The sequence below is a fragment of the Vitis riparia genome, chromosome 5, assembly GCF_004353265.1.
Source record: "Vitis riparia cultivar Riparia Gloire de Montpellier isolate 1030 chromosome 5, EGFV_Vit.rip_1.0, whole genome shotgun sequence".
NCBI classification, from domain to species: domain Eukaryota; kingdom Viridiplantae; phylum Streptophyta; class Magnoliopsida; order Vitales; family Vitaceae; genus Vitis; species Vitis riparia.
In genome coordinates, this window is record NC_048435.1 from 19,869,942 (window position 1) to 20,000,956 (window position 131,015).

Genomic DNA, 131,015 nt, shown 5'->3' on the forward strand with positions numbered 1-131,015 from the left:
AAGGAGAATAATAAAGAAAATGAGTAGTCTAGCGATTGAGCAGCTAACCTAGTGCTAATAAGATTTTGAATAGAAGGCATAATAGTGAAGATACCATGGACCCAAGTAAGCTTGGTAAAGCTAGCTATCAAAACTTAAACTACAAGAGGCCTTTGCTCTCCATGCAAACTTTGAATATTAATGACCTTGCACTTCTATGGAGACAGTGTAGGAACATTTGAACCAAACATTAGAGCTCTAATAGGATGTGACATTAAGTGTATGGCATGACAAATAATCTCTAGAGTAATTGCGAAAATCACCTCATACATCATAATATAGAATTATATGTTGAGTAGAGAATCATGAATGTTTGTTTAGAACATCCTGGTATGGTGTTGTGTGGGTATGTAGCCCTTTGAATAGTAACAAGAGGATTTCAACACCTTTTATAGAAGATCCTCAAGATTGGAGTGTTATAGAAAGCTTATAGATCAATTTAGTGCTTTGGCTTGACATGCATCTTGAAGAACTTGATATAGAATTGATTTCAGTGCTATAGAGATTGGAAACAACCAATTAGAAGATCTTCCCGAGTAAGTGGAGTATGAATAGAAGTAGAAAATCTTATACATCTCTAAAGAGATAGAGAGGTAACAACCACTTCGCTAGGGTATTCTTATGGGATTTCAAGTGTGTTTGATAGTGATTTTAGAAAATGTTTCTAATTTTTTTAATACTTGAATAATAAAAAATTTCAAATGTTAGAAATGTTTTCTAAAATTACTATCCTCTAAGAGTCCTTTTGATAGTGATTTTTTTCAAGTATAAGAAAAAAAATTTTCAAATATGAGAAATGATAAAAACACTCTTTAAAATTACTATAAAAAACATTCTTCATCAAACATTAGGAAGTGATTAACACGTATAGGATTAAAAATAAAAAAAGTTGGATCAAGCATAAAAAATTGATCAATAGTAGAAACATAAAAGAATGTGCACGGTATGGTCAATCATAATGAGTCAAAGTCAAGAGTGATCAGATCAAACCTCACCACAAAAGTGATCACCTTAGATCATGTATAGGAAGAAACGCTTGAGAGAGACAATGGAGAAAAAAATAATGAAAGCCATGCGAAAATGTGGTCTAGAAACGGTTCTCATGTGGAGCGCTTACATGTCCCACGAGGGGTTGCTTGAGCGTCGCAGGTACTAAACTTATGAGATACTTGAGTGTCCTATCCAATGTTGCTTTTCTCTTCTTCTTTTTTATTTTTTATTTTTTATTTTTTATTTTTATTTTTATTTTTTTTTATGCAAATCACCTTCAAGACCTTATCACCACATGGGCAATTTTGAAATGTGGCAGTCTTTCGTTTGGAACTTGGAAAGGAAGTATGTAAATTTCTAGTCAATGTTTGTTCCGAAAATTTTGAGGGAAAATAAAAAGGAAAAAAATAAAGAAGAAAAGTGGAATGAAATAAAAATTAAATTTTAAAATAAAAATTATTTAAATATACTTTTTAAAACTCATTTAATTTATTTTTCTTTATTGTATTAAAAAATTAAATAATTTCAAATTTTATAAACTTTTAATTAATTTTAATTATATTTGATTTTTTTTCATATTTTTCAGGGTGAAACTAAATATGAGAAAATTATTTTCCTAGAACCAAACATAGCCTAAGGTTGGACATTATTATCTCCACTTGCCAAAATTTATGGATAATGGAGAATAATTGCTTAATGTCAATCCCTATTGATTTGGATGCATGTTAAGGATGCATTTTGAGCATCACTAGTGCACTAAATACTAGTCTTTTAACTTATCTAGTACTTAGTTAATGGAATTCCATCTAATTATTTGGGTTATTCTTTTAGAATTAGTGGTAATTTGGCCTAATTTGACTTATTTAGAAACTATTTTTTTTTTAAAAAAAATTTGTTTTAAAAAATATAAAAGTTCTTTAAAATATTTTTCTAACTTAGAAAACACGTTTGAAAAACTTTTAACAAAAAACAATGTTTCAAGAATTTATTTTAAAATTAAATTATTTTTTAGAAAAAAAATTAAGGTGTTCTTTAAAATATTGTTCTAACTTAGAAAATAGGTTTAGGAAACTTTTAACAAAAAAAAAAAACAGTTTTTTAAGATTTTATTTTATTTATTTAAAAAAAAAAAACCCTTAGATAGATTATTAAGAATGTTTCAAAAATAAAAACTAAAATAAAAATTTTGCCTCCTCTAAAAAATTTTAAAAAATTTTAGGCTAATAAATGATAAACACTCTTCAAAGAAAGAAAAATAAATAAAGAAAAAAAAAATAGATGTCAAATTGATAAATTATATTTATATATTTGTTTAAACTATATAGAATATTAAATAATTTAAAACAAAAAAGTTTCTAATTATTTTTGTTGTATTTGGTTTTTTTTTTTAATAATTATATGATAAATAAATAAAAAAAATTTCTTTAACATTTTTTTGAAACAAAATAAAATATTATAAATTCTTATTGTTATTCATGGTAATCAAATATAACAAAAATACTTTTATTCGACATTTTTTTCTTATCCTTAGAGTCTGGTAGAATTTTTAAAAATATTTTTTTATTTTTAAAAACAAATAATTTTTTTTTTTAAAAAAAAAAACACCGGTCAAACAAACCCTTAATAATTTTTTGAAACCAAATAAGATATCACAAATTTCTATTGTTATTTTTACCTTCTATCAATGCTTATTGAATAGGGACAAATTGAATCAATTGTTTTTCCATGCCTCTAAATAGGATGGAGCAAGGATCCTTCCCAACTACAATGCTACACCAAAGTCCACTCATGCTATAAATTCTTCACAACTTTTATGAAAATAAATAAAATATGGACCAAAAGCAAAGTACTTTCATTAGAAAGTTATTAATTAGCAGCTAGAATATTGGAAGTAACACCCTAAAAAGACATGCCAAAATTTCAAAAGAAAATTACAAAAACCTTTTCAAATTCCTATATTAAATCTACAAATAAAAAAGTGCCCAAAATTTGCTTATGCATAACCTCATCATCATCATCCAAACTTAGCTAGCTTCAATATTTTCTCCTACATCCCACATGCATCTAACCAGACTATAAAACTTACCAAAAAAGAACCCAAAAAAAAAAAAAAAAGGAGCCACTCATTGAATTACCTATGGCACATACACTTGTAGTGATAGGCACTGTGAATTGGGTCATTACCATCCACAGGAATCTGCTCTGCTCTGCACTTGAACTTGCACCCTTTGCATTCATTGTATGTGCATGTTGGGGCTGTAGACCCTATCATCTCTCTTCTTGAACCCCATTTTCTCCATCCTCCATCTCCATTGTTCTAGCACCCAAGAACCCTAAATATAAGCACATACTTATTGAAAAAAATAAAGGAATATGGGACTGGTTTTGATCTTCATTAATGTTTGCATTTCTCACCTGAACTGATACTACTCTTTGTGATGGATATGAATTGAAGCCTCCTTGTTGATGTAGAAGTTCTGAATGAGTTGCAGTCCCTGCATTATTATTCAAAAAAGGAAAAAGAAATCTTTTTCATTTTTCTTTTGGAACTTGAAATCCAGATTATGATTCTCAAATCCTGGAAAAATCAAATGCTTATATATATATATATGGTATTAGCTCCAAATCTTTTCTGGGTAACCAAACATAATTTCTAGATTTGGAAAGAAAGCCAACATATAAAGACTTGGAAACAGATGAGATTGGTTACAACCTGCAATGAGGAGAGCTGCAAGGAGAAAGGAGGAGAAGAGAAACTGCAAGTTGGCTGTGGCCATTACTTCCCTGAAACAGACTGGAGAGATTAATAAATGCCAACTCTATACATTATCTGAAGGAATATGACAAGGACACTCAAAAAGAGAAGAAAATAACATAAAAGATGATAGTGATTAGGGAAAAAGGAAGGCTTGAAGTAAATATAGAGACATCAAGAGAGAGGCTAGTGGGTGTGGGTCCTGCAGCTTACCTACTTCGTTTCAAATCTAACCATATAATTAGAAATGAACTAAGAAAAATGAAAAAAAGTTAAGAGTATGTTTGGTTACACAAAGTACAACAGAAAGAAAAAAAAAAGTTTCCTTATATTTAGTTGAAAAAAATAAAAGAAAATCAAATATAAATAAAATTAATTAAAATTTATGTATTTTTAAATTGTTTACCTTTTATATCATTGAATAAAATGAGTTTAAAAAAACATATAAAAATAAATTTTTGATTATAAATTTATTTTTTATTTTTCTCCAATTTTTTTTCTCTATATTATTTCCTTCACATCTTATCAGAACCAAACATAATCTAAGAAAAAGTATTGAAAAAAAATCATAGAAAAATATTGAAAAACCATCTTCTCTTATTAGGAATGGTAATTCATGTTGCATAATCATGTTTATATCACATTAAAGTCTAATACTACATAGGTTAATCTATACCTAAAACGAATAATAATTGAATTAAAAACATAAACTCAAATACTATTTAATTATTATAAGAATAATACATCGTGTAATCCATTTAATAATCAAGTTCTTCTATTTGATAGTTATGGTGAGTTGAGTCTTGTATTAATCTTTATGATTAATGTTTTAACCAGATATATTTGTCACTCAATTATCATTTTTTCTTAAAATGGGTTAAATAAAAATTAAATAGTTTAAATTTATAATTATATTGATTACTACCATTAATGATATGCATATAACCATGAATTTAATCCAAATTCATTTATTTTCAATCCAAATTTATAAGGTTATGTTTGTTCCCAAAAATTTTAAGAGAAAATATAAGATAAAAAATATAAAAGAAAAACAGAATAAAAGAAAAAAAAAATTAAAAATCGATAAATTATTTTTATTTACTATTTCAAACTTATTTTAACCCATCAAATATAAAAATTAAATAATTTAAAAATATATAAATTTTTAACTAATTTTAATTATTATTTTATATATATGTACAACTAAATATGAAAAAATTATTTTTTTTTTATAATGCTTAGTTATGACTAAAATATGCATTTTATATTGTCAATATTTTGTTCTAATTTCAAACTTTAAACATAACTACCTAACCTTCAAATTCAATGTCTACAACTCAAATATGTCAAAATAAAACTTAGTGGTAGTAAAGTAGTTTCAAACCAATAATTTTCTAAGCAAATTGTCAATCTAAACTAATACATTAACAATCTCTCCTTCGATAATTTTAAAACAAAATAATAATACTTTCTCCCAAAACTTTCCACTAGGATCCTAAGGTCTCACAACTCGATTAAGCCCTCACCACCACATTCAACATAAATAACATGATCTTCTCAATATTATTTCTTTTTGTTGATGAATCTATTACTTGAATTAATACACTCAAATAACTAGATACTTGTGAAATGAGTAGTGTGTAAGGAGAGTAATACAGAAAATGAGTAGTCTAGTGATTGAGCAGCTAACCTAGTGCTAATAAGATTTTGAATAGAAGGCATAATAGTGAAGATACCATGGACAAGAGTAAGCTTGGTAAAGCTAGCTATCAAAACTTAAACTACAAGAGGCCTTTGCTCTCCATGCAAACTTTGAATATTAATGACCTTGCACTTTTATGGTGACAGTGTAGGAACATTTCAACCAAACATTAGAGCTCTAATAGGATGTGACATTAAGTGGATGGCATGACAAATAATCTCTAGAGTAATTGCGAAAATCACCTCATACATCATAATATAGAATTATATGTTGAGTAGAGAATCATGAATGTTTGTTTAGAACATCCTGATTTGGTGTTGTGTGGGCATGTAGCCCTTTGAATAGTAACAAGAGGCTTTCAACACCTTTTATATAAGATCCTTAAGATTGGAGTGTTATAGAAAGCTTATAGATCAATTTAGTGCTTTGGCTTGACATGCATCTTGAAGAACTTGATATAGAATTGATTTCAGTGGTATAGAGATTGGAAACAACCAATTAGAAGATCTTCTCGGCCGAGCAAGTGGAGTATGAATAGAAGTAGAAAATCTTATTCATCTTTGAAGAGATAAAGAGGTAACAACCACTTTGCTAGGGTATTTTTATGGGATTTTGAGTGTGTTCGATAGTAATTTTAAGAAAATATTTTTAATTTTTTAACACTTGAATAATAAAAAATTTCAAGTATTAGAAATATTTTTTAGAATTACTATCCTCTAAGAATCCTTTTGATAGTGATTTTTTTCAAGTATAAAAAATAAAATTTAAATATAAAAAATGATAAAAATACTTTTTAAAATTACTATCAAACACATTATTCGTTAAACATCAGAAGTGATTAACATGTATAGGATTAAAAATAAAAAAAGTTGGATCAAGCATAAAAAATTGATCAATAGTAGAAACATAAAAGAATGTGCACGGTATGGTCAGTCATAATGAGTCAAAGTCAAGAGTGATCAGATCAAACCTCACCACAAAAGTGATCACCTTAGATCATGTATAGGAAGAAACGCTTGAGAGAGACAATGGAGAAAAAATAATGAAAGCCATGCGAAAATGTGGTCTAGAAACGGTTCTCATGCGGAGCGCTTACATGTCCCACAAGGGGTTGCTTGAGCGTCGCAGGTACTAAACTTATGAGATACTTGAGTGTCCTATCCAATGTTGCTTTTCTTTTCTTTTTTATTTTTATTTTTATTTTATTTATGCAAATCACCTTCAAGACCTTATCACCATATGGGCAATTTTGAAATGTGACAGTCTTTCGTTTGGAACTTGGAAAGGAAGTACGTAAATATCTAGTCAATGTTTGTTCTGAAAAATTCAAGGAAAAATAAAAAGAAAAAATATAAAGAAGAAAAGCGAAATGAAATAAAAATTATATAAATATACTTTTTAAAACTCATTTAATTTATTTTTCTTTATTGTATTAAAATATTAAATAATTTCAAATTTTATAAACTTCTAATTAATTTTAATTATATTTGATTTTTATTTTCATATTTTTTAGGGTAAAACTAAACATAGCCTAGGGTTGGACATTATTATCTCCACTTGCCAAAATTTATGGATAATGGAGAATAATTGCTTAATGTCAATCCCTATTGATTTGGATGCATTTTGAGCATCACTAGTGCACTAAATACTAGTCTTTTAACTTATCTAGTACTTAGTCAATGGAATTCCATCTAATTATTTGGGCTATTGCTTTAGAATTAGTGGTAATTTGACCTATTTAGAAACTATTTTTAAAAACTACTTTTTTTTTTTTTTTTTTTAAAGAATATAAAAGTTCTTTAAAATATTTTTCTAACTCAGAAAACACGTTTGAAAAACTTTTAACAAAAAACAATGTTTCAAGAATTTATTTTAAAATTAAATTATTTTTTAGAAAAAAAAAATTAAGGTGTTCTTTAAAATATTGTTCTAACTTAGAAAATAGGTTTAGGAAACTTTTTTTTTTAAAAAAAAACAGTTTTTTAAGAATTTATTTTATATTTATATTTATTTTTTTTAAAAAAAAAAAAAAAAAAAAAAAAAAACCCCTTAGATAGATTATTAAGAATGTTTCAAAAATAAAAAGTAAAATAAAAATTTTGTCTCCTCTAAAAAATTTAAAAATTTTATAGGCCAATAAATGATAAACACTCTTCAAAGAAAGAAAGAAAAATAGATTTAAAATTGATAAATCATATTTATATATTTGTTTAAACTATATAGAAGATGAAATAATTTAAAATAAAAAAGTTTCTAATTATTTTTATTGTATTTGATTTTTTTTAATAATTTTATGATAAATCAAATAAAAAATAATTCTTTAACATTTTTTTGAAACCAAATAAAATATTATAAATACATTTTGTTATTCATGGTAAATCAAATATAACAAAAATAATTTTATTCAACATTTTTTCTTATTCTTAGAGTTCTGTTTGGTAGAATTTAAAAAAAAAAAAAAAAAATTATTTTTAAAACCAAATAATTTTTTTTTTTTAAAAAAAACACCGGTCAAACAAACCCTTAATAATTTTTTGAAACCAAATAAGATATCACAAATTTCTATTGTTATTTTTACCTTCTATCAATGCTTATTGAATAGGGACAAATTGAATCAATTATTTTTCCATGCCTCTAAATAGGATGGAGCAAGGATCCTTCCCAACTACAATGCCATACCAAAGTCCACTCATGCTATCAATTCTTCACAACTTTTATGAAAATAAATAAAATATGGACCAAAAGCAAAGTACTTTCATTTAGAAAGTTATTAATTAGCAGGTAGAATATTGGAAGTAACACCCCTAAAAAGACATGCCAAAATTTCAAAAGAAAATTACAAAAACCTTTTAAAATTCCTATATTAAATCTACAAATAAAAAAGTGCCCAAAATTTGCTTATGCATAACCTCATCATCATCATCCAAACTTTGCTAGCTTCAATATTTTCTCCTACATCCCACATGCATCTAACCAGACTATAAAACTTACCAAAAAAGAACCCAAAAAAAAAAAAAAAAAGGAGCCACTCATTGAATTACCTATGGCACATACACTTGTAGTGATAGGCACTGTGAATTGGGTCATTACCATCCACAGGAATCTGCTCTGCTCTGCACTTGAACTTGCACCCTTTGCATTCATTGTATGTGCATGTTGGGGCTGTAGACCCTATCATCTCTCTTCTTGAACCCCATTTTCTCCATCCTCCATCTCCATTGTTCTAGCACCCAAGAACCCTAAATATAAGCACATACTTATTGAAAAAAATAAAGGAATATGGGACTGGTTTTGATCTTCATTAATGTTTGCATTTCTCACCTGAACTGATACTACTCTTTGTGATGGATATGAATTGAAGCCTCCTTGTTGATGTAGAAGTTCTGAATGAGTTGCAGTCCCTGCATTATTATTCAAAAAAGGAAAAAGAAATCTTTTTCATTTTTCTTTTGGAACTTGAAATCCAGATTATGATTCTCAAATCCTGGAAAAATCAAATGCTTATATATATATATATGGTATTAGCTCCAAATCTTTTCTGGGTAACCAAACATAATTTCTAGATTTGGAAAGAAAGCCAACATATAAAGACTTGGAAACAGATAAGATTGGTTACAACCTGCAATGAGGAGAGCTGCAAGGAGAAAGGAGGAGAAGAGAAACTGCAAGTTGGCTGTGGCCATTACTTCCCTGAAACAGACTGGAGAGATTAATAAATACCAACTCTATACATTATCTGAAGGAATATGACAAGGACACTCAAAAAGAGAAGAAAAAAACATAAAAGATGATAGTGATTAGGGAAAAAGGAAGGCTTGAAGTAAATATAGAGACTTCAAGAGAGAGAGACTAGTGGGTGTGGGTCCTGCAGCTTACCTACTTCGTTTCAAATCTAACCATATAATTAGAAATGAACTAAGAAAAATGAAAAAAAGTTAAGAGTATGTTTGGTTACACGAAGTACAACAGAAAGAAAAAAAAAAGTTTCCTTATATTTAGTTGAAAAAAATAAAAGAAAATCAAATATAAATAAAATTAATTAAAATTTTATGTATTTTTAAATTATTTACCTTTTATATCATTGAATAAAATGAGTTTAAAAAAACATATAAAAATAAATTTTTGATTATAAATTTATTTTTTATTTTTCTCCAATTTTTTTTTCTCTATATTATTTCCTTCACATCTTATCAGAACCAAACATAATCTAAGAAAATGTATTGAAAAAAAAATCATGGAAAAATATTGAAAAACCATCTTCTCTTATTAGGAATGGTAATTCATGTTGCATAATCATGTTTATATCACATTAAAGTCTAATACTACATAGGTTAATCTATACCTAAAACGAATAATAATTGAATTAAAAACATAAACTCAAATACTATTTAATTATTATAAGAATAATACATCGTGTAATCCATTTAATAATCAAGTTCTTCTATTTGATAGTTATGGTGAGTTGAGTCTTGTATTAATCTTTATGATTAATGTTTTAACTAGATATATTTGTCACTCAATTATCATTTATTCTTAAAATGAGTTAAATAAAAATTAAATAGTTTAAATTTATAATTATATTGATTACTACTATTAATGATATGCATATAACCATTAATTTAATCCAAATTCATTTATTTTCAATCCAAATTTATAAGGTTATGTTTGTTCCCAAAAAATATAAGAGAAAATATAATATAAAAAATATAAAAGAAAATAGAATAAAAGAAAAAAAATTAAAAATCAATAAATTATTTTTATTTACTATTTCAAACTTATTTTAACCCATCAAATATAAAAATTAAATAATTTAAAAATATATAAAATTTTAATTATTATTTTATGAAAAAAATAATTTTCTTTTATTCTTTTCTTCTTAGTATTCTTCGATAATCAAACGTAATAAAAAAAAATAATGATTCAAACTTGGATAAGCAACCAGCTAGGGTCAAAAGTTTAAAACGGGAAAAAGAGGGAGAAAGGACAAGGGAGAAGAGGGGAGGCCTGCTGTGAATAGTAAACACGTGTAGAGATGAAGAAAGGACAAACAGAAATGAATGAAAGTGACCAGAAGAGGAGTGTTTGGCACGAAGCAGCCAGCTTGCATGCAGAGAGTGTTTTGTGGAAGGTGACAAGGGGGCTCGGATATAAATGGAGCACCACAAAACTATGAGCTTTGTGTCATCATCTCTGCAAGACCTCCCCTCATTAAGAACTGAGCCTCAGCCAACACCATTTACAAAGAGTGGGGGGAAAATCATACAGGAATGGGCCAACTCCAGTTGCAACTTACAAGGCATATACAATGAATGAGTATGACTCAATCTCTGGCTAGTTTCCTCATCGATAGTATAGTTGATATGACAAGAGATCTGCATTGGTTTTCTCTATTACTAGAACATTAATTCTCTGCTGTCCATTTTAGCTACAATTCAATTGCCAAAATCCATGCTATCCTCTCTCATCACTGTTGAAGTGAAAGAGAGATGTGGAAAGGAAACTGATTTCCATTTCATCCCTTTTCAATTCAAAGCCAAATATTACGATGATATATATCAATTGAGCCACCAATTTGATTCAGGCTTTAAATACATATATCAGTTTTATCCCAATGGTCAAGACTTGTCATTGTCAGGGAGCATTATTAATCTTGTGTTCAAATCGTCCTCTTACAAGAAGTGGATTTTTTTTTTTTGAACATTTTCAGGGTAGGCTCTATCGGGCTCCACCAATATATTGAAGTGAAAGAGAGTATATTGAAGTGAAAGAGAGATGTGGAAAGGAAACTGATTTCCATTTCATCCCTTTTCAATTCAAAGCCAAATATTACAATATATTTTACAATGATATATATCAATTGAGCCACCAATTTGATTCAGGCCAACTTTTAATACACATATCAGCCTTATCTCAATGGTCAAGACTTGTCATTGTCAGTGAGCATTATCAATCTTGTGTTCGAATCGTCCTCTTGCAAGAAGTAGATTTTTTTCTTTTTTTTAAACATTTTCAGGGTAGGCTTTATCCAGCTCCACCAATATATTGAAGTGAAAGAGAGATGTGGAAAGGAAACTGATTTCCATTTCATCCCTTTTCAATTCAAAGCCAAATATTACAATATATTTTACAATGATATATATCAATTGAGCCACCAATTTGATTCAGGCCAACTTTTAATACACATATCAGTCTTATCCCAATGGTCAAGACTTGTCATTGTCAATGAGTATTATCAATCTTGTGTTCGAATCGTCCTCTTGCAAGAAGTAGATTTTTTTTTTTTTGAACATTTTCAAGGTAGGCTCTATCCGGCTCCACCAATATATTTGTCAAGCAATTATTAATAATATTTAAATATATAAATTTAAGAAAATAAAAGGTTTTGGTTTTAATTATTCATAATAATTTCAAATGCAAATAAATATTAAAAATATGTTCATAATTTTTTTTATTAAGATGTGAAAAATGTAATTAAGGTAGGAATGATATGATCAAGATATGAAGAATGTTACAAATTTATCAATGTTGAAATCGTGGGAGACTAAGGTGTGATAAGACAATAGTAAAATATAAAGAAAAAATTCAACTAACTTATGTCCTAAGTGCTAGAAGAAATCAAAGAATATTATAAAATGGAATTAAAATACAAAATAATCAGAAATATTAATTTAATTGAAAAAAGAATCAGATATGTATAAATTAATGTGGTGATTTTTTCGGATACTTGTTGTCCCACTTTATCTAAGGATAACACTCAAGCAGATTTTTTTGAGTACCAGACTCATCTAACCCATAATGGTTTAAGGTAAATATAACCAATTTAAGGTAGGTTTGAATTTTTTTTTTTAAACTTGGGGTAGGTTTGAGTCTTCTGACACCTCGTTCACCCCAATAATATATAATATTAAATAAAAATTATTTTAATTTAACTTTTTCATTTTTCATATATATATATATATATATACATTATAAAAATTTATTAATTTATCAATTATATTTATTTTTAATACAATTTAAAATTTAAGTGTAAAAAAAATGAAATTTTTTATAAAAAATTAGAAAAAAAGTTAAATAAATGGATATAAGAATTTTCTACATCCATCCCACCTCATTTAATTTTTTATTTTTGATGGGAATAAGAATGGATATAAATAAATGAGACAGATTGGACATATATATATATATATATATATATATAACCAATCCTGAATCCGTCCCATTATTAATCCTAACTCAACCCCTAATAGAATGAGTTTGGGATCTAGATTAATATTATCAAATAATTTATGATTGACTTAGTTGGATCAATAAAATGAAGTATACAGGCTCCGTTTATAAAAAACTCAATTGGTAATATATGATTACTGTATTGTATCACAAATGATTTTGTTTATAAAGAATTATAAACAAGTTAAGAATGAGTTTGAATTTTAAGACTATGTTTGGTTTCTAGAAAATACTAAGAAAAAAAAATGGTTTTTTTATTTTTGGTTTTACTATAAAAAATTAAAAAATAATAATAATTAAAATGAGTTGAAAATTTATGGATTTTAAAATTATTTAATCTTTAATAATAGGAGGAAAATAAGTAAATTAAATTTGAAAAAATATATAAAAATAATTTATTGACTTTGAATCTATTTTTTTTATTTTTCTTTGTTTTTTCTTTTCTTTCACATTTCCTTTTTATTTTCTTTCCCTCATATTTTTCCTCAAAATTTTCAAGAACCAGCCATAACTTTTGTTTTTCTAAAACTAGGTATGCCGTGTTGGTTCGTGTATTACCTTGTCTCATCCCAATTATATAGATAATTAAATAAAAAATAATTTCTTTTTTCTTTTTCTTTTTTTAACCCATAAAAAAAACGTTGTTCATAAAGATAAATTATAAAAATTTATAATATTTTATTTATTGTTAATGTAAGTAAGCATTTAAAAAAATAATATTTAAATATTTAAATATAAAAACCAAAAGAAGGCACCCGAATTCACCATATATCATTTAATTTCTTTTTTGGGACGGGGATGAAAATAATAATAAATAACTAGGATGAAGACGGAATCAAATATTTATGAGAAATGTTTTAAAAGACAGAATTTTGAAATGTACATTTGAATGCAATTTTTATTTATTTTTAAATAATTTTTTATATAAAATTAGAATATTTTATAAAAAAAAGTACAAATTTACTTATGCTTTTAAAAATAAATTTTAGAATTTTTTTAATTTGAGATAGTAATAATTAATTATTATGGATGTATTATTTATGGATAATAATATTCTAAATTAATTATTTTATATATTATTAAAAAATATAAACTATGTTTACAATTAATATTCTTTTTCCTTTTTAAGTTAGAATTCTTGAAAGTGGATGTATTCATGCCATATAAAAATAAATATTTTATAATAAATTAGGTGTTGATTAAAAATATTTTGGTCTTTATCTTAAATTTTATCTTTTAAATTATTTAATTAATTTTTTTTTAAATAAATTACATTATTTTTATAAATTAATTTTCAAGACAAAATTAAAAATCAAGAGAAACATTTTTTAAATCATTATTCAATTTAATAGAAATAGTGTTATTTGTATACTAAAATTATTATTTATTAATTATAAATGACAAAAAATACAATTTGGTAAAAAAAAAAAAAGACATCTTTGAACCCCATAAATATAAATATTAGCGAATAATGATAAATAATGATTATTCACTTTAATTTATGGGAAATTTGACCATGCCATGCAAAAATGATGTGGTATAACTGTATAAGAGGTAAGGAGCTTAGGTGTCAATTGAGTAAGCCACCATGTTAATGAAATAGAGAAATTTGGCTAATTTAGAATAAATTAAATTAAGTTATCTAAGGGAAAATGTTAGGAAAGAACTAGAGGCAAAATGATGACCCTTCATAAGAAATTCCAAAAAATCTCATAATTTTCAAAAATTGATACAATAGAGGAGAGAGTCAAAAATTGATAAAATAGAAGAGAGTTGCGCTACAACAAAACCTAATTTTCAAAAACCGTTAAGGAATCGGACTAAAAAAATCTCATAATTTTTCTTCACGATTGCACCAGGCCACCAAACCCTAAGGGGGTGTTTGGTACAAGGGAATAGGGAGTGGGAATAGACATCTCATTCCTTTTCTCCCTTATTCCTATGTTTGGATAAATGTTAAAAAGGCGGAAATGAAATAAAAAATTATTCCGGCAGAAATCAAATCCAACTTATGAGTCGGATTTGTATTCTGATTCATTAAACCTATTTGATAATATAAAATAACCTAAATTACTATTTTACCCTCTTATCTTGTTCTTCAAACTCGATGTTTATCTACTTTGTAAAGGTAGAGATCCATTCATCATCCACTTCTTATCTTCTTTGCAAAACTAGAGACCCACTCATCATCCAATTCTCTGCAACAAGTGATTCTTCCAAATTGAATAACCTATTTGTGTTTTTTTATTTCCTTTTTTGCAAATAAGAAATAAGTATTTGGTAGCTTTGACAATTTATATGTTCTTGTATTTTTTTTCTCTTTTTTTTTTCTTAGTAAAATATATTTCTATAGTTTTTTTTGCATGACAAATTATTTAAAATTTTGATAAAAAAAAATGAATATTTAAATTTTTTTAAGGTTATGGATTTTATCGGATATAATACTTGTTGAAAATTAGAATAAATTTGAATTCTTTTATTTCCTCTTTTGAAAATAGGAAAAACATTTGCTAGCTTAGAGAATTTAAATATTATAATAAATAATTTTTTTTTGAAAAATATAATTTTATAACTACTTAAGCATGACAAATTATTCAAATTTTTAATAAAAATAATAATTAAATATTTGTGCATTAGGGTTATACGATTTTTTATGGTTAATTTTTTATTTATTGAGTATATATATATTTTTTAGTCTTATTATTTAATAACAAAAAACCTCTCAATTTTTATTTTTTAAAAATAAAAGTAAAAATAAAAAAATATTTTAAATTATATGTAAGGATATTATTGTAAATTTATTTCTTTTTTATTTCCATTCCTATTATTATCAAACATTGGAATGGAAACAAATAATCATTCCAATCTTGCATTCTTAAGTTCATCCAAATGTTAGAAATGGAATCATCAAATTCATTCCATTCCACTAAGAAATAGGAAAGGAAACAAAATATTATTTCCATTCCCTATTCCGACCCTTCATAAGAAATTCTAAAAAATCTCATAATTTTCAAAAATTGATACAATAGAGGAGAGAGTCAAAAATTGATAAAATAGGAGAGAGTTGCGCTACAACAAAACCTAATTTTCAAAAAACCCGTTAAGGAATCGCACTAAAAAAATCTCATAATTTTTCTTCACGATTGCACCAGGCCACCAAACCCTAAAGAGGTGTTTGGTACACGGGAATAGGGAGTGGGAATAGACATCTCATTCCTTTTCTCTCTTATTCCTATGTTTGGATAAATGTTAAGAAGGCGGAAATGAAATAAAAAATTATTCCGACAGAAATCAAATCCAACTTATGAGTCGGATTTGCATTCATTAAAAGTAGGTGGTATTCTGATTCATTAAACCTATTTGATAATATAAAATAACCTAAATTACTATTTTACCCTCTTATCTTGTTCTTCAAACCCGATGTTTTATATTCTTTGTAAATGTAGAGATCCATTCATCATCCACTTATTATCTTATTTGCAAAGCTAGAGACCCATTCATCATCCAATGCTCTGCAACAAGTGATTCTTCCAAATTGAATCAATTAAACCTTCCACGATATTTAAAAAAAAAAAAAACAATTTCTAATTTATAGGGTTTTGGATGTTCATTTTGATTGTTGGATCTAGGATTCGTCATTGTTTCTTGCAACTAGGTTCTGAAAACTCCCTTTTACATTTTCGATCAGGTTTACCTTATTTTCTCTTTCTTCTTCTACTTCTTTATATGTGTTTCTTCTTCTCTATAAATCGATTAATTTTTTTTTATTAATTTATGTTTGGAATCTTTGATGTTTCTTTATTTTGTATTAATGGAAACTGGAGAGAAAAATTGAAATGGTTGGAAAAAGATTTTTCGATTTCACGTGTTTACAATATTGAAAATTTTTAATGGTTAGGAAAAAAATAAAAAGAAAAAAACAAACAAAAACAAAACTTTTGGTTTTTTTTCCCCTTTGTTTATTATTATCGGCGTCTTCCTTTCCTAGTTAAAGCTATGGATTATGCCGCATCACAGAAATAAGTATTTGGTAGCTTTGACAATTTATATGTTCTTATATTTTTTTTCTCTTTTTTTTCTTTAGTAAAATATAATTCTATAGCTTTTTTTACATGACAAATTATTTAAAATTTTGATAAAAAAAAAAACGAATATTTAAAATTTTTTAAGGTTATGGATTTTATTGGATATGATACTTGTTGAAAATTAGAATAAATTAGAATTCTTTTATTTCCTCTTTTGAAAATAAGAAAAATATTTGCTAGCTTTGAGAATTTAAATATTATAATAAATAATTTTTTTTTGAAAAATATAATTTTATAACTACTTAAGCATGACAAATTATTCAAATTTTTAATAAAATTAATAATTGAATATTTGTGCATTAGGGTTATACGATTTTTTATGGTTAATTTTTTATTTATTGAGTATATATATATATATATATATATATATATATATATATATATATATATATATATATATATATATATATATATATATATATATATTTTAGTCTTATTATTTAATAACAAAAAACCTCTCAAAATTTATTTTTTAAAAATAAAAGTAAAAATAAAAAATATTTTAAATTATATGTAAGGATATTATTGTAAATTTATTTCTTTTTCATTTCCATTCCTATTATTATCAAACATTGGAATGGAAACAAATAATCATTCCAATCTTGCATTCCTAAGTTCATCCAAATGCTAGAAATGGAATCATCAAATTCATTCTATTCCACTAAGAAATAGGAAATGAAACAAAATATTATTTCCATTCCCTATTCTGACATCCCAAACACCCCTTAACAGATAAGATAACAAAAATAATTTGTGTCATGGTAACATAATATGGCCCATTATATAGAAAGCGATTGGAGAATTTGCTAAAAAATAATGGTTTGTTAGGTGGATAATTAGGAGGGTTATTAATTCAAAATATGGAAAATGTTCCTTAAAACTAGCATTATAATTAGAGTTAGTTGGATAATTATGAGATAATTATCTTAATTAAAATCGTTTTAAATTTTGAATTAGTTGATTTTGAGGTGATGATCGATTGATTTTGTAAAGATATAAAACTAAATAGAAAAATTAAAGGAAAAGTAGGTTTTGATTCACTAATTTGAAAAAATATAGAAAAAAGAAATTCAATAAAATAATTATTTCCTAAAATATCATTTATTTAAAATTATTAAATATAATAATTTATAATTTTATTTTGATAAAATTATCTTACAAATAAATATATTATAAATTTTTATTATATAATATGAGATACAAATCATTCTGAAAAAATTCTCTAGATCCTTGAGTGATAAATAATTTTTTTTAATTCCTTAATTAATAATGATTTTATATCATATATTATATAAATCCATTCTTCTTCTCATTTTTTTTATAAATAAAATTGAATACAAATTTTGTTAGTTGACATAACAATAAAATAAGAAATCTTAAAAATTAAAAATGCAATTAAAACTAAAATACTTAAAAATTAAATACAATTAAAACAAAAAAAAATTAAATACAAATAAAACTAAAAAATTTAAAATATATATATATATTTTTAAATATTGACTCATTGTATTTCCAATTCTTTTTCTCGAATCTATATTTTTTACTAGTGTGATTTAACTAATTCAAAGTTATTATTTTATTTTTATATTTTTAACTTTAAAGTTTTTTTAGTTTTAATTGCATTTTTAATTTTTAAAATATCTTATTTTAATAATATCAAATCATTTCTCATGATAAAAAAATAAAATAAAAAAAGATTTGTCAATTGGCATTACTAACATACATGTAAAAAGTCATTTTATGAAATAATTATCTCACATGTGAAAATTTACATGTATTTTAAACTATTTTTAAATTGGTGAAAATAAAACTGATATATAAAAGTTAAGGTTGATTTTTCTATATTCTTTTCTCAAAAAAAAAAAAAAAAATTTGTAATTGATTTTTAAATAGACCAAAATCATGATTTTTATATTTTTTACACTTAGGGCCTCAATATTCGGTCTAGTTGTTGCCAATTTAGGGTTGACTTGTATTTTATTCCATATAAATCTAGGATAGTGAATTTTACGAGGCTGAAGAAGACTACAATGGCGGAGTTACCTCTTCACATCATCGAGAACATACTGTTGAGATTACCAGTCAAGTCTCTGATCCGTTCCAGGTGCGTCTGCAAAGCTTGGCGCACATTAATTTCCCATCCCCATTTCGTTAAAAGTCACCTCCGACTACCACAAACCCAAGCTAGAACTCAGTTTTGTACCCTAAACTATGGCGAACCTGGGGACAATTACTATCTGGTAGTTGGAGCCTCTACCAAAGACTGCGAAGCATTTAGCGATGATAACGGTGGGGCATTGGCATTTGATTATTTATTTGATATTGGAAGATTTAAATACGAAGTCGTTCTTCTGGATTCCTGTGATGGGTTGTTGTGTTTAGTTGATTTGGAGAATAAGATTGTCTTATGGAACCCATCTACCAGACAATGCAATCAATTACCACCAAATCCTAACGTTCTGGATTTTCTTGGTTGCCATGGATTTGGGTATGACTCCTTTGCCGATGACTACAAGGTATTTGTCGTTTCTATGCTCAATCCTAACTTTGAGACTGTGGTGGATGTTTTCTCGCTGAAATCCAATAAATGGAAAAGAATTCAGGAAAAACACCATACTAGGGCTGCGCGCATGTGTGCAACTGTTTTACATGGGGCACTCCATTGGGTAGCTTATGATCCTATTCTTGGCTTTGATGCAATCATGGCTTTTGATTTTGAAAAGGAGCGGTTCCGGGAGATGGCAATTCCGAGAGAAGAAGAAGAACTATATGTTAAGTTGAGGGTTGTAGGAGGATGCCTTTGTGTACATGGTTCTAAAGATCCAAGTAAGATGTGGGTTATGAAAGAGTATGGTGTTGACACATCTTGGAGTAAGATGGCTTCCCCATATAACAGTCTTAGGAATAACTTGAATGAAGAATTCAGGTGTGAGTTGTTACACACTCTGAATAATGAACATATGTTGCTGGTCAACAAGGAAAAACTAATGTTGTGTGATCAGAAAGAAAACACATACAAGAACATTATGCCTTACGGAAGGTGGTTCCGACATGACGCCAACTTGTACGTGGAGACTCTTGTTTCACCTCATCCATCACTTTAAAGTGATAATGGAGGAAAAAATTCCGAATGATAAATAAGGTGGGTGGTGTTATTATTTTATTATAATGTTAATTAGTTTCTTCTATGATAAATAGACTAAGAGTCCGTTTGATGGTTATTTTAAAAAGTGTATCTAATCTAACTTTTATTTTTCAAGTATTAAAAAAAGTTATAAACACTTCTTTAAATCACTGTCAAATGCACTTTAAAATATATATAATGATAATAGAGAACAATTCAACCACTTGCTTGGGTTTTGACGTCTTGATTAGTATTCTTGTTTTCTATGTTAATTAATAGTTTCGATATATGTGGTTAATATCTTGACTAGTATGCTTGGTTTCTTCATTAATAGATCAAAGGATTTGTTTTATGATACTAATAGCTACAAATGTTGTAGTATAAGGCCCTTGGTCACCTTTATCATCTCTCATCTTTAAAATTTTGGCTTTCAACTTTCCTTACCTTATCAACTAGTGTAAGTTCGCATAAACAACAAATGAATTTTTCTTTTTTGAGGTACATCCTTTCCTTGAAGATAATCAAGATATAGAATGGATGATTATTGATTCATTCTATCTACATGAGCAATGAAAGGTAAGTTGAAACTATGTCGACAATCTTTGAGGATCATTTCGAGTATTGACATCTTATTAAGAATGGGGAAACTTGTTAATCTGTTTCTTTTGTGTAGATTTGATTGTTGACAATTTGATCGATAAAGGTGAACAAATATGAACATAAAGAAACCAAGCATCTCTGTTTTTTAAATTTATTTACAAGTATGTAATCAGATTTTAAAGTTTAGAGATAGCTTTTGATTGTCTGATGTAAGTTCTTAGATAATATTTGATTTGGACAAGGTCATTATCTAATATGAATTCATGTAAAAAAATTAGAAAATTAGAGCTCGTTTGACAATGATTTTAGGAATCATTTATAATATTTTTAATCTTTGAAAATTTTTATCATTCAAGTATTAAAAAAATTGATATATTAATCCATTCTTTGTTTTTTCTTTTCTTTGCAGACAAACAAATAAGAATATGGAGAGGGCCCAGCAACAAAAGAGGGCGCAACGCTGGTAGACCGGGCGTATAAGTGAGACAAGAATAAACTTTCTCAGACTGCAATATCATTTAATAACTTCACTTGGAACAAATTCAAACTTTTGTCGATGGTAACTGCTAGTTTATAAAATGACTTTATTAATAATTTTCTCCTTAGTAGGCACATGATGCATCATTTTGTGGGCCTTTACGTGGGACATGGATTTTAGTGAGCTTTTTATCCTCGATTAGGATGGTCCATTTCTAGCCATCAACATTGACCTTATGAGAAGGGGAGGGTGCTAAGAGAAATATTTGTTATTTAACACCACTTCCGTACAATAAGAGTTCACAGTGAATCTATAAAGTGTTTTTAAAGTGTATTTGTTAGTAATTAAAAAAAAAAAATTTATCCTTTTAATACTTAAATGATAAAAACTTTTAAGTGTTAAAAGTGTTAGAAACGTTTTCTTAAATCACTGTTAAAAGGGTTTTGTATCTTTCTAACAACTGAAAATTTTTATTTTTCAAGTATCAGAAAAACTATAAACACTTCTCAGAACACTCTCAAATATATTCTAAGAGCCTATTTGATAGTGATTTTAGAAAGTGTTAAAAATACTGAAAACGTTTTCTAATATCACTCCCAAAACTCACTCTAAAAGTGAGTTTGGTAGTGTTTCTCTTGTTAATAAAAGTATTTTATCTAAAATTATTTTTAAGAGAATTATCTTTCAAGTGTTTTTCCATAAAACACTATAAATGATTTTATAATACTATAATTGATTTTTTCAGATTTTTAAAAGTGTTTTTTAAAATTTTTTAAAAACACTTTTTACATTAAAAGTGTTTTAAAATGACTGTCAAACGGAGTCCAAAGTTAATTTTTTAACAAGGCAAGAGACAAAATTCATTTCTAAAAAGTATGGAATAGTTTCCTCATAGTAAATGTTTTCATTTTATCATTTTTATTGTTTCCAAGTTTTATCAACGGCCTTCAACTTTGCTAAATTCATCTATATTTCTCTCCCACACATTTTTTTTCTTAAAAAAGAAAAAAATATTTTGTTCATAAATCACATAAAAAAATATATTATTTAAAAATTTATCAATTTTTTTGATAATTTTTATTTTATATTTTAATATCCATTCTTATCTCAAACATTATATTAATTTGAGGCTTAATTATTTTAAAATATAGAAATTTTATTTTGAGTTAATACATATTTTTGACTTTCAATTTCATTTTTAGAGTTTAGTTGAATAATACAAGATATAAATGTAATGTATTATATATATTTTTATATTTTTTTATAGAACAATCAAATATTAAAAAAAAAAAAAATTTCCTTTCCTTAATATTTTTTCTCCGGACCAAACATAACCTAAAATTTTAGCCTTCAACTTTCCTTAACCCGTCAACTAGTGTAAGTTCACAGAAACAATTTTCCTATAAAAAGACAAATTCATATATATACTCTCTCCTTAAAAATTAAAATAAAATATAAAATTATATTATATTATATAAAAAATAAAATTAGTCAGAAATTTTTCTTTTTAATTTTTAATTCTTGTGATATATTCTTTCAAATCATATATACATAAAAATAGTTTTTGAATGATAAACATACTTTTAATTATTTTTAAGTTTATAGATGATTTATTATGGTGCATATTCACATATTTAACAAGAAATAATATTTATTTTTAATTGATTTTAAATAAAATATCACTAACCATTAATATTATTTTAAAATTATCAAGATTAATTAGTTTTATGGAAAAATCAATTATGCTTTTATTTTGTAATATATACCAAAATATTAAATTTTTAATCAAAATAAAATTTATAATCTATTATAATATTAGAATCCATATTTTAGTAAACCTACTATTATTTTTAACTAAACTCCGAGAAACGCTCTAAGCTCCATCTAGTTGTTGCCAATGTAGGGTTTAAGACTAGTATTTTATTCCATATAAATCTAGGGTTTAAGACTTATTTTATAGTGACTGTGGTTGTGGGTTTTCTAGAGGTTGAAGGAGACAATAATGGCTTGCTTACCTCTTGAAATCATCGAGAACATGTTAAGATATGGACTCACATATCTCACAATAATTCATGACTAAGCTATTCACTTCTTTAATTTGTTTTCTGTTCATTCAAGAGTATGGGCCACCTATGTGTAAACCCCAAACACCATCACGAGCCTTAAATAATGGGTCTAAGACTCATGAGACCCAATAGCCCAATGGGTATGGTCCCTAAGGCAGGAGGGTATAAAAGGTCAAGGGTCTGTTTATTTTGCATTATCACATTTTTGAATAGAACAGAATCCTAATCTCTCCCGCTTCCCATTGTCAGAGAGAATCCAGTGACGGTGGTTACCCTCCTCGGCTTTAGAAGATTCATACATCTTCAACCAAATTTCAGAAATGGATTCGGGTATGTTCCATGTGAATAAATGCATATTCTAAGTGAATTCATAAATATATCCTGCATATGTTCCTGCATATGTTTTGGTGATAATGGAGATCAAAAACATAAAATTAACAGAACATACTCTTGATATTACCAGTCAAGTCTCTACTCTATTGCAAGTGCGTTTGCAAAGCTTGGTACGCGATGATTTCTCATCCACAGTTTGCTAAAGCCCACCTCCAATTACCACACACACAAGCGAAAACTCGATTATGTATCATCAACTTTGAAGAGGAAAAATATGGTGATTCTATGGTGGTCCGAGTCTTCACTAAAGATTGGGAATCAATTGGTGATGGTAACGGCAGTGGTGGCTTACTGGATTTTGATTATTCACTGAGCGATGTAAATCTCAAATACTCTGTCCATATTTTGAATTCTTGTGATGGGTTGTTATGTCTAGTTGACGGTTTGGGTAAAATTGTCTTGTGGAACCCATCTACCAGGCAATACAATCCATTACCACCAAATGCTAATGGTCCAAAATGTAGTTGGTCTGGATTTGGGTATGACTCCTCTGCCGATGACTACAAGATAGTAGGGGTTTCTCACTTAGGTTTTGAGATAGTGGTAGATGTTTTCTCATTGAAATCCCACAAGTGGAGAAGAATTGAGAAAAAAACATCATACTGAATTTAAATGCTCGTGGAGGAACACTGTTTTACATGGGGCTGTGCATTGGATAGCTTATGATCTAAATGTCCCTGATCCAACAGTAGTGGCTTTTGATTTTGAAAAAGAGGAGTTCCGGCAGATGACAATTCCAAGGGATGAATCTTCTCGTATGTTGACTGTGATAGGAGGATGCCTTTGTACACCTTCTGGTAGAGATTCAAGTAAGATGTGGGTAATGAAAGAGTATGGTGTTGAGGCATCTTGGACGAGGATGGATTCCCCATATTTGGATGAAAATTTCAAGTGCCAACCTCTGAATAATCAAGTTAAGTTGTGGGTCAATGAGGAGCCACTTGTAGTTCTGTTTGATGTGCTCGATAAGCGATGCATGAAATATGCTGCCAACTTGTATGTGGAAAGTCTAGTTCCACCTTATCCGTCACAGAATGAATGATAAGGTAAGTTGTGTTACTATTTCTACGATAATTTCCAGTGTCTTCTATTATTAGTAGATCAAACATGTATAGTGGCAATGGCAATAAATTGGTAGTTCAATTGCATGTATGCTTGTGTTTTATGTTAGTTAGTATATACATACCATTTTTACTTGGCTTTTGATTCCAAGGATGGGATTCAAGTAAGTAATTGGCTTAAATCCAATGCACGAAATAGTTTGATCCATGGAGAGTTACTGTTCTATATCTGGTACTAAAACTTTTGATTTTATAATGAATGTGTGGTTATGGGTTTTATGAGGCTGAAGAAGACTACAATGACATACTTACCTCTTCACATCATTGAGAACATACTCTTGAGATTACCAGTCAAGTCTCTGCTCCGGCTCAGGTGCGTCTGCATGCACGTTAATTTCTCATCCACAATTCGCTAAAACCCACCTCCAACTACCACAAACACAAGTCAAAACTCGATTATGTATCATAAATTTTGAAGAAAAAGATAATCCTTTTATGGTAGTCCGACTATCTACTAAAGATTGGGAATCAATTGGTGATGGTAATGGTGGCTTATTGGGTTTTGATTATTCGCTCTGTGATGTAAATCTCCAATATCCTTTCCATCTTTTGAATTCTTGTGATGGGTTATTATGTCTAGTTGACACCTTGGGTAAAATTGTTTTGTGGAACCCATCTACTAGGCAATGCAATCCATTACCACCAAATCCTAATGCTCTAAAATATTGGGTGTGGACCCAATCCTAATACTACAAAATATATTTGGTATGGATTTGGGAATGACTCCTCTACCGATGACTACAAGATAGTAGGGGTTTCTAGCTTAGGTTATGAGACTATGGTAGATGTTTTCTCATTGAAATTCTATAAGTGGAGAAGAATTCAGGAAAAACATCATACTAAACTCATATGTTCGTGGAGGGACACTATTTTACATGGGGACAGTGCATTGGATAGCTTATGATCCAAATGAAGACCATTATTTAACAATAGTGGCTTTTGATTTTGAAAAAGAGGAGTTCCGGCGGATGGCATTTCCAAGGGATGAATCTAATTATGTGTTGACTGTTGTAGGAGGATTTCTATATGTGCTTTGTGGTAAAGATCCAAGTAAGATGTGGGTGATGAAATAATATGGTGTTGAGACACCTTGGACTATGATGGATTCCCCATATTGGACTAGGAATCATTTGAATGAAAAATTCAAGTGCCAGCCTTTGAATTTGTCGTGGGTTAATTTCAATATCCTGCATCATGGATGGTTCAAACATGATGCCAACCAACTTATTTGTGGAAACTCTGGTTTCACATTTTTCTTCACATAATGACTGATAAAGAAAAATTCACATTTTTCTTCACATTTTAAGTGCTTCAAGGACTCATGATCGGTATGTATAACAAATTCTTTCAGCCAAAGGTAATGTTGCCAAGTCTCTAATGCTCTCACCAATGCATAAAGCTTCTTGTCATATGCTGGGTAGTTTAAAGTTGCCCCATTTAGCTTTTCACTAAAATAGGCTATTGATCGCTTCTCCTGCATCAAAACGGCTCCAATACCTATTCTTGAGGCATCACACTCAATTTCAAAAGTTTTAGAAAAATCAGGTAATGCTAATAAAGGAGCACCACATAACCTTTCTTTAATTTCAATAAATGCACGATCTTGCTCACTGCCTCATTTAAAACCCACAGATTTTTTAACAATTTCAGTGAGTGGTGTGGCTAGTGTACTAAAATCTTTGACAAATCGGCGATAAAAACTAGCCAAACCACAATGCAAATGATTGATATGCTCATCTAAGTTCTTACTATACACCAAAATATCATCAAAATAGACCACGACAAATCTGCCTATAAACGCACACAATGCATGGTTCATTAACCTCATGAATGTACTTGGTGCATTAGTTAGACCAAAAGGCATTACCAACCACTCATACAATCCATATTTAGTTTTAAAGACAATTTTCCATTCATCACCCTCTTTCATCCTAATTTGATGATACCTACTTTTCAAATCAATTTTTGTGAAAACACATGATCCATGCAATTCATCCAACATGTCATCTAGCTTAGGAATTGGATGTCTATACTTTACCGTAATGTTGTTGATAGCCCTGCAATCAACACACATCCTCCAAGTTCCATTCTTCTTAGGCACAAGTAGCACCGACACCGCGCATAGACTCATGCTCTCTCTCACATGTCCTTTGGTTAGCAACTCCTCAACTTGCCTTTGAAGTTCCTTTGTCTCCTTCGGATTACTCCTATAGGCTGGTCGGTTAGGAATTGTCACACTTGACACAAAATCAATTTGATGCTCTATTCCTCTAATAGGTGGCAATCCACTAAGCACATCGTTAGGAAACACATCCTCATATTCTTGCAACAAAGAAACAACAAAACTAGGCAAAGATTCGTCAAGTTCATTAGTATTAAAACATACCTCTTTGTACAAGAGTACAAATATAGGGTGGTTTGTATAAAAGGGCATTCTTAACATCACTCACCTTAGCATAAAAACTCCCTTGTTTTTTTGTTTTTCTCTCATTTTTTCCACTCTCTATTTTCTTTTCACTATCTTTTTTCGTTTCACTCTCTTTCTCATCATTTTTTTTTTGAACTCTTAGTGTCATAATTTTTTTGCTAGTCATTCTTTCTTTTCAATTTCATTTGATCTTCATGCACTTGTCGTGGAGTCAACGGTACAAGAGTAATGGTTTTATTGTCTTTTACAAAAGAATACCTATTCTTGAACTCGTTATGATTGACCTTTCTGTCAAATTGCTAAGGCCTACCCAATAAAATGTGACCCGCATGCATTGGAACAATATCACAAAGTACTTCATTCTTGTACCTCACAATTGAAAAAGAAACCAACACTAGCTTATTTACCTTAACCTCTCTACAATCATTCAACCACTGCAACTTATATGGTCTAGGGTGTTTCAAGGTAGGTAAATTCAAATTTTCAACTAAAGTAGTGCTAGCCACATTAGTACAGCTCCCCCCATCAATGATCATACTACATGCCTTATTGTTGATGTGGCATCTAGTATGAAAAATATTCTTCCTTTGTTGTTCCATGTCATCCTTTTTAACTTGGGCACTTAAAGCACGCCTAGCCACAAGTGACTCACCCTCCACTGGATACTCCACATTATCATCACAAGCATCCTCCAATGATGGCATTTGGTCATCATCTTCCTCACTTTCAGTTTCCACCTCTCTATCAACACGTGCGATCATGGTCCTCTTATTTGGGCATTGTGAAGCTATATGACCTACTCCCAAACAACGGAAACACTTAATATCACGATTACGAGTTTGGGATTCATTTTTACCTTTGTTGACATTGGGAGCTTCATCTCTCCTTTTTGGTGGTTCGGTTTTGGACTTGAAAACAACCCATTCATCTTTCCTCTCATTTGACCTCCATGAAGCAGAGGAGCCTGGATTTTGAAATGACCGAGTTCATTTTCTTTTAAGCTCCCGTTCCACCTTTATTGCCATGTGCACCATGTCCTCTAACTCCACATAGTGTTGTAACTCTACCACGTTGGCAATGCCCCGATTCAGCCCATTTAGAAACCTTGCCATAGTAGCTTCTCTATCCTCCCCTACATTAGCCTGAATCATCTTCTTGTGACAGTCATCCATGCTCCAATAGCTTTGAGTGAGACTCTGTAATTTCTAATACAAGTCCCTATAGTAGTGACTAGGGACAAACCGCCTCCTCATGGTGGCTTTCATTTCCTCCTAAGTCTCAATAGGCCTCTCATAGTTTCTTCTTCTATTCATCACAAGTTGATCCCACCATATAATAGCATAGTCAGTAAACTCAAGCACAACTAGTTTTACTTTTTCTTCTCCTTGGAGTAGTTATGACACTCAAAGATGAACTCCACCTTCTTCTCCCACTCCAAGTACACTTCTAGATCATTTTTCCTTTGGAAAGATGGTATCTTCATTTTGATGTTTCTTAGGTTTCTATCAGCCTCATTTTGCCATCTTGGATCTCTTCGGAAACCTTTACCACACCTTTCTCCCCTTGGCGCAAACATGCCCTCATGGTTCAATGAAACTTGATCCTTTTCATCTTCAAACTCATCCTCATGGTAGTCATCAGAATCATAAACGCGCGTACGCCTTCCTTGCCTTCTAGCATTAGGGGCTCTTTGGGTACGCTCCTCACGCAAAGAAGCGATAACAACGTCTTGCCTATCCATTCGATCCTGAATATCATTAAACACCACGTTCATGCGTTCAAATTGTTGTTGCATAGCCTGCAACATGAGGGATGACTCCTCACCTCCTTCCCTATCTGATGTTTCACCCCTGGAAGACATATTTTTGAAACTACAAAAAAATGTTAGAAATAATTCCTCACAACACAACACTCCCTCACGTGCTTGCACTCAAATTATGTCACTCACACTCGTGTTTCACTCTTAAATTGGATTTTTCTCGATATTAGTCTCACACTCTCTTGTCTTTTTCCACTCGTAGCTTCCTCTTTTCAGTTTTGCTTAAACTAATAAACTTGATTAAGAAATTCAACTTGTAGTATTTAAACTAATACCAATGGCAAGACAATATAACAAAAACACTAAATCAAAGGAAGATGACAAAAGAAAATAATATTTTGATTTGAGAGAATTGAAACTACACAATATTTTTTTTTTCTATTTCTTTTCTAAAGTTTTTTTTTTTTTTTTTGAGCTTGGTACACGATTTTAACCTAGTGCACGTCAAAAAAATAAGAACGAGGAATAAAGAACACAAAAAGAACAAGATAGGATGATAACAAGAAACAAAAGATAAAGAGATAGAAAACTGATTTTAGAACCTGTGCTCCGATACCAAATAATGCAAACCTTAATCGACACGCTTGAGACCTAACAAACAGTATTGGAATAATTGCCCAAGAAAGCTAAAATACGGATTTTTGATAGAACCCTAACCTAACGTTTATAAGTGAAACGTGAACTAAAAGTATAAGTAATAGACCTTGACCCAATGATTACGATGGAATCACGAACCGAAGGTATAAAGTTTGAAAGCCACAAAGAAGAATCCCTAATAAGTTCACAGTTCTTGAAGAACCAAAAGAAGAGCAAAATCTCACATTTTCTGATTTTGTTATTCTAAATTATCCCCTATTACAATGAGTGCATGCTATTTATATGTCATGACTGAAAAAAAAGGTACTAATTATTAAAACCTTAAATAAAGTTGATTTGGTCTTAAATTAGCAGATCCAAAATAGGAAAATAGTTAAAAAATGTTCTAAATAATAAAAACCTAAAATTAAGGTAGATTTGGCCTGAAATTAGAAGCTCTAGAATAGGAAATAACTGATATGGAGCTGAAAAGTCAATCAGTCATTAATCCACACCATAAATCACACTCAATCAAGCCAGATTAGCTCTCAATAGCTTGGATTAAATTTATTACACCTTCATCTTCCTTTGGGCTAAACTTGAAATGTCTTGCGTTAGAATCAACCCAAATCTCTTGAATTAGCCCATTAAGTGCTTCTTTGATCTTCTTGAATCTTGCTTTAGTAATAGGCCCAACTGGAACATGCAATGGATCCTTGAATGCTTGTTGATTCTCATCACATGTGGTGGGTAGTTGGTGTCTTTTTCTTTGGTTTTTGGAAATTCAATGCCGAATATTCAAGGCATTTGTGGAGCAAAGTGTATGTGCATGAAAGATTTCATGGATGAAAATCCCCGCATGCATGGCCACTTTTGTGAGCCATCCTAAGCTCTTTTTCCTTGAGTTATTGTTTTTATTTTTCCTCTCCTGTCTAGTATCGTGTTCTCGATTCCGGATGCACAATTTTTGGTTTGTTTTTATTAATTTCACTTGCTTTTCATATTTTAATTTTTCTTTTAATAGAAAATTGTTCGAGTAACTTTGGTTTGCTTTTAAAGATTGATTTTAAAATTCTATTTTAATGTTTAATTCCTTAACTTCTTTTAATTCGTCCTTAGCATTCCTAATTTACTAAAATCTAATTTTAATAAATCATTTGTTGCCATATTTCTCTTCCGACATGCATTTTCATATTTTCTTCGAATTTCAACATTTTTATTGATTTTCTCATTTTTTTTTTAATAAGCGTGAATACAATTCTATATTTTGAAAAATAATGGAATTTAGAGAATTAATTCATGCAAAAATAAATTGGGCTTTGGTGGTGTAGGGACCTCTCCTGAGCGGACACGTGGCAGATCACAAGGCACTAGTAATTGTCATCCCAAGCAGGACCCCTGACCATATTTTGCAAGCAATCATTACTCATCCCGCCAAAACCACACTCAAAAGGACATCCCCAGGTCTTTTTAGGTGACCTGCTACCCCCTGCCTTGTGCCGCCTGCAGAATGAAATGACAAATGAGACGACAAGTCGTCCCACTAATAATCTCTATCAGCCGCCTAAAGGATAATGATTGTTTTGCCACCCGTTGAGCAACCATCATGACTGCGAAAGTCAAGGAACCCCCTCCCCCCCATCTTTGATATGACAAGGCTTTAGACACTATAAAAGCCTCTCGATGACTCAATGAAAAGGGGATAAGGGGGTATTCATTCCAAAAAACCTCATACGCTTTATTGTCAATTTGACTAGAGCTTCGAAGTGTGTCTGGACAACCTGTCCAGACATCTTTTGCAGGAGAGTGGAAGCAAGCATTATTCTCAGTTGAGTGGGCGAAGGAATCAGAAAGCTATAGTACTTCCGGGAAGTCCCGACCTCAACAGGTGGGGCCCAACATATGAGACATTTGATTGTTGATTTTTTATTATTATATTTGATCGAATATTGACTAATTTTTGCCTTAATATGTGACATGCATACAATTATTCTATACTTGTTCATTAGCCTTGTTTCCATGATAGCACATTATCAATTCACTGCTCAGTTACACATCCTATCTTCTCTCATTTATTTGATCACTTTCCATTACTACTTTGGTCATAATACATTTTTTATAGTTTATTTGGTATCCACGATTAATCAATCAGTTACCACACTTACCTTAACTGATTAGTAGAGACAATTTTTAAGGGCTTGAAGGGATATTACAGCTTGTCATCATACTTTCCCAAAAGGTAATCTAATCCTTGGACCCATACTTGGTTTTTCACGTACCTGTTTTTTCTTCAAAGTCACACTTAGGGTTTTTTTTCCTCTTATTTTGTTTTTCCTTTAAAAATAAAACAAAAATAAGTGGCGACTTAAAAAACTTTTCAAAAATCAAATTTCAAAATAAAATGTGATTCTTATCGGAATGGAAACACATGTGAGAAATATGGGGTCCACACATATGTGTTAATATCATCTACTCGATGCATTGAGAAAAAAGGAAAAAATTACATATAAAAATTAAGAAAAAAACACTATGCCAAAGAAAAAATATAGAAAAATCATATAATTTTTTAAAAGTTCTTTTATTATAAAAAAAATAAAAAACAATTAAACATTTTTCATCATTTTCTTATTCTTTTTTGACAATCCAAACGAAAAATTAAACATCCTATCTTTGTCAAATTTAATACAAAAACATGATCTATCAATTTAAAATTTAAAAAATATATGTATGAAAAAAATCTTCGTTTTTATTATATAATTATGAAACTTGTTCGGTTCTTAATAAAATTTAAAATTAGAATAAAAATTAAAAACAATGCAAAAAAACACATTAAATATTATTTTAAAAATATTACTTTGAAGTATTTTTATTTTAAATGATAAATTTAAATAACAAATTATACTATCATTATATTTAATAATTGTAATGGTAAACCCAAAATTATGATTTAAAATTTGAATGTCAATAATTATAATATATGTGGGCTACACTTTATAAATGTCTTGACAAAAGAAATGAAATAATTTAAATGTTTTGAATTTTAAAAGTTTTTAATTAAAGAATATTTTTAGTATTCAAGCTTATTATTCTCTTCCTCAAGAATTATGAAAAAAAGATGAGCTTCTTAGACATCCAATCCACCCTATACTATAATTCTCTATAAAAATTTCTTTTGTAACCCACTTTCCCTAATTTTTTATTTTCACGGATTAAGTTAAAAGCATTTCAAAACACTTTTCGTATGTGATCTAGTACTAAATATGTATACATAATAAAAAAATTAAATTATTGTGGACCCCGCATTTCAGCTCATGCATTTCCCACTCGATGGCGAAACTCACTTTTTGTTTGAAAAATGATTTTATTGATTAGGAAAAATGACTTGGAGTCGCCACTTATTTTTGTTTTATTTTTAAAGGGCAAACAAAATAAGAAAGAAAACCTTAAGTGTGACTCCTTATTTTGGAAAAGGTGGTCTGCGAAAAATCGAATCGGGTTCGGGGGTCAGGTTACTTATCAGGAAGGTACGGTAAGGACCGTAACACCCCTCTAAGTCCCTAAAGTGGGTCTCTACTAATAAAATGAAACTGACGCGACGATCAACGAGAAAGTCAATGGATATTCACCTAAATCATGCATAATATGAGAATCAAAACACGCAATAGAGATTGACTAGAATGAGAGTGGATGCGTACCTCGGCCACAAGCCACAATACGCTATCAAGAAACGAGATTAGTGCACAATTAATGAATACAAAGCATAATCCATGCATATTGGAGTGCAAAACGAAGCTCAAGCAAAATATATTAAGCACGACAATTGACAGTCAAAAGGGATCAAACATAGGACCCCCAACAAAGCCCAATTTATTGTTCATGAGCTAATCTCACAAATCCCGTGTTTTAGAATTATGAAGGAATCATTATTGCTTATGTAAAATCAAGAAGATCAGAAGATTATTTAGGAACTGAAATGTGATTAAAACTATTCGAGTGAAAACTAGATTCTTGGAGTTTATTTGAAAATTGGAGTATTTGGAATTAAATTTAAAATATTAGAGCTTCGGTAATTAAATTGAAATTTGTTAAAGAAAATGAGAAATGGACTTTAGGAAATTGAATTGTGAGAACATAGACTTTTGAAAGTTGAATTTGTAATAATAATGATAATAAGATTTTGAAAGTTTGAATTGATAATAATAATAAGATTTTGAAAGTTTGAATTAATAATAATAATAATAATAATAATAATAATAAGATTTTGAAAGTTTGAATTAATAATAATAATAATAATAAGATTTTGAAAGTGTTTTGGGTTCCATCCCCATCACAAGCCCAAGTCTATGAGCCCAAGTCCATTCATTAAAAGAGCTTTAGGCTCCATTCATTAAAAGAGCCTTGGGCTCCATCTCCATCAAGCCCATCCTAGGAGGCCCAAACAAACATTACCCATCCGGCCCAAATTAAAAGAAAAGGGCTTAAGACCCACATGAACCTACTTAAGCCCACAAGTCAATACCTTGGGAGCCCACCAACAAAATCCACTACCTAAAATATCCACCCAAAGATCAAAAGATGGTTTCACTTTTTTTTTTAAAAAAAATTCCGAGTTGAAGATCGGTGGTGGCAGGTTGGCGGTGAAGATGGTAGAACAAAGCTCCAAATATAAGAACCTAAATAAACTCATATCATCCTCACCCTATATATCCATCAATGAGCTTAGAAATAAGTTAAAAAAAACAAGCATGGAGTAGAGAAAAGAAAGTACCCGGAGATGGAAAACAAAGAGAGAGGACGAGAGGTTGAAGAAAGGTCTATTTGGTGCCCGTTTTCCTCTCTTATCCCCAGATTTTTTTTTCTTCCTTCAATGCATGTGCTGCCCAAAATCTCCTCCAATGCATGTGTTGCCTGGTTTTCCTCTCCAATGCATGTGCTGCCTGGTTTTCTTCTTCTCCCCTAGCTGCTGCCCGGTTTTCCTTTCCAATGCATGTGCTGCCCGGTTTCCTTCTTTTCCCCTAGCTGCTGCCCATTTTCTCTCTTCAAGATTTTCTTTCTCAGATTTTTTTTTCCTACCCAAAAACCCCTCCTCCCCTGCTGCTGCCACTTCTCTTCTCTTATCATTTTCTTTTCCCCCCTCCAATCTCCCAACTGCTCCCATCCTCTCCATCATTTCCAATCTCACCCACTCCCCTAAAAAAAAAAACAATATTTTTTTCATCCCTCTCCAGCCAACAAGGGGGTCTATTATTAATAATTATAATTTAAACATCAATTATGCTTAGAGAAGATGTATTAGTTCATATTTTTATAATAAACACAAAAATAGTATGATTTTTATAAAAAAAAATATATAATTTATAATTTTATTATAATATGATAATTCATATTAAACTGAAAATATTTATTTTAAATCATAAAATTATTTTAATTTCTAATAAAACAGGAATTAAATTTAGAGTTATTCGAGTTTTAAAAACTTAATTTTTGAAAATTGATCTCCTATTTTTTTTTGGTTTTATTCAGATAAAAATACCTTTATATTTTATTATAAAAATAATTATTTATTTTAAGACCCACGTATAAATATTTAAAATAATAAAAAAATATTTATATAAAAAATAAATTACTTTTTAAGAAAAATTACGAAAAGATCATATTCACAGTTTAGCATTATTTTATTCATTTTAATCAAATATTTTTTAATTTTAATTAATATTTTATAAATTAAATTTATAATATTTTAATAAATTAAAATAGAAAAATTATTTTTAAAAACAACTATATTTTTGTAAAATACTAAAAAATCGGCGTTTAGAAAATAAAAATAGAAAATGAAAAGTAGAAATTTATTGCGAAATGCGAATTGGCTTCTTCAACCGTGCATTTAGTGTGATTAGACATTAGATCAGACCAACCGAAGGTACCGTAAAAACTTGGCAGGAAGCCTGGAACGATGGTGACGCATGACACCAAAGTCTGCTAGAAAAATTTATGGCTTTGACAACTGCTGCCCACTCTCATCCGCTACACGAATGCCACGTTTAGGAGGAAGAACAAATTTTCTCCTCCCCAAACAGCCACTTATATAGCATCTTTGATCTAGTATGTTACACATTACATATGCAGTCTTATATGTTAAAAATGCAGAGGGTTTTGGGTAAGCCTTTCCTTCGGTTGTTGATACTACTCTTGCTTCATATCCATGAATACAGATGCTGCATCGAAGAAGAGAGGAGGGGTCTAATTGAAATTAAAGCCTTTCTAAAATCCAACAACGAGAATGCGAATCGTCTTCTCCCTTCATGGGTCGATGACGAGATGAGTGACTGCTGTGGGTGGGAGCGAGTGGGTTGCGATCCAAGCACAGGCCATGTGACAGAGCTCTCCCTCAACGACTTGAGGAAAAACGCCCGTTTGGAGATGTTTCGAGGGTACAATGAAGGGCATTGGCAACTGTATTACGAAGACGACAAATTTTGGTTATTGAATGTCTCCTTGTTTCTTTCTTTCAAAGAGCTTCGAAGTCTGGATTTAGCTGCCAACTCATTCGATGGCTGGACTGGGGATGAGGGTATGTTTTACTTCCCACCCTCAATTTCAACCACAGAATGGGAAAGCTAGGACGCTTTTTAGTGGTTTTCGCAAAAGTTTTTTATTTTATTTTATTATATGTAGCGATTTATTTTTAATCATTCTTCTCATTTTTATAATTATTTTTTAAAACAATTTTTTAAGTAAAAATAATTGAAAACAAACTTATTTTCTCTTTTCTCTTTTTTATTTTTTTTATTTTTTATTATTAAAATTATTTTCTTTTCCATTCTCAGGTATCAAGCCCTTAAGGTTTTTACTTGGAAGTGTTTTTGAAAAAATAAATCTAAAGTGTTGTTTATGTTTTAAAAATAACATTTATATTCGGAATTTTATTTTTAATCATTATTTATATTTATATAATTATTTTTTTAAAATAATCCTAAAAAAAACAAGCAAAGCAATTAAAAGTAATTATCCAAAAACATTTGTTTTAACAAAAACCAAAAACTTTTTTTCTATTTTTTGATTATTAAATTTGTTTTTTTTAAGAATAAAAAATTGTTTTAAAAAGTTGTTGTCAAAATGAGTCTTACGGAAAAAAAAAAAATTATTTTAGAACAATTTTTAAAAATGGTTTGAAAACTTAAAATATTTTAATCTATTTTTAATAATTTTAAAAATAATTTTTATATCTAATTTTATTTTTAATCATTCTATTCTGTGTTTGAATAATTATTGTTAGAACAAGTTAAAATATGTTATCATTTTCACTTTTTTAAGAATTAAAAACATAATATATATATATATTTTGTACGGAAGAACAAAAAAATCTGTCTAAATAGACACCCTTTAAATTTTGCATTTAACACCTACGAATGAGTTCAAAAAATTCCCATTATTCTTTTGAAGGGTTTGAAAGGCTGTCAAGCTTGAAGTTGGAGACTTTGAACATCAGTGCTAATGAGTTTAACAAAACCATCATGAAATCTTTGGGTGCAATAACATCGATTAAGACTCTGGCTCTTAGCAAAATAAATTTGGATGGATCATATCATATTCAAGGTATGTGGTTTGATTGCATTATTCCAGCAAGGTCAAATTATATCCTGAAACTTTCTAGGTTAGTTCATTTCTGTTTTCATTGACTCTTTTTGGTGCAGAGTTAGCAAAATTGAAACATTTGGAAATGTTGGATATGAGTGACAATCTTTTAGGGGGCTCCCCATCAATGCAAGGTACACATTGCATAAAACCTGCTCCAACATGACAATGCTATTTTATGTAGCATCTTAGTGCATGTTGGATAGGCTTCTTATTTTTTATTTTTAAATACAAAGAGTGTTATACAAAGTAGGAATTTATATATAAAAAATACATATCTTGTCTACTTGAAAAAACTTTTTAAAAACTTTAAAATTTAGAAAGAGTTTTTAAGAATACAAGGTGAATTTTTTACTTTTTGTATGGAAGCTTTTATATTTGTATACAAGCTCAACCAATAAGTCACATGATGAATTTGTTGTATGCTAATTGTTCATACATTTGCAACTTCATAGTCAATTTTGATTTAGTAGTTCGAGTCCATTGTTGATAATTCAATGTTATTGACTCATTGTTTCACTTGGTTGCATCTAGTGGTTAGGAATGGGATGAGATTTCCTTTCCCATTTCATCCTAACTTCATAATTTTCAAGGCTGCATTTGGATGCCTAGGAGCACTTGGTACAGAATGGTTAAAACATGAAGTCTGAGACCTCAAGAGATTATTGTTCCTAAAGGAAGAAATAACTTCTCACTAGATTAATTTTCGAAAGGATGAGTACAACTTATGTAGATACAAAGTTGAATAGGCTATAGCTAATTTAGGACTAATCAACGAACCTAATTACATGCAAATTTCTAGGGAAGAAATAAAATATATAATTATACAATATTTACGAATCAATTATGTTCAACACTCCCCCTTGAGCAGGTGCAAAGATGTCTTACATTCCTAACTTGTCTAGATTTGATGGAAAACCAGATTTGGTAAACCATTGGTAAGGATGTCTACTTAATGCCTTGTTGAGGAGATGTATGGTTGACAAATCTATCAACAATTCACTTTCTTTTTTATGAAGTTTCAATCTACTTCCACATGTTTGGTGTGATCACATGGACTGAGTTATGAACTATATTTATAGTTGCCTTGTTGTCACAATACAACATCATTTGTTCTTTTATATTAATCTTAAGATCTCCGAGTATAATTTTCAACCATAGTAGCTCACAAATGCCCTTGAAACATTATTCTCTTGCCCGGGCCTATCTTTGGATACTTGATAATTCTATACACAATCTCTATATGAGACTTAAGTGGAGAATGCATAAATTGACTCACCACACTTATAACATATGTTATATCAGGTCTAATATGTGATAAGTAAATTAGCTTCCCCTCTATTCTCTGGTAGATGCCTTAGTCTGCCATAGGTTCTTCATTATTTTCCCTTCAATACTTGTGGTTTGACTCTATAAGGGTATTACTAGGTTCGCACCCTAGCATGCTAGTTTCTTTGAGTAGATCTTGTGCATACATTTGTTGAGAAATTAAAATTCCATTTTTGATCTTGCAATTTCTATTCCTAAAAAGTACCTTAGACTACCCAAGTCTTTGATATCAAATTCCTTTGCTAGTTATGACTTTAATTCTCCAACTTCTTCATAGTAATTATCACTGATAACAATGGTATCATCAACATAGACAATTAAAATAGTTACCTTACCAAGAGGGGAATGTTTGAAGACTAGTGTGTGATCACCTTAGCTTTGATGATAGCCCCTCTTTACCATTGACTTAGTGAATCTATTAGACCAGGTTCTTAGATATTGCTTAAGCCCATAGAGTGATTTTCTAAGTCTGCACACTTTGTTTGTCCAAGATCTGCATATGAATCTAGGGGGAACATCCATGTATACCTCCTCTTCTAGATCTCAATGGAGGAAGACATTCTTTACATCAAATTGTTTCCAAGGCTAATCAAAGTTAGTAGCCAAAGATAATATAATTCTGATAATGTTTATCTTTGCTATTGGCAACAAGGTTTCTTTGTAATCTATATTATATATCTAAGTGACCCTTTAGCAACCAAGGTTTCTTTGTACCTCTCTATGGGCCCATTAACCTTGTATTTGATGGTATAGATTCACCTACATTCCATGGTTTTCTTCCCTTTCGACAAGTCTAAAACATCCTAAGTTCTATTCTTTTCCAAGGCTTATAGTTCTTCATTCATGGAATCTTTCCATGGTTTACTGTTTAAGGCCTCTTGGACTGTTTTGGGAGTCTCATTAGAGGACAAATGAGTAACAAGGGCCCAGTATTTTTATGATAGTCTCTCTAAGGACATAAAGTTTGAGATAGGTTGTTGGGTGCATATTGTAATTCCTTTCTTAATTGCAGTAGGCAAATCCAAATCACTCTTAGCATCAAGACTAGGATTAATATTTCCATTACTTGTCACATTTTCAGAGATTGGAGCATGTGTAGGTACTGTAGATTTTTTTTTTCTCTTGAAATACACGTTGAAATCAAGTGCTTCAAGTCTCTTGTGTTGACTCTTGAGTTAATGAAGTTGCAACGTAGGTTTTGAGGAATTTGAGTTCTTATCAAGACTTGGGGAGCTTGGACCAGTTTCAATGGATAGACTTTCAAGTTGATTTTTGGGAGCTTGTTCACTCTCAAAAGGAGTAGGATGAGAATAAGAATAATCAGAAAGGTTAGATGGATCATAAAATATAGTATAATAAAATCTTATCTAAAAGGCGACCATAATTGTGCTCTACAACCTTACCAGAATTAGAATCTTACTCTAAAACCTGACTAGAATCCCATCAACTATCTTCCACAATCTTGTTACTTTCCCCTTAAAGATAGGTTTAAGAGAAATAAGGTTTGTTTTTAATAAAGGTAACATCCATGGTGATGTATTTCCTTTTGGTGGAAGGATGGTAGCATTTATATCCCTTTTGTGTGTGATAATACCCCAAGAAAATACATTTGAGAGCGCCTTTGGATCAAGTTTGCTTCTCAAGTGGTTATGAACATGAACAAAGGAAACATACCCAAATATTTTTGGAGGAAAAGAATCAATGCCTTGAAAATTTAGGAAGAACTTTAAAAGAGTATCCATACGAGATTTGAATTCAAGAACTTGACATAGCATACAGTTTATCAAATAGGTGGCTGTTAGGATAACTTCACCCTAATATATTTTAGGAGCTTTCATTTGGAATAGAAGGGACCTTGCAACCTCTAGTAAATGCCTATATTTCCTCTTAGCCATCCCATTTTGTTAGGGAGTATCAACACATGATGATAGATGAATAATGCCTTCATTTTAAGATTTGTAATCAAGTCATTATTAAAGTTTTCATTCTCATTGTTAGATATTAGTGTATTTTGACTCCAAATTGTATACTAATGAGTTTCTGAAATATATGAAAGATAGTGGAGACCTCACATTTTGATTTTAAGAGATAAAACCCAGGTGGATTGAGTTGCAGTCATTCATAAATGTAACAAACCATCAAGATGGTAAATGATTTAGAATACGAGAAAGATCTCAAATTTTTTAATGTATCAAGCCAAATGGAGAAAGGCATTTAGGATTTTTGATTGGAATTGAAACTCGATGGTGCTTAGCAAGAACACACACCTCACAATGATAATCGAGACTGCCAATGTTTTCAATCAAAGATGGAAACACCTTTTTCAACAATGGAAATGGAGGATGTTTTAGACATCTATGCCAAAGTCAAATTTGATTAACTTGTGGAGAAGAGGTAGAGACCAAGTCTTGAGACTTTGAAACTTTTGTCTTTCAATTAATATCTAGGTTGTATAGTCCATCATTTTCCTTAGCATGTCTAATCGTCCTTCTCGTTACAGTCTTGAAAAATATAACCAAAAGAAGTGAATATAACTGAACGATTCAAGTAGTTAGTGATTTTTCCCGTTACAATCTTGAAAAATGTAATCAAAAGAAGTGAATATAACCAAACGATTCAAATTTTTAGTGATTTTTCCTATAGACAAAAGGTTATAGAATATATATATATATTTTTTTTTTTTGATAGGCAAAGACACAGAAAAAATATATATTAATAAGATGAGGGTGCTTAACGGACAACTCAAAGCATACAAGAAGTATACAATAGTTGCCAAAAGGCAAAAACAAAAGAGAGAGGGGTTTAAAAAGTTGATTAAAGAATTAGGCCCTTCATCTATGCATAGCTTAGCCCATGACCAAAAGTTACTAACAAAAGAATATTTCAACCTTTAAGTTGAGAACTCCTCAATTTCAAAATATTTTTTTCCTTCCAAACCATCCAAAAGAGACACAAAGGGGCTGCTCTCCAAACCTTTCTTCTCTTCTTGCCCACAAACGAGCCATGCCACACAAGAAGGACCTCTTTAACTGACGAAGGAAGAACCCATAGCACACTAAAAAGGGTAAACAACAAGTGCCACAAAATCTTAGTCTTGGTGCAATGAATTAGAAGGTGATCGATGGTCTCTTTAGCAACATAACAAAGGAAACATCTATTTGGGAGTGACCATCTCATCTTCTTTAGTTGATCCAAGGTTAAAATTTTACCCCATGAAGCTTTCCAAGCAAAAAAACCAACCTTAGGGAGAGCACAAGAGCTCCAAATAATGCTGTTTGAAAACGGGATTGTACTGCTGCCCTCTAAAGAGCTATAACAGGCTTTAATAGAAAACAAACTATCTTTGGCCTCTTTCCACTGAACCCTATCCTCCATGTTAGTGTGCACCTTCTTCCCTTGTAAGGTGACAAGGAATCTCTACCCTTGTCTCGAACTTCTAATCATTAAACAGCCTAGAAAGACGTGGATCCTAGCCTCCCTCCTCCCTCGAAGCATCCCACACCTCTGCCACCCACTCCTCTTTAAATGCCACCAATGCAAACAATGAAGGGAAGGAAAGCCTTAATGTGTCATCACCACACCACCTATCATCCCAAAATCTCACTCTTCTATCATCCCTCACGGAGAAAACAAGATTGCTCTTCATTAAAGGCCATTCCTTCCGTATTTCTTTCCAAAACCTCACACCATACCCCTCCCTTACTTCTCGGGTATACCATCCCCCTTCTTCCACCCCATACTTCCTAATAATTACTTGTTTCCATAGAGTCCCCCTTTCTTCTGTGAAGTGCCAACTCCATTTACCTAATAGGGCTCTATTGAGGTTAGATAGATTTCTAACACCCAAACCACCCTTCTTTTTATTAGAACAAACAACCTCCCACTTTACAAGATGAGACTTCTTCTCCAACCCTCCCCTATCCTAAAGAAAGTCCCTTTGAATTTTCTCTAGTCTCAATCTAACCACTTGTGGCATATGCAAAAGGGACATGAAATATATGGGCATACTTGATAAAGTGCTCTGAACGAAGGTGATCCTCCCTCCTTTAGAAATAAATTGCATTTTCCACATGGCAATCCTCTTTCAAAATCTCTCCTCCACCCCATCCCAAACTGCCACTGATTTATGAGCAACCCCTAAGGGGAGCCCCAAGTAAGAGGAAGGCAGTGCCCTCACCTTGCAGCCAAGTTCAAGGGCTAATTCTTCTACATTCTCAACCCTTCCTACTGGAAGGATTTCACTCTTATCCAAGTTGATTTTCAGCCTTGAAATGGCTTCTAACCACATTAATATCCAACTCAAAAAGACCATCTGCTTTGTAGAATCCTAAAAAAACACCATAGCATCATCAACGAACAGCAAGTGGGTAACTTGAACCCCATCTCCTCCCCTTCCCCTAACCCTGTAGCCAGATAAGAATCCCCCACTCATAGCTCTATTAATAAGGCAACTTAGGGCCTTCATCCTAATCACAAAGAGATAGGACAATAGAGGATCCCCTTGCCTCAAACCCCTAGTGCTTTGAAATAAATCCGATGGAGTGCCGTTAACCAAGACTAAAAATGATGCAGAAGAAATGCACCATCTTATCCAGCCTACCCACTTCCCCCCGAAACCCATTTTTCGTATCACAGTTAGCAAAAAATTCCAATTTGGGCGGTTATAAGCCTTTTCTATGTCCAACTTGCATAACACCCCACTCTCATTCCTTTTTAACATAGAATCAACAACCTCATTAGCTATCAACGCGACATCAAGAATTTGCCAAATGCGTTTTGTGTCGGACACACCACCCTATTGACCACCTTCTTCAGCCTATTAGTTAGCACTTTAGGCAATAGCTTGTAAAGACCTCCCACGAAGCTGATAGGTCTAAAGTCTCTAAGGTCATCTCCACATTTTTTTGGGATTAAAACCAAGAATGTAGCATTTAGGCTCCTAACAAATCTTTCCCGCTCATGGAAATCTCTAAAAAAGCCCATAATATCCTCCTTCATGAACTCCCAGCTAAACTGCCAAAAAGAAATGGAGAAACCGTCCCGTCTAAGAGCCTTGTCCCAGTTCAGCTCGAACAGGGCAGAGAAGACCTCCTCTTCGTTGAAAGCTTCCTCCAATCCTCCAACATCCTCAACCCCAATTCTTTCAAATTCCAACCCTTCTAAGCTAGGGCGCCAATCTCCAGATTCCGTCAACAGATTCTAAAAGGCCCTAGCCACCCCCCCTTTAATCTCATTTTCCCCTGAAAGCCAAGAACCACTAATTTTAATCTTAGCCAACCAATTTCTCCTTTTGTGGGCATTTTCCATCCTATGGAATTAGCTTGTGTTTCTATTTCCTTCCCTCAACCAAACTTCTCTTGACTTTTGTCTCTAGGAGACTTCCTCCATGAGAACCCATTTCTTGTAATCCTCCCTTGCCTCCTTTCTAGCCTCCACTTCTTCCAAAGTTAACTCTCTTGATTTCTTCTACTCATCCTAGAAAGAGACCTTTTCTAAGGCCGAAGACTTATTAACCCCAATCTTCCCGAAAACATCCTTGTTCCATAATTTTAGGTTGGTCTTAAAATTAAAACTTTGCCACTAGCTTTTCAACAAATCTTTGAACCCTTCCTCATTTAACTACATATTCTCAAAATGAAAAGGGGTTGGTCCTCTCCTCACCCCTCCTCCATCTAGAAAAATAGGGAAGTGATCAAACATTGGTCTAGGGAGGGTGTACTGAACCACCTCATTGAAATGACTCTCCCAATCCTCAATGACCAAAAAACGATCCAGTCTAGACATGGACTGGTTATTCAACCCACTACTCCAAGTAAACGATCCTCCTTGCAGGGGAAGATCTCTCAAATCCAAATCATCAATCACCTCTAAAAACCTCCTTATACAACATGAATTTTAAGTCAAAATGGGTTTATTTTGATTATGTCTTATCCAACTATAGAAGGAAAAGATCCATCAATAGTCTTTATTTTTTGTTTTCCAGAACATGTGGAGCAAGTGGAAACAATTTTGAAAAACTAGTCATATGTATGATGCACTTGAATCAATGATCCAACTTGTTAGTAAAACAATCCTTAGAGACATTTATTGTATGGATATTACCTAATTGACCCATAGAGCACCTTGAAGCTGGTGTAGAACTTGGATTGTGATTTCCAAGTTGATTCAACATCCTTTTAGTTTCTCTATATCACTCTTATTGAGAAAACTTATTTCTTAGGATTCTTCTACAAAAGTACTATGATGTGTTTGTCTAGTTTTCAAATCCTGATTTCCTCCTCTTGTACTTGTTCTCTTGTTCCCATATTAGGGCCTTCCATGATGTTTCCAACACATAGTTTTAGAGATTTATGACATTCTTAGGAATTTCTAGGATTTGAGAAGAGGAGATGGAAATTTTAAACCAGATGAAAATGGGACTATTATAAAGCTCAACAATAGTTGGCAAAAAAGACCAAAGAAAAAATGACAATGAAGGCCCAGAAAAAAATGACACAAACCTAGAGAGAATTGTTATGTGCTCTGATACCACAAAAGAATGAATAATTTCTCACTATATTAATTCTCAAAAGGATGAGTACTACTTACATAGATACAGCCATACAAATCAATTACAATATTTATAAACCATTTATAGTCAATCAAATCCGTACATGGTTTGTCAAACTCCCAACATTTCCGAAGGATTCATTTTTTAACCACATTTGAGGTATAAAAAATGAACAGAATTCATGGTTTCTTAGTTCATAAAGGAATTAAGGTTGATAAAAACAAGAATAGAGCTATTATAGAAGCACAACCACCAAGATGAAAAGTGAGTTGCAAAGCCTATTCGGTTAAATAGATTTTTCCAAGGAGATTGATTTTTAACCATACATGCCAAATTCAGGCATTCTTTCTTTATGAAAGTTTTGATATGAAGAAGAATCAAATTCGGGACCATGCCATCATCATTTACTTCCTCAATGTTGGGATTCTTTCCTAAACTACCAATTTTTAGTGTATGACAATCTTTTGAGAAGCCATCGTTTTTAAATGATGACATTCAAATCATTTTCTTAAATGATGATTTTAAACCAATGACTGAGATCATCTTTTTATTATATGTGGCAAAAACACACACCAAGAACACAACAAGTTTATAGGTAAAATGCCCAAGCCTTATATTCTTAAGCACATGACTTGGAAATATAACTTGTGGCCTTCTTTGTTATCCTCATTCAATATGTTGTCTTTTAAGTACTCTATGATTGGGTCCATCTTGGTGGGCTCAAGTTGCTCACTTCAATGACTTCACTTGCAGCCTACATGAGGGCTGAATTATCCAATATTCAGTAGTCTCATACTCAGTTATAAGTTACAGCTGTTGGAAAAAAGTTTGGATAAAACATCGGCTTGCTCTTCCCTTGGTATTTAATAGACATCCATTTCCATTTCCTGGTAGCAAGCGTCCTTAGATCCTTCATCTTATAAATGTTGCTGACCTTATAGATGAGAAGCTAAGAGCCACTGAAGATTGGTAGCTTCCTAGGCACCCAGCTGCTGAGTGCGCTTGAATTCTGCTAGAAGAGGCCTTACATCCATCCCCATTGTTAGAAGGTGGGAAGCTTAACTTGATATCACTTGCACCATGACACTTTTTCTGAGGAAATTTGTATGAAGCTTGATCCTGCCTCCTTTCTCTGAGAGAAACATAACTTTTGTTCATATTCATCATTAGGTCAAGTTGAGTAAATATGGACTGAGAGGCCATATAGAACTCATCAGCTGGAACTTTTGTTCATATTCATCTGTGCACCCAAAACTTCTTGCACTTGTACAGAGCAAAGAAAGAGTGGCAAGAGATAAACCTATATATACCTATATATATATCTAGAATTGTGAGGCATCTGACCTAAACTTGAATCTGTTTCATGTTGGAAACAAAGGTAACATGTCCTTAAGTGCTGGAAGTTGGTTTGGACTGACCATAATTTCTCTCTTCCTAAGTGCCTAAGGAACATACCTGAGCTTACTTCAAAGGTGAATTTTAATGGGTTAAATTTCACTTCATGCCTAGAGGCTATAGAGTACTATCTAGATTCTTCCTTGAGATATTTGAGAATGTTAAGCTCTAATTTTTATTTATTTATTTTAAATTTTTATGAGTATATCATCAATGTAGACCTCTATTGTTTTACCTAGATACTATTCAAACATCTTATTGACCAAAAATTAGTAGGTTGCTAAGACATTATTTAGGCTGAATGGCATGATTGTGCAATAGTAAAGATTACTCTCCTTAATAAAGGACATATTAATTCTACTGGTCTGGAGAGGATATAGAGGGATCTTATTGTACTCAGGAAGGGGTCCATAAAGGATAATAGCTCATGCCAAGCAATTAAGGTTATCACTCGGTCAATGCATGGAGAGGAAATTAAAAGAAATCCTGCAGGCCTTATGGAGGTCTGTGGAGACCATACAGACATGGTATTTTTATAAAAACTAAATTTTTTGTCCAATGAAGGTACTGAACCTCTAGTATGAAGCCACCATAATGTGTCTTTCAACCTTCAAGTGTATAATGCCTCTTTGGGACAAACTTGAAGTTTGCATTTGTTTATGTTAGATTCTTTGCAAGAGGAGCTCAACAACTTGGACAGTAAGGGTTTTTAGTTTGAGAGGGAAGTAATAGGGAGTAAGAGGTGAGAGACAGTTGCAGAAAATGGCAATAACCTTTTCAAGAGTCTCAAAATGGAGAATGCAAAGGGTCAACTTTTGAGATGGAGGAAATTAGCTGTCAGAGAGCAAAATTCTTATACCCATATTTTTCCTGGTGACTTCTTATGCCTATTTACAAGGGTTTTATTGGATAGCAACTACTTAAGTGACACAATATGTAGCAATAAAATATTGCCATGTGCATGTGAGCTATTGAGATGGTGTAGTGTAACACGTGCACAAACCAATTACCCTCTCTAACCATTTCAGGGATGACTTTTCTACCACTTCCTATATGTGACACCAATTGTTGAAACCAAACTTGAGACCTGTGGTTTGCTTGTAATCAGACAATTTGAATTCTCTAAATACCTAGCTACAAGAAGCATGCCAATGGGGACATTGACATAAAGCAAACATTAAAGGAAAGAAAATGGGAATTGGTGGTTAAGGTTTTAGATCATTTTTTTCTGGACAGGTTGTTAGTTATACCTTTTATTCATGGGCCATGGTTAACCCCTTTTCCTTAGGGGTCAACACTATTGCCTTGTGTTGAACCTTATGTAGTTTAAGTGATGAGCCTCATCTTGACTTACAAGTGAAGCTTGCCTAAAACATAAGCACCTACAAACTTCTCCTTGCATTGCCCCATATTGGATTAAAAAACCAGAAGTAGAAGTTTGGTTTGGCTAAATTTCTATCCTGGATCAACAAAATACTTTTATGATATCGGCATATGTGATTGGAACAATTCATGAGAACTAGCTATTCCAGGTGTCTTACAACCTGGTGAGTTACCACCTGTGCTAGAAAGTCTAGATTTCTAGCATAGTTGAATGTTTCTTTTGTGAAGGAAAAATAACTTTATGCATAATGGCCAAATTTGTTAAATTGTGTCAAACTAGATTCCTCCTTCACCTTTTAATTCATAACAAAAATCACTTGATACTCTAAGGTTAATTATAAAATGCCAAATATTTTGGCCCTTAGTGCTAAATTGGATGTTTTTAAAATTTTTTTTTTATCCAAAAAATAACATATTAAATAACAATTTTTTTTTGTTACAAATGGATCCAGAACAATGGTAGAAAGCAATGGCTATATATTTTTGAAATATGTTCTTTTCTTGCAGGTTTTCAAGGGTTATTTATATTGAAAAACTTGACGATGCTAGACCTCAACAATAATTTGCTACACCAAGATGACCTATCATTTTTGAGTGCGCTTAAATCACTTGAGACTCTAAGTCTTCGCTCAAACAGATTGGGGCCACACTTTCCCATCAATGGTATTTTTGTCGATTACATGCTCATTCTTCATTAATGTGAGGAATCCTTTATAATGTGACATCTTCTCTTATTTTGTGCAGAATTATCTGCTCTCGAGAACCTAAAAATGTTGGATCTTAGTCTTACTGGACTTGGATATTCCTTAACACTTCAAGGTAAAAACTAAGGCCACCAAACTTGCCTACTAATTTTGACTTATTTTGAGTTGAGAGAGCTAAGGTTTGGCATATTGGAACTATTAGAAATATTACCTTTCACTTGGCATTTTCGTTTTGCAACAATAGAGACAATAAGTGCACAAATAAAAACTAAAAGAAAACCTAAATTGCGTATATTTTCTCACCTTATTGAGTGATATATAAGTACACACTGATACACATTCTTATATTCTTGAACCATTAGGTATGGCTTCGTTTTTGAAGACCAAATATTGAAATATTAGGTATGATTTCATTTTTAGAAACTAAATATTGGTAGAGGTTTTATTTAGAATCTTCAAGGGCCTCTAGACATGCACCCATCTCTTCTAGGAATACCCATTATTTTTATATAATATCCACCATTATAGGAACTCCAAATGTAAATATGAAGGAAAATATATAAAGGCTAGTTACGCAACAAGATATCCACATATCTATTGAGTTGTTTTACATTTGTAAGGGTAAGGACATTGACATAATTTGTTATTGCTTTTACGACAATTCAAAGCATATTATGATACATTGACATTTCACATAGAGTTACACCTACAATAACTCAAAGCAATGAAAATCCAATATAGATAATATTATCTACTAGCTAGTATTGGAGTGCATGATATGCATTACATACTAAAATCCTTCAAGTTTAAACTTTTAGGAAAATTTGTTGTTCAGCACATAGTAGAAACTAACCATAAAAGATAATAAAGGAATATAATCTAACACTTGATTAATTTTCCCACTCTAATATATGAATTATACAAGGTCCTAATTTTATAACTAATTAAGCATCCCTAATTATAGTAAACAAAAAATTTGACTCTATCTCAAATTCCTAATTCGACTCTATTGTTAATAAAAGACTTTAAATCAAATACAACTATTTTTTATGAGACTTTTACAATGACTTAACAAGCAGTTTCAATTTCCAAGGGCTCTTTTAAACTTGATTTGTAACTCTATGTGGCACACGTAATATTTTAGCTTCTCTAATAAAGTGATATCGTGTGTCAATATACTTGCTTTGTTCATGTAATTGCGGATTCTTTGCTAATATAACATTGACTTGTTACTCACAATGATCTTCATTAGTTCTTCTCATGACATATTAATTTTTTATTAAATTTTTTTACTGAATTGATTGACAAACGCATGTAATTGAAGGGAACTTAACTTCACAAGCTAATAGTATCTTAACATGTTGCTTCTTTGAAGTCCAAGTGAATGTAGTGTCTCCCACAAAAAATGTAAACCCAGTAGCACCCTTTTAGTCATCTAAGGCTCCAACTCAATCGCTATCATTGTGTCTAAAAAGTTTGAAATTACTAAAAGATTAGTAATATCGGTCATAATTAAGTATACCTTTAATGTAATGATGACTTCTTTTGGTGATCTTCATATGAATCATTGTTGGTGTTTTCATGTAATAACTAACAAGTACAACTCCAAAGGGAATATCTAGCCTAGTACTTGTGAAGTAACACAAGCTTCCTACTAAGCTTTTGTATGGTATTGAATGAAATTTTTCTCCTTCACAATCAACCATTTTAAACTTCTTGAGAACTTTTTTTTTGTAGAAACTTAATAAATTGCTGAATGAATATTCTCATATATCTCAAGGGTATTTATACAGGGTACACAAGGCTATTTTAGGATAGCCAACCATACAAAATAATTGATACCTATGTAGAATAAATCACAACTATACAATCGATTGTACATAGTTGTACACACAAGTGTACACAACTGACTCTTTTCCTCAAGTTGGTGCATAGATATCGCACATGTTCAACTTGGATAATGATGCATAGAATGGACCATATCCACCAACTGATCTGTACTCTTGATGTAGGGAACCCTTATCATGCCAAAATCTAGGTTATCCTTCATGTGGTTCATGTCAAGTTCAATATGCTTAGTTCAATTGTATTGTATTAGATTATTTGCAATTTCAATAGCTATTGTGTTATCACAAAAGAGCCCCATAGGTTTCTTGGGGCTAAACCCAAGCTTGCTTAAGAGAATTTTTAGTCAAGTAAGTTCAGTAGTTGCATGATAGGGTGCACGGTATTCAGCTTTTGCACTAGAAAATCAGATTACATTTTGTTTCTTACTCCTCAAAGTCACCAAATTTCCTCGTACAAATGACACATACCCTAAGGTAGACTTTCTATCTAATCTGGATTCGGCAAAGTCAGAGTTTGTGTAACCCTCCATATCTAGATATTCGTGTCTAGATAACATAATACCTTTACTTGGAGAGGACTTCAAATAGGTCAGGATATAATTTACTACATTTGTGTGTTGGTCACTCAAATTATGCATGAATTGACTTACAACACTAATTGCATATGACAAGTTAGGTCTAGTGGGAGTTAGATTAATTTCCCCATTAGTCTCTTATATCTTTCTTTGTTCGTTGGAAATTGATCAAAGTTGATAGATAAGCCATGATTTATCTCAATGGGAGTATTTATAGGTTTGCAAGCAAAGTTATTATTTTCAGTCAAGAGATTTAATGTATACTTCCATTGTGAGAGGAAGAATCCTTGCTTGGACTGAGTCACCTCAATACCTAAGAATTATTTTAGAGCACCCAAGTTCTTTATTTCAAATTCCTTGGCTAAATAGGTTGGAAGCTTCTCTATTTTTGCCGAGTTACTACCTGTAACAATCATGTCATCAACATAAACAATGAGTAATGTCATCACCATCTCTCTTATAGAGCCAAGTGTGATTTGTCATCACTTGTTTCAAACCATACTCCTTCATCAAGTAGCTTAACCTGCTAAAACTTGCTCTTGGTGACTGCTTCAATCCATACAAAGCCTTTTTAAGTTTCCATACCTTACTTCCTTTTGATGTAAACCTCAGGGGGGAGGGGGGAATGGCGGTGTCCATGTACACCTCTGCTAACAAATCACTATGGAGAAAGACATTCTTTACATCAAACCGTCTTAATAGTCGGTCCAAATTGACCATAAGAGATGGTATGACTCTAATAATGTTCATCTTAGCCATATGGGCAAAGGTCTCTTGATAGTCAATTCCGTAAGTCTTGGTGTATCCCTTGACAACCAATCTAGCTTTGTACCTGTCAATTGTTTCATCTAACTTCTACTTTACTGAAAACACCCACTGACATCCCATTGTCTTCTTTTCCTAAGGGAGCTCGACCATCTCGTAAGTAGAGTTCTTCTAGAGAGCCTTCATTTCTTCTACCATAGTAGACTTCCATTTAGGATCTTCTAGGGCTTCTTGAAAATGATTAGGAATAGATACAAAGGATAACTGAAGAGCAAAAACAAGGTAGTCTTAGATAGGCGATGATAAGAGACAAAAATAAAAAATATGATAGACAACATTAGAGGATGATTTTGAGAAACCCAACCTATCAAGTTATTTACGATCACAAAGAGGATATCTCCTGTCTTGTGTACCATCTTGTGGATTCAAGGTAGCAGTTTTGAAAGTTGAAGGTGAAGGAACATATACCTCAGGATTAGTCTCGAAAAAGTCATTTGATGGTATGGTAGTATCATCAAGAGGAGTATTGGAGCCTAGAGGGGGTATGACAGTAGCATCCTTGTTCTTCTTTGTATAATCTTGTCAAAATAATTTGGTTGGTTTTTCATCCTTTTTTTTCCTAGATGCATACTCAGGCGCCATAGGGTAGGGAGTATCAAAAGACTCCTTCTTTCCCAAATTAGTTGAATCCTTTTCCCTAACCTGAAATCCATAACTTTTTCTCTTCTAACTATAACCTTTTCTCTTCTTTATTACTAATCTCCTCTTAAAGAGGAATTGGAGACACGTTCCTAGAAAAATATGACTCTTTCGCAGAATTGAACATCCATAAAGACATAGTATTTGTCAATAGGAGGATGAAAACATTTATAGCTCTTTTGGGAATTAGAGTAACCAAGAAAGATACATTTAAGAGCACAAGAATCAAGTTTATCCCTTTAATGAGAGTGTATATGAACATAACATACACAACCAAAAACTTTAGGACAAAGATTCTAAGCGGGAGGAATAAAGTAAAATTGTGATCAACATTTGCAAAGGAGTTTGGTAATTAATGGCCCAAGTAGACATTCGGTTGATAAGAAAGATTACAGTTATAACAATCTCAGCCCATAAATGTTTTGGAATATGTATACTAAAGCATAAAGCTCGAGCCACCTTTAGAATGTGGCGGTTTTTACGCTTTTCTATGTCATTCTATTGTGGTGTGTATGTATACGTTGTCTAGTGGAGGATTCCATTTTCTTTGAATAAATCAATAAGGGTCTGATTTAGAAACTCACGACCATTGTCAAAGTGAAAAACCTTAACATGAGTATTAAATTGTGTGGCAATCATTTTGGAAAATTGAGGAGTACCATGTAGAACATCATTCTTAGACTTAAGCAAATATACCCAGTTCACCTTAATACAATCATCAATAAAAGACACAAATTATTCCTGACCTGAAGTAGGAGTAGAAAAAGACCCTAAACATCTGTGACAACATGGGTAAAAGGAATTAGACTTTTATTGAGACTTATTTTAAAAGGCATGCGATGATTTTTAGCATAAATGCATTGTTGACACCTTAAACTAGAAACTAAAATATTTCGAAACAATTGAGGAAATAAACGTTCCAAATAAGAAAAAGATGGGTGATCCATAAAAAAATATTTTCTCTATTTGATGTCTCTCTTGCTACTTGAAAAATATAGTCAAATTTAGATTGTAACTCCCTTACCCCCTCCAAGTAGTAAAGACTTCCCCTCTCTTTACCAATGTTAATTGTTATCTTTGTAAGATTGTCCTAAAACGCACAGTGAGTAGAATGGAAAGTTACATGACAATTAAGATGTTTAGTGATCTTCCTAATAGAAAGAAGACTATTAGAGAGGCTAGACGCAAGTAAGATAGAGGACATGGAGTGTATGGAGGAAAGTGAGACATTCCCGGCTCGTAAAATTGGCATAGGAGTACCATTACTAATCTAAATAGACTTAATAGGTGAGAGCATTAGAGAGTCAAGTAAGGAAGAGTGACTAGTCATATGGTCCGTGACCCCTGAATCAATAACCTAAGTGTTAGAGACAGTGGAAATAAAGGCCAAATCAGAATTACCTTCTTAAGAAAATAATTGAGAAACTTGAGAAGCAAAAATTGGAGGAGTAGCATTGCTAAGAGCAACCTGAACTAATTTTTTGTTCTTCCTTTCAGTTTGTTTAAGTTGTACCATTCCGGATAACCATGCTTCTTCTAGCAAACCTCTACCATATGTTTGGTGCCATTGTAGTGAGTGTAGAAGCAAGAAGAAGAGTCAGTAGAAGGAGTAAAAGATGTTGGTTGTGTGTTTTCTTATGGATAGTCATTATGGAAGCCTCAAAGTGATCTTCTATTTTCATGGTGACTTGCCTCTGCACTGCATGATGGACTAATGAATATGCTTCCTCTAGACTTAGTAAAGGAGAGGTGGCCAAAATACAACTGCTAACTTTATCCAAATTGTGATCCAGACTTGCAAGAAATATATAAACTCGATCCTCAGTCGTACACTTCCTTTGTTTGTTCATATTAGCTACACACGTCATATCATTGAGTCTTTGATAGTCAAGCTTCTTGAATATTAAGTTTAACTCATTGTAGTATTCTGCAAGAAGGAGACCACCTTGGGGTAATTGAAAGGATTTCTTCATCAATTATATACTTGAGAAGAGTTAAAGACATCAAGATAACTCCTCTTGACTGCATCCCACACCTCCTTAGCTATTTCACACTGCATAAAGTGTGACATCAGTCGGTTAGTTATGGAATCGGTGAGCCAAGACTTGACTAGAGCGTTTCAGCCTCCCATTCATCATAGTTTGGATCATCCTCTAGAAGTGCAACCTTTCTTCCTGTGATATATCCCTTCTTCTTTTTGCCAGTAATAGGCATTTTCAAAATTTGAGACCAAACATGATAATTAACACCATTCAACTTAATAGAAATTGTTAGAGAGGCAATCTCATGAATAGTCATCATGGATGACTTTTTGCTATTAGAAATACACATATCTATTTTGTAGACATGATATGGTAAAGCAAGATATGATGAAACAAAGTTAGACTTAAATTTCCAATATTCTATCCATTATTTGCATTGATATTGATTTGAGCATTCAAGTTTGCATCACTTGCATTGTATATGATTTGGGTGCATAAGGAGTTGCATGGAAGATCCAAATCATGGATTCCTTGCAAGATTGATGCATTATTCATAGTCAGTTCATAGATTTAAGCAATCCATATGAGACTGTACTACACTACTTCCAAATTGGAGGAATGATTGGTTTTAGTCATTGGAATGGTTTTCCCATGGTGAGTGTACTAGTATATATGGTTACACATTGGATTAGACCTAAAGTGAATCATGATATTGACTATCGAGTATTCATAATGCACCAAATTATTATACTACACAGACTCTCAACCTTAAGAGGATATTGAGTCTATGTTGAAGTCATCAGGAGGCTTTGACTTATAGGGAAATCTTCAGATGGTCATATATTTCTTACGGATTGGGTCACTGTCGATAGAGGCTAGTGGCAATAGTTATTCTCAATAGTGATACCATGATGTTTCATGGGATTGAGACGATTTGTCTGCTTGGGTGATCTTAAGATTTTGTGATTATGAAGTATGTGGCATTGTAGTAATTCCTTTAGTATAATTTAACATATGCTCTTCGTAAGTTAAAGTATGTCATTTGATCACATAATATGAAGACTGTAACTTAATGATTGTAGAAATAATCTTTAGAGGTTGATAACATATACCTTATTAGATTATGGACATCAGTTCATAGGGAGTCTACATGCGGTTGATAGTAGGTCATAGACTTGAGTTTTTTATATCGATATAATATCATAGGATATTGGAGTGTAGTTAACTGTTTATAATGGAATGTTGAATCAACTTTAGAATTAGATTCCGAGGGGTTAAGATTTTCCTAGGGGTCCCAATGGTCCCAGTTTAAGTTCATATTCCTAGGTGGCACAACTTTTAAGGGTTAGTTGGGCTATTTATTGTCATTAATGCATAAGGGCATTTTAGTAAAAACATAAGGTTGCATAAGAGCTTGTGAATGTCATGGGTGTTGCCACTACCTATGAGATTCTCTTCAGCCTGCAAGAGATATTTGGTGATAAGGACAAACCAACTAGGCAAGTTGCTCTAAGAATCATCATGAACACTAGGATGATAAAAGGAATTCCCGTTAGAGATCATATGATTTGTATGATTGCACTCTTTAATGAGATGGAGATCCTTGGAGCTATACTCGATAGGGAAACCCTATATGATCTTAGAGACCTTACCAGACTCATTCAAGTAATTTAAGCTCAATTGTACTATGAATAAGTCAATGATGAGCTTGCTAGAATTGATGAAAGACCTTTAAATGGTTGTGGGGATTCTCAAGGATTCTAAAGGTGTTCACATGGCAGGGAAAGATTCTTTAGGTTCTTCTCGTAATAAGAAGAAGAAGAATTCTTTTAGGAAATCCAAACAAGAAAAGAACAAGGCTGGGAAAGGAACGGATTCGGGAGGCTTATAATTTGCCAGCAGCCCCCAATCCCCTCGTCTTTCCGAAAAAGAGCATTTGGTGGATAAGGTTCCAACCAGAGTTGCTTTCTTTGCATGGGAGGCTACTTGGGAAAAAATCCTCACGTTGGATAGGTTGCAAAAGCAAGGGTGGCAGCTCCCTAATCGTTGTTTTTTGTGTGGTTATAAAGAGGAAAATGTAAATCACATTCTTTTACACTGTACAGTGGTCAGGGTCCTTTGGGAGATCGTCTTTGCCTTATTTGGGGTTTAGTGGGTATTCCCAGAGATAGTCAAAGAGGTGTTATTTTGTTGGAGGGGCCCTTTTGTGGGTAAAAAGAGGAAAAAGATTTGGAATTCCATCCCGTCGTGTATTTTTTGGACGGTTTGGAAGGAAAGAAATAAGTTAGCTTTTAGAGGGGGCTCTTTAGCTATTCAGACACTCAAGAATTTTTTTGTATGTAGTTTGTGGAGTTGGGCAAAGGTGTATATGGGAGAGGAGTCCTCTTCGCTTTTAGGCTTCTTAGAGTGGTTAGCGGCTCCCTAAGGGCTGGTGAGGTTGTTCTGTTTTTGCGTTTTTGGCTTTGTGGCTGCTTTGTATACTCCCTGTATGCGTTGCGGCTTTCCGGCCTTTTTTAATATATTTTGCGCTCATTTATAAAAAAAAACAAGGCTGGGAAAGGAAAGAGTAAGGGTAAGGGCAAGTGTTTCATCTATGGCAAAAAGGGCTATTAGAAGAAAGAGTGCCCTGATTTCCTGAAGAAAATGGAAGGTATGTCTCATTCACTTTTAGTTTAATCGTGTTTATTGGTGAATTCACCAATTCTTGGTGGATAGATTCTAAGGTCACTAACCATATCCGTAATTGTTTATAGGGGTTTCAACTAAGGAGAAAGTTGAATGAAAAAGAGATGTACTTAATTCTAGCATCTATTGTGAGGATAGCTATGTAGGTAATGGGAGATGTTACCTTAGCATTAGAAAATAATAAACATCTAAAACACAAAGATTATCTTTATGTACTTGAGTTTAGATAGAATTTGATTTTAATTTCTAGTTTAAATAAATTGGATTATTCAATTTATTTTAATAATTTTTTTTATTAGAAAAAATGATTCATTTATTTACTTGGGTATGTTAGTTGACAATCTCTTTTGCATCGCTCTTACTTCTTTGTTATCTGTTGTTGAAAATAATCATGTCTCACTTAAGAGGAAAGTACCTAGCACTAATTAGACCTATCGATGACATCTATGCTTAGGAAATGCTAATCTAAATAGGATCCAAAGACCGGTCAAGTGTGGAGCATTGCACTCAATAGTTCCAGAAGATCTTCTAGTCTGAGAATCTTGTATAGAAGGTAAAATGATCAAGAGGCCATTTACTGCTAAAGGAGTTAGAGCCAAAGAATGTTTGGAGTTAGTGCATACTGATGTGTGTGGATCTTTTAATGTTCAAGCATGTGGAGGGTATGGGTATTTCATCACCTTCATAGATGATTACTTTAGATACGGTTATGTTTACCTTATGCATAGGAAATCTAATGCCTTGGATAAATTCAAGGAATTTAAAACGGAATTGGAGAACTAGTTAAGTAAATGCCTTAAGGTACTTCAATCTAATTGAGGTGGAGAGTACATATCTAATGAGTTTGATTCTTTCCTTAAGGAGCATGGGATTATATCCCAGTTGACTGCTCTTGGTATTCCACAACAAAATGGAGTGGCGAAAAGAAAAAATTGAACTTTTTTGGACATGGTGAGATTTATGATGAGTTTTTCAATATTACCTACATCCTTTTGGGGATATGCCTTAAATACTGCTAGATATCTTTTGAACTTAGTTCCATCTAAGTTAGTACTTTGACTCCTATAGAGATGTGGATGGGCCATAAACCTAGTTTACACTATATTCGCATATGGGGGTGCCTTGCACATGTGCTGAGACCAAAGGTAGACAAACTGAAACTAAGATTAGAAGTTTGTCAGTTTATTGGGTATCCAAAAGGAACTAGGGTTTATTACTTTTATAGTCAGATCAACTAAAAGGTATTTGTGAGTACAAATGCAAGATTTTTGGAAGATGACTATATGATGAGTAATAAGATTAAGAGTGAGGTCGATTTAAGAGCACTAGATGAGACTCCCATAACAACATAGAATACTATGAATCTAGTATCAACCATTCCCATTTCTAGTACACTGGTGCCTCATCGTAGTAGAAGGGTTGTTGTACAACCAGACTGATTTATGTATTTGGGAGTCTTTTGAGGCCATTCCAAAGGAACATGAGATCAATTTCACAGATTACGATGAAACAATGAGCAATGTGGATGCACATCTTTGGAAAAAGGCTATGGAGTTAGAGTTAGAATCCATGTATTCTAACCAAGTCTGGGAGCTGGTAGAAACACCTAAAGGGATAAAACTCATAGGGTGCAAGTGGGTTTACAAAAAAAAGAGAATTGTAGATGGAAATGTTGAAACTTTTAAGGCTAGGCTTGTCACAAAAGGTTGTAGTCAGAAACCTGGTTTCGACTATGAGGAGACCTTCTTGTTGGTAGCCATGCTTAAGTCCATTAGAATACTTAAATCCATTGTAGCACATCTTGATTACAAAATATGACAAATGGATGTCAAGACCGCATTCTTGAATGACAATCTTGATGAGAGCATCTATATGATGTTGCCAGATGGTTTTGTAACAAAAGGCCAAGAACATATGGTATGTAAGTTGCATAAATTCATTTATGGATTAAATCAAGCATCATGCTCATAGAACAAATATTTCAATTAGGTAGTCAAGTTCTGACTTTGATCAAAATAAGGATGAACCTTGTGTGCACAAGGTGTAGGGAAGTATAGTAATCTTTATGGTCTTGTACGTTGATGATATTCTACTAATTGGTAATGATGTAAGGTTATTGTCATCAGTTAAGATTTGGTTGTTTGCTTAGTTCCATATGAAGGATCTAAGAGAAGCATAGTATAGTCTTTGGATTAAGGTCCTTAGAGATCGCAAGACTGAGAAACTGGCGCCGTCTTAAGCTACCTACATAGATAATCTTATGATTAAGTATATGATGTAGGAATTCAAGCAAGGTTTGTTACCTTTTAGGCATGAAATTCCTCTTTCTCAGTATCAATGTTCTAAGACACCTGAAGAGAAAAAACACATGTAGGCTCCCTATGCCTTAGTAATGTGTAGCCTTATGTATGCAATGTTATGTACTAAGCCAGATATTTGTTTTGCTTGGGTATAATGAGTAGATATCAGTTAAATTCAGGCTTAGAACATTAGACAACTGTCAAATATATACTTCTTAGGAGAACGAGGAATTATATGCTTGAGTTCCAAAGTGACGAGTTGATACCCAGAGGGTATACAGATTCAGACTTCCAGTTTGATAAGGATTCCCGTTTGTCTACCTCCAATTTTGTTCTTACTTTTACTAGTACAACTATTAGTTGGAGAAGTGTGAAGCAATCTTGCAATGTTGACTCCAATATGGAGTCGATTATGTTGTAACTTCTAAGACAACAAAGAAAGCCATTTGGCTCGGGAAGTTCCTTATGAAACTTGGGGTCGTGCCCTTAGCTGTACAACCCATGATCCTATCTTGTGACAATAGTGAAGCTGTGGCACAGTCTAAAGAACCAAGAAACTATCAGAAAGGTAAACACATTGAGAGGAGTACCACTTGATTTGTGAGATAGTTCAAAAGTGTGATTTAGCAGTTGAGAAGATACCTTTTGCGGATAACCTTGTGAATCCCTTCACCAAGACATTGATAGGAAGAGTCTTTGATGATTACAAGGATAGCATAGGTGTTAGATCTGTACCTAGTATGCTTTAGTTGGATAATGCTTTGAGGGCTAGTAGGAGAATGTTAGGATGGAGCCCTTAAAAGCATGACATGATGTAATAAACATGTGAATTTTTATTATTTATTTAATAAAGTTCCAATTCACTTTTATTTATCCCATTTCTATGCATTATACCTTGTAAGCACTCTGGCTTGCATCTTTTGCATTGTATGTGATTTAGGTGTATTAGGAGTTACATGGAAGATCCAAGTCACAAGTTCCTTGCAAAAAAACAATTAGTTCACAGTTGATTCATGGGTCTAAACAACCTATTAGAGATTGTAGTGCACCACTTCCTAATTGGAAGGATAATTGGTTTTGGCTATTAGGATGAGTTTCCCATGATGAGTGCATTTATGTGTGTATATTCTAATTTGATTATGAACTAAAATAATGGGAATGAATAGAAAATCACATCAGATTTGTATATTTATAATAAGGTAGGAAAGTTAGAGTAATTATAGGAATTTATTTTTATTTTCTTAGTTTGTTTCCTTTATTTGTTGTTATTTACTTAGCATATTTCCTTTTTTCCTTCACTGTACAACTTGTATAAATAGGTTGTAAATCAATGAAATTGGTGTAGATGAAATCACCATGGATATCAAATTTTTTTATTACTTCCCCTATTTTTCTTAGACAACTTTTCAAGGAGAGAATTCAGAAGTTGAAAACTTGTTATCATCTTTATCTGTATCTATTCAATTTACCCTATCATGAATAATCTTGTCATTGAGCTTATGACTCCACAAAATTATAATAGTAATAAATGAATGAAGAAGTTGTTGGAATTCACAAAACTCCCTTGGTTTACTCAAGAAGAAAAAGAGAGAATGTGGTAAATCCTATCTCTCTTCCTTATTGTCAATTCCCATCCTTGGAGAAAGGTATTATTTTTAATCCTTCAACTCCATCAAATTCTTTGATTAAATCTGACTTGGATATTCCAATTGCCAATAGGAAAGGTGTTATTACCTGCACTAAGTATCTCCTAGCCTACTTTGTCTCCTACTATTGTCTTGGCCATAACTATAAAGCCTTTACCATTGCCTTGTTATTAAAAACCATCCCAAAAAGTATACAAAAAGCTTTAGGAAATCCTAAATGGAGGGATTTCATGTTTAAGGAAATGAGAGCACTCCATAAGAATGAAACTTGGGAAGTGGTGGATTTGCCGAGTGGAAAGAAACCTATGGGATGCAAATGGGTTTTCACAATCAAATATAAAGCCACTGGCTCTATTGAGAGATACAAGACGAGAATAGTAACTAAGGGATACACTCAAACTCTAGGAATTAATTACCAAGAAACATTTGCTCTAGTGGCTAAGATGAATTAAGTTAGAATCCTTTTATCTCTAGCAACTAATCTTGATTGAAACTTATTCCAATTCGATATTAAAAATGCCTTTTTGCATGGAAACCTAGGGGAGAAAGTGTATATGGATTCTCCACCTAGATTTGAAGGGATATCTAACAATAAGAGGGCGTGCAAACTAAAGAAATCATTATATGGTCTTAAACAATTCTGTAAGATATGGTTTGAGCGGTTTACTAAGTCGTTAAAGAAATATGGATTTTCACAAAGCTAAGGAGATCACACACTATTTTTTAAATGCTCACTGCTCATGAAAATTGACCATTCTCATTGTCTATATAGATGATATAATTGTCATAAGTGATAATTTGGAGGAAATCCAAAGTTTAAAGGTGCGCTTGGAAAAAGAGTTTGAAATAAAAGATTTGGGGACTTTGAGATATTTTCTTGGCATGGAAGTAGCAAGAACCAAGCATGGCATAGTTGTTTACCAAAGAAAGTATGTACTTGATCTCTTGGAAGAAACTGGGATGATAGGGTGCAAGCCTGCTGTTACACCTATATATCCTAACCACAAACTGGGAGCAAAGATTGAGGGAGATCCAATTGATGAGGGTAGGTACCAAAGACTTTTTAGAAGGCTTATTTATTTACCCCATACTTGGCTAAACATAGCTTATGTTGTTGGTGTTGTCAACCAATTTATGCACTCTTTATTAGAGTATCATTTAGAAGCAATTAAAAGGATTCAAAGCTACCTTAAAGCCACCCCCGGTAAGGGTCTATTTTTAAAGAAGAATGATCATCTTCTATGGAAGCTTATACGGATGTAGATTAGGTTGGTTTAGTCAACGATCGAAGATCAACTATAGGTTATTGTACTTTTGTGGGAGGTAACTTAGTTACTTGGAGAAGTAAGAAGCAACTTGTTGTCACACGATCAAGCACTGAAGCTGAATTCCGTGCATTAGCCCAAGGAATTTGTGAAGTATTATGGATGTAAAATCTTCTTAGAGAGCTACGATTGGAGTATAAAGGACCAACAACTATCCATTGTGACAATAAGGCTACTATCAGTATTGCTCACAATCCATACCAACACAATAGGACTAAGCATGTGGAGGTGGACAAACACTTCATAAAGGAGAAAATAGAGACCAAGAAAAATGTAACTCCTTTTGTGTCTACTAAACATCAACGAGCAAATGTCTTCACAAAAGGGCTCATAAACATCATGTTTAATCCTATAATAGACAAGCTAGGAATGCATAATATTTACGCACCAACTTGAGGGGGAGTGTTGGAAAGTAGAGAATATTTCTTCTGGTTATATTTTGATTTGATTATGGACTAAAATCATGGGATTGAATAGAAAATCAAATCAGATTTGTATATTTATAGTAAGATAGGAAAGTTAAGAGTAATTGTAGGAATTTGTTTTTATTTTCTTAGTCTATTTCCTTTATTTGTTGTTATTTCCTTAGCATATTTCCATTTTTTCTTTACTGTATAGCTTGCATAAATAGGTTGTAAATCAATGAAATCAATGCGGATGAATTATTCAAAATCCCAATTCCAGCTTTCATGTTTATTATCTGATAAAGTCAACTTTTACTTCTGTTTTATGCATTTGTATTTGCATGGGCTACAGTGTAAAGAAAATAGATATCAATATTATTAATTTTAGAAGTGCCTATTTATTCACCAAATACAGCTAGTGGTCTATTTCTCCAGTTGGAAATTGTCTACAACATAATTTTCAATATTTTGCTTCAAATCAAATTAAGGCTCTCTCATTCTGTACAATGATCTTGACTAATTCCTTCAATAAAAGAATAAAAGCAAATAAAAATGATTAGATTTCGTAGAGGCACTCTATACATTCTTAAAATGGTGCATGGGAATTCTTTGAGAATCTAAACAAAAAATGTGGATAAATTTGTTAAAGGGTCAGGTGTTAAAGTGGTAAGATGCTACTGATTTACTTTTATAAACTTTTACTCTTCTTGCAGGTTCTCAACTTTTGTCACGGTTGAAAAAGTTGGAGACCTTAGACCTTAGTTTGAATATCCAGTTGAGCAATGCCATCATTCGACAATTGAGTGCACTCAAATCCCTTAAAAACCTTATTCTAAGTGACTATAATTATGAAGGACCCTTTCCTGCACAAGGTACATATCATATTTTTCAAGCATCTACCAAGAACAAAACCTATAATCAATTCCTCTTTTTAGAGTGTGAAGTGTTTTTAAGAGAATTGCTTATCAAGTATTTCTCCAAAAGCATTACAAGCAATTTTTCAATTTTTTAAAAATGTTTTCTAAATTTTTTCGAACATCTAATTTTTCTTCAAAAACACTTTTTAACCTAGAAGTGCCTTTTAAAAACATTGTCAAACAAGCTCTTAATCTAATTCAATAATTTTTTTTCTCCTTGTCAGAACTATCTGTCTTGGAAAACTTGGTGATGTTGGACTTAAGTGCAAATGGATTCAGCGGCTCCTTAACAATGCAAGGTAAATTTCAAAGCCAAGGAATGCAAAATGGCCTGAACTTGCCAAAATATGCCTGATAAAAAGTTTTAATATAGAGGCAACATGAATTTATTAACTTCTTCCATCCAATACAATGTTCATGGACATTGTTTTTCTTGTTAATAAAGAGAATTTATATGTAGATGCATGCCAGTTACACATTTGGTGACAAAGAAATTCAAATCATCAAAATAATATTTAACTAGAAAGTTTAGGCAGTTGAGTTTTTTTTTTTTTTTTTTTGGATTTTTGGAATTTTTTTTTCTGTTATTTCTGTCTTCTATTAAATTAAGAGAATTGTTTTTATATTTTTCCTATGTCCCAATAAGTTATAAGAAATCAAAACACTTACTGAAAAAAGCCTCAAACCTAGTATTAGAGTTAAATGCTATAAATTTTCTAGCAATACTAACACAGACAAGCAACAAATAGAGCTACCTATTCTCTGTGTACTTTAAGAAATGAACATCTAATCACAATTTAGTGTTCAACTATATGATTCATCATAAAGTATTAGCTCTATAAAAGAGGCAATGCACATTTTTTATGAGTTAGACAAACATCTATCAAAGAATAACAATCACAACAAACGATGAATTATACTTCAAGAATTTATTAAAAAGAAAATGGAGAAAAATCCAATGTAATATAAAATTAATGAGGCAGATAGGTAAAATCACTTGAGAGTTCTCCTGGTAGAGTTACAAATTAAACCATCTTAAGAAGGAATAAAATCCCCTGGAAAGTTGTAACCACTAGACATGCACCATGCCTAACTTACTAATGAGCTACTTGATAGGTTGATCTAGGAATCCTTGAGAGCACCCCAGAAACTTTTTCCACATCAATAGTCTTGCAAATCCACAAGGCTAACCTCTAAATCCCTCCTCTGCTCAGATCTAAGAAACACTAGAAAAAATTATAGGGTTGTTTGATAAAGTTTTTTAAAACAATTTTTTAGAACAGTGTTTAAAAAAGTACGGTTCTCAACTATTTTTAGAAACAGAATTTCGTTTGTGAATTCATCTATCTATATATATATATATATATATATATATATGAAGGCATTGTGTATTTGTGTATGAGATAAAAGTTCCTAAATTGTTCTCTATATTTTTAATTGTTTCTCGGCATACTATTCAAATAATACTTGAAAATACTTCAAATTTGTTTTTAAAAAATAACCTATTCTTTAAACAAATTACTATTTTCATTTGGATATTTGCCAAACATGATTTTAAGTTAGAAACTATTTTTTGTTCTAAAGAAAATAACCATTTTTAAGAACAACTCCCAAACATATCCATAATTATTGAATCCCACTCCATTCCACGTCCAATTTATTAATGGTCATTGTTTTCACCTCTATCAGCCCTTCCAAAAAGGCTAAAATGTTAGCTTTAATAGAAACACCTTCATTCCCCATATGCCTCGGATCTTTTAGGCTACATTTGATTGGTAGGATAAGGATAAGATATATATCCTACGATATCATATTCCATTTGATAGAAAATGCATATCCTAGGATATCATTTCTAAAATATTATATCCAATAGACATGAAATCTTAAGGAAGTCTATATGATTGGATATGTTATATTATGGCTATATTTAGTTTGTAAAATTAAAAAAAAAGAAAAAGAAATGTAATAAATATTATTTGTCAATGTCCAATATTTGTTTAAAATAAAAATTATATTGCATTTTAATATTTGTTAAAAAAAATGAAATTTCTCTTATGTTTAACCATATTCACGATTAAAATGTTTAAAATTTATAAATATTTTTTAAGTTCTTTTTCATTCACAAATTTCATTTTTAATCAAATTTTTTATATTTTTAAAAATAAATTTATGATACTTGAGATATATATATCTTATATCTTAACTTAGGATTAACATATTCCATGTAAAATTGATATAAAAAAAATGATGGATGATATATCTCATTACCTATTTTATCTTATGTTTGGTTGAACATAGGATAGGATAAGTGACGGATGACTTATCCTATCTTATTACCAATCAAACATGAGATGAGATATGTTATATTATCTCTCTCATCCTATCTCATACTATATCCAACCAACCAAACATGACTTTATTGAACAACCATCAAAGTTAAACTTGAAACTACTAGAAATAGGATATTCCCTCTCTCATCCTATATCATGTTATATCCAACCAACCAAACATGACTTTATTGAACAACCATCAAAGTTAAACTTGAAACTACTAGAAATAGGAGCTTTCTACTCCATTCCAATTGCAATCTTCTTCCTATTATTGAACAACCATCAAAATTAAACTTGAGACTACTAGAAAGGGTATTTCCACTCCATTCCAATCCCAATCTTCTTCTTGTTAAACGTGTAGGTCTCCCTCCAATTAAACATTATTAGGTGCACAATAGACCCTAGAAATAAAAAATAAAAATAAAAATAAATAAATTTGCAACTGATATAAGCAAAAGGTATGTGATTCTAGTGAATTGTATGTCATAATACATTTTGTAAGTTTATATTCTTGATTCAAGGAATTAATTAGAAGGGGGTGAATATGTAGTCAACAAATTTTATGCCTAAATAGAATATTTTAAATTAATAATCTTTAGGCCTATCTCATATTGATTAAATTATTCCAGTTATCACCCTTTTTTGTTATTGGGATTTATGAGTTTTTATTATTGATTATGAAACCATCTAGAAGGGATGAATAGGTAGTCCACATAATCTATACTAACTTCTTGTTTTTTAACCCTCGATTCTTGGCTGTCGCAAATCAACCAATCAAAGATAATAAGAAAACAATGAACATATAAAAATGTGAGATATATATATAAGAAAAACCAACTATAAGGTCCCTTAAAAACTCTATAAGATGTAATAAAAAAAACGAGTCACATGATCGCAAATAAATCAACTAAATATAAAAGGAATATATATAGTTTTAGCTTATCCAAACACATTAATTCCTAAGAGTCTTATACCATTTATTACCGACACAATTCCTTCATGTTCTCAACAGAGTACCTCGTGCTCCTTAGTGGATCACCTCAACCTTGTATTGTGGTAGAGGATCGATGCACCTTATATTTTCATTGAAAGGACTTCCAAGAAGGTTCTTGAAAGATTTGAGAGTTAGAGTAGAGTAATAGCCATTCACATGCCTAGTTTTTAGTCTAAAATGTTTAAGTTTTTATAGCAAAACCCTAGAAGGATATTCGAAGTAGGTTTTCCAAAAACAAATTTACTAAGAACTCTAACAAAAATATGAAAAATGGGTGCAACAGAAATGAAGAAATTGACTGGTGTTTGAATGTCTTATACGGGACATTTGAACTTTGAGTGGTTATTTGAATGTCCAATGGAGGATGTTTGAATGTCCTCATCATGACGTTTAAATATCCTTATACATTATTGCATGTTCAGCCTTATTGTTCAATATTTTCTCCAAATTTTCAATTTCTTAAAACTGAATATCATTTCTCATACTCTAAAGCATCCAATGCATACATACCCTGGATTTGAATTGACTTTGAAATAGCTTTAAAACAACCATAACCGATAAGACCCTTGGAATGTATGATATGTCAGATTTTGTAACATTGTAACAAAATTGTCAACCTAATTTAATATATCAATAATCTCCCTTTTTGGAAATTTTGCAATAACATAAAGATTTCAGTGAAGCCCCCCACTCTCAAAAATTAACCTCACTGAAACTCAAATCTAAAGTTGTCTTAACCATCATGCACTCAACTGCAATTTTCATCAGAAAACTTGTCATATGCACACACTCAACCAATAAACCTGTGAAAAGCAATGTGTAGCAAAAATGTATAAACAATAAAGAATATCTTGACTCAAATATAAATGCAACTATTGCCGAATTATGGCACTTCTACCCATTTTTGTCATAAAATTGACAAATTAGGAAGGTTTCTAATATGCAAAAACAATATAGATACGAATAAAGCAAATGGAATATATTTGGAAGATGGCAGCAAAGAGAATGGTAATATATATACATAGATGGATGGATAGATATTATTACTGTTGCAAAGCAACCTTAGCCACCATCACTATAAGCCTCTTGCTCATGATCCTAATTGATTTTTTGGCTTAGTTTTAGGTGATGTAGTCAATGAGGCAACAAATGCAATAGAATTAGGACTGTCATTACTTTCATTAGAATCCTTTTCCATCGGACTCAAAGTCACGTGCATCACTTTTTTATTCCTTTTTAATTTAGAGCAATAAAAAGCAATGTACTCATTCCCACCACCCACAATTAAAGCATTCCACATGATTAGATTTAGTTGAACTTTTTCCTTTTCTTTTACTCTTGGGGAGATTCTTTTTATCTTTCTTTGAGTTTTCTTTATTATTTACCTTTTTTTTTTTAAGTTTCATATAAGTATTAAACTTTTTAGCAATCATGGATATTTCATATTGAGTGAGAACTGGTTCACTCTCATCATCAAACTCAATTTTTTTCTTTGGAGGAGACTTTTAAGGTGTACCCTTTATATCTCTTTGATGAGGAACAAGCCATATCATAGGTTTGCAAGGGCCTACTAACTCATCCACTCTCAAAGAATCTATATTCTTAATTTTTCAAGGAGAGATCTTAAAATTTTTCTCATCCAAGTTAAAGTAAGAATTAACAATATAACTTAACTCGATATAAAATTCATAAAATATATCATCTTCATTCATCCATATCATTTGATATTGTGTAGTTAGTATTTACAAGTTTCACAACTTCATTGTAAAAATGCCTTCATGAGTTATAATCAAGGATCAAAATATCGGTAATCACGGATATATCGGTATTTCGATTTTATGGATATATCGGATATATAGGAGATATATCGGATATATCGGAGATATGTCGGTGGATATTTTGGAAAAAAATATCGATAGGCCTAAAATTGATCAAAATTTATAAAAATATAAGAAAAACTTCATAAAAATGTAAGTAGAAGTATAATAGATATTTTAAAATTGTTTTATTAAAGAATTTGATATATGTATAATATCATTATCATATTCGATAATAATATCATATGCATCGATAAAAATATGAATTTTATAAGTATACATTTATTATTAAATTATATCAAATATTATTTCATAATAATATTATGATATTTGATTATAATATGTTTAATTTTAAAATATATATTAATATTAAAATTATGATCGATTTAATTCAATTATATTAAATGATATAAAATAAATTGTGATATATGTACAATTTTTTAATATTTGATTAATCTATTAATGATATTAAAAACACTATGAAGAAAATTATCATGATAATTTTTATATTTTTGGTAATCAATTAAAAGAAATTTTTGTATTTAATTATAAAATAATTATAATTAATTTGCTCTCTAAAATATTCTTTTAATATTTTCTTTATATGATGACTTTGAATATATATGTTTAGTGCATTATATTTAACAAGGGGTTCAAGTCCCCTTAACAGTAAAAATAAGCATTTTTGAGGAGGTACTATAGTGGAGCACTGTAGCGCGTTTGATCACCGTTGACCCGTGTTGACCATCCGATATATCAGGAAAAATCCCCAATATATTGCGATGCCGATTTTTGGGGATTTTTCCCCAAATTTCATCAAAACTATATATATATATATATATATATATATTGATAGATAAACCCACAGAAGCTTTATTAGAAAAAGGGAGCTTAAAAGGCAACCCGAAGCATAGAGGGAGTATACACAAGATACCAAAAGACAAAAAAGAAAATGGCAAACACTCACCAGCCTTTAACTAGAATCCAACCAATCAACAAAGTTAATTAAAGAATGGGGTCCTCCATCTAAACAAGACTTAGCCTAAGAGAAGAGATTACAAACAAAAGAATTTTTCATTCTTTGAATTGACAAAACCTCATTATGAAAAACTATCATGTTTCTTTCCTTCCAAACTGTCCAAAATAAACAGAGAGGAGCTGTCCGTCAAGTCTTTTCACGCTTCTTGTCCACAAAGGAAGCGGACCATCCTGAGAGAGTATCTCTAACCGTAAACAGGAGGACCCAGTTAACACCAAACAAAGAGAACACAAGATCTCACAAAACCCTCGCCTTAGGGCAGTGAACAAGGATGTGATTTATCGTCTCCTCTTCAACACAACACAAGAAGCACTTGTTTGCTAAAATCCAGCCCCTCCTCTTGAGTTGATCTTGGGTTAGACCCTTCCCCCAAGAAGCTTCCCAAGCAAAAAAACCCACCTTTGTAGGCACACAAGGGCTCCAAATGATGCTCCACGGAAACGGGACTGCACAACTAGATTCAAGAGTATTGTAAAGGGATTTTACAGAAAAAATCCCATTCTTTGATGCTTTCCACAACACTCTATCCTCCAAACCAGCAGCTAGCCTCTTTCCTTGAAGGGTCAAAAGGAGCCTCTCCATCGCCTCCACGTCCCAATCATTAAAAGATCTAGAGAAACAGGGAATCCAACCTCCTCCCACATCCCCCACAGAATCCCAACAATCCATTACCCACACATCTTGAGAGACTGCTAAGGCAAACAAAGATGGAAAAGCCTCACAAAGGGGAATATTCCCGCACCAAATGTCCTTCCAAAATCTCACCCTTCTACCATCCCCCACAACGAAAGAAACATTTTTAAGCAATAGAGAACCTTCCTTTCTAATTTCCTTCCAAAACCCCACCCCATAGCCCTCCCTAACCTCACGGGAATTCCACCCTCCACCTTTTTCCCCAAACTTCTTACTAATAATAAGCTTCCAAAAAGACTCCCTTTCAACCGCAAAGCGCCAACTCCATTTGCACAAAAGGGCCCTATTGAGAATAGAAAGATTTCTAATCCCCAAACTGCCCTTCTTTTTATGAGAACAAACAACAACCCACTTTACAAGATGGAGCCTCTTCTCCAACGCCCCCCCACCCCAAAGGAAATCCCTTTGGATTTTCTCAAGCCTCAATCTAACAACTCTTGGCATACGCAACAAGGACATGAGATAGATAGGCATGCTAACCAAAGTGCTCCAAATGAAAGTGATTCTCCCTCCCTTGGAAATGAACTGCCTCTTCCACAAGGCAAGTCTCTTCTGAATCCTCTCTTCCACGCCATCCCACACTGCCACCGACTTATGAGGAGCAACCAAAGGGAGCCCCAAATAAGTGGAAGGAAGAGATCCCACTTTGCAACCCAGTTCAGAAGCCAAAACCTCAACGTTCTTTACTCTTCCCATCGGCAGAATTTCACTCTTATTCAAATTGATGCTCAGACCAGAAATGGCTTCAAACCACATTAACAGCCAGCTTAGAAAAGCCATTTGCTCTTGGGAATCCTCACAAAAGACCAACGTGTCATCAACAAACAACAGATGAGACACTTGGATCCCACTGCCACCCCTTCCCCTTATCCTGCAACCGGTAAGGAAACCCACCCTAATTGCTCAGTTAATGAGGCAACTTAAGCCTGCATCCCTAAAACAAATAAGTAAGGGGATAGGGGATCCCCTTGCCTTAACCCCTTAGTGCTCTAGAAAAAACCCAAAGGCGATTTGTTAATCAAAGCTGAAAAAGAAGTAGTGGAGATGCACCACCTAATCTGGCCAGCCCATTTCTCCCCAAAACCCATTTTTTCCATCATTGTCAGCAGAAAATCCCAATTAATATGATCGTAAGCCTTTTCTAAGTCCAATTTACACAACACACCGGATTCATCCATTTTCAGCAACGAGTCTATGGCCTCATTAGCAATTAATGCAACATCAAGGATTTGTTTTCCTTCAACAAAAGCATTTTGGGTAGGAGACACCACCTTACTCACTACTTTCTTTAACCTATTATCTAGGACCTTGGCGAGCAACTTGTATAGACCTCCCACCAAATTGATGGGTCTAAAATCACATAAATCATCAGTCCCGCCTTTCTTAGGGACTAAAACCAAGAAAGTGGTGTTCAGACTTCTGACAAATTTACCCATCTCAAAAAAATCCTTGAAAAATCTCATTAACTCATCTTTGACAAAGTCCCAACAAAACTGCCAGAAGGCAAGGGGAAACCCATTCAGACCAGGAGCCTTGTCTCCATTCAACTCTGAAAGGGCTAAAAATACCTCTTTCACAGAAAACATCTTTTCCAGCTTGGCTGCCTCCTCAACCCCAATACTGTCAAACTCCAGATTGTTCATACTAGGGTGTTAGCCACCAGGATTCGATAATAGATTCAGATAGGCCCTCACCACGCCCCTTTGAATTTCTTGATCTTCTAAAAGCCAGATTCCGTTAACTTTAATCTTTTTCAAACAATTCCTCCTTCTATTAGAATTTGTCATCTTATGAAAGAAACCTGTGTTCTTATCGCCTTCCTTCAACCATGTTTCTCTTGATTTCTATCTCCACGAGATTTCCTCCATAAGCGCCCACTTCTTGAAATCCTCCCTAGCCTCCTTTCTAGCCTCTAACTCCTGCTCGTTTAAAACTCTTTGTCGCTCCTGATCATCCCAAAAAGACACTTTGTCCAGAGCCACCCTCATGTTCACCCCCACTTTACCAAAAACTTCCTTGTTCCAATTCTGCAACTTGATTTTTAAAGCCTTTAATTTTTCTGTCAGGATAAAACTATAAGACCCACTGAAGTTGAAACCTGGCCATCAACCCTTAAAGCCCTCCTCTTTCAACCACATATTCTCAAAATGAAACGGAATTGAACCTCTCCTCACATCACCCCCATCTAACAGAATTGGGAAGTGATCAGACACCGGCCTTGGGAGAGTACACTGAGATACCCCGCTGAAATGATTCTCCCAATCCTCCGAAATCAGAAAACGATCCAGTCTTAACTTGGATTGACCATTCAGCCCTCCACTCCATGTAAAAAGCCCCTCCTGATGAGGCAAATCTCTTAAAGGCAACTCATCAAACACCTCCGAAAACCTCCTCATGGATCCAGACAATCTTCCTTCTCTACTACGCTCGCTGGGAAATCTAATCACATTAAAGTTCCCACCAATACACCAAGGATCAGACCACAACCCTCGAATGACACCTAACTCTTCCCAAAAAGGTTCTCTATATCTTTTCAATGTAGGTCCGTAGGCCCCCGTAAAGATCCATAAGAAACCATCCTCACAGTTTTTAAAATGACACGAAATTGAGAAGTGACCCACTTCCATACCTACTAACTCCAAAACTCTATTATCCCAGAAGACTACCACCCCACCAGCTGCCCCCCTTGCACTCACTGCTCCCCAACCTAAGAATCTTCCCACACCAAGACTGTGAACAACTCCCTGGGACATATCTTGAATTTTAGTCTCATGCAAACACACCACATCCACTTTTTACGACCTAATTAGGGCCTTAATTACCTTCCTTTTATTTCTGTCATTAGCCCCTCTAATATTCCAAGATAAAATCTTTAGCTTCATCTAATGGTCGAGAATCTGGCCTCACCTTTTCTAACCAGAGAATTTTCCTTTCTCGCTCCATTATAATTAATGGACCACTCTAATTTTTTCAATTCACGTTCAAACTTAGTGGACCCTGTCGATCCCTTCTTAAGATTTTGCTATTTTCTTCTCTTGGTCCTTAGAAGCAAATTCAAAATTTCACTTTCAAAGCCTTCCGTAGAAAAACCTAGAAACTTGCTAAACCTCGCCAGGTAGCTGTCGTCCCATCGACAACCTTTCTTCTCCATATCCTGTAACAACCCCTCAAACTCACCCCCCACACCTTCTCCAACCACATACTTCTCCCCCTTAGAGACCAACTCCCCATTGCTGCCATCAGCCAGGATGATTCTCAGCGGGATCTGCTCCTCTCCGTTAACCACGAAAGCCAAACCATCGAAAGACCCCTCATTCAACACAACCCGACCGAAATCAAAAGGAGTAGAAGAAGAGAGCTCCCGATCCCCTATAAGAAAAGAACGAGGAACGACGTACCTGGATGCCTTTTCGCAGAGCGCTTCGTCTATCAAACGTCCCTTTTCCATCGTCTGAGAGGTCACCAATGGCAACGCCTCCCTCGACAACCCGACAAGGGGATCTTCATCTCCACTTGTGCCTCCACTTGTGCCTCTAACTTTGGAGATCAACTGCTCACTTCGAGCCCTAGGTAGAGAGACTAGAGCCACGTCCCCATAAAAAGCCCCTTCTCCCTTTACATCAGCTCCAATAGACCCAAAGCCCACACCTGACTCCCCTTTGCTGCATCTTTTAAGACCATTTAAGTGAATGGGCCTTGAGACACGACCCAAAACCACCTGGCACTCGTGACAAGGACCCTAGGCCTCCCCGATAACTAAAACATTAGGCCCACACCTAGGCCCACAACAAAGGCCTTTCGACCTAAAGCCAAGGACGTCCAGATGGTTGGACGAGGGCTCCCTGCCTCCTCCCACTAAATCAACTGAATCACCTACCCTAGCCATCTCATCAGTCTCTTCACCAGAGACCTCAACAGAAAGGGTGGGTGGGTTACCTCCAGCATGCGACACGTCCTGTACCCCCAGCTGCGACCTCAACTGCTCCACCTTCTCCCTTTCGTCAAAACTATATTTCTCCACCAAATATCGTTTCTATAACCTCTGGTACACGATATATCTCGATATTTTCTTTCATGGTTATAATCAATATGTCTTAGGCTTTTTAATGTATTAAAATGTTTTTATCTTTCTAAATTCATCAACGCTAACACCATTAAAAGTACAATAAAGAGCCTTGACGTTGACTTGATTGCCTTTATTATCAATTTTGTTCCATTCTTACTTACGCTTCATTTCTTAGATAGGTTAGTCAATAAAATTTGTACCAATTTTTGGTTTTTTATACCTAAATTCTTTAATTTCACAAATCAATCAATCAAAGATGATAAGAAAACAATTAACATGCAAAAACACCGAATATATATGGAAAAACCACCTATAGAGTCTCCTAGAAACTCAACAAATGAAAAAACCAATATGTGACACAACCATAAATAAATCCACTAAATATGAAAGGAATAAATATAGTTTTACTTTATCTGGTACACCTACTCTCAAGAGTCTTATACTTGTCTTCACATTATTGTTTTAAAAAATAAACCGGCCATTGAATCGGAAAAGTTACCGATTCACAATTCAATAGTCGGACCGATTGTCAAACTAGTGGTTGAACCAATGATATCATAAATATGTAATTTATATATGATTAAATTAAAAATATCTATAATTTTTTTTTAATATGTAAAGAAATTAAAAATCAATAATATTTAATTGTTCTATCTTTAATATTATCAAATTAATATATAGATGTATTAATATTTTTACATTTTATTAAATAAAATATATATGATATTTAAATGTGAAGTTATTTATTAAAAGTTATTTAATTTTATATTTATATATTAAAAGTTAATATATCCTATTATTTTATAGTTTTAAAAATATTACATTATTTTACTTATTTTATTTGCATTTTTGTTATTATAAAAATTTTGAAAAGAATCTTGTTTTCTTTTGTTGTTGTTGTGGAAATGTTTACATTAGGCATAAACAACATAGTGGGGTTGTTTTTACACCTTAAGCTTAAGTTCATTAGGTCCAATCAAGGATGAAAATATCGGTACTTCGATTTTACGGATATATCGGAGATATATCGGCTGATATTTTGGAAAAAAATATAGATAGACTTAAAATTGTTAAAAACTCATGAAAATGTAAGAAAAATCTCATAATAATATAATTAGAAGTATAATAGACATTTTAAAGTTATTTTATTGAAAAATTTGATATATGTATAACATGATTTATCATATGTTATAATAATATTGTATGCATTGATAAAAATATGAATTTTATAAGTGTACATTTATTATTAAATTACATATAATATTATGATATTTGATGATAATATGTCTAATTTTAAAATATATATTAATATTAAAATTATGATCCATTTAATTCAATTGTATTTAATAATATAAAATAAATTCTGATATATATATATATATATAATTTTTTAATATTTAATTAATTATTAATGATATTAAAAACATTATGAAGAAAATTATATAATTTTTATATTTTTGGTAATCAATTAAAAGAAATTTTTGCATTTAATTATAAAATAATTATAATTAATTTGCTCTTTAAAATATTCTTTTAATATTTTCTTTATATAATGAGTTTAAGTATATATAAATTTAGTGCACAATATATAACAAGGGCAAGTTTGCCCGGATGGTAAGTGGGGTGTACCCCAAACCTTTTGGTTTGAGGTTCAAATCCCCTCAGAAGCAAAAGGAGAAGGCACTGTAGCGAGCACTGTAGCACATTGACTTACTGTAGCGCATTTGACTTCCGTTGACCCGCGTTAACCATGTGATATATCGGGAAAAATCGCCGATATATCGCGAGATATCGCCGATTTCTCGGGATTTATCCCGAAATGTATCGCCGGACCGATATTTCTCCATGAAATGTCGTGTCGATACCCTCTGATACACGATATTTTCCTCCTTGGGTCCAATCCCCATGTTGTATTCTCCCTTATGAATTTTTCTTAGTCATCCCTTGCATCATTCAGTCCCATGTTGGAATCGCATAAGGAATTAAATGGCTTTATAATGTCCATTTGCCCAAAGCATTACATAGTGTGCGCACCCCAAGTGATTGCCCACCTGCCCAATTTTCATCTAAGATATTGGGCCCATTTTGCACAAAAGAATTTCCATTAAAGACTAGGGTCTAAGCCTGAATCGATGGCCTGATTCACTAAGTCAGCAGTTCAACTGCCAGTTTGTCTAGTTCAACAATCAACGGTTCAACTGGTTGAACCGGCTGGTCCAATCTGATTTTTAAAACATTACTCCACATACACAATTCCTTCATGTCCTTAAACATAGCATCTCATGCCCCTTAGTGGATCACCTCAACATCTTGTTAAGGCTAGTGGATCAATACACCTTGCATTTTCACCAAAAGTACTTTTAAGAAGGTTCTTGAAAGATTCAAGTGCTAAGGTAGAGTAAAAAACCTAAGAAGTTTAGATTATAACTAAATTATGAATTTTATAATGCCATTACTCTATTCTAATTTCAAACTCAAAACATACTTATTTGAGCTTCAAATTTTGTGTCTTCAACATGTTAGTATGAAACTCATGGTACTGAGCAGTCTCAAACCAATGACCTTTGGAGCAAATAAAATTGTCAACCTATTCTAATACACTACATTTGTAGATCTCTCTGTCTTCAAAGATCCTGATGGTGCTCCCAACCATGGGATCCCAAGTAGAGAGAGAGAGAAGGGAAGGGGGGGGGGGGGGGGCGCGGTGTTGCCCCTACCACAACACTTTCCCCTAGTTCCCTTGCCAAGACCATCAAAGGCTATAGCCATCATATCCAAACATCTCTAGGAGGAACCTGAGGACTATCCACCAACTGAAATGATCTGTGCTATGAACTTCAGTTTGTCATGAGAGATTGAAACTTGATCCAACCCCAATGGGACCACCTTCCCATGATATAGACACCATGGGAAACCTTCACAGTAATTTAACAAATGAAGGTCCATTCCTTTAAAGATCCCCCAACACCTAGATTGCCTTCACTCTTGGATCCAATGCTATCCTATAGTGATCTCTCTTCCTTTTCCCTATCCCTAGTAAAGAAAGACAGTGTTCAATTTCCTCAATACTAGATGCAATCTTGACTAGAATCTTGAAAATAGATTGATTGCAGGAGATGACTGAAACCATTTCTAGAGCAGACTAACTCAAATCTAGTCATCATTCTACTATGTGTATATTGATAACCCACCAGGTTCAAGCTTTTGACTCAATTTTATATGATCATAGATTTGATTATTGATCTTATTATGTCAGTTTTGTCCATGTAAATGAATATGATTGCAGTGATGATGATTTTCCACTTCATGGTAAAACAAGGTTGCAACTTGATAACATTTTGTTGGACTTGGTGAACTGAGCTAAGTTCTAAATCATGAGGAATGCTACATTCTTTGGATTCATTTTCCTAGTTGCATTTCTAAGTATTCATTGAGGAAGCGATTGGAAGAACCTGTTTAGCAGCGTATCATATTCCACATATAAATTTTAAGTGGAATTACATATGGAACAAATATACATAGATTTCGTAGTGTATTCTTCGGATTTAAGTGATGATTATAATTGACCACACCTTCAAATATTCTCAGATTCGAAAAGTTTGTTGAAGTTGAGCAAACTAGAGCACTTAGATCTATCCTTGAACAATTTTGACATGGATATCTTGAAGACTTTGGGTTCCCTCCCGGCCCTTAAATCTTTATCTCTTGCCCGCAACCACATGGAAGGAATGCTTTCTGACCAAGGTATGTGTAATTAAGATTTCTTTTGTATTATACATAAAATATTTATGATCGTTTTGGTTATAGATAATTGAGACAGGAGCTTAGGAGTTGAAATCTTATGATTATATGATGGGCAAGATTCATAGATATGGAAAATTATTGAAGAGTCATATTGTGATGTAGAATGCTTTAGTTCATCTTAATGGAACTCATCAAGTATCTCTGACTAGTAACTTGCTTCTCAGGAGAGTTTGTGACACTGATCGTCAGTTCAGTTCTGGATGTCATCACCTTGCTAATAATATTCTTGGGATTTCCTTGGATTATTTTTATTCAGTCTTTTATCATATCTATCCAATAGTAGTTAACCTAAGAAATTTGGAGCTCTAAATATTGAGATAAAATCAACTGATCAACATCTCTCATCTAAAATATTTATAGCCACAAATCACCTCTAAAAACCGATATTGCAAATTAAACTATTCTCCATTTTGTTTTAACACTATTTATTCTTACTTTTCTGTTGGGAGACTTCAAAACGTTCAGCAACTTGGAGAAATTAGAATTGTGGGCAAACAATTTCACTGGAACTGTTCCTCCATCTATATGGAAATTGTCTTCTCTCAAGTCTTTGTCATTGGCTCAGAATAATCTCAGTGGACCCATTCAAGGTAGATATTCTGTAAACATCTGTCATGACAGTCACTTCTTATCTGTAATGGCAGAGCAATGTGCAACTGGAAAACCGATCGAAGAGATTTTCCACTGTCTCTACAGCTTTCCATAAATCACATGCACATTACTTTTTTTTTAAAAAAAAAAAAGTTATGACTCTTGTGACAAAACATGTATATATCTTGAAACAAAGACAAAATCAAGGAGCTTATAGTTGTTTTAATTTCTTTTGCAGGCTTGTGTGAACTGAAGAACCTTGAAGAGTTAGACCTTAGTCAAAACACCTTTGAAGGGGTCCTTCCTTCATGTTTACACAATCTGACATCTCTGAGACTGTTAGATCTTAGTTATAATCGTTTCAAGGGCTCATTCTCTTTCAGTTCATTGGCTAATCACTCAAAGCTCGAAGTAGTTTCCCTTGCAAGTGATAACAACAAATTTGAGGTAGAGACTGAATATCCAAATTGGGTTCCCATGTTTCAGTTGAAGATCCTTGTATTGTCCAAATGCAACCTAAATAAGTTCACTGGTTCTATTCCTAAGTTTCTTCAGAGCCAATCCAAATTAGTAGTACTTGATCTCTCCCACAATAACTTGAAAGGAAGGTTTCCCAGCTGGTTGTTGGAGAACAATTCAGGGTTAAAGATTCTGAAGCTAAGGAATAACTCTTTGATGGGTCAAATTCATGTAACACCATATCCGAATATAAATTTTCTTTGGATGGATGTCTCAGACAACCAGCTTGACGGGAAGTTTCAAGAAAACTTAGCAGAGATGGTTCCTCACTTGAATCATCTGAATTTATCCAATAATGTTCTTGAAGGTGATATTCCATCCTCAATTGGTGAAATGATGCACTTATATCAATTGGATCTGTCCTCAAATCATTTCTCGGGAGAATTGCCAAAGGAATTGGTTTCGGGTTGCATCAGTTTGTTGTATGTCTTGAAATTATCAAACAACAAGTTTCATGGTCAACTATTTTCAAGACATTTCAACTTGAGTTTACTATCTTTGCATGCGGACAATAATGAGTTCACGGGAACCCTATCAGATGTAATCTCCAGAAGCCCGAAATTGAGTCTCTTAGATGTTAGTAACAACTACATGTCTGGTGAGATCCCAAGCTGGATAGGCAACATGACAAGATTGAGAACACTGGTTCTGCACAACAATTTTTTCAGAGGGCAATTTCCATGTGAGCTAGTTTTATCTGGCTTTTTTGACGTCTCCTACAATGCTCTATCAGGATCTCTTCCTTCCTGCAATAATCTACAACACTTAGAGCATGTACATTTGCAAGGTAACAGACTTACAGGATCATTACCAGACAATTTTTTCAATTCCTCATCTCTATTGACCTTGGACATTCGATATAACAACTTGTCTGGAAGCATTCCTGATTCAATCGCCGCACTTCCCAACCTAAGGATTCTTCTGCTCAGAGGAAACCATTTAAGTGGTTTTATTCCAGAACAGTTTTGTCTATTAACTAAAATAAGCTTGATGGATCTTTCCAAAAACTCTTTTTCTGGATCAATCCCCACCTGCTTCCATCTTATAAACTTCGGGGAAATAGAGGAAAATAGTCATGTGTTTGCACAAGGAATAGCTTATCCGTCTTATGGCCTTATGGTTTATATAGACAATGATTATAAGAAAGCTGGTTACGGCATCCGAGAGGATGAGGGATATGATGAACAAGTTGAAGTTGAGTTCATTACAAAGAACAGACCTAGCTCCTATAAAGGTGACATCCTTAATTTCATGTCTGGATTAGATCTATCATTGAACAATCTATCAGGTGAAATCCCATATGAACTAGGAAAGCTAAGTTCAATTCATGCATTGAACTTGTCTCACAATTGGTTGACAGGCTCCATCCCAAAAAGTTTCTCAAACCTTGCTCAACTAGAGAGCTTAGATCTTTCTTACAACAATTTGAGCGGAGAGATTCCTTCAGAACTGATTGGTCTAAACTTTTTAGCAGTGTTCTCTGTGGCTTACAACAACTTGACTGGTAGAACTCCAGATATGAAAGCACAGTTCGGAACTTTTGGAGAGACTAGTTATGATGGCAATCCTCTTCTTTGTGGGCCACTGTTAAAAAGAAAATGCAACAGTATTGTGGAGCCACCCTACTCGTCACCAACTTCATCGAATGAAAGTGAAGAGAAATGGTATGAAAATGGCCCAGTAGTTTTTTCTGCAAGTTTTGCTGGAGCATACATCGTGATCTTGTTGGGATTTGCTACTGTTCTTTATATTAACCCTTATTGGCGCCGAAGGTGGTTCAATTTCATCGAGGAATGTATATATTCATGCTATGATTTTGCTTCTGATTTGTTCTACAAGCTGTCAGCTCGCTTATATACTTAAGTCACTATATTGCTTCCAATACTCTGAAGCTATCAGCTAGTTTGGTTATTCAGCTATTTTTAGTATCCAGTTCCATGGACATAAATTCAGAAACTATAGTTATAACAATCAACAACTAGCTTCCAGCTGCTTATGTATAATAACAGTTACTAGCTTTGTTTTCTTCGTCATTATTCTGTTAATGACAAAACTTCATCAAGTAGCTTGGCGTTTGAAGATTGATACTGGCTCGGGGAACACGCGTGGTAGATAAGGTAGAAACCTGCCGTCTATCCCCCCTCCCCCTCCGCCCCTCAAGCTTATAGGTCTTGGAACAATAGAAAGCTTCGTGCAAAAGCCCAAGAACTAGGAGCTTGGCAAATGTTTGGTGAAGGATATCTACGATTTGGGCAACAGATGGAATATAGTGAATAAGCATATCTTTCTTTAAGACTTTATCTCAAATAAAGTGAAGATCAAGTTTAATATGTTTCAACCAAGCATGGAACACAGGATTAGATGCAAAATAGGCAGTATTCTGATCATCACACCAAACCAAGGGAGGAGCAGACTGAGGAATGCAAAGTTCTTTGAGAACTAATTAAATCCAGTGTCTCAATTATAACAAAGGCTAATCCTTGATGCTTAGATTCGACATTACTCCATGAGACCATTAGTTGTTTAGTAAATGACCAAGATATTAAGTTGGAGCCAAGAAACACATAGCAACCACCCATGCTCTTGAGATCATTAGGGCAAGAAGCCCAATCAACATCAGTATAGGCTTGAAGATCAATAGAGGAAGATGACTGCAACTATAAGCCATGAGCGTTGAGTAGTGGAGTATTCTCTTTAAAGTCAATGTGTAGTTGTTGGTTTGGCCATGAGCTGACAAGCCTTGTTAATAGCAAGAAAAAGATCAAGTCAGGTGATGGTCACACGTTGGAGTCCACCAACTATGATGTGATACAAGGTTGCATCAAAGGCTCACCATCATACTAGGACAATGTCTTGCTTAAAGCTTCAGGGTGTTAATAAGTTCTGATACAAGCATCTCCGTGCGAGTCAAAAGATCATATATATACTTTTGTTGATTTAAATGCAATGTGTTAGCAAAGAAACCTCCACACCAAGAAAGTAATTAAACTAACCAAGATCTCTAAGGGCAAAAAAGGCATTGAGAGAAGCAATGTGTGAAGAAACCTGAGAGGAATTACAACTTATGACCAATATATCATCAATGTATATCAAGAGACTCAAAACTCATTAGCAGTGTAACAAAGAATCACCAAATTATCAGCTCAAGAAAAAGGAAATCGCCACTCACAAAGTATGGTACTAAGCTTTGTGAATCAAGCTTGAGGGGTCTACTTAAGTCCATATAAAGCCTTAGTTAATCAACAAACATGAGAAGGAAATTGTTTGCTAACAAAACCTAAAGTTTGGCTTATAAACACCTACCCTTCGAGATCACCATTTAAAAAGGGCATTTTGAACATCAAGATGTTGAGTCAACCCTTGAAAGGAAAGAGCAATTTTAAGAACTATTTGAATTGTCAAAGCTTTGACAATGAGACTAAATGTTTCAAAATAATCAATGGTTGAACACCTTTGTAATCAAGCAAGCTATGTATCATGTATTACTCTTATAAGGCTTGTATTTGAGCTTATAAACCTATTTATAGCCTATGATATTGTCATTTAAAGGAGAAGGAACAAGATGCCATTTTGTGCTCAACCCTCCCATTTTGTTCAAGGTTTTTTGGGATAAGAACATTGATTTTCAATCCCATGTTTAGTAAGAAAGGAAACAAATGCTTTGAATTCACCTCCATTATCATATTTTAACACTTTAGTTTACAATTGAATTGATTTTCAACTAAACATTTGAACTTAATGAAGATAAACAAAGTTTGATCTTTAGTATGTAAAGGATAAGGCCAAGAAAATTGAGAGAAATCATCAATGAATAATAAAAGTATTTGACACCAATTGTAGAAACAACAAGGGCAAAAAACCCCACAAATCAGTGTGAACTAAGTCAAGAGGATGAGAAGCTCTAAATTCAAATAAAGAAAAAGGTAATCAATGGCTTTTTGCATATTGAGAAGTATGATACATAGTAATTTTTATGACAATTACAAGGGAACATTACAAGCTAAAATGATATACTTCAATACATTGAGAGCAGTGTGACTAAGGCATTAAGGCATGAATGCTAAAGGTCAAGCACATTATTTATGTCAAAGGACAGCTTTGCTGTCCACACATCTTTCCTTATTTTAACCCACAATTGTTTCCTTATTTCTCCATTTATTATTTTGTACAGTTAGCATACATTATTTGACAGATTATAGTTTACATGTATAGGGCTAGAATGATGCGGGAATTTATTTGCTTTTATTTGCTTTCTATGTATAGCATCCTTGTAAAGTCTATATATAATATACAAAACTCAAGGCCAATGTATTCGACCATTCACACAATATTTTGACATGGTATCAAAGCAAGGTTGCTAATTTTTCTTCCCTAAAATTCTTTTTTGTCTTCTCGGTTTCGAAGGTGTCTCTCGTGTCTTTCGGTCAAGTCTGTGTTGATCTGTGCTGCACCCAACCACAACCATTTTTCTCGGTATTTCTATGGCTGTCGTGGGTCAGTTCTTCTGGGATTTTTTTTTTATCCATATTTTTGTCTCGGGTTTATTTATTTTCTATGGATTCTGCACTTGTGTGTGTTAAGTTTACGGGCACAAATTATTCTACCTGGGCATTTCAGTTTGAACTTTTTCTCAAGGGAAAAGACCTTTGGGGTCATATTGATGGCACGGATATTGAAAAACCATCCACTTTTGACAAATCTCAAGATGTTGGGTCTTCTCCTTCATGGGCTGTGTTTGATGCACGCATCATGTCTTGGCTTCTTGGTTCAGTGGAGCCTCATATTGTCACCCACTTGCGGCCACATCACTCCGCTCAATCTATGTGGGTTTACTTGAAGAAAGTTTATCATTAGGATAACGATGCTCGTCGCTTTCAATTAGAACATGCGATTGCCATGTTTCAACATGGTAGTCTTTCCATCCAGGACTACTACTCGGCATTTCTGACTCTTTGGCATGAATATGCTGATTTGGTTACAGCGGATGTTCCTATTGCCGCTCTCTCAACTATTCAGACTATTCACGTGACTACCCGGCGTGATCAATTTCTTATGAAACTACGTCCGGAATATGAATCTATCCGCTCCTCTTTACTGAACAGATCTCATGTTCCCTCTCTTGATATTTGTTTTGGTGAGTTACTTCGCGAAGAGTAACGCCTTAATACTCAAGCTATTCTGGAGCAATCTCATGGCAGTTCCGGGACGGCAATTGTAGCTTATGCTGCCCAAGGACGCGGACCTCCTATGCATTCTAAAAACTTGAAGTGTTTCCATCCAGGACTACTACTCGGCATTTCTTACTCTTTGGCATGAATATGCTAATTTGGTTACAACGGATGTTCCTATTACCGCTCTCTCAACTATTTAGACTATTCACGTGACTACCCGGCGTGATCAGTTTCTTATGAAACTACGTTCGGAATATGAATCTGTCCGCTCCTCTTTACTGAACAGATCTCTTGTTTCCTCTCTTGATATTTGTTTTGGTGAGTTACTTCGCGAAGAGCAACGCCTTAGTATTCAAGCTATTCTACAGTAATCTCATGGCAGTTCCAGGACGACAACTGTAGCTTATTGTCACGGACTTAGTCGTTCACTAAGCTCGTGCGGCACTTAGACAAGCCAAGACGCTTGATCTTGCTAAGTCAGCCTTGCTCCCCAATGCTTAGCTTGCTCGGCTAAGACACTTGCGACTCAAAAGCTCAAGAAGCTTGGTAGGCAACCCTTGAAAGAATGGAAGCTCTTTATTACTCAAAGAAGCCTTTACAAGTGCTTGGATGCTCACTTGCTTGGTTAGGAAGTGATTTGGGTGGTGCCTTGGCCAAATGAGGCCCTCACCTATTTATAGGCACCAAGGGAACTTTCTGGAACCTTGGAGGGTTCCTTACAAATCAAGAATATTCTAGAACATCCTACCCTATTCTATGTACAACCCTATGTACAAGAATATACAAGAGATTCCTAGAAGTCTCTAGAAAGCCTTGGACTCCTCTCATGCCTTCCACCATAGTGTAGAGATGTGTGGACATCTCTAGGCATTTCTAGAACCTTCCACACTCTTCCCACCAATGGCTTAGTGTAGATGGCTCTAGGAGTCTCCAGAAGCTTCCCTCCTCCTATATAAGCCCATGGGGAGGGTCATTTGAAGCATCCTGTGACATTATGCTGCCCAAGGACGCAGACCACTTATGCATTCTAAAAACTTGTAGTGTTTCTGCTGCAAGGAATATGGGCATATTGCTGCCACTTATCCTAAGAAGTTTTGTTCTTATTGCAAGAAGAAGGGTCACATTATCAAATAATGTCATATTCGCCCCTAGAATCGTCAGGCCCAAGCATTTCAGACTTCGATTATTGTCCCTTCTATAACAACTTCTGCAACACATGACTCTTCTTCAGCTGCGTGTTTTGTTCCTGCACCTCTTGCACCAAATTATTGCACCCCAAAAATGGTGCAACGGATGTTAATTTTAGCATTATTAGCAATGGGGTTCCAAGGTAACAATTCTACTAAACTCTAGTACGTGCACTCGGGGGCCTCTAATCACATGACTAATAATCCCACCGCTTTGTGTCATGTTCGGCCCTACGCTGGTCAATCTTCCATTCAGACTACCAATGGCAACTCTTTGCCCATAGCTACTATCGGTTATGCCTCTTCTAAGTTCACTAATGTGTTTCTTGCTCATCAACTTTATACGAATCTTATTTCTGTTGGCCAATTAGTTGATAACAATTGTACTGTTAATTTTTTTGGTAATGATTGTGTTGTGTAGGACCAGGTAATGGGGGAGTCGATCGCAAAGGGACCTAAAGTGGGGCGCTTGTTTTCACTATTTTTACCTATTCCAGATTTTTCTCCACTTTCTTCTATTAAGTCTTTTGCTTGTAACAATGTTTAAGACCTTAGTATGGTGTGGCATCGTCGTTTAGACCATCCCAATACTCAAATCTTATCTCATGTATTGAACTCTGATTTACCTGATAATAAGGATCGTTCTTCTATATCTCTTGAGTGTGATTCTTGCAAACTTGGTAAAAGTAAAACTCTTTCCTTCCCTTTGCATGCAAGTAGAGCATCTCATTGCTTTGATCTTATCCATAGTGATGTTTGGGGACCTTCCCCGGTTAGTTCACATGAGAAATTTAAATATTATGTGACTTTCATTGATGATCATAACAAATTTACTTGGGTCTACTTTCTTCGCTCTAAATCCGAGGTCTTTTGTACTTTCACTAAGTTTTTAGCGTATGTTGACAATCAATTTTCTACTTCTATTAAGTCATTACGCACAGATTCCGGTGGTGAGTATTTGTCTACTGAGTTTCAATCATTCTTGGCTTCTAAGGGTATTATTCATCAACATTCATGTCCCTCTACTCCTCAATAAAATGGAGTTGCCGAACGCCAAAAATCATCATCTCCTATATGTGGTACGTACTCTCTTATTAGAATCTTTTGTTCCATCCATGTTTTGGGTAAAGGCTCTGAAAACTGCTACTCACTTGATTAATCGTTTACCTTCTCAAGTCCTACATATGGAGTCTCCCTATTTCCGCTTATTTGCTAAGCAACCTAGTTATGATCACCTTCGTATTTTTGGTTGTGTATGCTTTGTTCATTTACCTCCTCATGAGCGACATAAATTATCTACTCAATCTGTTCGATGTGCTTTCTTGGGATATAATATGTGCCAAAAGGGATTTGTTTGCTATGATCCTACATTAAATCATACACGTATTTCTAGGAATGTTATTTTCTTTGAAAATCAACATTTCTTTCTTGTATCCTCTTCTACTGTGGCTCTCCCCTCCTTTGAGCAGCAGTTCTCAGATCTTCATCCAGTCAGTTCTCGTTTTCAACCAGGTATTGTGTATACGAGACGCTCCCGCCCATAGTCTCTTTCGATGGCTCACTCAATATCTGATCCTATCACGCTCCAGATTCAGTCAGTTGCAGCACCTTTAGTACGTCGCTCTCCTCGAGTGTCTGTACCTCCGAATAGGTATGGATTTCCCTCTTCCAGTTATGGCAATTCTATTTCAGCCCTTACTATTGCATTGTCCAATTTTGATATTCCCACATGCTACTCACATGCTGCCAAGCATGATTGTTGGCGACAAGCTATGCAAAAAGAAATTGTTGCTTTAGAGGCCAATCACACTTGGGACATTGAGCCCTATCCTCCCACTATTGTTCCTCTGGGTTGCAAATGGGTTTACTCAGTCAAGGTCTGATTTGATGGAAGTTTGGATCGTTACAAAGCTCGACTTGTTGCACTTGGGAATAATCAGGAATATGGTGTCAATTATGAAGAGACCTTTGCTCCTGTGGCTAAAATGACTATTGTTCGTACGATTCTAACTCTTGCTGCTTCCAGTGATTGGCCACTACATCATATGGATGTAAAAAATGCTTTTCTTCATGGGGATCTTAAAGAGTGTATTTATATGAAGCCACCCTCGGGATTGTTTCCCTCTCCGACTTCACATGTGTGTAAGCTTTGTCGCTCTCTTTATGGTCTCAAACAGGCTCCGAGGGCCTGGTTTGATAAATTCCGCACCACTTTATTACAATTTTCATTCAGGCAGAGCAAGTATGACACTTCCTTGTTTCTTCAGAAATCAGACATGGGTATTGTTGTTCTTTTGGTTTATGTTGATGATATTGTGATCACTGGTTCCGAATCTGCTTTACTTGGTCAGCTCAAAACTCATCTCTCCGAGTCCTTTCATATGAAAGATCTTGGGTCTCTCACATATTTTCTTGGTCTTAAGGTGCATCATAGTCCCTCTGGTATTTCCCTCAATCAACATAAGTATGCGAGTGACTTGGTGGCTACAGCTGGTCTACAAGGGGCTACTTCTGTTGATACTCCCATGGAATTAAATGTCAAGCTTCGCAAAGAGGAAGGTGACTTAGTTGCTGATCCCAGTTTATACAGGAAGTTGGTGGGTAGCCTTGTTTATCTCACCATTACTAGACCGGACATTTCTTTTGTTGTATAGCAAGTCAGCCAGTTCCTTTAGACTCCTCGTCATCTTCATTTGGCTGTTGTCCCTAGGATCATATGCTATGTTCAAGGCACTTCTACTCGTGACTTGTTCTTCCCTGCAAGCAATTCTACTCGCCTTGCTGCTTATAGTGATGCTGATTGGGTTGGTTATGTGGATACCCGTCGCTCCATCACTAGTTGGTGTGTGTTCTTAGGTGATGCATTGATCTCTTGGAAAAGTAAGAAGCAAGACAGAGTCTCTAAGTCATCCATGGAATCTAAGTACCGGGCGATGTCTCTTGCTTCTGAAATCATTTGGCTTCGAGGTTTACTTACGGAGTTAGATTTTTCTAACACCGATCCTACACCTCTACATGCCGATAATACAAGTGCTATTCAGATCACGGCCAATCCTGTCTATCATGAGCACACAAAGCATATTGAAGTGGACTGTCACTCTATCCGTGAAGCCTTTGAAGCTCGTGTTATCACTCTTCCACATATTTCCACTGACATACAAATTGTTGATATCTTCACCAAGGCTCTCCCTCGTCATCGACATTGCTTGCTAAGTAGCAAATTAATGCTTGCTGATCAACCTGCATCAATTTGAGGGGGGCTGTCAAAGGACAGCTTTGCTATCCACACTTCTTTCCTTATTTTAGCCCACACTTATTTCCTTATTTTAGCCCACAATTGTTTTCTTATTTCTCCATTTATTACTCTGTACAGTTAGTATACATTATTTGACAGATTATAGTTTACATGTATAGGGTTAGAATCACGCGGGAATTTATTTGCTTTTATTTGCTTTCCATGTATAGCATCTTTGTAAAGTTTATATATAATATACAAAACTCAAGGCCAATGTATTCGATCATTCACACAATATTTTGACAATTTAAATTCCCAGAAGTAAGAACATTAGGATAAGAAGTAAAGAAGACTAGGGGTGCAGTAGTTTGCACAAATTGCGTTGGAAACTTGTACAAGTCATTCTTAAGTTTGCCTTGAAGAAGAGCCTTCCTCATAATTTGATCGATAAGAAAGAAATAAGGGTGGAATTCAAAGAAGGAATTGCCATCAATGCAGAATTTAGAGACACTAATCATATTAGTAGCAAAACAAGGAACAAGAAAAACCACTTTGAATCGAAAGAATCTGAGAGTAGAAGCAAACAACTTAGCACCAATTTGAAGGGTAGAAAGTTTCTTACCATTGCTAATAATCCTTTTGGCATTCCATTGGTATGGTTAAACTACCAACCACTTTGAGACAGATGGTGTGTTGCACTAGTATCAAGGAACCAAGAGTCATCATTTGCAATAGAGGGAAAGGCAATCATAGCTTGCATCTAGTTGATGTTGGTGTTATTTGTTGAAAACATGTTTCCTTGAAAATTGATGTCAAAATGATGGTATTAGACAACTCCTTAAGTTGTTTCCTTAGTTCTTCCACCTCGGGTGGTGCCATTTTGTATGGCCCCATGGCAAGGGGCTTAGCTCTCGACTCTAACTCGATCTTATAATCCTCTTCCCTCTGTGAAGGGAATTTGTCAAGTAGCTCAGGCGACATCACGTCCTTCAACTCATTAAGGACTCCCTCGATGGCCTCAAGCATGGGTTCTCCCGGGGCATCTTGCTTTTCTTCCTTGTGTGTAGCCAAGGAGGTCATTTGCTTCTTTAATCCCTTCTTCACTTGCATAGCTGATAACTAAGGGGTCTTAGGTGTACCTTCAATGACCATGGGGACCATATGCAGTGTCTTCTCCTCCAGGATAGCCATGGAATGCAGGAAGGTTAGTGGCACTGCCTTGACCTTGCATAGGAAATTCGTGCCTAGCACCACCTTGAAGTCGTCCATCAGTGCCACTATAAAGTCGATCTTACTTTCTCATGTGTCAATGTGTATGGTCACCTCACATGATACACTTTGTAAAGGCTTAACAACATAGTTGATTGCCTTAAGCCATCCACCTTCTTTGGACGCATGGAGCTCTAGTCTCTTTGCATCATCCATAGAGACAAAGTTGTGTGTGGCACCCATGTCCACTATGGCCTTAATGAGCTTTCCATTCACATGGGTTTCTATATACATCAACCCTTTGTTCTTAGGCATCTTTGGCACTGACTTAGCCTTGAGGGTGTTTAGAAGTTGCATGGATCATACTTGAGCATCACCTTCTTTCTCTTTCTCATTGATCATGGCATTAAGGGCCTTCCTCTTAGAGCAATCCCTTGCCTAGTGTGGACTATCACATAAAAAGCTATTGGGTCTAGGTGTGAACTCCTTCCGTTTACCCTTGCCCTTACCTTCCTTACCATTAGAGGTCTTGTTTGATCCTTCCTTAGCAACATTGTAGCTCTTCAGTCCCTTTTCTCCCCCTCCTTTTGTGTGGTTATCCTTTCATGGCTTTGGCTTGGAGGAGTCCCTCCTCGTGTTCCACCAAGGACTTTACTACCACCATGGTCATGGTAAGGTCTTGGACATAGTGACATCTTAGCTCTTGCTTAGCCCAACTTTGTATGTTGCCTACAAAGTTGAACAACCACTCCTCCCCTTTGTCATGATAGGAATCTCAAGCATGAGTGTAGTGAACTCCTTGCCATGATCATGGATCAAGCTTGTGTGCTTGAGATGCTTCATGTTCTTCTTTGCCAAGTAAGTCACATCCTTGGGATTGAACTGCCCCTTAATCTCCCTCTTAAAGGCATCCTATGTGTCTATTATGTATGTGTCTTTCTCCATATTGACAAACCTTTAGCGCCACCATAGAGTGGCAGTGTCAGTGAGATAGAGGGCCACGGTGTACACCTTAGTGGCCTCATCAATTAGTTATAACCTCAATGCATCACTCTATGTGTCACAAAAAGTTGTCTAGCTCCTTAACATCCCTCTTCCCAATGAAAACATGTGGTTTTGGCACCTCCACCCTTGGTGCCTCATGAGTGGTCATGACTTGGGTAGAGATTACAATCTTATAGTTGGCTAACTCCTGATGCATCTAATAATCACAAGCCTCTATTGTGGCCAAGGTCTCCATCCTTGACTATAACCTAGCAAGCATGCCCATGACCTTGTCTTAGAAGAACATAAACTCTGTGATTTTGATTCCCACTAATCCATTACCACTTTGTGGGCCTTTGCAAATAGCAAAACAAGTCACATTTAATTTCCTCATATCAATTAGCATTGTCGATGCACATATGGATGTATATGTGACAGAGAGGGGAGAAGGCTTCAATACTTACAATAGATTTACTAGGTTGGACACAAACAGCAGCATCAACCCCTGCCTAAGAATGGGAATCATAACATTCCTTGTACCTTAGAAAATCAAATTACCGGGTGATAGAATCTATGAGTATAGTTTTCAATTGACATATCACCTTGGTTCAATTGCAGAAAATTGAGTAGACCCTTTGCTTCCCTTAGGTTCAATCACATGAGAAAAGAAACAACTTTCTCTACTCTATAACCAGGCGCCAGGTAAGAAAAATATCTGCATTGTTGGGCCAATAGAAATCATCATTTTGAATGCTGTCAACCTCCTAGTTGTATCAGCTTCCAGCAGTTGCATCAGAAAACTGGCAGATAAAGCAGCCAAATGTTTCAGTTGATTTGGGATAAAAGGGGTAAGCTTCATCCTTGTGTTGTCCACTTCCACTTCCCAGTTGAAGGAGACCCCATCCTTGAATCAAATGCACCTTCAGACACCCCACACTTGTATCTCAGCTTGTAAATCATTGTTACACCTCCTGTGGTTTAGGAGTTGATAACCAAGTATGAGATAATGAAAGAACTCAGAATTGAACAAGGGAATGTGAGATGAAAGGAAAAGAGAGGAGAACTTTGAACAATGTTCAGCTCCAATACCAAAACTGATGAAGATATCTCAAGAATCCAGCTGTCTAAGTTCAAAACTTAAGGGTTTTAAGTGCTGTTTTGATTATTGAAGCCAGTTGTTTTGTTTAAAACAGAAAACAGTGTATTTTCACAGATAACTAGGAAAGAATAAGAGAAAAAACAAGAGAAGATGAACAAGAAAAAGAAAAAAGGTAAGAAACAAGAGAACATCTAGGAAATCATGCCTTCAAAGCAAAACTTAGAGCAGTAAAGTCTCAGTAATTATTCACTGACTGGTAAAATAATAAAAATTAAAGAAAAAAAAAATACCTATTGCAACCTTCTTTAAATACAAATAAACAATCAATCCAAACCCCAAAATCAAACTCAGTCCAACCATTAATTAGAACTCTGCTAAAAGAAACCCAAATACCTTCATCAGTTTACTATTACAGTAGCATGGACACTACTTCACTAGAGTAACTTGAAAAAAATCCCTTCTTTTAATATAAAAATCTCAAATAGTCAAGTCCTCTCAAATGTAGAACTCAAAAGATAACTGCCAAGGACCTAAAAAACCTACAGAAACATTTTTTTCTAAGAACAAAAAAATGCTTCTCTAACACTCATGGATCCATGGCCACAAGACCAGACTTCCAATCAGCATATTTTTTCTTGAAACAAATTAAGAGCAACACCATCAATTTATGTTCATCAGAATGTCCAGAGACATATACCTGGCTGTGTCCCTGTTCCCAGCCTTTAGGGAGTTTCCACATTCAACATGTTGTCACATATGCAGAACTCAAGTCTGTCTAGAAATCATAAGTTGATTGGCATATTAATTAGTTAGATTACTTCAAAAGGCAGAACCATAAGGACCCAAAAAGAATTAAAAAAAAATGCACATGACAAGCATGTCAGAGACATCCATATTTTCTGCCCAAAGATGTGAACATTAATGCCATTAAATTATTTTCTATCAGATTTTATGATACAGTGATTTTACAGTAGCCAATCCTTTGTCGAGGTTGGGCTCAAATAGTCTACTCAAGTGCCTAAATCTGTGGTAGCACTTCTGCATGCCTGCAGGGGCCCAAAAGCATCTCAGTGAAGTTCTCTTATCCTGGGATGTAACACCAAAAAATATATTAATATAGCAGTGAACAGATAATGAAATAATGGGGTTCAAATCTGCTACAGATGCAAATGACTTGTAACCAGTAAATCTACATGTCTGTTGCCAAAGTTGTTTGCCCATTTGGTTTATGGGATATCCTTCATAGAATGAGGTTCATTTCTTTCCTATTCCTCTACGGATTGATTTCTTTGGCTAAAAATGTGACATAAAAGTGAAACTGTATCTGAAATTTCCAACCAAAATCAAAATTAAAAAGGTTGTCTGAAATTTTGAATCTTATCCTGGGAAAACTAACTGCTTTTCCCACCTCCACTTAAAAGCATTTAGTTGCTTCTGACCACATATTGTGAAATACAATAATTTATAAGAATCCTCTCAAAGAAATCCCCCAAATTAGATTCTAGATTGTCTCATAATGATGTTATGAAGTTTAGGAAATACCTCTTGCCCTTCTTCCACATCTTTGCAGCAGCTAACCTCTTTTACAGACAATAGCCAACACTATCAAATCTGTTGCATTCTTCACCCATGCATCAATCGAAGAAGGAATCAAATGGTAAGTATGATAACTTCTAACTTGATATAAAGAATATCTGCCATTTAACTTGGTCGAGTTAATTCCAAAGGATAGAAAACCAATCAGCACATATTCACAACCTTTAGCAAGGCACTGCATTAGAATTGATACTTGCCGACATATTGCAGCAATCCTCAATGTTAAAAACTGGATAAGGTTTGGCCAGTAATCATGATGCACTCGATGTCCTCAATGGGAAAACCTCACATATTCAGGGCTAATGGTGTTAGCTGAATTCAACAAGGGCCATGCATGGTTTCATCTGAATCATATTCAGAGAGCAAATTACAATCTGACTCGCTTTCAGATTTACGTCCATCATCATACAACTCATCATCATAAACATTTTCTGATGGATCCACTTCTAAACCATTAATTCCACTTCTTCTATACAACCCCCTGCTCCTCTCAAGAAGTCCTTTTTCCATCATGTTTGTGAATCTTTCCCTGATTTCTACAACAGGGTGTTTCTGCAGAAGTTGCTGTCGGTCATAGGCTTCCCTAAGAACAACGGTCTGGGTGTCACACTTTTTAGAAATATAGAAAATACCAGGATGGCGCTCAAACACCTTGGTGAACTTCTGGGGGCAAGAAAGTGGTTTACGGAGGTTACTCACATTCTTGCGCTCAGTTTTCTTTTGTAAGGTGAGGTGAAGAAGTTCATGAAAGACTCCAACAATTCTCTTTTCAGATGCATCAGTACGAGGATCCAAATGGGAGGCATCAGAGTAAGGAGAAGTATAAGGGAGCCTCTGCCACTCTTCTAACCACTTCATGCATTTCCTCTTCAATCCAAAACCCCTTGTGAATCCAATTGGAAAGGCTAAGCATCCCTTTCTCACATCTTCTTCCTTTTGGTTAAAAGGAGCATTCTTTTGCAATTGGGACACAGCAAGGTGATCATCCCACGATATAAGTTTCAAGCCAACCCGATCGTCAGGGAGGCAGACCATAGAGAACAACTCTGGATAACGCGGTACCAAAGAATGACAGTAGTCATACGGCAAACCCAAGTCCCATTTCAGCTGGTCAATGGTTTGTAAAGGAAGGATCCTCTCACTGGTGAGCATGAGGAGTTTCCTAAGCCTATTGAGGAGATCCATCTCATTCTGCTGGAGAGCATTGAGTGCTTCTTGGTGGAGATTCAGGGCTTCTGGAGTCAAGCGGAACCATGGAACACGAGTGCCTCCACTGTCAAGTACATGAAATTCATCAAAAATATTTGGGAATCTCCTGATAAAGGTGGCAAGCTTAATATCATGAGGGAGGCCAAGTTGCCCTCGATGGCGAGAGAGGCAGTATATGGGAAAGCCACCATGGGGATCAGATGAGATGATGGAAACAAGAGTGCAGGTTGCTCTGAGATTTCTCTCACCAGCCACAACAGCATCCAATGCCCTATCTTTCACCCATTTCAACTTCACATTCACGAGACTAAATTTCTGCTGGTAAATGGATCCTCTCTGATGTACATATAGGAAACCAGAAACTCCTGCTCTGCCCAACAATAACCACCAGACCATCTTCCTCTGATAAGGATGAATCAACAATCAACATACTCCAGTTATATCACAATGTCTGCCAAGAATACGCATCATTTAATACATAGAATTGTTAAAAGGCCAACATAGCAGTCAGATCATCATACATGCATACATATATACATACATTTTTTTTGTCTTTTCATACTAATCTTTCATTTTCCTTAAATTCTCTCACCTTGCACAACTTTTTCACAACATCAAATTGAAAGATAAGTCCCCAAAACACTTAAACACCTCACCATTTTCATCCACAAAAAATAATGCTACCAAGAACTGTGTGAACTCTTGTGAGGAAATTATTACCAAAAGGGGATGCTGAGTTGAGTCAGCACTCTGTTAATTATTATTTCGAACACAAACAAATTCTGAGTTGACCCAGCACCGGGTTCATTAACAGAAGCAAACAAGGGCCAGGTTGATTCAGAATCACATATGAAGGCCCAAAACAGAATTCTCTTGTTACATCGTTAATGAGACACCGAGTCATCCAAACAACTGGTTCCATAGTAGAAAAACAACTACTGATTCAACTCAGAAACAAACTGCAAGTTTTTTTTGTTTTTTTTATCAACTCAGAAACAAACAGAAAGTTGATCAGCACTATCCCTACTATCCACATAAAAAGGAAACTAGAGTGACTCAGTAGCGGAGAAAGAGAAAAAAAACATAAGTACCTGTAAAAAAAAAAAAATCTAATAAATCTTGAAACATTTTGGACAAATCCACTTGTTGGGTTGATGGTTTCAAGTGAAAGTGGAGGTAGGGAAACTGAGCACCGCCTCCATTTTTCCCCAGTTTCAATTGGAATGAAATATGATCATATGGGGTGCGGCAGTACCGTTTCTCTACCCAATATGACCTAAATTTTGGGGTTTTTCTTTTGTTAAAGACAAAAAAATAACAATCGAGTTCTATGGAGGAGATACACGGTGCTTAGATGAGAGACAGCCTTGGGTTATGGTGTTTGTGGGTTGTGAAGAAGAGAAGGAAGATTTTTAGGAGAGATTGGCAATGGAAAAGGAAACCAAGAGGGGAGTGTGAAAGAAAGAAAGGAAGACTTTTGAGGGGAGGGGGATCTTTCATTTTTTGAGACAAGTTAGAAATTGTTTTTTCGGAGGAAGGAGGACACTAATGCCTGATCGAAAAGGGAAACCCACCTATGTTTTTGGAGCCCTAAGATGAAGACGAGATGAAAGGGCAGCCATGACTAGTGCTATGATGGTGGACGGTGGTGGCGTACGGCGTCACGGTGGTGGTCGTCCGGCGGCCCGACTGTGAAGGAGCGACTGGTGAGGACGGCTACCAATGTGGAAGGATGACGACCCTGGAGTGGAATGGTGGCATGGGCTGGAGGTGGCGGAGGTGGTGGTGGCAATGGATGAGGAGAAGAAGTAAGCTGAAATGCACGGGTGGTGGTGTGACGGCTGAAGTTTTTTTAAGGAATTATTTATATCCAATGGACGGTGGGGATTGGTCTCACAAATGAACGGCTGAGATTAAAATGTACTTGCATGTGGGCTTGGGCCCAACCTCTAGTTGGCTAAAAATTTCTAATTACATGGGCCTGAAATACTAAATAAAATGCCCTGGGACCAATTTTGGGGCCTATTGAAATATTTCATGGAAAAAAAATCTGACATTTTTTTTTATCTTCCTTTTATTTGTATTAAATTTCCATTTGCATTGTAATAAAAAAAAAAAAACAAAATGCACTAAAAATCTGAGAATTGAGATTGTGTAAGTTTGGATGAAAGAATTAGTATTTTTTTCAAAAACAATGTCTTATTTTTATTTTATAAAATTAACTTATATTAATATAATGAAAATATCTTTTTTTCTTCAAGTGAAACAAAAATTATCATAGGATAAAAATAATTTTAATATTTATTTTTAATACAAGTCAGATAAGTACTGCAATTATTATTTTTTTATATAAGCAAAATAAATAAATATTAATTAAAAATAGCTCTAAAAATAAAAGTCCAACTGAATGAGCCCATGGTTTTTAGTATCGTATTCTAAAAGTATGTTTCATAGTGATTTTGAAAAGTGTTTTTAGCTTTTATAACACTTGAAAATTTTTATCCTTCAAGTATTAAAAATGCTAGAAACATTTTTTATAATCACTATCAAACACACTCTAAATCACTTAAAGTGACCCCTTAGATTTTTTAAAATTTTCCCCAACACCTTTTATTTTTTGTTTAAGTATTAAGAAACACTATTAGTCCAGGCGAGAACGACTCTCCAACAGACTGTAATCCATACTATGAGTTTTAGTATGGACTGCAGCAGCTTCTCCTGCATCACACTAGGTATATATGATTGTAATGACATCAAAGGTAAATCTTTTTGCTCTGGACTAGCCAGGAATAAGCAATTATTCAAATTTAATTACACATTGCAATGAAGCATAAGGTCTCTACCACAACCACAGATCCCAATATCTGCAAAACAAATAGCATTCAGGACTCCGGCCGCGGCTTTCTTGGAGCTCAAACTGGAGAAGTACTGAAATGAAAAAGGGGCAAATGTTAGACTAATATGATTTTGATCACAAACTCTAATCCGATTATTAAACTTCTTCCATCTTAGCCAAAATGAGTGAAGATATGCTTCAAAACTAACTTTAACCTTCACTTAGGCAATCAACTGATAGTTTCTAAATTACGAAAACTACTAAATTATTCGAATACACAGTTATACCTGCAGGTTTTGTGATACCATGGAGAGTGTTCAAGCTGTGTTTTGCTTTCCTCAGATTATATAAGCTACTACAAGTATCTCAAGCAACTATCTATTGGCAAGAGCTTAGAAAGAAATGGGTTAACAGGTTCCTGCGCTGTATTGGTTACTAGATAGATGCATTCCTTACTTTGATGTTACCACCTGAAATGATCAACGAAGACTGAAGACACTATATGACCACCCCTTTCATTTTTTATGTTCATGGATGTTAGGAGAGTCATGATTGAAGTGTTATATCTTTGGATCCTTTGTTTGCTGCTACTTCAGAACCAGATTTTGAGCCCTGATTTGTCAATCTCTGATTTGTAAAATTTGATGGAACTTGAGGATTCCAACAATGCCTGTAGTGAAAGCCTCCATTCTTCCATTAGACAAAGAGGAGTAGAGACTTAACTGAAAATTTGTCAGACTTTGGATTCAGCCAAACCATTTTATCCTCTACATCCTTACAAATTGTCTGTGCTTGCAGTCTCCTAAAAAATTACCTCCACCCCATCTAGTTCCCAGTCTTAGATCTGTTTTACAGAATGGAAATTCCAACGACTCCCCTTCACTCCCTGCTCCCTCACTTCAACTACCTATGCTTCTTTGGTGGTGGTTATGGAAGATGCCTTCAGAACTGCAATGGCTAGTGACCACCACCTCCATCCTACTCCATCTTCCACATGCCTGCAACTCTTAACATTCCTAGAAGAAACTAGGTAAAGATAATAGGGAAAACATTTTCAAAGGTTGATCCCAATTCAAGAGTGCGTCTTACAATCCGTGAAACATTACATTACATAATCCACTTTCTCAACAAAATGATACATGTTAGAAAGTACACATTTTGACACCCAGGATATGGAAGAAAATTAAAAAAGAAAAAAAAAAAAAGTAAAGAACAAAAGAAATAAAAATTTAGTTGATTATTCTCACTGTTATTTCTCATCAAAATCTTTTAGAAAACGGCAAGAAATTAAATTATTTCTACAATAGAAAGAATAATTGAGCAAAATCATTGGGGCCCATCATTTCATTTTCAGACCGAAGATGATGGATAGACAATGAAATCATGTAGCACAGCACTGGATCCACAATATGTATGAAATAATTTTATACCTATCAATAGCTCACAGAGCTAAGGCCTACATAGAAGCAAGGCTAGTTAATGCAATCCACACCTCCTACTGGTTTAATGGTTGGATTAAGTTTTGACAGGTAATGGTTTTCAAAGGAGCAGTACTGCAGTGAATAAAATCTAATAGAAATGGAAATGGGAAACAACATAAAAACAATAGAGCATAAGAAACTCACCTTACTTATCCTCCTCTTCGTCCTCCTTATTGGTTTCCCTCTCCTCCTGTTCATTGATTCCCCTTCTGTTAGGCAAAGACATTAGCGTCCCATCAGCCTCCACCTCCCTCCTTGTACCCTTCATTTCCTTCTTACTAATTTCCAGTGTGTTAGGCACAGTGATCACTGTCCCATTCTTGCCATAGGGTGAAACTAGAGTCTCTACATATAAAGCCACATCCAACTGAAGAAACTTAGTCCATTTATAAGTTGTGATATTCTTCCATGTGTTTTCTTTAGGATCACAGAGCACCAACTTCTCTGCATGAACCACCAGTAGAGGACCATTCTCCAAAAATCGCAACACACGGGGGAAATGCCCATTTGAATCATCTCCAGTTCCATATGGAAAAGTGATTAACCTTTTCCAAGACTCCTTCTTGCCGTATTCTTCCATCACCCACATCTCATCAGAATCTAAATCATAAGAACATAAACCAGCCACACAGAGGCATTCCCCTAGAACCCTCAAACCAAAGAAAACACTTTTACTAGGCAATTCCATCTCCTGGACTTTCTCCTCTCTGAAACTGAAAGCAACTATTACACAACGTTTCCCGGCACCATTCGGGCGCCGCGCTAGCCAATGGACACTCCCTTTGAAAAAAGTTGCTAACTCATATTCAATTACACTTGAATGGGTCGCCTGAACTCTTCTCCAATTATTGGTTTTCAGACTGAAAACATCGATTCCGGTTCTATGAGTAGCGCTTAAGCTGAAAACCCTAACAATCTTGTAGTCATCGGAGTAAGAATCATAGCCGAAACCATACAAGCAGCTACTGTAATTAACAAAACTAGGGAACGGCAAATGGTTGGACTGTCTGGTAGATGGGTTCCATAAGACGAGTTCATGAGGGGGCTGATGGATATGAAAGCCATAAAAGCCATCAACTAAACACAGCAACCCATGACAAGAATCCAGAATTGCTGTACTGCCTTTAGAGCTAGAGAGACCCAAGGGAAATTCAAGATCCACCGAAAAACCATCATTCGGTTGTGAGTCCACGGAGGGGGGAACAAGGATTTGAGTAATGGGATGTGTACGTTGTCGACAGAGGTGGGCTTTAGTGAATTGGGGTTGGGAGATTAAAGTGCACCAGGCTTTGCATACGCACCTGAACCGTAGCAGAGATTTCACTGGTAGTCTCAGCAGTATCTCCTCAATAATCTCCTCCGCTAGTCTCACCATCGCTCTCCCCTCTGCTAAACCCTAGCGGAGACCTGATTGAGATTGTGGGTTCGACAGACAAACGGAGCAGGTGCCGACGGTGGTCCACCAAGGTTCCAACGGCCACGTGTTAATACGTTTTATTAAATATAGTAAAACATTTTGAGATAATGAGAAATGCCTTCTTTTCTTTCCCCTTTTGTTTTTGTTTTTTAATTCAATTATTTAATAACAATTATTATTATTTTAATAAAATAATAATATTATTATGGGATTTTTGAATCATACAACCGTATTAGGATATCTTTCCTTTTTATTTTCACAAATTTAATGATAACTTTTTAAAAATCGTTTTAAGGTATGTTGTTTGAACGTATTTTCTAAAACTTGTTTTAAAAATATTTTTTATTCTTTAATTTAAAAATAATTTTTAAAAACAAGTTTTAGAAAGTATGATGAAACGAACCCATATTTTTATTTTGTTTTTAAAAAATGATGAAAATAACTCCTATTTGTTTTTTGAAAATTGTTTTGTATTTCACTTCATTTTTAAAACTTGTTTCTAAAGAATAATGACAAAACAATGTTAAAAAAAATTTTAAATAATTTTTTATTTTTAATTAAATCATATGAACAAACACACTTGTAGTTTTCTATAATAGTTTTCAATGATAATTATAAATAAATTTCTATTTGTTAATTAAATATAAAAGGTAGTTTTCTAAACTTAATTTTCATGATAGGATGCCTCTATATTTCTAATTATTATTTAAAATATTATAAAAAATATGAAATATAAAATTTATTCTAAAAAATAACAAGTTTTTTTTTATTATTTTTAAATTAAAAATTTATTTTCAATTTTAAAGAATGAAAATTTTATTTTCAAGAATAATCACCAAATATGACTTAAAATTTCTTTTTCAATTTTATATTTCTCCAAAAATTCATGAATCAACTAATAAATATTTCTATTTGATTATGTAATGCAAAGAATAGGCAATTTAGCTAATTTTTTCGCATAAATATTTCTTTTTATGTCATTTGTTACCTAAATTTATATGAAAGATAAAGTTGTTATAAACAAAACTTTTGCATGATTTAAAAAATAAAAATTTTAGACCTTCTTTCTAGGAGAATTAATAATGCTTAAAAGATATAAAATTACCTAAATACCCTAGATAAAGTAATTTATTTTTTAAAATATTTCTTCAATAATTCATTTGGAGATTAATCCTCATCAAGGGATCAATCGAATAATGGTGGATGACAATCATTTCATCTCTCTTCAATAATAAAATATAAATTATTAATAATTAATGGACTTGGATAGGGTTTATTTTGAGGATATTAAGTCGGAGTAAGTGTGGATAGAGTGCTAATCACTTTTTACAAATTTAAACTTGCGACGATATAATTAAAATAATAAAGAATAAAATATTTAAGGAATGGAGATTATAAACTCTAATTTATAGTGGTTCAGTTTAATTCTAGTCTATATCCACTCTTGTAACTCCAACCTCAAACTTACGGTGAGACTTACAAATTAATCCTTCAAGTTTTGTATTTAAATTAATTAGTTATAATGAGCACTTACAATTTTCTTTAAGAGATATCTCATTTTTTAACTCTTCAAATGACTTGCACTTGGCACATCTCAACTGATATTTAATACTTAAATTTTTCCTTCAAGTGATACCCACACTTGAGTTCACCTTACAAGATTTACAATAAATGAATTTTTCAATAGAAGTGCCTAATTTACAAATTTTTGGCTCAAGAATAAGAATAAGAATAATAAAAAGATAGAGAGTTGCAGAAAGAATGAAAATGTAGATTTAAGAATAAGTTAATAGTTTTTATTTATTACTTAAATTTATTTTTTATTTTAAGTCATACTATTAAGTTATTTTATAAAATATAGACTAATAGTGCGTTTGACAATGATTCTATGAAGTGTTTATAGTATTTTTAACATTTGAAAATTTTTATTACTTAACGTTATTTTTTTTTACTTTAAGTTATACTATTAAGTTATTGTACACACAAATTTCATAAATTTTTGGTCCTACGAAATTAGCAAAACTAAATAGGAAAATAATGTGAACAAAATATTTATTGAAATTAAAAATATTGTGGGTACAATCTAAAAAAAAAAAAATTATTTCCAAAATAATATTTTCCCTCTGATTCTTTTGCTTGATCACACTTTGGAAGATGATGATGACATTTTCTTAATTTCGAAAATCAATCGAGGGTCATAAGTGGCTTATTCTCGAATGACCTTGTTGAATGGCGAAGAACACGTGTAACAGTTCTTTTTCCGTTTACCAAACTTGTAGGGAGATTTGATGAAGCCCTTTCTTTTGTTGTGAAACCCATTTTCTGTACGAAGTTACCTTTGGATTTTTTTCCTTAGGATTTTCCTTTCTGGATTTTTTTTTATTTCTAAATTGCCTCCCCCCTCTTGATAGAAAACACCTCTATTTATAGGTGAATATAGGGAATTTGAATTTCAAATTCCTCAATTTTAGTTGCTTAGTTTTAACAAATTTTCTTCTTCGAGAAGTTTTACCAACAAATTTTCTTCTTCTTATTATTATTATCTTTTTTATAGTTGGAGATTAGAAAGACTATTCCATAAGAGATTTTTTTTTAAGACCAAATTAGTGGTAATTTAATCCACAAATTTTTTTTGTCTACAAATGCCCCCACTTCAAGACGCATATTGTCATGTGGATGGGGTGAGTCTTGAAGTAATTTTTTTCCAAAGAAATATATGAATAGGAAGTTTCCTATTTTCTCAAAAAAAAAAAAATTCTTTTCCATTTTTTTCCAAACTCTACTTTGCTTTCCTAATTGTTTTACACTCTCAATCCTCTTCCAATTTGTCATCCCTATATACATTTTATATATATATATATAAAGGGGACAATAGTTGAGAAACTGGACTTGGACTTTTTCAAAGAGCTCTTTTGATCTTTGAGTGTTTTTCAACCCGACTTGAATTCACCGTGAAAAATCTTCACCTCTTCAAACTTGTGTGTTTTTTTTTTTCAAGGAAGAGAAAGACTTACTTTTTCGAACACGTGTCAGCCTTCATCATTTGCAAAGACAAATTTAATTTCAAGTAATTTAATTAATTAATTTTTTAATTACCTTAATATTTGAGGGGATTTTTTTTTTTTTTAATAAAATTAAATATCCATAATATGAATATTTAAAATTTGATCCTCGTGTAATCAAGTCGTAGCCCTGACGTGAAGCGGTGTCGTATTTTCGGCACTTATGTGTTAAAGTCTTCACCCATGCAAATTGGCTTGACTCGAATGCATAGTGGTGTTCAAGTTTTAATATTTAATTAAAACCAGAATAATACTTGATATCTATGCAAACAAGTTATGGTCCTGATGCTACGCGGTGTTGTATTTTTGGCACTTATGTGCTAAAGTCTTCACCCATGCAAATTGACTTGACTTGAATGCATAGTGGTGTTTCAAGGAAGAAAAAGACTTACCTTTTTCAAACGCGTGTCAACCTCCATTATTCACAAAAGCAAATTTGATTTCAGGTAATTTAATTTAATTAATTTAAAATAAAATTACCTTAATACTTGAGGGGAATTTTTTTTAATAAAATTAAATATCCATAAAAAATATAAATATTTAAAATTTGACTACCATGTAATCAAGTCATAGGCTTGACGCGAAGCAGTGTTGTATTTTCGACATTTATGTGCTAAAGTCTTCACCCATGCAAATTGGCTTAACTCGAATGCATAGTGGTGTTCAAGTTTTAATATTTAATTAAAACCAGAATAATACTTGATATCTATGCAAACAAGTTATGACCTTAATGCTACACAGTATTGTACTTTCAACACTTAATACGACTTGAGTGCTAAAGTCTTCACCCATGCAATTTGGCCTGACTTAGATGCATAGTGGCATTTAAAAACTTAGACCCATATTTTATTCAGTTTTTTTTTCCAAGACTAAAAGAAAAATTTAATCTTGCGAGCATATGCCATAACTTTTTCCTAAGTCGTCTTTTCAGGTTTTCAATTTAGCGATTTTTTTTTTCTTTCTTTATTTTTTTTTAACGTTCTAACTTTTTCCAAGACTAAAAGAAAATTTTAATCTTGCGAGCATATGCCTTAACTTTTGCCTAAGTCGCCTTTTCAAGTTTTCAACTTAGTGAACAATTTTTTTTTTTTTTTTTTGGTGCGCCATACTCAGTTTATGCTCATGTGGGCCAAAAACATCACTTGTCTTGAGTTTAATCGAAGGATGATAAATTCACATCCTTGGAACAAAGTTTTATTGAGGGTCAAAGATGACTTATTCTCAACCAAACTTATGAAGACCTTTCGTAAACATTTTGGAGAACAAAATAAGTCCTTTGAATTCGTATTGATTTTCTTCAGTCTTAAAAGTGGATGAATGACGCTTTTGTATTGTGTTTGATATTCTTCCACGAGCTTGTTGAAGAATGTGTCAAGCTTGGACTTGATTTTAATCCAAGGGTGGTAAAAACGTGTTCTTGAAGCAAAATTTAATTGTAGGTCAATGATGACTTGCTCTCAAGTAAACTTATCAACAATTTCCTCAAGTCTTTTGAAGAACCCAACCTTGTCTTCTTTAGCTTTCAAGGTGGATGAATGACACTTTTGTTTGTGTTTGATATTCTTCCACGAGCTTGTTGAAGAATGTTTGGAGTTTGATTTTGACTTTTGAAGCTTCATTTTTGGATTTAGTTTCTAGGTTGCATCGCACTTTTGAGAACGCGTCATGTTGAAAGAAAAAAACACTTGTATGTAAAGAAGTTAGAGATTTTAGTTTGGAATCTCTAAATTTGACTTATTTAATACAAAAAGTTTGTTCCTCGATTTAAGAAGTTTGACAAGAATGATTTTTTTTTTTTACTACAATTTAAGCTCTTGTACGATAGGAGCAATATGCAGTTTAGGCTCATGCTTTAAGAAGCATCACTGGAATACCAAGGTTCAAAAACAATTGTGGTAAAATTTGATGTCACACCCTTTTCATCGTCGCTAGTGTAAGTGATGTTTGCACAACATGTCGTACAATCGTGGCCTTTGTCTTCAAATCGTTTTGCCCCTTTTATTTTTGTGGCATAAAGTGATGGATTCCTATGTATCTGGATCAATGCAATTTGTGTTTCCTCATAAGTTGCAACATTTCATAGATACCAAAGAATGAGAGTAAGCATTGTAGATTTGCTACTACCTCATCATCTTCCTTGGTTTTGCTTGGCCCTGCACCGAAAATGTTTTCTTCATCTTTTCTTGACTCATCTTCTTCCGAAATCTCATGACAAGAGACCATATGAGTTGATGTCACCATCCTTCTATTGAAGAACTCCAAAGGGAAGTATTCTCCTAAGGTGATAAGGGTGATGAGCTTTTGTATCAAGAGGTCATCAACCTGCACAATCGCTTGTTTTCTTTTAGGTTTCTTTTCTTCTTTCTTCTTCGCATATTGATGAGTATTTTGCTTACGTTGTTCCTTCCTAGAAGTATTCTCCTAAGGTGATAGGGGTGGTGAGCTTTTATATGTGATTGCATTAAATGGAATAGTAGCCTCATACATCCACCTTGTGATAAGCATACAAACTCTTTCTCTTGCTTCCTTTTTGTAGGCAACATTGATAGTAGTTTGGTTCATCTTCCCATTTTTTTTTTTTTTTTGAACAATCATATCTGCATTAGGAGTGAAAAAATGATCCATGAGACCTTTTTGTCTTGGTTTTTTTTGAAGAAAACATCTTACCACTACTTCTTTCTCGGTTACTATCTCCACTAGAAATGTTGGTGACATTCATTCTATTATTAATCTCCTCACCAAAATCTTCATCTTCCAAACCAAACAAATCTTCATTAACATTTTCACTCCTCATATTCATTTGCTCTTTTTGACCTTTTTAGAACTCATATACTCTTCTATTTCTTCTCTAACATGTTCCGGACATTTTCTACACTTTTTAGCATTTCTATATCCACCAACAAGATGTTGTTTGTGTCTATATATGCCTCATTTGGTTACTTTATCACAAAAAAATGCATATGATGGAGTTCAAATCTTTTTCATTTGGCAAACGAGCATACTTCCATCAAGGATCTTTTCTTCCACTTACACTAGAGTCCACTTGAGTTTCACTCTCATTGTCCATCTTGCAAACAAATTATTTATACTACAATAAAATAATTATAATTAAATTAAGAAAATAAAAAAATAAAAAATAAAAAAAAATAAAAATGCATATCATATTAACAAAAATATGCACATGAAAGTGTTTTTTATTTGTTTATTTTTATTTAGTAAATTTATCATGTCAAAACATAATATTTATTTTGAAAAAAAAATGCCAATGAGAGTTATGAGACAAGAACAAAAAAAAAATGCAGAAAAGTGAAGAAAATAGAAAAATAACAAGGTCCCAGAAAGGTATGTCTATATTTCCTTTATTTTTCTCCTATTTTTCATTTTCTTCTTTGTCCTCTTCGCTTCTTCACATTACAGTAAAGGCTAGGGCAATTTTTTTGGGTGTTGTCGGGTAATAACAACCAGAAAAGGGGCTAAAATAAAAGACATGGCCAAAATGGCGTCTTTTTGGTCTGTTTTTTTTATTTAAAAAGAACATGCTTCAAAATGATGTCGTTTTGGCTTGTTCTTTTTAAAATGAAAGGGGCCAAAACGACGTCGTTTTGGTCCTTGTTCTTTTAAAACAATAGGGGTGGCTAGTCCCATACCTGCCCTGTTGTCATCCCTATTTTGAAAGGGGTTGTTGGGTTTCCTGCTTTTCTAGGGAGACTCAATGATTGGGAGGTGGATTTGGTCGAAAGGTTTCTCTTGAGATTGCAAAGGTGGAGGGTGAGTAGTGATGAGGAGGATAGACTAGTGGGTAGGGGAGAAGAGTGTAAAATTTTTTGTTAAAGCTATGTACAAGGTTTTGGAGCTAGGAGGTCTTTTGAATTTCCTAGTTGTAGTCATTTGGAATTCTTAGGTGTTGTCTAAGGTGAGTTTCTTTGCTTGGGAGGCTACTTAGGATAAAGCCTTAACATAGGATCATTTAAAGAGGAGAGAGTGATCAATGGCAAACAAATGTTTTCTTTGTCATGAAGAGGAAGAATCGGTAGATCACATTCTCATCTATTGTGGCAAGACTCGGGTTATTTGACACCTTCTATTTTCTCTGTTTGGTGTGTCTTGGGTGTTGCCCTCTTCAGTGAGAGAGTTGCTCTTAAGTTTGACACCTTTGTGGGTAGGAAAAGGAAAAAGGTTTGGCGAATTGCTCCTTTGTATCTTTTTTGGATAGTCTGGAAGGAAAGGAACAATAGGGTGTTCAATAACAAAGAGCTTTCTGATAAGGGAATTAAGCTTGTTTTTCTTTGTAATCTTTGGGCATGGTCCAAATTGTTTATAGTTTTGGATTTTTCCTCTATTGTAGATTTTGTGGATTGGATAGGGGCTCATTGAGGGGCGGTGTTTTTTGTTAGTCCCTCTTTCATTTTATAGGCATTGTCAGCACTCTTTGTATTCTCCTTGTGCACTTTGGGGTGCTTTTTTGGCTTTTCTCTTTTTATACACATTTTCTTTTTACCTATCAAAAACAAAAAAGAAAAAAAAAAGTATTCATTTTCCTCATTAGCATTGATTTAAAGCTTCATGATCACCAATTGTTTTAAAAAAAGTCCTCTTCAATTGATCATATTATTTGAAAATTGGTTATTGTTATTTCTAAATGTAAGCTCAATGATTTAACATACTGTTTAATAGGTTGTCCAGTATTTTACATGGGATCTATGGCAATCCAGACGAGTAACTCAAAGTTCTTACTATAACTTTGTCTACTATTACATTTAAGTCCTACATTTTACTTGTGCATATGGATACAATTGGTATGTGGTTGGCAACATGGAAAGTGTTAAGCCAGATTATTACCATTGGATAGGACTGATTTTATTGATTAATCTATGGTAAGAGACAAAAGTTGAGGATTTGACTAGAAGTATTGTGCTCATCGTTTCTTTCCTTGGGGAAAATAAATTTTATAAGCATGTATTTCGAATTTTGCACATCCACGAACCATCTTATACATCCTCCTGTAAGATTTGGATTTTCCCAGTTGCATAAGGAATATATGAAGCTTCTTTCACCTCATTTGATATGGTCTGCACTCTCAATGATTTCACATTTAGTTCCTTTCATATGAATGGTAAATTTTTTTTTTTACATGCTCACTATATGCATTTTATGAGTCCATTTAGAAGTGAGAACCTGATCGATCCTAACTGAGAAAGCTCTTTTATCTTCATTTGCTTTTTCCTTTTACTTCAAGTGTCTGAAATGTTTGGCTAATGTCATGGATGCGATGGAGCACTAACTGCAGGATTTAATCTTCACAATGATAAATCTGAGTTTTTGGTGTGAACTTTAACATGATCTATTTTGTTTAAACACCTAAAGGAAATAAGATACATGGTTGTCTTATTGCTATTACTGTATATCATTGAGAAATATGACTTTTCTGTATACTTGATTGCTATGCTATAGGAATTTCAGTTTTACTGTACCCGGATTTCAAGATTGTCTTTTTTCTACCTTTTTAAAACTAAGAAACAAAGAATAAAATTTTTGAAGATGACATTATGCAGAGGATGGGAAGTCCTTCTAAACAATAAGGAGACAGTAAAAAGAAAATTAGAAGAAAAAAAAATTAAAATGTAAAACAAAACAGCAACTCATGGAGTGTCCACTGAAAGTTTCAGTGGCTTGACCCAATCCCCCAGCCAAAAATCTGCCCCCAAGTTAACCAATATGTGTGCCCATCTATAAATCACCCCAAGATTTGCAGAAAGGTTGGTCTCTGGACCTCAATGATGCCCAATATGTTGTCTGTTTTGCAATAATTTCAGCTCTGGTCGCAATTTATAGGAACAAATTTGAGAAAATTCAAAACTAATTGTGTTAAATTGATAATGTTCTTCCTTATCCTTACCCAAGACAGGCATAACTTCTTGTTGATACCAGATAGCATTATGGTTATAGGAGATAATAACTAGGAAGGATGTAATTTATGGATAACTTTCTTGTTGAGGAGGAAACTACTGAAGAAAGGAAGTTGGGTTTGCAGAATTCCTCAATCACAGCCAAGGATTACCATGCTCTTTGTTACAACCGCAAAAACCGTCTTTTTTTTCCCTGTAATGTATGGCACTAAATCCCTACTTAGCCAGCTATCAATTGAATCAGGTAGGCAATAATAAGGAAAGAGAACACTCTACAATTAAAGGAAGACAACTCTCATCTTGTATATTTACTCAACCTACAAGAACACAAAATTGTTCGAGTGTTCCAACACTTAGCCTACACAAAAAACATCCTCTCTGTTTTTGCCTAAATATACATTGCTGGTGTCTGGTCCCACATATGCATCTGCCCATTTGGATTCAAACGAGTCAGCTGTGAGAGTTAAGAGTAGCTATGTAACCCTCGTAATTACCCTAATGTCAAACATCCAATGTATTGTCCCAACAACCCTGTGTCTCATCAGTTGGATGCCAATAGTCATGTCTATTCTCAACAAAGGCCATGCATGGGATGACTCAACAACTGTCTTGCATACACATGCCAAACAACGTTTATTATCAGCATAAATAGCACATCTAGCACACATCTATTGCCAACCTTGTCATGCTCAACCCACAAATTGCCTGCCCAACACCTTCTCTTGGCACAGGACCTTGCACTGTCTCAATCCCACAGTCTTGCATTGCCTCAATCCCAGTCTTGCATTGCCTCAGCACAGCCTATCATTGTCACTGTCTACGTCTTAACTTTGCCTCAGCCCACATATGCATGTCTAACCCAAGCTCTAAGGCACCATCATATTAGTGGCTATGAAGTCATGCCAGCCCATGACTCCTTTGTTTTCACCAGGGCATGATTCCCATGTTGTTCAAGTCACTGCCCATAGCATTATGCCCATGATGCAGCCCTTCAAAGCTTTTCACACCTTGCACTTGTCGAGGTTCAACATGCCATGTGGTAAAATGCCTTTATTACCCACACTGATGCTTCACCTGCTTATTTTGTAGCCCCAGGTCAAGCTGCACCATGACATGACACTGCACCCATGGCATGCATTTGAGGCATTATACCGTTGTGCCAGCCAACAGAGTGATGCCCGTAGGGGTGCCCCTAAGTGTGCCTCGTGGCCTTAGGAAGCTAAGCTAGCCAATGCCTCACATGGTCCTCTAAACAACCACCTTGCCCAATAAAGAGAATTTTAACCCATTTCCACTCTTAACAAGAAGAGATATTAAGTATGCTTGAGCAAACATGATAGATTTTCTAATAAATCTAATAAATAGAGAAATTATTTCCATGTATCTACAATCGAAAAAATTCCATCAAAAATCATAAACTTCATAAGGAAAAATTATCAAACACTTGAACTCCAACCTTCATTTTTCACGTAAGTGTCATGCCACACGTGTGCATGTTCCATGTGTTGTATGTGCTTTGTGCTGCATTTGCTATGTTCTGCACACTTTAATTTGGTTAAACCAAGCTCATATATAAAAAAACACTAGTATTTTTAGTTAATTACCCTTACTGAACTATTTGCAGGATGCATTAAGAGCCATTAAAGGAGGCCGAATCCCTTCTCCTGGAAGCATGCCAACTTTTGAGGAAATTAAAGAAACTTTAGGTTTCAACTCTTATTATGAAGAAGAGAAGCGCTATGCAACCAGCACGGGTCAGGTGTCTTGGCAGAGAGGTGAGTTAAGTTATAAATTTTGTTACTTAGTTGGTTTTGATAGGCTTCTGGTATGGAGTCTATCTAGTTTGGTCTTATTAGCCTTTAGTTGGTTTTGCAAGGCTTCTAGTATGGAGTCTAATTGGTTTGATCTTATTGGGCTTCTGACATGGAGTCTAAACCTTTGGCCTAGAACTTAATATCAACTGGCTCTCTCTCCAGGACTCTCTGAAAATAGAAAAATTCATGCTATGCAGTCGGTCATGTGACAACAATGTTGTTATTTTGAAAGTTTTCTTAGAAAGCAAGCACTTTGCAACATAGTATCAAACATTATTCAAATAATTTGAATTGAGGTCAGAATATAATTTGGCCAGGTTTTCCTGATTCCGGAAGAGCTCCTAAGTTTCTTTTTGACTGAAATAGCATCCCTTTTGCTTTTTCTAATTCTTATAAACATGGGTTACATGCCAGCAAGCAGCAATACATACAGCAGTCAACAGAGGGCTCAAGATGATACACAGCAGAGAGGTCAAAATTCACAGGATCCTGTTGTGGATGTGTTAACTCCTGATGCATACTATGGTCCGGATGGTTCAAAGGTTCCTTTTGCAGTTCCCCAATTTTAGTTGATTAATTCAAGGGATTTAGTTCCTTAATTTTAGCACATTTTCTTAAGAGATTGTTTTTTTTTTTTTGAAGACCAAATTAGTGGTAATTTAGTCCACTAATTTTTTTTATCTCTACAGTTATTTTATCAAACATACTTAATTTACTTAATAACTTAAATGAAGTTTTTAAGTCATTTTAAGTTATTAAGTTAGGTTACCAAATACCTACTAAATGTTATGCAAAAGTAAAATGCGTGACTTATACACACTCCATGATATCCAAAAAAAAGATTAGATATAAGGTAAAAATATATAAATAAAATGTTATAAGTTCTTTCAAATATTATATTTTCAACTCAAAATTACTAACAGTGCGTTTGACAGTGATTTTGGGAAGCGTTTATACTATTTTTAACATTTAAAATTTTTTATTTTTCAAATATTAAAAATGTCAAAAACACTTCTTAAAAATATTACCAAATATAAGTGGTCTTGGAAAGCACAAGGTAATGGTTTTCCTTTGGTAAATTAATCCAAAGACACTACAACACCATTTGAATGACCCTAAATTCTAATATTCAAGCTAAATGTTACAAGTAACTTTCCAAAAAAAACTCAATTGTTCTAAATATACGTGCATAGCTTAAATGACATATTTCAACACCAAAGTGTATAAAGTTGTTTAACTCTATTATACAAAGAAGCAATTTTGCAGTTAATAAAATCTAATACAGGCGATTGATGAAGGGTACGTAAGAAAATCACCTCTTTTCCCTTCCTTACTGCTTTCCCTCTCCTCCCATTCATTGATTTCCCGTCCGCCTGTCACCACTACCATAGGGAGAAACTAGTGTCTGTATATATAAACCCACTTCCCTCTCATAAGGTGCTGACGAACAGTAACTAGTGATGATCTTCCATGTGTTATTTTTAGAATCACAGAGCACTAACTTCCCATCATGAAGCACCAGAAGCACACCATTCTCCAAAAAACGCAACACACGGGGAAGTTTCCAACTTGAACCATCTCCAACCCTATATGGGAAAGCAATTAAGCTTTTCCAAGACTCCTTTATGCCATATTCTTCCATCACCCACTTGTCATTAGTATATAAACCATCCACGCAGAGGCATCCTCCTAAAACCCTCAAACCAAAGACAGCACGTTGACTTGGCAATTCCATCTCCTGGAACTTCTCCTCTCTGAGACTAAAAGCAACCATTGAACTACGTTCATCTTCTCCATACCCTCCATACCTGAACGCTAGCCAATGAAGATTCCCGTTAAAATAAGTTGCGGACCAATATCCAATTACGCTTGAATGGGTCTCCTCAACTCTTCTCCACTTGTTAGTTTTCAGCGTGAAAATATCGATTCCGGTTTTGTCCTTACCAAGAAAGGTGAAAATCCTTACAATCTTGTAGTCATCACTACCAGGATCATAGAAAAAGCTATACATACAGTTCTTGTATCCAACAAAACTAGGGCATGGAATATGGTTGCACTGTCTGGTAGATGGGTTCCAAAGGATGAGTTTTTGAGGGGGCTTGAGGGAATAAAACCCATAATAGCAATCAACCACACACAGCAACCCATTACAAGAATCCAGAACTGTTGTAGTGCGTTTGTTTGGGATACCCAAGTCAAGTTCAAGATCCACCGCTAAATCATCCTTATGTAGAGGGTCGTCCACGGAGTGTGGAACAACGAGTCCAATTACGGGGCGTTTATGTTGTTGACGGAGGTGGGTTTCAACGAATTGGGGATGGGAGATTAAGGTGCACCAGGCTTTGCATACGCACCTGAATCGTAGCAGAGACTTCACTGGTAGTCTCGACAGAATGTTCACCATAATCACCTCTGTTATGTACGTCATCGCTCTCTCTGCTTCACCCCCTCTACAGAACCCTATCGGAGTCCTAATGGAGATTGTCGTTGTGGGTGGTTAGAGTTGTTGGCGAGATAGATGGAGGACGTGTCGGTGTTGAGCGGCTCCAACGGTGGTGGACAAGGGTTCCGGCGGCGACGAATTGTTCTATATTTTAGGCAAAATTGTGCTTTAGGGCGGATTTTTATAACAGGGCGGATTTTTATAACATCACGGTAGTTTTAAAAATTAATTCTTAAATTAAGCCGGTACAAAAAATATTTCCAAATTGACTGTAGTTTTTGCCGTATAGAAAAGAAGGAAATTTTTTTTTTGAAAATCATCACTTCAAAGGTAATTTATGAACTTTCAAAAAGATTAAAAAAAAAAATGAAAAATTATGTTTTAGGGGTAGATGAGCCCCAAATTAACAAAAGGTCCATGTAACTCTTTAAATTGAGCCCAAAACTCAATAAAAGTATGGAAATTGAGTTGAAGGATATTATCCTTCAGTATTTCCAAAAATGCCCTTAGTTGATTTTGAGAAAAAAATTAATATTTTTGAAAAATAATTTTATTTAATTTAATATTTTTTAAAAATATTTTTGATTTAATTTAATATTTTTAAAAATACTTTTCTGTAATTTAATATTTTTAAAAATACTTTTATTTAATTTAATATTTTTTAAAAATATTTTTTATTTAATTTAATATTTTTAAAAAATACTTTTATGTAAGTTAATATTTTTTTAAAATAGTTTTATTTAATTTAATATTTTAAAAAATTATTTAATTTAATATTTTTTAAAATAGTTTTATTTAATTTAATATTTTTGAAAAAAAAATTATTTAATTTAATATTTTTGAAAAAAAAATTATTTAATTTAATATTTTTGAAAAAAAAATTAATTTAATATTTTTGAAAAAAAATATTTAATTTAATATTTTTGAAAACCACTTTTATTTAATTTAGTATTTTTGAAAAAAAAATTATTTAATTTAATTTTATAAAATATTTTATATGTGTTCTTAAAGGGTGTATTTGTCTGTTACTATTTCATATCCTTCAACTCAATTTGAAGAGTTATATGAACTTTTTGTTAATTTTTGGGCCTAGCTGGGCCCAAAACACAATTCTCCAAAAAAAAAACTATGTTTTTAAGACACGATTTCTAAAATTCCGGGGGGAAAATTTGAGAAAATAGAAATCATCACTTCAATAGACAATTTTCAAAAAATTTAAGAAATGATAAATAGTCTCTTGATGAGATGATTTAAAAAAATAAAAAATAAGAAGTGAGAAATCTCTCTTGGAGAGACGATTTTCACAAAAAAAAAAAAAAATAATAAATAAATAAGAAGTGAGAGATCGTCTTGAAGAGACAATTTCCACAAAAAAAAATAAAAATTAAGAAGTGAGAAATCAAATTAAAAAGTGAGAAATGTCTCTTCAAGAAACAATTTCCACAAAAATTAAAAAATAAAAAAAAATGAGAAATTTAATATAATTTTCTATCTGTATATTATAAAAAATAATACAATTTAATATAAATACATATTATAAATTCAGTTTAAAATTAAATCTAATTTATATTATAAATATATAATACAATTTAATATAAATATACTCATACAGTTACAATTAAAAAACTAATTATACTCATACAATTATTTACAATATTATAATTATTATAAATATATATTATAAAATTATTTAATTAATTTAATAAATTTAATATAAGATAAATAATATTTATCTATTATTTTTTTCTTTCACTTTGGAAATAAAAAAAAAAAAACTATTATCAATTTTATGTGAAAACTGAGTTTAAAAAAAATGTTAGTAATTTATTTTTAAAAAAAAAAGTGAGAAAATTTCTCCTCAAGATTCTATTTTTCCATTCCCTATTATACTTATACAATAATACAATTATTATAAATATATGTTATAAAATTAATGAATTTTATTTACTAAATTTAATATAAGATAAATAATATTTATCTATTATTATTTTCTTACACTTTGCAATTAAAAAAAACTATTGTGAATTTATGTGAAATTTTGAGTTTAAAATAAATTGTTATTAATTTATTAAATAATTATTTACAAAATAAATAATTTTGTTTTGTTTTAATTTTTAAATTAATTTTATTGTATAAATTTTAAGATTAAAAATATTAATCTTTAAGTTAAAATTTCACTATAAAAGGAATAAAATAAAAATAAATTAATTAAATAATTTTAATTGTTCTTAATTTTTTCTTTAAATTAATTCAATTAATTGAAGCTCATAAAATTAATTTAGTTTGATATTATTTTCTATTTATAAGATAAATAATATTTATCTATTACTTTTTGTTCATGTGAAAAATGATTTTATAAAAAACAAATTTGTTATTAATTTATTAAATAATTATTTATAAAATAAATAATTTTGTTTTGTTTTAAATTTTAAATTAATTTATTATATAAATTTAAAAATTAAAAATATTAGTCTTTAATTTCAAATTTCACTATAAAAGAAATAAAATATAAAAAAATAAAGTAAAGTTCAATAAAAATTTTAGAATTAAGAGATATAATTTTTTTTTTTTAGTATTAATCAATTTAAAAAGAAATAGTAATCATTTGTATATTAAAAATATTTTATTTAGTAATTATAAATGATAAACAACTAAATTAATTTGAAAAAATAATAAAATATTTCTTTAAAAATAATTTAATACACTTAAAATTAGAAATGATTAACTATTTTTTATTAAGAAAAAATTGAGGAAAATAACATATTTTTTTGGCTATATAAATGTTTTTATCTTTTTTCAATTTTTAATGTCATAGGTTCCAAGAAAATCAATCAAATAAAAAAAAAACATTTTTTCAAAAGCTATATATCCAAATAAAATCTTTAAAATTCAAATACACTATATCATAAATATAAACATAATTGTTTTCCTTAATTATCAAATGTTTTTAATATTAAAGAATTAAAGTCACATCTTATCATATCATGCTTATAAAAAAACCAATAACATTATTAAGGTAAATGCTAAAAAACCAACAAACAACCCAACAATTAATAAAATATCAACCATGATAAAAAAAATCAATTATTATCATGAATGCAAAAAACCAATAACCTTGTTCATATGAACCATCAACAAATAATATATATATATATCAACCAATAACATGTATTAATATTTTAATCCCAAGTAATAGACAACCTATATTAATTTGTTTAATCCCTAAACAATCAAATGTATTCAAATACTAAATGATCAAAGTTCAACTACTATTATGAATAAATAAATAAATAAAAACCAATACCTTGTCCATATATATAAACTAGTTTAACATCCTAACAATTAACAAAATAATAACAATGAATACCAACAAAGTTAAAATATTAGAATTCAACATTACTAGATGTCAACTTCAATATTAGCAAATGATAAATTAACATACGTCACTAATACAAATAAACCAACAAGTAACAAAAGAGTAACATGTATTATCATATTCAATAAAAGATATAAAAGTCATCAATGTGTGCCACATGAAAGTGGTTTCCTTCTTCATTGTGGCTGTTGGTGATATCTTTCCAACTCCGATTGATTTGAGAGACCATCTAATGTTGCTTCATTTCCTCGTCCACGTCCTTGATCTTGAACCTAGTCCCGTCCCTATTGTTCAACAAGTGATATAGGAAAGTATATTGCATTTGTGTCGCCACATCATCTCTAAATGGATGTCCTAATGATTATGGTGACAAAGTAATGAGTGGTGTTGTAGGTGGAGTAAATGACACCTCGATACTAGACGACATAGGTATATGAAAATAAGGTTCATCACCAATAGCTCTAAGATGAATGATGTCGTAACATCTTCCTGTATCATCCCCTCATCAATGGATGGAACTGATGAAAGAGGTAGTGACTGGTCAAGTGGTCTAGAAAAAGTGAAGGCAGTATGTTGTAGAGAAGATGATGATGAAAAATCTAGCAATGGATCATTGATAAGGAAGTGTGGATCATCAGAAATATGTCTTCCATATGTTTGTACACCTCCACCTCTAGTTTGTACACCTCTAGCTCTAGTCCGTACCCCACCACCTTTGGTTCATACCCCACTACCTCTGATCCGTACCCAACCACCTCTAGTCCGCACCCCACCACCTCTAGTTTGTACCTTATTACCTCTCATTACTACCTTTTCATATGATGATTGTCTCTCTATATTAACGACATTGGGGGGAATAAGTAACTTATCAACCTCGTGTATAGCCTCTAAAGTGGTTGTACATAATTGATGAATTTCATCACGATGACCTATATTTAGAGTATCTGGGCCAGTTCACATATGTATCTATTACAAATTGCGATTTTGTAAGAATTAAGAGTAAAAAATTAGATGTTTTTCAAATTAGAAGAAAGTAGATGAATAAATAAAAAGACATTGTAATTAACACACTATCTCCCATGAAGATCCATGTGGAGTAACAAAAAGATGAGTGATAGAACAATACCACACCATATATGGGTGGTTATACGTGAAAGAAGTATATGTTACCTCAACTCTAGCAAGACGATAGTACCTAGCCTCTCACCTTTGAATATAGTAGTAATGAATAGTCATCCAATCCAAATCATGTTGACTCCTCAAATCATAGTTATGTAATCCCAACTCTGTATCGCATTGCTCAGGAATATCCTGTAGTAGCCTAAATTGTCTCAAAACACGATTAAGTCTATGTCACTCCATTATGTGGAAACATATAAGGGGTGAAATAGTCAACCATGAGTCAGAGGCAATAGTACAGTAACATGGGAGTCCAGAGGTGACATCATCAGTATATGGCTCCCATATAATCTACAATTAAATTTGAAATATGACTCACATTATTTAATAATATTTTGATTACAAATTGTTTTAAAAATTTTCAAAATAATGAATTTCTCACTTACTTTGGCATAAGTCGATCAAGTAGATACCTATACTAAGGTAACACATGCATAAGCGTAGAATATATGTGTTTACATATTCTATAACTAAGGTTGAATACATACCGCATGCCTAAAGGTAGTTGTGGCGGTACTCCATCATGTAGGGCTGAATGTAAGCACATATGTGCTATAAAGGAGAATATATCTCATATCTATAACTGTAACAAAATTAAAGGACTTGATACATCATGTGCATCAATACGGGATGCTCGACATAGCCAAGCTAGGCAAACATTACCCCAACTATAAGTACCAATAACTCCAAAATCCTAAAATAGTGGTAAGAACATTAAATGTACCATATTATTCGATTTATTCGCAAAAAGAAAACCTCTAATCAATTGTAAGATGAATGCCCTAGTATAGCATCGCACGAACTCCACATCAACATCAGGTGCCAATGAAAGAAAATGTTCTATCAACCAAGTTAAACAAAGTCTTTATCCATATATATCTCCATCTTCAAGCACCACTCCTAATAATGTAGCACACACCTCTCTCCAATCCAAGCATGTGCTACCGCGAACTGCAACACCATCAATTGGCAAGCCTAAAATAATACTAACATCCTGAAGTGTGATGGTACACTCTACTTGAGGCACATGGAAAGTGTGGGTCTCAAGTCACCATTTCTTTATAAATATTGTAATAAAGTGTCAATCCAATTAAATGAAACCTAATCGGGTAACACCGTAAAATCCAAATTGTTGCATATATGGAATAATGCATGTATCTAAAACATTATTACGATAAAAACTGGCTTCACGACGTCGACAATAGAGCTCTCTAGGATCATTTGTTGCCCATATAAGTGAAGATCGGTGTACTTATTGGTTATACAGAATAGAACAATCTACAAGTCTAGAATCTATGACAATGTATTCCTTGCATCATTTAAATAATTTCATTAGTTTATTACAAGACATTGTAATGACATTGTGTGAAAATAACTCAATGTTCATATATAATATTACCAAAAAATTTCATTTAAATAGTAAAATTTTCAATTTGAACTTACAATATCATTGAGCAATTGTGTTAAAAGACTCTTCTCTATTAAGACATTTTCTACGATTGTGACCTTCCTATTTACAAAGCCCACATCAAACTTTGACACTTGGTTCTCTCCAATTCATTTCATTCCTAATCCTTGAAGATTTTGGTCTTCCTTTATCAAGTACTAGAGTTGGATTCGGATGAACAATTGGAAAATTAGGTTCTAGCCAATAAGATTGATGTAGAATTGGATTGAATTATGGTGTATAACAACAACCATATACATTCATCCTATAATGTTTGTCAACAAATTGCCAACTATCAATCCTTGCATGTGCACATTCAGCTAGCACATGTGAACATGGGATACCAAATGATTGTCATTTATTACAAGTACATGTTCATTTTTTCAACTTCACAATTTGTATATTGTTTCCTTTATCCATATGAAACCCATGGGAAGCAGTTGTCACTTCAAATATCCCATTTGAACAGTGAAAGATTTTGACAATGTGTCTACTAGCCCTTAACTCATATTTTGTTATTTTGTTAAAGACATAGAAAGTGTACAAATCTCCATTTGCAATTTGAGTTTGTATCTCTGTTCAACAAGTCTCAAAATATGAAACGCAACAATAGAAAGTTAATCAAACAAGAGCAGTGATAAGCAACATTCTAGCCTTCTTAAGCACTCCATTTATGCATTCAACAATATTTGTAGTCGTCCACCCATACCGATGTCCTCCATCATGTGCCAAAGTTCATTTCTGTATGTCCAACCTATTAAACCATTCTAAGCATTTCTCATCTAATGGTTTTAACTCAATCATACATGACTCATACTTTCATAGTTGATGTTGAGACCCAACTCTATACACTAAGTCTTTTAACATCTTATTTCTATATTTATCATTGAAGTTGTTTGCCACATGCTTAAGACAATATCGATAGTGTGCAAAAAGCGGGTTCCATCCAACACTAGGAACTCTAACGACAACTTGTATTCCTACATGACAATCAGAAATGAGACATGCCTTCTTTCTGCATGACTTGACTCCTTAATGTATAAAGAAACCAAGACCAACTATCTGATGATTTCTCTTCAACTATTGCAAATGCAAGAGGAAATATATGACCATAGGCATTGATTAATGTTGTAATCAAAAGTTTTCCTATGTATTTTCCATATAAAAAAGTACCATTTATTTGTATTACTGATCTACAATGCTTAAATCCTTCAACACATGCCTCAAAATCCCAAAACACACACATAAAACATAGATTTCCATTGCAACATGCTAGTACTAATGTCTTCTAAACAATCTTAGTCCCAAGGTTAGTTAGTTTAACGATATTTATCCACCTAGGTAAAGCTTGGTAAGATTCATCACAATCACCAAATATCCTTATGATTGTTTTCCTCTTTGCTTCCCAAATTCTCTTGTAATAAACATTATAACCAAATTTATCTTTCACTGTTTGATGCAATGCAACAATTGAAATCGTGTGATCACTTTGGACTACATTTTGAACTTCTCATGCAATAAATGTGGAGTCTAATTGTGAGTAATCTTGTGATAGTTTAGGGTATATGCAAGTGTGAGGACCTGTGTACTTTGTTATCTCAAACAAACCATGAGATTTACGACGACATGCACGGAGCCTCCAATTACAACCCTCATACCACTTTTTGCACTTTACAACCCACATATTTAGTTTAGATTCAATAACAATCAAATGTTGATTCCTACATATGGAATAATGTTTAACAACATATTGTAAGTATATCTTACCCTCAAATCGCAAAACCTTAAACAATTCAACTAATTCATTCCATAATCTAGTGTGTGCTATCAAATCCTTGTCGGTCATGGAGTAAATTACATCACAATTCAATTCTTTAAATATTGGGGAAGGGACATCATGTTCATCATCACCTAGCAATGGTGCATCATTTTTTGTATTTGCATTATCCTCAATGTCCATAATATCCTCATTACCATCCTTTTCATCAAAGAACTCTACATTGTCATTGTCATTTCTAGGTAAAATATCAACATAATTTTCAATTGTCATTACAATTGAATTAGTGACCCCTACCAAATCTACCATAACTATAGGTTCCATGTCATTATCATAACTTTGCATATACGTAGGGGAAGAGGTGTTCTGTTCTACCATTTGTTGAATTGGACCTACACCTTCAATATGCATTGGGGTAGTAAAGCTAATTGGCATGAAGTGATGATCAATTGAAGAAGTTTGATAATACATTTCAATAATATTTGGATGAGGAGATTGTGCGACAACATGAAACCTTATGCCCACATCACCATCATCTCAAATAGGCAGATGGACATAATTAATAGTACCACTTCCATTTGGAAAAAGATCTGGATATCATAACACCATATTTAACTTGGTGTAAGTACGATTAATATTCATAACATAACACAATTTTGTTTATAATTCGTCAAATGTTATCATATTATTGATTAAAACACCTTTCTTAGGAGGACGATTATAACATATCCCAAATTCACAATCAATAATTTTGCCACTAGTATAACACAACAATGTGGTGTAACCATCCATTATCAAACTTATTCAAAAAATCAACAAAGAAGTATCATCATCCATAAACTTTATGATAATGATTGATATACAATATGTATTTTGCAAATCTATTTTATTAATATTATTGTGCATTGTCCATTACTAAATCAATTTTTTAAAAGTCATTTTTCAAAAATAAGAATACACGGCTATTATTTTAATTGTTATATTATTTACATTTAAATAAATCAAATAACCTTTAATTTTATTTCTACTTTATTTTTATTTTTATTTTGAACTCTCGATATCTTACAAAAAAAATTTCAATAATTTAAGACTAATATTAATTTTTGAAAAATATATAAATGTGGACCCTGTATTTTTCACGTGTGTTCCCACTCGATGGTGATACTCGTTTTTTTATTTATTTGGTGAAAATATGATTTTTTAGAAAAAAAAAAAAAAACTTGTAGTTACTACTTATTTTTATTTTTTATTTTTTAAAGAGAAAACATAATAAGAAAGAAAACTTTGTGTGACTTCTTATTTGAAAAATACATATCTGCAAAAACTGAATCTAGATCTAAGGGTCAAGTTGCCCATTGGGAAGGTACGATGGTAAGTCGTAGCACCCCTCTAAGCTCGTATACATGCAATCTCTACTAAATGAATTAAGGAAATTGTGGTAATTAATTAATTACTCATAGATACCAAGATTTAAGGAATGAAACAAGATACATAAAGATAATAACAAAAAAAAATTACAAAAATGTATAAAACAAATGACAATAGAATTATGCAAATTGATTTATTGAATTGATTAGAAAAAAATAATTTGAAAAAATTAGTTTTCAAGAAATTTCAAATGATTTTATTAAAAACAATTTTGAATTAGTGATTTCAATTTATTTATTTACAAAAAAAAAAAGGTTTCAATTTATTTTCAATTAATGATTTAATTCAATTTCATTTGTATTTAATTTTCAAAAAAAGTTATTTACACTTATTGTATCAAAAAAATTTATTACAAAATTTCAATTTCAGCACAAAAATTATTTTTACTTTTACTACAAAATAATAAATTTTTACAATTTTATTTACAAAAATATTTCAATTTGTTTTCATTTAAGAAAAGTGACATATACAAGTTATTAAAAATAGAAAAATAAAACATAACTTTATTTGCAAAAGAATTCTTAATTAAAAAGAAAAAATTTAAATCCCCTATTTCTAAATATTACTTTTAATCCCATTTTAATTAAGGAAAAAGAATTTATTTAAAAAAAAAAAAATTGGACAATTTTATTTACAAAACAATTTTTGGACAATTTTTATTAAACAAAGAATTTTTTGGACAATTTTATTAAAAACAAATTTTCAAATTCTATTAAAATTTTTTTTTCTAAAAGCATTTTTCTGAATTTTTATTAATAAAAATTTTCTTTTATTAAGAATAATATTTTAAAATTATTATTTTATTAAAACATATTTACTGAATTATTCATTTTATTTAAACAAAATTTATGGTTTATTCGATATCTAATTCTATACACACTCAATAAATATATACAAACAAATATTTACAGAAGCTAATAAAAATAAAATCAAATAATAGTAGGAAATAAAACGTGTACCTAAATAAGCTTACAACAAGTTCAATGTCTTCCTATAGCTTTTCGAGTGTCACTTTCTTTCATGAAATTTAGTGCTCTACGTGTCATAAATTTATACTCAAGCAACGGAGTTGTAGAATGGACATATGCAAAAACAAAAATAACTCAAATATAAATATCTAGAAATGTACAAAATTCAAAACAAATATTCGAACTCAAATTCAAACTCCAAATTAGTCCAACAAATTTCATCAATCAAAATGGGTCCAAATTAGTAAATATAACCCAACAAAAATATCTCTCATGTTATAGGTCCTAATCTAAAAATTTTCGATTAATAGTCAAAATATAAGCTCAATTAATCAAACCCAAAACATGATGAATTAAAATAAATCTCATTAGACCTAAATTTAATATCCCATAATCCAAGCCTAATTTAATATGCAAACTTAAATCCACAACCAAAATCAACCCAATTTAATATACAAACTCACATCTAAAATATACCACAATATGTCTCATGTCAAATTGAATAATTAAAATGAACACAACCATATAAATATCAACTAATCTAGCCCAAATTAGAAAATTCTAAATTAATTCACCAACAATAAATTATCCTGAATTTCATATTAGTTTACCAACAACAAATTAACCCAAATTCCATATTAATTAACAAAGTTCAAAATTTTCATTTTAATTCAATAATTCAAATCTCACAAACAACAATTACTATTAAAATCAAATCAAGAAAAATAAAGAAAAATAATAATAATAATAATAACAATAACAATAAAAAAAATTAAGATAATAAGAAAATTGGAGAAAATGGGGGATAAGGAGGGTTGGAAATGGTGCCAACGTCACGCCACCGGCAGTGGTGACGAAGACTGCCGAAAATGAGAAGTGGTTGTTCAAGTGGAGATTTGGGTGTTGGGGAAGGAAGAAGAGGAATAAGAGATGCAAAAAGAGAGAGAAAATAGGGGAAAAGAAATAGAGGGTGTGTGGTGGTATGGCAGAGTAGTGGAAGAAAAATGGGTAAGGGAAAGTGGAAAAAAAAAAAGCCAAAAAATGGAAAAAAAAAAATGCAAAGAGTAGGGAGAAAGGGTGTGGTCTTCAGTCGTGTGTAGGAGGTGGGAAGAAGAAGAAAAATGGAGAAAAGTTATGGAAGAAAATGGGAAAAAAAAAGAAAAAAAAAATGGGTTGCTTGAGACCTTGGGAACGAAGGGAGGTGATGAAGAAAAATAATAATAATAATAATAATAAAATAAAAAAAGAGGAGGTAGTGGTATGGCCATAGGAATGAGGGTGTGGGAGGAGAGAGAGTGAGTAGGGTGGTTGGGAAGGTAGGAAGAGAAAGGAAAAATGAGAAAGAAAAGAAATAAAAATAAAATAAAACATAATAATAATGATGATGATGATGATAATAATAATAATAATAATAAAACAATATACAAAATAATAAAAACTAAGAATTAAATGGCGAGTGAGTAAAAAATATCATATGTCATCGGAATTTAAAATCTAAGGACAGAAATTGGGCTCAAAATTAAAGTAAAAATAAAATTGGAACAAATTTTGGGGTCTACAATAAGATAAATTCATAATTTCAGATAATATTCTATTTATATTTCTTATATTTGAATATTTTTAAATAATATTATATGCAAAAAAATAATTTGATACTACCAACCATTACTAAATTCATTTTATTTTATATTCTAACATTTTACAACTATATATTTCTTTTCTTTTTAAAATTGATATTTAAATATATATATATATATATATATATATATATATATATATATATATATATATATATATATATATATATATATATATATATAATATAACATTTTAAATGTAAATTTACATATTAAATACATTTAATAAGTAGTGTGCGTGTTTGAAAAAAATATAGGAGATATGTTAAGAAGTTCTCTAGAGAGAAATGAGTGATATAGATAGAAGTTGAGTGAAAAACTAAGTTTCAAATAGAGAAGAATGAGAAAATGATGATGATGAAGTTTGAAGCTAATTTATATTGTAAGAGAAGTTAGGAAGAGGTAGGATAGATATAGTGAATAGGATAGGGGATGAACATTTGAATGTTTCAGAAGAAGTTATATGAAACAGTCAAATTGGTGGAGTAATAAATTGGTGGAATATTTCAACATTTCAGAAGAAATGACAATACCTCAAACAGTCTTCAAATTGGTTGAGTGCTGCAATAAAATTGTAGTGTAATAGCGTGTGAAGTGATGGAGTATAGTAGGTAAGATTCTCCTTTGGGTTATGGGTGTAGTGCATTCTTGGACTTGGAAATGAAGCGTGTAGTGAAGGCTTGTGATAAGTTAAATTCTCCTAAAAAGATGTGAAATTATTCCTTTTACAGAGAAATTTTAATTTAAAGATTAATATTTTTAATCTTAAAATTTCTATAATAAGATTAATTTAAAAATTAAAACAAAACAAAATTATTTATTTTGTAAATAATTATTTAATAAATTAGCAACAAATTTGTTTTTTTAAACTCATTTTTTCACATAAATTGATAATAGTTTTTTTTTTCAATTGCAAAGTGAAAGAAAAAAAAAGATTAATATTATTTATCTTATATTAAATTTTGTAAATAAATTTAATTAATTTTATAATATATATTTATAATAATTGTATTATTGTATAAATAAAATAGAGAATGAAAAAATAGATTCTTGAAGAGAAAATTTCTCACTTTTTGTTTTTTTTGTTTTTTTTTTTTAAAAAAATAAATTACTAACAATTTTTTTTAAACTTAGTTTTCACATAAAATTGATAATAGTTTTTTTCTTTTAATTTCAAAGTAAAAGAAACAAATTAATAGATAAATATTATTTATCTTATATTAAATTTAGTAAATAAAATTAATTAATTTTGTAATATATTTATAATAATTGTATTATTATAAATAATTGTATGAGTATAATTAATTTTTTAATTGTAACTGTATGAGTATATTTATATTAAATTGTATTATATATTTATAATACAAACTGGATTTAATTCCAAACTAGATTTATAATATACATGTATATTAAATTACATTTTTTTTATAATATATAGAAAAATAATTGTATTCAATTTCTCACTTCTTAATCTATATTTTATTTTTTATTTTTGTGGAAATCATGTCTTGAAGAGACAATTTCTCACTTCTTAATTTTTTATTTTTTTATTTTTTGTGAGAAATCATCTCTTCAAGAGATGATTTCTCACTTTTTTTTTTTAATTTTTAAAATTTTAAATTTATTTATTTATTTTTGTGGAAATCATTTTTTCAAGATACAATTTCTCATTTCTTAAATTTTTGAAAATCGTCTCTTGAAGAGACGATTTCTATTTTCTCAAAATTTTCCCTTAGAATTTTAGAAATCATGTCTTGAAATGACGATTTTTTTATAATTTTTTTTAAAAGTTCATAAATCGTTTTTTGAAGAGATGATTTAAAAAAAAAAAAATTCTCTCTTTCCTATATGCAAAACTACCGTAAATTTGGAATTATTTTTTCCACGATAATTTAAAATTTATTTTTAAAAACCATTGTACTCTTATCAAAAATCCGCTTTAGGGCTCCATTTGTTGATAATTGGTTAAACATACTTATAAGTTGTATAATTGATAATAAGGATGTGAAATATGGATAGATCAAAATACCTTTCAAAGTTAACATATGATTTAACATATAAATGGAAAGTGATGCTGCAATATTTTATGGTCCTCACCTGATGTACTAAAATTATATTTTTGATCGTTGGATTTATATATTTAATAATGACCATTGATTTGGATTGTACAAATGAAAGAGGAAAAAACTTGCACACAGTTTCTTCCATAAGGATAATGATTTAATAATAATTAAGTAATGATATTTTATATTATTAAAATATATAATTTATAATAAATAAATATAATGTATTATTTAATTTTATCTTCATTTTTATTTTTATATTAATACTATTTTAAAATATATAATAATGTTAAGTTTATTTTGAATTCTTATTTTATTATATTGGATAACTAAAAAAAATCAATTTCAATATAAATCAATCAAAAATGCATTTTGATTTAATGTAATTTTTATAAACAAATTAAATTAAATTAAATTTTTATTTAAAATATTTATTTTATATAAAAAGATAAATTTTACGATAAATTTGTTTAATAACAAGAATCTTTATTTTATAAAAAGGATAAATATGAAATAAAAAAATTAAAAATTTTAAAATAAATTTATTAAATGTGAATTTTTAAAATAAATTTATTAAATGTGAATTTTATAAATAGATTAAAATAGATATTTTATAATTTTTATTTTATTGTATTAAGGATTTAATAATAAAAAGATTTAATTTAAAAAGTGTTTTGATTTTTTTTAAAATAAATTTTGTTATAAAATCCATTCAATAATAAAAATACTTTTCTATAAAAGAAGTTTAAAATTGAATAATAAATTTACAAATAATATATTATCTAATTTCATTTTCATTTTTCTTGTTTATTTATTTATTTATTTTATAATCAAACTAGTTGTAACATTGTTTACACATTTACATACATCAAATTAATTTTCATAATGTTTGTTTCAAGTGGTTTTCGATGAAATAAAAAATAATATAAATGAAGAATAAAATAAAATAGTTCAATATAAGGTGTCTTATACAAAGCTTGTGTACTTAGTCCAAATTCTTTATAAATTATGGTTAAATGTAAAAGAAATGAAATTAACTTGCGTGCACATCTATCACAAAAATGTTTCAAGTAGTTTTTGCAGTTTTCTACATTTTCCTTTATTTTTTTTCTCTCACATCAAACCACATGAAATATTGTCTACACATATTTGCAAACATTTTATATAGTAGTTATTTATATTTTCATCAATATATAAGATATTTGTACTAACTATATAAGACACTTGAACTAATTGTATAAGGATTGTACAAGGTTGTCAAGGGTGTGTGTATGGAATTTGTACCATTGTACAAGAGTGTTACATTAATTAGCCAAGATAAATGTACTCATTATATAAAGAGTGTACAAGGTTGTCATTTGTTAATTATTTCAATCAATTATGAACCATAGATTTCAATCAATGCCACATATTCCTTCATCACACACCCATCTTAGGCATTTTATTCAACTCACATATGATAATTCGAATACTTATTCCACTAATGATGTTTGGAGAAAAATAAAATTATCAAGTCTTTTATTCTGTTAAGAATCAAACCATTAAAAATATGATTCATACATCTATGTGGACACATTACTTATGTATGTGTATGAAATTTGTATCATTGTATAAAGTCGTTACACTAATTGTATAAGACAAATGTATTAATTGTATAAGGGATGTACAAGACTATCATTTGTGCAAGATTTCGATTGATTCTAAACCACTTTTTTTTTCCTTGTCACGCAGTGACTAATACGCTTTCATGTCACATATTCCTTCATCATACACCTATCTCATACACTTTATTTAACCCACACATAACAATTCAAATATTTACTCCACTAATGATGTTTGGAGAAAAAAATTATTCTTAAGTCTTTCACCATTTTTTTAATTAAACCATTGAAAACATCGTCCACACACCTATGTGGACACATTATTTATGTATATGTGCAAAATTTGCACCATTGTATAAATGTATTATACTAATTGTACAAGACAAATATATTAACTGTATAAGGGGCGTACAAGGTTACCATTTATGTAAGATTTTAATCAATTTTGAGTCACTTTTTTGTTTTCTTATCACCTAAAGATTGCACACTCTTATGTCATACATTCCTTCACTATACATTCATCTCATGCACTTTATTTAACGCATATATGACAATTTGAATACCTACCCTACAAATAATGTTGGGAAAACATTTTTTTTTTAAGTTTTCTACCATTTTCTAATTCAAAGCATTGAAAACATGTTTCACACATATATGTGGACACATTATTTATACATGTTTATGAAATTTGCAACACTATACAAAAATGTTGCATTAACTTTATAAGACAAATATATTAATTATACAATGACAAAACTTCTAATGGATTTTGTACAATTTGTAAACAACTTAAGCTTGACATTAGGATGATTATTGACATTTTTTTTCTACCAAACTTTGTCATTAAGACCTTCCCTACCAAAATTAAAGCGTATGAAATAAAATTGAAATTAATTATGTTTGAATTGTTAATCACAAATAAATTGAATGAAATAAATATTTGTGTTGTTTTTCCCTCATAAACATAATTTCACCATTATTAGTATAGATTAAAAAATCATATTTAAATGGAATTAAAAGTGAACAAAAATTATTTTTATAACTTTTATATATTTTTTAAAATAATTAATTGAAGTTATGGAATTAGTTTTAAAATTAAAATTTTTTGTTGTAATTATGGTTTTGAAGATTTCATGATTTTTATCTTATTACTTTTAAAAAATTGTTGTAATAGGAAAATATTTATTTTAATGGTTTTAAATATTTAAATTTTTATTTTAAAATATTTAGAATTAGTGTGGTGGGTAATTAGGTACTTTTGGAATGAAGAAATTTTAAATATCCTAAAGACTTTAATTTAGTCAATTACCCTATTTACACTAGTAAAATTATTAGAAGGGTGTTAAATTTGTCCTCAAAATATCATTTTTTTGAATGAATATTATATAAAAGTCAGTTTAAGTGAGTGTTTATATTATTTTTGTAATAATGTGAGAAATAATAAATTAAGTGTTTAAAAATTGTTTAATATATATGAGAAATAATGTACAATA

At 32.5% G+C, this 131,015-nt stretch overlaps 8 protein-coding genes across 17 annotated transcripts; 3 read left to right on the forward strand and 5 right to left on the reverse strand.

Moving 5' to 3' along the window:
* Positions 1-3,159: 3,159 nt before the first annotated feature.
* On the reverse strand, positions 3,160-3,872 carry LOC117915360. 2 transcript variants are annotated; one of them, XM_034830923.1, is made up of 3 exons: positions 3,743-3,872; positions 3,445-3,524; positions 3,160-3,362 (listed from the first exon to the last, which is right to left on the reverse strand). In XM_034830923.1, the coding sequence occupies exons 1-3, from the start codon at positions 3,804-3,806 to the stop codon at positions 3,264-3,266; spliced, it is 243 nt and encodes an 80-aa protein (XP_034686814.1). In that variant the 5' UTR covers positions 3,807-3,872; the 3' UTR covers positions 3,160-3,263. The 2 variants fall into 2 exon arrangements, with proteins under 2 accessions (XP_034686814.1, XP_034686813.1); XM_034830922.1 differs by having other exon boundaries at positions 3,160-3,346; positions 3,743-3,862.
* Positions 3,873-8,220: 4,348 nt separating this feature from the next.
* LOC117915122 lies at positions 8,221-9,227 on the reverse strand. Of its 2 annotated transcripts, none has more exons than XM_034830697.1 (3): positions 9,106-9,227; positions 8,808-8,887; positions 8,221-8,725 (listed from the first exon to the last, which is right to left on the reverse strand). In XM_034830697.1, the coding sequence occupies exons 1-3, from the start codon at positions 9,167-9,169 to the stop codon at positions 8,627-8,629; spliced, it is 243 nt and encodes an 80-aa protein (XP_034686588.1). In that variant the 5' UTR covers positions 9,170-9,227; the 3' UTR covers positions 8,221-8,626. The 2 variants fall into 2 exon arrangements, with proteins under 2 accessions (XP_034686588.1, XP_034686587.1); XM_034830696.1 differs by having other exon boundaries at positions 8,221-8,709; positions 9,106-9,213.
* A 5,015-nt stretch (positions 9,228-14,242) lies between these two features.
* Positions 14,243-19,698, forward strand: LOC117915257 (F-box/kelch-repeat protein At3g06240-like; the record flags this gene model as incomplete). Its single annotated transcript, XM_034830813.1, has 2 exons — positions 14,243-14,250; positions 18,795-19,698. Coding segments are annotated over exons 1-2 (912 nt in total), but the record flags the coding sequence as incomplete, so codon positions are not given.
* Positions 19,699-23,576: 3,878 nt separating this feature from the next.
* LOC117915258 (F-box/kelch-repeat protein At3g06240-like) lies at positions 23,577-24,501 on the forward strand. The gene is made up of 2 exons (XM_034830815.1): positions 23,577-23,988; positions 24,119-24,501. The coding sequence occupies exons 1-2, from the start codon at positions 23,577-23,579 to the stop codon at positions 24,499-24,501; spliced, it is 795 nt and encodes a 264-aa protein (XP_034686706.1).
* A 10,865-nt stretch (positions 24,502-35,366) lies between these two features.
* On the forward strand, positions 35,367-82,541 carry LOC117914675 (receptor-like protein 13). 3 transcript variants are annotated; one of them, XM_034830107.1, is made up of 11 exons: positions 35,368-35,505; positions 35,616-35,974; positions 36,847-36,999; positions 37,098-37,172; positions 48,203-48,358; positions 48,440-48,514; positions 63,341-63,499; positions 63,769-63,843; positions 78,072-78,227; positions 78,737-78,877; positions 79,117-82,541. In XM_034830107.1, exons 2-11 carry the CDS (start codon positions 35,722-35,724, stop codon positions 81,258-81,260), a joined length of 3,387 nt encoding a protein of 1,128 aa, XP_034685998.1. In that variant the 5' UTR covers positions 35,368-35,505; positions 35,616-35,721; the 3' UTR covers positions 81,261-82,541. The 3 variants fall into 3 exon arrangements, with proteins under 3 accessions (XP_034685996.1, XP_034685997.1, XP_034685998.1); XM_034830105.1 differs by having other exon boundaries at positions 35,367-35,974; XM_034830106.1 differs by lacking the exon at positions 78,737-78,877 and having other exon boundaries at positions 35,367-35,974.
* An 8,988-nt stretch (positions 82,542-91,529) lies between these two features.
* On the reverse strand, positions 91,530-96,915 carry LOC117915108 (protein WHAT'S THIS FACTOR 9, mitochondrial). 6 transcript variants are annotated; one of them, XM_034830679.1, is made up of 3 exons: positions 96,662-96,915; positions 93,825-95,538; positions 91,530-92,154 (listed from the first exon to the last, which is right to left on the reverse strand). In XM_034830679.1, exon 2 carries the CDS (start codon positions 95,481-95,483, stop codon positions 94,197-94,199), a length of 1,287 nt encoding a protein of 428 aa, XP_034686570.1. In that variant the 5' UTR covers positions 95,484-95,538; positions 96,662-96,915; the 3' UTR covers positions 91,530-92,154; positions 93,825-94,196. The 6 variants fall into 6 exon arrangements, with proteins under 6 accessions (XP_034686570.1, XP_034686569.1, XP_034686565.1 ...); XM_034830678.1 differs by lacking the exon at positions 91,530-92,154 and adding an exon at positions 93,135-93,368 and having other exon boundaries at positions 93,825-95,489; XM_034830674.1 differs by lacking the exon at positions 91,530-92,154 and adding an exon at positions 93,135-93,368.
* A 913-nt stretch (positions 96,916-97,828) lies between these two features.
* Positions 97,829-100,877, reverse strand: LOC117913850 (F-box protein CPR1-like). Its single transcript, XM_034828926.1, has 2 exons — positions 99,549-100,877; positions 97,829-98,015 (listed from the first exon to the last, which is right to left on the reverse strand). Exon 1 carries the CDS (start codon positions 100,777-100,779, stop codon positions 99,550-99,552), a length of 1,230 nt encoding a protein of 409 aa, XP_034684817.1. The 5' UTR covers positions 100,780-100,877; the 3' UTR covers positions 97,829-98,015; position 99,549.
* Positions 100,878-112,755: 11,878 nt separating this feature from the next.
* LOC117914018 (F-box protein CPR1-like) lies at positions 112,756-114,195 on the reverse strand. Its single transcript, XM_034829172.1, has one exon. The coding sequence runs from the start codon at positions 114,029-114,031 to the stop codon at positions 112,958-112,960; it is 1,074 nt and encodes a 357-aa protein (XP_034685063.1). The 5' UTR covers positions 114,032-114,195; the 3' UTR covers positions 112,756-112,957.
* Positions 114,196-131,015: the final 16,820 nt, after the last annotated feature.

What these genes read in the sequence shown, in the direction of transcription:
- LOC117915258 (XM_034830815.1), top strand. Translation starts at nt 23,577, where the DNA reads ATGATTTCTCATCCACAGTTTGCTAAAGCCCACCTCCAATTACCACAC. An exon ending in AGTAGGGGTTTCTCACTTAG is followed by an intron (nt 23,989 to 24,118) that starts GTTTTGAGATAG and finishes TGCATTGGATAG; the next exon opens with CTTATGATCTAAATGTCCCT.
- LOC117915360 (XM_034830922.1), bottom strand. Translation starts at nt 3,806, where the DNA reads ATGGCCACAGCCAACTTGCAGTTTCTCTTCTCCTCCTTTCTCCTTGCA. An exon ending in TGCAGCTCTCCTCATTGCAG is followed by an intron (nt 3,525 to 3,742) that starts GTTGTAACCAAT and finishes ATAATAATGCAG; the next exon opens with GGACTGCAACTCATTCAGAA. An exon ending in AAAGAGTAGTATCAGTTCAG is followed by an intron (nt 3,347 to 3,444) that starts GTGAGAAATGCA and finishes CTTGGGTGCTAG; the next exon opens with AACAATGGAGATGGAGGATG.
- LOC117914018 (XM_034829172.1), bottom strand. Translation starts at nt 114,031, where the DNA reads ATGACGTACATAACAGAGGTGATTATGGTGAACATTCTGTCGAGACTA.
- LOC117915122 (XM_034830696.1), bottom strand. Translation starts at nt 9,169, where the DNA reads ATGGCCACAGCCAACTTGCAGTTTCTCTTCTCCTCCTTTCTCCTTGCA. An exon ending in TGCAGCTCTCCTCATTGCAG is followed by an intron (nt 8,888 to 9,105) that starts GTTGTAACCAAT and finishes ATAATAATGCAG; the next exon opens with GGACTGCAACTCATTCAGAA. An exon ending in AAAGAGTAGTATCAGTTCAG is followed by an intron (nt 8,710 to 8,807) that starts GTGAGAAATGCA and finishes CTTGGGTGCTAG; the next exon opens with AACAATGGAGATGGAGGATG.
- LOC117914675 (XM_034830105.1), top strand. Translation starts at nt 35,524, where the DNA reads ATGCAGTCTTATATGTTAAAAATGCAGAGGGTTTTGGGTAAGCCTTTC. An exon ending in GGGCTCCCCATCAATGCAAG is followed by an intron (nt 37,173 to 48,202) that starts GTACACATTGCA and finishes CTTTTCTTGCAG; the next exon opens with GTTTTCAAGGGTTATTTATA. An exon ending in TCTCAGTGGACCCATTCAAG is followed by an intron (nt 78,878 to 79,116) that starts GTAGATATTCTG and finishes TTTCTTTTGCAG; the next exon opens with GCTTGTGTGAACTGAAGAAC.
- LOC117913850 (XM_034828926.1), bottom strand. Translation starts at nt 100,779, where the DNA reads ATGGTGAGACTAGCGGAGGAGATTATTGAGGAGATACTGCTGAGACTA.
- LOC117915108 (XM_034830679.1), bottom strand. Translation starts at nt 95,483, where the DNA reads ATGGTCTGGTGGTTATTGTTGGGCAGAGCAGGAGTTTCTGGTTTCCTA.